This window comes from Lolium perenne, chromosome 4 (assembly GCF_019359855.2).
Source record: "Lolium perenne isolate Kyuss_39 chromosome 4, Kyuss_2.0, whole genome shotgun sequence".
In the NCBI taxonomy this organism is placed as follows: domain Eukaryota; kingdom Viridiplantae; phylum Streptophyta; class Magnoliopsida; order Poales; family Poaceae; genus Lolium; species Lolium perenne.
Genome location: NC_067247.2, coordinates 307,889,279 through 308,033,457, shown reverse-complemented (window position 1 = coordinate 308,033,457; position 144,179 = coordinate 307,889,279). Strand labels below are relative to the sequence as shown.

Sequence of the window (144,179 nt, the reverse complement as noted above, 5' to 3'; positions counted from 1 at the left end):
TCTACGGGTGCTTCTATTCTTGTAGACAGTGTTGGGCCTCCAAGAGCAGAGGTTTGTAGAACAGCAGCAAGTTTCCCTTAAGTGGATCACCCAAGGTTTATCGAACTCAGGGAGGAAGAGGTCAAAGATATCCCTCTCAAGCAACCCTGCAACCACAAAGCAAGAAGTCTCTTGTGTCCCCAACACACCCAATACACTTGTCAGATGTATAGGTGCACTAGTTCGGCGAAGAGATAGTGAAATACAGGTGGTATGAATAAGTATGAGCAGTAGTAACGGCACCAGAAAAGTGCTTTGCTGTCCAGGACTGGCGTGTGGTTGATGGTGGTAATATTGCAGACAGTACAGATGCAGTAGAATAGTAAACAAGCAGCAATAGCAGTATTTAGGAACAAGGCCTAGGGATCATACTTCCACTAGTGGAAACTCTCAACATTGCAATCATAAAGGAATATAAATAAGCACCTCACTATGCTATTCCGAATTACTCTCTGGCAAGATAACGAACTCTAATTCATCATGTAGGCAAACCTTAAAGATGTATTCCCAAGTACTAATGAACACCCCACGCTGTCACTTTGAGCATTCACAGGAGGTACTAACACACCACAATTTCATAGAGACATCCAACTCAAATCATAACTCAGTGAATAAGTATTCTGTGAAATATAGCCTAAGAGACCCACACGGTGCACACACTGTCACCTTTACACACGTGGGACAAGGAGTCTCCGGAGATCACATAAGTAAAATCCACTTGACTAGCATAATGACATCTAGATTACAAGCATCATCATATGAATCTCAATCATGTAAGGCAGCTCATGAGATTATTGTATTGAAGTACATAGGGAGAGAGATTAACCACATAGCTACCGGTACAGCCCTTAGCCTCGAGGGAGAACTACTCCCTCCTCATGGGAGACAGCAGCGGTGATGAAGATGGCGGTGGTGATGGCAGCGGTGTCGATGGAGAAGCCTTCCGGGGGCACTTCCCCGTCCCGGCGGCGTGCCGAAACAGAGACTCTGTCCCCCAGATCTTGGCTTCGCGATGGCGGCGGCTCTGGATGGTTTCTCGTACCGTGGCTTTTTCGTCTCGAAGACTTAGGTTAGGGGCTTCTTATAGGCGAAGAGGCGGCATCAGAAGGGGTCTGGGGCCACCAGACACTAGGGCGGCGCCCCCCTGGGCCGCGCCGCCACCATGTGTGGGCCCCCTGTGGCCCCTCTCTGGCGGCTCTCGGGTGTTCTGGAAGCTTCATGCAATCCTAAGACTCTGGGCGTTGATTTCGTCCAATTCCGAGAATATTTTCTTACTAGGATTTCTGAAACCAAAAACAGCAGAAAACAGGAACTGGCACTTCGGCATCTCGTCAATAGGTTAGTTCCGGAAAACGCATAAAATCATCATAAAGTGTGAACAAAACATGTAGGTATTGTCATAAAACAAGCATGGAACATAAGAAATTATCGATACGTTAGAGACGTATCAGCATCCCCAAGCTTAGTTTCTGCTCGTCCCGAGCAGGTAAACGATAACAAAGATAATTTCTGGAGTGACATGCCATCATAACCTTGATCATACTATTGTAAGCTATATAATGAATGCAGCGATCAAAACAATGGTAAATGACATGAGTAAACAAATGAATCATATAGAAAAGACTTTTCATGAATAGTACTTCAAGACAAGCATCAATAAGTCTTGCATAAGAGTTAACTCATAAAGCAATAAATTCATAGTAGAGGTATTGAAGCAACACAAAGGAAGATTAAGTTTCAGCGGTTGCTTTCAACTTATAACATGTATATCTCATGGATATTGTCAACATAAAGTAATATAGCAAGTGCAATATGCAAGTATGTAGGAATCAATGCACAGTTAACACAAGTGTTTGTTTCTAAGATAGAGAGAAATAGGTGAACTGACTCAACATAAAAGTAGAAGAAAGGCCCTTCGACGAGGGAAGCATCGATTGCTATATTTGTGCTAGAGCTTTGGTTTTGAAAACAAGAAACAATTTTGTCAACGGTAGTAATAAAGCATATGCATTATGTAAATTATATCCTACAAGTTGCAAGCCTCATGCATAGTATACTAATAGTGCCCGCACCTTGTCCTAATTAGCTCGGATTACCTGGATTATCACCGCAATACATATGTTTTAACCAAGTGTCACAAAGGGGTACCTCTATGCCGCCTGTACAAAGGTCTAAGGAGAAAGCTCGCATTGGATTTCTCGCTTTTGATTATTCTCAACTTAGACATCCATACCGGGACAACATAGACAACAGATAATGGACTCCTCTTTAATGCTTAAGCATTCAACAACAATTAATTTTCTCATATGAGATTGAGGATATTTGTCCAAAACTGAAACTTCCACCATGGATCATGGCTTTAGTTAGCGGCCCAATGTTCTTCTCTAACATTATGCATGCTCTAACCATTCTAGCGGTAAATCTCCCTTACTTCAGACAAGACGGACATGCATAGCAACTCACATGATATTCAACAAAGAGTGGTTGATGGCGTCCCCAGGAACATGGTTATCGCACAACTAGCAACTTAATAAGATATAAAGTGCATAAGTACATATTCAATACCACAATAGTTTTTAGGCTATTTGTCCCATGAGCTATATATTGCAAAGGTAGAGGATAGAAATTTTAAAGGTAGCACTCAAGCAATTTACTTTGGAATGGCGGATAAATACCATGTAGTAGGTAGGTATGGTGGACACAAATGGCATAGTGGTTGGCTCAAGGATTTTGGATGCATGGAAGTATTCCCTCTCTATACAAGGCTTAGGCTAGCAAGGTTATTTAAAACAAACACAAGTATGAAGCGGTGCAGCAAAACTCACATAAAAGACATATTGTAAACATTATAAGACTCTACACCGTCTTCCTTGTTGTTCAAACTCAATACTAGAAATTATCTAGACCTTAGAGAGACCAATTATGCAAACCAAATTTTAGCAAGCTCTATGTACTTCTTCATTAATAGGTGCAAAGTATATGATGCAAGAGCTTAATCATAAGCACAACAATTGCCAAGTATCAAATTATCCAAGACATTTTACCAATTACTACATGTAGCATTTCCCGTTTCCAACCATATAACAATTAACGAAGCAGTTTCAACCTTCGCCATGAAAATTAAAAGCTAAGAACACATGTGTTCATATGAACCAGCGGAGCGTGTCTCTCTCTCACACAAGCATTTATTCAAACAAAAACAAAAACAAAAGCACACAGACGCTCCAAGTAAAGTACATAAGATGTGACCGAATAAAAATATAGTTTCAAGAGAAGGAACCTGATAATTTTGTCGATGAAGAAGGGAATGCCTTGGGCATCCCCAAGCTTAGATGCTTGAGTCTTCTTGAAATATGCAGGGATGAACCACCGGGGAATCCCCAAGCTTAGACTTTTCACTCTCCTTGATCATATTGTATCATCTCCCTCTCTTGATCCTTGAAAACTTCCTCCACACCAAACTCAAAACAACTCATTAGAGGGTTAGTGCACAATTAAAATTTACATGTTCAGAGGTGACACAATCATTCTTAACACTTCTGGACATTGCACAAAGCTACTGAAAGTTAATGGAATCGAAAAATCCATCAAGCATAGCAAAACAGGCAATGCGAAATAAAAGGCAGAATCTGTCAAAACAGAACAGTTCGTAAAGATGAATTTCTAAGAGGCACCAGACTTGCTCAAATGAAAATGCTCAAATTTAATGAAAGTTGCGTACATATCTGAGGATCACTCACGTAAATTGGCATAATTTTCTGAGTTACCTACAGAGAATTAGGCCCAGATTCGTGACAACAAGAAATCTGTTTCTGCGCAGTAATCCAAATCTAGTATCAACCTTTCCATCAAAGACTTTACTTGGCACAACAATGCAACAAAATAAGATAAGGAGAGGTTGCTACAGTAGTAACAACTTCCAAGACACAAATATAAAACAAAATTACTGCAGTAAAATAAACACATGGGTTATCTCCCAAGAAGTGCTTTCTTTATAGCCATTAAGATGGGCTCAGTAATTTTAATGGTGCACTCTCAAGAAATAGTATTTGAAGCAAAAGAGAGCATCAAAAAGAAAATTAAAAACAAATTTAAGCCTAACATGCTTCCTATGCATAGGAATCTTGTAAATAAACAAGTTATGTAAGCATAATGCAACAGGCATAGGAAAACTAGACAAGCTCAACTTCAAAATTTTAAGCATATAGAGAGATGTTTTAGTAACATGAAAATTTCCACAACCATATTTTCCTCTCTCATAAAGATTTTCAGTAGCATCATGAGCAAACTCAACAATATAACTATCAAATGAAACATTCTTATCATGAGTCTCATGCATAAAATTATTACTCTCCACATAAGCATAATCAATTTTATTAGTAATAGTGGGAGCAAATTCAACAATGTAGCTATCATTATTATTCTCATCATCAAATATAGGAGGCATATTGTAATCATAATCAAATTTATCCTCCATAACAGGCGGCACCAAAAGACCACTATCATTATAATCATCATAAATAGGAGGTAAAGTATCATCAAAGAAAATTTTCTCCTCAATGCTTGGGGGACTAAAAAGATCATGCTCATCAAAACCAGCTTCCCCAAGCTTAGAATTTTCCATATCATTAGCAACAATGGTATTCAAAGTGTTCATACTAATATGTTCCATGGGTTTTTAAATTTTCGCATCAAACCATCCATGTCTTAACTCAGGAAATAGAATAAAAAGCTCCATGTTGCTTTCCATTATGCCAAACTAGTGTAAAACAAGAAACAAAAAGATGCAATTGCAGGATCTAAAGGAAATAGCTTCGAGTACTTACAACGGCGCCGAAAAATAGCTTAGTAGCCGAGATCCGGAGTGTGAGTACCTTTTACCTTTCCTCCCCGGCAACGGCGCCAGAAAAGTGCTTGATGTCTACGGGTGCTTCTATTCTTGTAGACAGTGTTGGGCCTCCAAGAGCAGAGGTTTGTAGAACAGCAGCAAGTTTCCCTTAAGTGGATCACCCAAGGTTTATCGAACTCAGGGAGGAAGAGGTCAAAGATATCCCTCTCAAGCAACCCTGCAACCACAAAGCAAGAAGTCTCTTGTGTCCCCAACACACCCAATACACTTGTCAGATGTATAGGTGCACTAGTTCGGCGAAGAGATAGTGAAATACAGGTGGTATGAATAAGTATAAGCAGTAGTAACGGCACCAGAAAAGTGCTTTGCTGTCCAGGACTGGCGTGTGGTTGATGGTGGTAATATTGCAGACAGTACAGATGCAGTAGAACAGTAAACAAGCAGCGATAGCAGTATTTAGGAACAAGGCCTAGGGATCATACTTTCACTAGTGGAAACTCTCAACATTGCAATCATAAAGGAATATAAATAAGCACCTCACTATGCTATTCTGAATTACTCTCTGGCAAGATAACGAACTCTAATTCATCATGTAGGCAAACCTTAAAGATGTATTCCCAAGTACTAATGAACACCCCACGCTGTCACTTTGAGCATTCACAGGAGGTACTAACACACCACAATTTCATAGAGACATCCAACCCAAATCATAACTCAGTGAATAAGTATTCTGTGAAATATAGCCTAAGAGACCCACACAGTGCACACACTGTCACCTTTACACACGTGGGACAAGGAGTCTCTGGAGATCACATAAGTAAAATCCACTTGACTAGCATAATGACATCTAGATTACAAGCATCATCATATGAATCTCAATCATGTAAGGCAGCTCATGAGATTATTGTATTGAAGTACATAGGGAGAGAGATTAACCACATAGCTACCGGTACAGCCCTTAGCCTCGAGGGAGAACTACTCCCTCCTCATGGGAGACAGCAGCGGTGATGAAGATGGCGGTGGAGATGGCAGCGGTGTCGATGGAGAAGCCTTCCGGGGGCACTTCCCCGTCCCGGCGGTGTGCCGGAACAGAGACTCCTGTCCCCCAGATCTTGGCTTCGCGATGGCGGCGGCTCTGGATGGTTTCTCGTACCGTGGCTTTTTCGTCTCGAAGACTTAGGTCAGGGGCTTCTTATAGGCGAAGAGGTGGCGTCAGAAGGGGTCTGGGGCCACCAGACACTAGGGCGGCGCGCCCCCCCTGGGCCGCGCCGCCACCATGTGTGGCCCCCCTGTGGCCCCTCTCTGGCGGCTCTCGGGTGTTCTGGAAGCTTCATGCAATCCTAAGACTCTGGGCGTTGATTTCATCCAATTCCGAGAATATTTTCTTACTAGGATTTCTGAAAGCAAAAACAGTAGAAAACAGGAACTGGCACTTCGGCATCTCGTCAATAGGTTAGTTCCGAAAAACGCATAAAATCATCATAAAGTGTGAACAAAACATGTAGGTATTGTCATAAAACAAGCATGGAACATAAGAAATTATCGATACGTTGGAGACGTATCAGACTCCACCATAGGTGGCCGGCCACCCCACCTAAGGGAAAGGTGGGAGTCCCATCTTGGGTAGGACTCCCCCCTTGAGTAGGTTTCCCACCTATGGGAGGTTTTGTTGTTGGGGTCTTATTCGAAGACTTGGACTACAACTCTTGGGGATTTCAACCTATATAATGAGGAGGAGAGGGAGGGGGCAGCCACTCTTGGCCGCACCACCTAGGGCTGCCCATGGCTGGCGCCCTAGCCACCCCCTCTCCCAAACCCTAGCTACCTCTCCTCCACATACAACTCCCGCATACGCTTAGGCGAAGCCCTGCCGGAGTTCTCCACCACCACCGCCACCACACTGTCGTGCTGCCGGGATTCCAAGGAGGATCTACTACTTCAGCTGCCCGCTGGAACGGGGAGAAGGACGTCGTCTTCATCAACACCGAACGTGTGACCGAGTACGGAGGTGCTGCCCGATTGTGGCACCGTCAAGATCTTCTACGCGCTTTTGAAAGCGGCAAGTGATCGTCTACCGCAGCAACGAGAGCCTCCTCTTGTAGGCTTTGGAAATCTTCAAGGGCTAGTCTCGTTCATCCCCTCGTTGCTACCGTCTTCTAGATTGCATCTTGGCTTGGATTGTGTTCTCGCGGTAGGAATTTTTTTGTTTTCTATGCTACGAATCCCATCATGGAACACTTCCCTAGAAAGAGAATGAAGTTACCTTTTGATTCTATTATTAGAACAAATTATGATGTTGATGCTTCATCTCTTGATAATACTTGATACCCACTTTCTGCGCCTAGCTGAAAGGCGTTAAAGAAAAAGCGCTTATGGGAGACAACCCATGATTTTACTTCTGCACTTTTGTTTTATATTTGAGTCTTGGAAGTTGTTACTACTGTAGCAACCTCTCCTTATCTTAATTTTGTTGCATTGTTGTGCCAAGTAAAGTCTTTGATAGTAAGGTTCATACTAGATTTGGATTACTGCGCAGAAACAGATTTCTTGATGTCACGAATTTGAGCAGTATTCTCTGTAGGTAACTCAGAAAATTCTGAAAATTTACGTGAGTGATCCTCAGATATGTACGCAACTTTCATTCAATTTGAGCATTTTCATTTGAGCAAGTCTGGTGCACCTAAAAAATTCGTCTTTACGGACTGTTCTGTTTTGACAGATTCTGCCTTTTATTTCACATTGCCTGTTTTGCTATGCTTGATGGATTTCTTTATTCCATTAACTTTCAGTAGCTTTGTGCAATGTCCAGAAGTGTTAAGAATGATTATGTCACCTCTGAACATGTGAATTTTGATTATGCACTAACCCTCTAATGAGTTGTTTTGAGTTTGGTGTGGAGGAAGTTTTCAAGGATCAAGAGAGGAGGATGATACAATATGATCAAGGAGAGTGAAAGCTCTAAGCTTGGGGATGCCCCCGGTGGTACATCCCTGCATATTTCAAGAAGACTCAAGCATCTAAGCTTGGGGATGCCCAAGGCATCCCCTTCTTCATCGACAACATTATCAGGTTCCTCTAGTGAAACTATATTTTTATTCCGTCACATCTTATGTGCTTTACTTGGAGCGTCTGTATGCTTTTATTTTTGTTTTGTTTGAATAAAGTTGGATCCTAGAATTTATTGTGTGGGAGAGAGACACGCTCTGCTGTTGCATATGGACAAATATGTCCTTAGCTTTACTCATAATGTTCATGGCGAAGGTTGAAACTGCTTCGTAAATTGTTATATGGTTGGAAACGGGAAATGCTACATGTGGTAATTGGTAGAATGTCTTGAATAACTTGATACTTGGCAATTGTTGTGCTTCAAATAACCTTGCTAGCCTAAGCCTTGTATTGAGAGGGATTACTTCTCGTACATCCAAATCCTTGAGCCAAAAACTATGCCATTTGTGTCCACCATACCTACCTACTACATGGTATTTCTCTGCCATTTCAAAGTAAATTGCTTGAGTGCTATCTTTAAACACTTCAAAAGTTATTACCTCTTATTTTTGTCAATGTTTTATAGCTCATGAGGAAGTATGTGGTGTTTACCTTTCAATCTTGTTGGGAACTTTCACCAATGGACTAGTGGCTTCATCCGCTTATCCAATAATTTTGCAAAAAGAGCTGGCAATGGGATTCCCAGTCCCAAATAAATTAACTTTCATAATTTTACAAAAAAATAGACACTCCTCCATGGTATGTGATTGTTGGACGGCACCCGAGGATTCGGTTAGCCATGGCTTGAGAAAGCGAAGGTGGGGAGGAGTGTCATCTAAACAAAACTAAAATAAAAAGGCACTCCTTCATGGTATGAGATTGTTGGCAGGCACCCGAGGATTCGGTTAGCCATGGTTTGTGAAAGCAAGGTTGGAAGGAGTGCCACCCAAAAATAAAAATGTTTCATGGGAGCCGCTCTTTGAAGGTTTGTCTGGCAAGGGGGTTAGAGTGCCCACTACCATTCGTTGACAACAACAAACACCTCTCAAAACTTTACTTTTATGCTCTCTTCTTGTTTTCAAAATAAAAGCTCTAGCACAAATATAGCAATCAATGCTTCCCTCTTCGAAGGGTCATTCTTCTACTTTTATGTTGAGTCAGCTTACCTACTTCTTTCTATCCTAGAAGCAAACACTTGTGTTAACTATGCATTGATTCCTACATACTTGCATATTGCACTTATTATATTACTTTATGTTGACAATATCTATGAGGTATACATGTTACAAGTTGAAAGCAACCGCTGAAACTTAATCTTCCTTTGTGTTGCTTCAATGCCTTTACTATGAATTTATTGCTTTATGAGTTAACTCTTATGCAATACTTATTGATGCTTGTCTTGAAAGTACTATTCATGAAAAGTCTTTGCTATATGATTCAATTGTTTAACCATTGTCTTTACCATTGCTTCGAATCGCTGCATTCATTACATGTGCTTACAATAGTATTGATCAAGATTATGATGGCATGTCACTTCAGAAATTATCTTTGTTATCGTTTACCTACTCGGGACGAGTAGGAACTAAGCTTGGGGATGCTTGATACGTCTCAAACGTATCTATAATTTCTTATGTTCCATGCTACTTTATTGATGACTAGCAAAAGTGCCCGTGCGTTGCACCGGGAGAAATAAATAGCCGAACGCTTCAGCATACCGTATGTGTTGATACTTGTTGACCATCCCGCCGTGTGCTATCCCATCTTCGCTCATGGGGCTTCCTAAAACCTCCTCATCTACATCTACTCTTTCCTCGATTTCTACATCCTGCTGTGATTTGTTGTGCCGTTGCCATGGTCGTCATCTTCGACTCCGTTTGGCCATTGCCGCTGCGTCCATCCCCTCCCCCTCGTCACGCCCCCCTCCACCGGATAATAGCCATCTTTTCGTACGTCTAAAGCTGGGGAAGCTCTCCCCGAGTACCTACAAATTTCGGAGCCTTGGAACCTCACCCATGTTCTTTGACAACATGGTCGTCGACCATGGCTCCGCACAAGTTGCGGGGTTGGTTAGCAAGTACGCCAAACCCTACAAAAACACGAGTTTTGAATATTGGACTATACTATCACTACCAGTATTTAACATAATCATGCGTTGCTACAGGTTTAATTTATCGAATTATACTCATATCTAGCCCGAACGAATCGTTCCACCCACCTACGAAAACATTGTATAAAGCAGTGTGGCTAGGTTTAGCATTTCTTTTTTCCTAATAAGCTAGATTCGAGATCTAGGGTTCTTCCGTTTCTAATTCTCTTCACTGGGAATGGGATTGGGGCGTCCCCTCAAACGACTCGCTCGGTGTACTACCTTTCGTGGTATGGTGCTTGATGCTGGAAAGAAGAAAGAAAGCCAAAGTATTCGGCGCCTCTGCCCAGGAACACCACCCAATCAGAGATGCCTGTCTAATTTGAAAGAACCGGAAAAGATGCCAAATAACAAATGTTCAAACCGTGAACCGAAAATCATCTTTCCAGTTCTAAATAAAATGTTCAAATCCAAGTGTAAAGACCTGAAAAAAACACTGAATCTGGCATTTTCTAATTATTCCTGTGTAAAGCAGCATGCAATCATATAAAAAGAACACATTTCAACACATTTCAAAGAATTAGTAGATCATATTATCGAATGTATTTTCGAAGTGAATATAACTGCCAGCAAAAACCATCGTTTCTAGGTCGCAGGATATAGCTTGAGTTCAGATGTGAGGAGAGAAGCGATTCAAATTACGTAGCAGACAAAAGGGAGTACTCAATCATCACATGCTAAAACTGAACTGCAATACCAGTACGCAAAACTGCAACCTCTTGTTCTGACAAATAATGGGAAAAACTGATGGATTATTACTGTATCCGTTCGTGAGAAGAGGGCAGGCAGAGCTCTTGCACTCGAAGTCTGGAGTCCCGCGGTTCTTCGTACCTGGCCGGAGCACTGAGTCTGGAGGCCCTCGGTCCCTCACCCCGTTCTTGCTGCTCTCCTCACAGCAGTTCAACTGTCTGAAATAAACTAAGCATACAGATCGAAGCCTCAACTCTCTATCATCGATTTCAGCCCCAAATCAGCAAAGTATATCAATCCGCGATGAATCGGGACGCACGCATCCAGCGCCGGAGCCGCCGCGGAAGGGCTGGGCAGAGAGGCCGAAGGCGAGATCGAGGCTGATCCAGAGGCCTCGGGCTTGAAGGGGAATCAATCCTGGAGGCCATTGTCAGTACGGCAAGGCCCGGAGCGACCGGAATACCACGGCCGGGCCGGTGCAGGCGACGACCTGTATAACGCGGCGCCCGCCATCCGGATGAGCGGCGGCAGCGGGGTGGAAACCTAGCATCCTCGCTCGGCAGCAGTAAGCAAGGAACAGTTTTGGATCGAGACTTCCTCGGAACGAAGGGGTGCGGGGCTGGCTCACGGTGGAAGAAAAAAACAGAGTAAAGGCCTAAAGTATGAAACGGTATTTTGACTTGCCGGTGGCACATGATGTAATTTATACCAAAACCAGGGACAATAATAGACGGACCAACAAGAAGCTCTTTTCCCTTTATTATTAGGTATAGACTAGGAAAAATACCCGTGCGTTGCACCGGGAAAAAAATTAAACGTTCTAACAAATCATCCTTGATAACAATTCTCCTTTGTGTTACCATGGACGAAGGTGGCCACTATTTTCTATTCACGGTGAATATGCTTAATCCTAAGAATATGTTTTTGCTAGCCCCTTATTATATCGACTTGCAATACCACAGACTTGTAACGAAGGTGTGTGCCACCCCCATGTAATTTAAACATTATGCATGCTCCATCTTCATATTAGAATTCTACGAACTTGTCATTATGGTGGGCAACACCCGTTTTAGAACTAAGGTCAATGATTTGTTAATCTACTTATTTACACTTTATTATTATTTTTAAAATCAACTATTCTAAACTATGTTTATAAATTTGATATACGTCTTTCCTATTTCTATTTAATTGGCGCATAATGTACCTATTTATCTCTCTCTCTCTCTCTTCGCATTTACCATCATCTCTTCGACTAATTCCCTGTCCTCCTCTCTATATCTATCCTCACCGAGTCACTCCACTATCTCACTCTCTCTCGCTCGTTGCTACATGCCGTCGAGCTTAGGAACTCCAGGATCAAACCGCCAAGAATGGCATGCGATTGGATGCGGTTAATATACATACACCACACCACACTTCATGACCAACCATACACCACACTGGATAGTATCGGAAAAAAAACGTGGACATCAATAAAGTTATATAAATCGTAAAAACTATAGCCAAGTGGACATAGAGATGGCAAAACGTGCTTTTGAATCAGAAAAAACAGAGAACGAAGTGAAGAAGGGACAATTTTTTTTAGAGGGTGTCAGATGTATGTGAACTACACCTGGTCATGGCATCCCTACCCGAAAATCCTTAGCCTGAGCCTAGATTTGTTGCCCCGATGGTAGGGCCGGGCCGGGCCCGGGTAGCCTAAAATGACCATTTAACGAAGCGTCCTCGCCTGCGGCCTGACGAGATTTCCGAGCTTTTGGCGAAGCCCGGGCCTAATATTTATGCGTCAGGCTTTTCTCAGCCCGACCAGGCTAGATGGATGCCCAGTTATGTTGTGAGCCAAAACACATGGAACCTATTACTAACAAATACTTCAAATATATAGTACTCCCTCCGATCCATAAAAAGTATCGAATCTTAGTAAAAAAGTTGTATTAAATTGGTACTAAAATCTTGACACTTATTATGGATTATGGACTGGAGTAAGTAGCTAATAGCAAATACTTGCACATGCATCCCCACATAAAACGACCAAGCATAAGGCTAATCAGGCCATACAAAGGGGATCAGGTTCATTCCATGAAGAAAAGAGGAATCGGGACAGAGTTTGAGGAGCTTCGGGTGCTGAAACAGTGTAAGGGGGATGGTTAATAGTCTGCTGAAACAGCTTGGCTGCCAGTCTGCCATAGGGATGGCACCCACAGGGTATGGGTACGGGTAGAGCCATCCCATACCCGTACCCATCACATTCAACCTTACCCATCACCCGTACCCATACCCGTCAACGGGTACATGTTTTTCCCATACCCGTCACCCGACAGGGTAAATGGGTACCCGCGGGTAAAAATACCCACGCTTACAACACATAAAATCGATCATAAAAATATGACATGAGGTGTTGCAATCCTAAATAGGGGACTAATCCTTACTAACCTACCAGCAATTGTGAGACCGGTAAGCGTGAGGTTCAACCTAGCTATGTGAAGGCGTGATTAGGGGAAATGTTAAGTACTTTAGAATATTACACTGGTTACTTATCAAATTTAGGTGGGTACATGGGTACGTGGGTATGGGTTCTGTGATCCCATACCCGTACCCGCCGTACCCGATGGGTATGATATTTTCCCATCTACAAACTCATGGGTAATATTTTGTCCCATACCCGTATTCCTATTGGGTTTTTACCCGGCGGGTACGCGGGTCATGGGTACCCATTGCCATCCCTAGTCTGCCACCATAGTATTGCGTCCGTGTCGAATCAAACCGAAATCGGAGGCAGCTTGCCGCCGGAACCAAAACTGCGCCCAAAATTTTCCTGGTCAGCAACTCCAAACCGGTCGAGCAATAGAAAAAATTCCAGCGATTTGGTCGAATTGAGGATAGTGTAGCTTACTGAGAAAGAGGGATTGGTGGTCAGGGTAGGCCTCGTCCTGGGGGATGGGATATAGGTGGCCGTCCTCCCGCGCAAGCTCATGCCGACCAGAATCCTCCGAGTTCCGCCATCCAGTCGCTCAAACCCGTGGCGGCCGCGGGTAGCCTCTGTCCATCTCGCCACCATCCCCAGCCACACCCCGCGGAGCTCCCCGCCATCCCCGACCGTCCAGTCCGCGGCCGGGTCTGGTAGCAGGAATTTCTTTTGGGGGAATCCATCTCGCCCGCCGCTGGAGCCGGTCCCGAGAACGCCTGCCATTGGAGCGCCTCCAGGTGCATCGCTCCTATCGAGAAGGAATTCCTCGCGTGCGTACGTTGACCTGCTTTTAGTCTTTTTTTCTCGAGACAGATCGGAACGAAACGGTATCTTACTTACCGGTGGCAGTGTGGTGTAATTCCAGCCAATATTAGGGGTAGAAAAAGACGGACCAACAAGAAGCTCTTTTGCTTTTATTATTAGGTATAGATACTCACATGTTTTATACATACTTTATGTCATATTTATGCATTTTCCGGCACTAACCTATTAACAAGATGCCGAAGAGCCAGTTGTTGTTTTCTGCTATTTTTGGTTTCAGAAATCCTAGTAAGGAAATATTCTCGGAATTGGACGAAATCAACGCCCAGGGGCTTATTTTTCCACGAAGGTTCCAGAACACCAAAAGGGAAACGAAGTGGGGCGATGAGGCGCCGCCACACTAGGGCGGCGCGGCCCAAGGGGGGCCCGCGCGGCCCTAGCGTGTGGCCCCCTCGTCAGCCCTCCGACTCCGCCCTTCCGCCTACTTAAGCCTTCGTCGATAATAACTCCAGTACCGAGAGCCACGATACGGAAAACCTTCCAGAGACGCCGCCGCCACCAATCGCATCTCGGGGGATTCAGGAGATCGCCTCCGGCACCCTGCCGGAGAGGGGAATCATCTCCCGGAGGACTCTTCACCGCCATGGTCGCCTCCGGAGTGATGTGTGAGTAGTTCACCCCTGGACTATGGATCCATAGCAGTAGCTAGATGGTCGTCTTCTCCTAATTGTGCTATCATTGTTGGATCTTGTGAGCTGCCTAACATGGTCAAGATCATCTATTTGTAATGCTACATATTGCGTTTGTTGGGATCCGATGAATAATGAATGCTATGTTATGTTGATTATCAATCTATCATCTATGTGTTGTTTATGATCTTGCATGCTCTCCGTTATTAGTAGAGGCTCTGGCCAAGTCGTTACTTGTAACTCCAAGAGGGAGTATTTATGCTCAATAGTGGGTTCATGCCTCCATTAAATCTGGGATAGTGACAGAAAGTTCTAAGGTTGTGGATGTGCTGTTGCCACTAGGGATAAAACATCAATGCTATGTCTAAGGATGTATTTGTTGATTACATTACACACCATACTTAATGCAATTGTCTGTTGTTTGCAACTTAATACTAGAAGGGGTTCGGATGATAACCTGAAGGTGGACTTTTTAGGCATAGATGCATGCTGGATAGCGGTCTATGTACTTTGTCGTAATGCCCAATTAAATTTCACACTACTCATCATAACATGTATGTGCATTGTCATGCTATCTTTATTTGTCAATTGCCCAACTGTAATTTGTTCACCCAACATGCTATTTATCTTATGGGAGAGACACCACTAGTGAACTGTGGACCCCGGTCCATTCTTTACATCGAACACAATCTACTGCAATACTCGTTCTACTGTTCTCTGCAAACATCATCATCCACTCTATACATCTAATCCTTTGTTACAGCAAGCCGGTGAGATTGATAACCTCACTGTTAAGTTGGGGCAAAGTACTTTGGTTGTGTTGTGTAGGTTTCACGTTGGCGCCGGAATCCCTGGTGTTGCACCGCACTACACTCCGCCGCCATCAACCTTAAACGTGCTTCTTGGCTCCTACTGGTTCGATAAACCTTGGTTTCTTACTGAGGGGAAAACTTGCCGCTGTACGCATCATACCTTCCTCTTGGGGTTCCCAACGGACGTGTGCTTTACCGTCACAAGCAGCAGTACCATCCTAACTGTTTGGATTCAGCCCATGCTTAAAATGCTTGGTCAAAATGTAATTCGACCTTCTGAAATTGCATCAAGCTTCAAAAGTTTTACCATATGCTTCAATAGCATGAACCACATCTGTAGCTGCTGCAATTGTGATTGTATTTAATTCACAAGTCAGCCTGTTTTTCATGTTACTGCAATTACAAGCTTTCCTGCTTATATTATTACACAACAATTGATTCGACTTTTTTCTCAGGTTCCTATTCCCGTGGTGGTGTTGCTGTCCACCGGAGCTCCTGATTGCGCTGCCAGCGTCCGTGTCCCCGAGCCAGTGGCATGTTCACACGTCCTCCTCCTTTTCTTCATGTTAATGGTCGCCGCTGCCTGTAGGTCAGACCAATTCCCCGATTTGTTGCAGCTATATGTAGCTGTACACCAGCATATAGTTGAAAATAATGGATTATTCTGAGGATTGACAAGTACCTGATTATTCATGTCATGTCCATTGACTGCAGCCTAAATAAAACTGTGAATGCATTTCAAAGGGTGGAGCTTGATGATGTTAAGCTTGCTGATGTAAGACTTCAGGATAATCAGGTATAAAAATCACCTTCCAATCTTAAAGATGTTAAGATTGCATTCCCAGTTTCCTCCTGTCTTCGTAATAATTACAAAAAAAAAACGCCTTCCAATTTCTGTATCTAGCAGTTGCTGAAAATGCAAACTAAGGTTTCATGCATTTACCGAAATGACTCCCCAGTTTCCTCCTGGCTTTGTAAGTACTGAAATGATATTGAAGTAACACATTTAAATTTGGCACTACTAGCAGGAAAGACTTTTGGTCGCTGGCTGCACGATTTCCGCAGCGAAACATGCGGCGTGCGAGTGATGTTGCTGGAGAGGATGCTGCCACCTCCCGTGTCCCGTGGATGACCAGGACTTCCATGACCACAAGGTGTTCAGGATGTGGCAACGCTTGCCGGCATCACCATCAAGTACAGACTTGAGGTAATCTATGATCTATCTTGCTTGATTTCATCCAAGATAATTCGATAGAGCACACTGATGATATGCTCCCCACTAGCATCATCCTAAATGTTTGGATTCAGCCATGCTTAAAATGATTGGCCAAATGTAATTCAACCTTCTGAAATTTCATGATGCTTCAATTTTTTTATCTTATATGCTTCAATGGCATGAAGCACATCTGTAGCCTCCTCAATTGTGTGATTAAAGTTTTACCATACGTTTTCAACATGTAGTATTCCTCGATTTCTTCTGTAACTTGTGCACATCCCAGGACTGCAAATTATTTTGTCACTTTTAGGATCTGATCATGAATTTTCTGACTGTTGCTTGTAATAATCGTGTAGCTGGTCTTCATTGTGCTTGTATTTATTTCACAAGTCAAGGTGATTTTCATCTAAATGCAATTACATGCTTTCCAGTTTTTTTATATTATTACATCAAAATTGATTCGACTTGTCTCAGGTTCCTATTCCGGTGGTGATGATGCTATCCACCGCAGCTCCTGATGGCGCTGCCAGCACTGTCTGTGTAGCCGAGCTGCCCCTGTTTTCTATGACTGGGACCTCTCCTACAACACTGCGTCCCCCATCAGAAGGTTTCTATTTCCCTCTCTCTCTCTCTCTCTCTCTCTCAGGTACTCTCTATTTTCCTTGGACTGCCCAATTTATGCTTTGCATTGGAGTGAGGTTCCATATTGTTTACAACTTTGCTGTGATGTGATGGTGTTCCATCTCCAGTCAACCATCCAGAGGTGTTCTAGTTGCATCATATGTACCCGATATTTGTGCTCTCCACTGAAAATATAAAGTTGAATTGATATGATAGTAAATTGTCTTTTAGCCTTCACACGTAGAGTTTGATATTTGATAAGCTGCTGTACTTGGCTCTTCATTCATGAGCTGTTCTAGATATTCTGCAATTTCTTGGTTCAGACTCAGTTTGAGTATAAGCTTACACATTTGTTGGTAAGCATCAAGCTAATACTTGTGGAGATACTTACAAGACTTCAGAAACATCTCTATCTTTTTTTTCTACTTTTATCTGCTTTGCCATTGAATGCTTAGATACATGTTTGCTTGCTTTCTTTGAACTGATAATCTATGATCTACCTTGCTTGCTTTGAGCTGATTGCACCTGTGATCAAATAAATTCCTTTCCTGGACTGATTTATGATATTTGTCAATTGCAAGTCTCAGATGGCTAGGAGCATAGAAGGCTGATGGTCTGATGCATGACCGGAGGGTGGAAGAACAACAAGTGAAAGCGGAACTACTGTTTGGTTTGAACGCCTGGGTTGTATTGGTTGTGGTTTGCTATTTTTGACTTGAAATCTGGAATGTTGGGTGGTAGTCGATGTTTCTTGGAATGCTCCAGACTGTAACTGTCTTTTTTAGGTAATAACTGTCTATTTTGTTGATTTGCGATGGAGTTGGGTTGTGTGCTCTTGCACTTTTATTTATTTTTACTGTTTGAATTGTCACCTAATCAGCCAAAAATAAGGATAGGTATTGCCGATTTTTTCTGATACCCCCAAATGGGCTAGGATCGATCAGAATAACGGGCCTGTGATGAAGTGGCCATCAGTTGGACCGGCACATGCATTCACGTGATCCAGCTAGCTAGCCCATATAGATTGAAAAGAAAATGAAGCTAGCTAGCTAGTCTGGGACTTTTTGTTTAACCAATAAGTCTGTGACTGGATGTGCTCTGGGACACGCGTAGCTAGTACTATAGTACGGAGTAGCTAACTCCTGCCCAAGTAAACAAGCAGTCACACCCCCTGATTATTTGGCACGTGAGGACTTTTGGCCTATACATGCATGGCATCATGAGTCATGATCCATTTGTGATCCATGCATGCCTTGACATAGGAGAACAATATTTCTCGGCGATTGAACTGATTGACAGATTCGTGGGCCTATGGCGTGAGCCATAGACATATTGATTCCACCAACATTGTTAGTCAAAAGCATCGGCAACAACAATCTAGATAGACTTGGTATGTGCTTGTCTCGGCGAAAGTCTATAGTTCTCTAGGCTGACATGACGTGCGAGCGAGACTTAGAACAACGGACACTAGGGCACCATCGACAAAACCTGCAGTCTACCGGTCAGCATCGACGAGACAATTCATTTTTTCGTTTAGTTGAATGGATGAGAACACCCATCAGCTGATCTGAGTACTATATCTATTAATCATAATCTTAATTCCGCCGTTGCATTCATCCTTTCAAGTGAATTGTAGTTGTTAACTATCATTTCATGTGTCGTCTTGCTATCATGGCGGAGCAGTAGGATCCTAGGTGTTTGAAGATTTCCATTAATATCTTTTTCCGCAAGCCCTAACTTCTACATATGAGATCCAATTAAGGCAATTCTAGAGGCGTTTGAAAGACCTCGGGGAGTATGTTCTTCATGGTGCACCGACTTGCACTTTTGACGCCTGACTTTCCTGTCTATTCTTGGCATTCACACGATTACCGACGTTTACCCACCAAGTTTTTTGTGGATATAGAACAATGTCCCCGTTTCAGCATTTCCCAATTTTACTCCATAGAATCGTTTATATTCCGGTGTCCAAACAGAGGAGAGTGCATGCCAATTTTTCTTTCACTCCTTAGTTTATATTTAGGCTGGTTAATTTATCTTAGCTAAAACGATTTCTTGTCTTGAAGAAAATCCTTTAACACTGCCATCATGACTAATTAGTTTAAGTTAGTTTTATCTCTCATAAAACAATGCTGGAAGCAGCTAGCTTAAAGAAGAAAAAAAGTCGATATTTCGAGTACTAGTGTACTTGCTCAGCTAGCTCTCGTCCAAGTGCATTGAGCTAGACCAAGTAGATATGCAGTACGTGAGGGCATCTCTCCACTCTTACCTTCCATGCGGCATCTGGCGTAGCCGTATCTTGGGTTGTATCGAGGTGCCGCCGATGCCAAAATTATGATGGGGGCGGATAACTCCAAGCCGTGCCCTTCCCAAAAAAAGTTCAAAATTAGAATGTGATAAAAACAAACGATTCTATAGATAGTTCGGGGATTCCATATAGTCAGCCATATTTTTTTAAAAAAACCCTAAATCTAATGGCGCCCACGGCCAAGGCCTAGGCACCGGTACATCACCGCCACATAGTCCTCCTCGTCGGGCTCTTGCTTCAGCGGAGCGTACTAGCTACCGCTACAACCCTGGCCGGCGTCGCCGCGTTTACGCGGCCTGCTCAACATGCCGGCGTCGTCATCCTCTAGGTCAATGAACAAGCCTAGGCGGTATCTACGCCCGGCTTCCTTGCGGCGGTGCCCCGCCGCCGACCACTGCTCAAGGAACTCGTCCGTCTCCTCGAGCAAGGCATGCTTGGTGATCCACTGAGCCGGGAACTCTTCCAGGTCCTCCTCCACCTTTAACTGGAGGGCAGCCGACTTGTACCCTGGCAGCGGCGTCCAGTCCGTTGCCTCGTGCTTTGGCTTGGCGAGATGGAGGCGGCCGCGGGGAAGAGAAGGTGTGCGAATGACGCCGCTGCCCGTACGCCTGCGAGGGCACTCCATGGGCTCCTGCTACACCGGCGCGAGGAGGCGGGGTGACGAGATTGAGTACGCCGAGTAGAAAGAGGGAGCGGAGGAGGAGCACGGGGAAGACGATGTCTGCTCCAGGTTCAAGCATTCTTCTCGTACTCATTTGTCCCTCCTTTGCTCACCACCAGCTCTGGCTTCCTCTTCTTCCTGCTCCTCATCTTCATCGGCATCATCCACTATGAAGCCATTCTTGTCGCACTCATTTTGTCCATCCTCTGATCACCACCAGCTCTGGCTTCCTCTTCTTCCTACTCATCATCTTCATCGGCATCATCCACTATGAAGCCATCCTTCCCGTACACATGAGTTAATGCATTTTTAATTAAAAATGGCAACATGGTTAATAGTTTGGCTAGTTACAACATTTATTTTAGAAAACAGAAAATGATTTTGGATTACTTTTCCAAATTCAAACACTTTTCATGTTGAAAGTTTTGTCAGATTAGAAAGTGTTCAATAGTTATTTAAATTCATATTTAAACACTTATCAAATATGTAAAAGGTTGGAAAACAGAAACCCTAAAAAAGGACATTTAGTCCCGGTTGCGCCAACCAACCGGTACTAAAGGTGCGTTACGCGCGTGAAATTAAGCGGCGGCCGAAAATGTCTTTAATCCCAATTGCAACCACCAACCGGGACTATAGGCTAGACCTTTAGTCATGGTTAGTGGTTCCAACCGGAACTAAAGTCCGGTTAGTGGTGCCAACCGGAGTCCTTTGGTATATAATCTGCCACTTCTTCCTCCTGGTTCATTCTGCGAACCGGGACAACCATTTCTCTGCCAAATGCCAAACCCTTGCGCGCACGATCCCCGATGAGCTCGCCGTCCACCGCCACCGTTATCGCTGCCGAGACGCCCACGAGCTCCGTCGCTTCGTTCTCTTTGTCCTCGCCAAACCGCGTGAGCCGAGGTGCTCGAAATCAACGTAATCGCGGGACATCTCCATCCCCGACGAGCTCGCCGTCCCGCTGATTCCGGCAGAGATGCAGGATCACCGAATGAAATCTCAGTACAAGAACCAAGAAATTCCTGCAGTGTCTGAGCCTCGGATCATATGAAATCTGACGCCAGACCAACGTTCTATGACAGATGTATCATAAAATAACTCAACTTGTAGAACTTCTATGACAAATGTGAAATCGCTAACAGCAACGTATATAAAAACGTTAGTTATCTGACTTGCTGGCTAGTTGAAGAGACAAAAGTTCAGTAGAAAGCTACTATCAAACACGCATGCAGTTAAGCTTTTTTTATTAAAAAAGCAAGGAGTTAAGTGCTGGCGCAAAGTTGACGTGGGAGTTAGAGATCTCTGTGGTGCAACTTTTCTTCAGTTCCCCGGCAACGGCGCCAGAAAAAGAGCTTGATACACGTACAACACGCGTCCGTTGGGAACCCCAAGAGGAAGGTGTGATGCGTACAGCGGCAAGTTTTCCCTCAGTAAGAAACCAAGGTTTATCGAACCAGTAGGAGCCAAGAAGCACGTTGAAGGTTGATGGCGGCGAGATGTAGTGCGGCGCAACACCAGGGATTTCGGCGCCAACGTGGAACCTGCACAACACAACCAAAGTACTTTGCCCCAACGAAACAAAGGAGGTTGTCAATCTCACCGGCTTGCTGTAACAAAGGATTAGATGTATAGTGTGGATGATGATTGTTTGCAGAAAATAGTAGAACAAGTATTGCAGTAGATTGTATTCGATGTAAAATAATGGACCGGGGTCCACAGTTCACTAGTGGTGTCTCTCCCATAAGATAAATAGCATGTTGGGTGAACAAATTACAGTTGGGCAATTGACAAATAGAGAGGGCATGACAATGCACATACATGATATGATGAATATTGTGAGATTTAATTGGGCATTACGACAAAGTACATAGACCGCTATCCAGCATGCATCTATGCCTAAAAAGTCCACCTTCAGGTTATCATCCGAACCCCTTCCAGTATTAAGTTGCAAACAACAGACAATTGCATTAAGTATGGTGCGTAATATAATCAATAACTACATCCTCGGACATAGCATCAATGTTTTATCCCTAGTGGCAACAGCACATCCACAACCTTAGGGGTTTCTGTCACTCCCCTAGATTTAATGGAGACATGAACCCACTATCGAGCATAAATACTCCCTCTTGGAGTTACAAGTATTAACTTGGCCAGAGCCTCTACTAGTAACGGAGAGCATGCAAGATCATAAACAACACATAGATAATAGATTGATAATCAACATAACATAGTATTCTCTATCCATCGGATCCCAACAAACACAACATATAGCATTACAGATAGATGATCTTGATCATGTTAGGCAGCTCACAAGATCCGACAATGAAGCATAATTAGGAGAAGACGACCATCTAGCTACTGCTACGGACCCATAGTCCAGGGGTGAACTACTCACTCATCACTCCGGAGGCGACCATGGCGGTGAAGAGTCCTCCGGGAGATGATTCCCCTCTCCGGCAGGGTGCCGGAGGCGATCTCCTGAATCCCCCGAGATGGGATTGGCGGCGGCGTCTCTGGAAGGTTTTCCGTATCGTGGCTCTCGGTACTGGGGGTTTCGCGACGAAGACTATATGTAGGCGGAAGGGCAGGTCAGGAGGCGTCACGGGGGCCCCACACGCTAGGGCCGCGCGGGCCCCCCTTGGGCCGCGCCGCCCTAGTGTGGCGGCGCCCCGTGGCCCCACTTCATCTCTCCCTCGGTCTTCTGGAAGCTTCGTGGCAAAATAGGCCCCTGGGCGTTGATTTCGTCCAATTCCGAGAATATTTCCTTACTAGCATTTCTGAAACCAAAAATAGCAGAAAACAGCAACTAGCTCTTCAGCATCTCGTTAATAGGTTAGTGCCGGAAAATGCATAAATATGACATAAAGTATGCATAAAACATGTAGACATCATCAATAATGTGGCATGGAACATAAGAAATTATCGATACGTCGGAGACGTATCAGCATCCCCAAGCTTAGTTTCTGCTCGTTCCGAGTAGGTAAACGATAACAAAGATAATTTGTGGAGTGACATGCCATCATAACCTTGATCATACTATTGTAAGCATATGTAATGAATGCAGCGATCAAAACAATGGTAATTGACATGAGTAAACAAATGAATCATATAGCAAAGACTTTTCATGAATAGTACTTCAAGACAAGCATCAATAAGTCTTGCATAAGAGTTAACTCATAAAGCAATAATTCAAAGTAGAGGTATTGAAGCAACACAAAGGAAGATTAAGTTTCAGCGGTTGCTTTCAACTTGTAACATGTATATCTCATGGATAGTTGTCAATGTAAAGTAATATAACAAGTGCAATATGCAAGTATGTAGGAATCAATGCACAGTTCACACAAGTGTTTGCTTCTTAAGGTGGAGAGAGGTAGGTGAACTGACTCAACATAAAAAGTAAAAGAAAGGCCCTTCGCAGAGGGAAGCATTGATTGCTATATTTGTGCTAGAGCTTTGATTTTGAAAACAAGAAACAATTTTGTCAACGGTAGTAATAAAGCATATGTGTTATGTAAGTTATATCCTACAAGTTGCAAGCCTCATGCATAGTATACTAATAGTGCCCGCACCTTGTCCTAATTAGCTCGGATTACCTGGATTATCATTGCAATGCATATGTTTTAACCAAGTGTCACAAAGGGGTACCTCTATGCCGCCTGTACAAAGGTCTAAGGAGAAAGCTCGCATTGGATTTCTCGCTATTGATTATTCTCAACTTAGACATCCATACCGGGACAACATAGGCAACAGATAATGGACTCCTCTTTAATGCTTAAGCATTCAACAATTATTAATTTTCTCATATGAGATTGAGGATATTTGTCCAAAACTGAAACTTCCACCATGGATCATGGCTTTAGTTAGCGGCCCAATGTTCTTCTCTAACATTATGCATGCTCTAACCATTCTAGCGGTAAATCTCCCTTACTTCAGACAAGGCGGACATGCATAGCAACTCACATGATATTCAACAAAGAGTAGTTGATGGCGTCCCCAGGAACATGGTTATCGCACAACAAGCAACTTAATAAGAGATAAAGTGCATAAGTACATATTCAATACCACAATAGTTTTTAGGCTATTTGTCCCATGAGCTATATATTGCAAAGGTAAAGGATAGAAATTTTAAAGGTAGCACTCAAGCAATTTACTTTGGAATGGCGGAGAAATACCATGTAGTAGGTAGGTATGGTGGACACAAATGGCATAGTGGTTGGCTCAAGTATTTTGGATGCATGAGAAGTATTCCCTCTCGATACAAGGCTTAGGCTAGCAAGGTTTATTTGAAACAAACACAAGGATGAACCGGTGCAGAAAAACTCACATAAAAGACATATTGTAAACATTATAAGACTCTACACCGTCTTCCTTGTTGTTCAAACTCTTTACTAGAAATTATCTAGACCTTAGAGAGACCAATTATGCAAACCAAATTTAGCAAGCTCTATGTATTTCTTCATTAATAGGTGCAAAGTATATGATGCAAGAGCTTAAACATGAGCACAACAATTGCCAAGTATCAAATTATCCAAGACATTTTAGCAACTACTACATGTAGCATTTTCCGTTTCCAACCATATAACAATTTAACGAAGAAGATTCAACCTTCGCCATGAATACTATGAGTAAAGCCTAAGGACATATTTGTTCATATGCAACAGCGGAGCTTGTCTCTCTCCCACACAATGAATGCTAGGATCCATTTTATTCAAACAAAATAAAAACAAAAACAAACCGACGCTCCAAGCAAAATGCATAAGATGTGATGGAATAAAAATATAGTTTCACTAGAGGAACCTGGTTATGTTGTCGATGAAAGCTTAGACGCTTGAGTCTTCTTGAAATATGCAGGGGTGAACCACCGGGGCATCCCCAAGCTTAGAGCTTTCACTCTCCTTGATCATATTGTATCATGTCCCTCTCTTGATCCTTGAAAACTTCCTCCACACCAAACTCAAAACAACTCATTAGAGGGTTAGTGCACAATCAAAACTTACATGTTCAGAGGTGACACAATCATTCTTAACACTTCTGGACATTGCACAAAGCTACTGAAAGTTAATGGAATCGAAAAATCCATCAAGCATAGCAAAACAGGCAATGCGAAATAAAAGGCAGAATCTGTCAAAACAGAACAGTTCGTAAAGACGAATTTTATTGAGGCACCAGACTTGCTCAAATGGAAATGCTCAAATTGAATGAAAGTTGCGTACATATCTGAGGATCAGTAACATAAATTGGCATAATTTTCTGAGTTACCTACAGAGAACTAGGCCCAGATTCGTGACAGCAAAGAAATCTGTTTCTACGCAGTAATCCAAATCTAGTATGAACCTTACTATCAACGACTTTACTTGGCACAACAATGCACAAAACTAAGGTAAGGAGAGGTTGCTACAGTAGTAAAAACTTCCAAGACTCAAATATAAAATAAAGGTACTGTAGTAAAAACATGGGTTGTCTCCCATAAGCGCTTTTCTTTAACGCCTTTCAGCTAGGCGCAGAAAGTGTGTATCAAGTATTATCAAGAGATGGTGCATCTACAGCGGGGTTTGGAGTTTTCTCAACCATGCATTGTATTTTGGATACATAAGTTTCAGCGGCTCCCTTTTCATTAGTCTTGGCTTGCTACTCTCATCAAACAAATTTTCAGGAACAAGCCAAGCATAGTTATTTTCTAGTGCCTCATGCATTGCTAGGAGCTTACAGGGTATTGGTGCTTTAATCTCCCCACCATCATTAACATTATTAGTGTACTTAATTCTATCCATATCCATATTTTCAAGTGTTCTTTTAAAATCGGTGGTCATACCAAGCCTTTCATGCTTACTAAAAACTTTTCTAGCTTCTTTGGCTATATCCTCAAATTCTCGCACTAGGACTTTTAGAACAAAATCTCTCTTCTCTCCCCTCTCCATATCAGAAAGTGTAAGGAACATGTGTTGTATCATGGGGTTGAGATTAATAAATCTAGCTTCCATCATGCGTACCAAACAAACAGAGGCATCTTCATAAGTAGGGACAGCTTCTGCAAGGGGTATATCTTTAAGATCTTCGTGCATACTAACATGGGTGAAAAATTCTTCTATATTATCTCTTCCAATTATAGACCCTTGTCCCACCGGTATATCTTTTACAGTAAAATTAAAAGGAAACATGATGAAATAAGTAAATGCAAGTAAATAATTTTTTTTTTGGGTTTTTGATATAGCAAACAAGACAGTAAATAAAGTAAAACTAGCAACTAATTTTTTTTGTGTTTTGTTTTACTGCAGCAAACAAAGTAGTAAATAAAATAAAGCAAGACAAAAACAAAGTAAAGAGATTGGGATGTGGAGACTCCCCTTGCAGTGTGTCTTGATCTCCCCGGCAACGGCGCCAGAAAAAGAGCTGCTGGCGCAAAGTTGACGTGGGAGTTAGAGATCTCTGTGGTGCAACTTTTCTTCAGTTCCCCGGCAACGGCGCCAGAAAAAGAGCTTGATACGCGTACAGCACGCGTCCGTTGGGAACCCCAAGAGGAAGGTGTGATGCGTACAGCGACAAGTTTTCCCTCAGTAAGAAACCAAGGTTTATCGAACCAGTAGGAGCCAAGAAGCACGTTGAAGGTTGATGGCGGCGAGATGTAGTGCGGCGCAACACCAGGAATTCCAGTGCCAACGTGGAACCTGCACAACACAACCAAAGTACATTGCCCCAACGAAAAAGTGAGGTTGTCAATCTCACCGGCTTGCTGTAACAAAGGATTAGATGTATAGTGTGGATGATGATTGTTTGCAGAAAACAGTAGAACAAGTATTGCAGTAGATTGTATTCGATGTAAAAGAATGAACCGGGGTCCACAGTTCACTAGTGGTGTCTCTCCCATAAGATAAACAACATGTTGGGTGAACAAATTACAGTTGGGCAATTGACAAATAGAGAGGGCATGACAATGCACATACATGATATGATGAATATTGTGAGATTTAATTGGGCATTACGGCAAAGTATATAGACCGCTATCCAGCATGCATCTATGCCTAAAAAGTCCACCTTCAGGTTATCATCCGAACCCCTTTCAGTATTAAGTTGCAAACAACAGACAATTGCATTAAGTATGGTGCGTAATGTAATCAATAACTACATCCTCGGACATAGCATCAATGTTTTATCCCTAGTGGCAACAACACATCCACAACCTTAGGGGTTTCTGTCACTCCCCCAGATTTAATGGAGACATGAACCCACTATCGAGCATAAATACTCCCTCTTGGAGTTACAAGTATTAACTTGGCCAGAGCCTCTACTAGTAACGGAGAGCATGCAAGATCATAAACAACACATAGATAATAGATTGATAATCAACATAACATAGTATTCTCTATCCATCGGATCCCAACAAACACAACATATAGCATTACAGATAGATGATCTTGATCATGTTAGGCAGCTCACAAGATCCGACAATGAAGCATAATTAGGAGAAGACGACCATCTAGCTAGTGCTATGGACCCATAGTCCAGGGGTGAACTACTCACTCATCACTCCGGAGGCGACCATGGCGGTGAAGAGTCCTCCGGGAGATGATTCCCCTCTCCGGCAGGGTGCCGGAGGCGATCTCCTGAATCCCCCGAGATGGGATTGGCGGCGGCGGCGTCTCTGGAAGGTTTTCCGTATCGTGGCTCTCGGTACTGGGGGTTTCGCGACGAAGACTATATGTAGGCGGAAGGGCAGGTCAGGAGGCGTCACGGGGGCCCCACACGCTAGGGCCGCGCGGGCCCCCCTTGGGCCGCGCCGCCCTAGTGTGGCGGCGCCCCGTGGCCCCACTTCGTCTCTCCCTCGGTCTTCTGGAAGCTTCGTGGCAAAATAGGTCCCTGTGCGTTGATTTCGTCCAATTCCGAGAATATTTCCTTACTAGGATTTCTGAAACCAAAAACAGCAGAAAACAGCAACTGACTCTTCGGCATCTCGTTAATAGGTTAGTGCCGGAAAATGCATAAATATGACATAAAGTATGCATAAAACATGTAGATATCATCAATAATGTGGCATGGAACATAAGAAATTATCGATGCGTCGGAGACATATCATTAAGCTATTTAGACTCGATGCAGGACTCAAGCACAGAGCTTTAGCCGGCTTCTCCATCTTTTCGGAACCCAGCTCCTTTTTATAATTCTTACGCGGCTTCTCTCTTTCATCTTTACTGTTATTCTGCTCAGCTAGGCCAGTTCCTGCTTCTATGAACCATTGCTCTACAATCTGCTCTAATGGCTAACCGCCAAGCGATCTTAACGTCAAGTAACAAAGGATCTGGTTTGCCAGATTAGTACTGTAGTAAGTTCTAGGGAAATCCTAGTAATTATGAACAAAATCTGTTGTGAAAAAAATGATGGACAACCTTTTCTTCGTTTGAAGGACCAAAAGTTTAGGATAGATACAATTCGGGACACAAAGTGACTGCAAATTTGTGGAATCAGAGCCGAACTTTCAAAAGTTTAGCTACACAAAAGAAGATACAATTTCACAGAAGAGTGCAGTTTAGACAGACACACAATTCCTTTTTATGAATATATGCAGTAGGTCAATCACCTACTGTTTTCTTTCAAAAGTATACCGTTGTAACATCTGGAAAAGAAATAACAATTAGAAAACACAAGAGGCTGTACTCTCCCAACCCAACATTGAGACTGTACTACACCCGCTTCTGAATTTTTTTCTGAGGTATTCACCACAAACAGACCATGCAAAAAAAAATTATTGTCTACTAATCGTCCATAGAAAAATAGCTCAACTTACAGAATTTAGAGACAAATGTAAAATCGCTCATAAGAGTAAACGTATAACAAAAATTCAGCAGTACAAATCTACTATCCAAAAAAGAAGAAATTCAGCATGAGATATGCCTATCTACTGATTCATACCATGTTAAACTAACTTGACTCAATGCAGGACCCATGCTCTGAGCTTTAGCCATTTTCTCGTTTTTATGGATATATGCAATCACCTAACTATTTTCTGTCAAAAATGTGACGTTATAACTTCTGGAAAAGAAATAACATTGGGAAACACAAGAGGCTTTAGTCCCCCAACCCAACATTTCGACTGTACTACATCCGTTTCTGATTTTTTTTGATGCACACCACAAATAGATAATGAAACATAAATTATCATCCACTAAGCGCCCATAGAAAAATAACTCAACTTACAGAACTATTCAGACAAACGTAAAATCCCTCATAAAAGTAAACGAATAACAAAAACTCAGCAGTACGGAGCTACTATCCAACAGAAGAAATTCAGCATGAGATATGCCTATCTACTCATCCATACCATGTTAAACTAACTTGACTCAATGCAGGACTCCAGCGCTGAGCTTTAGCCAGTTTCTCCTCCTTCCTGAATCCATCATCTTTTTTGAATTCTTAGGTGACTTCTCTCTTCCATCTTCACTTCCACTCTGCTCAACTAGGCTAGTTCTTGATTTTGTGATCATATCCTGATTGAAGCACTGCTTTGCAATCTACTCCTTTGTTGGCTTCTGTGTATCTAACATAATAAAAGGGAGTTTGGTCTCTTGAAGTGGCTTTCCCATATAAAGTCTAGCTTAAAGTCTCACTCCCTGGTAAGGCTTCAAGGAAATTGAGTAGCTTAGCCCGGGCAGCTGCCCGGGCATGCCGAGCGTGGCTCCGCCAATGGTCTCTTGATCTTGATCTTCATCCGAACCTTGATCAGTGCCAATGTCGTGGCCATCATCTTCACGTCCCTCTGATAAATCTGCATCAGCATCAAGATTGGTCCGCTTGGCACGTTTGCATTCTTGTTTTACCTTTCCATCCTTTTTTGTCACATAACGCTCGTAAGCTTCATCGAGCATTTTGTCCAGCTGAGCATCGTTATCTTCTGTCGCATCATCAATTTGCACTCACGTGGCCTTGCGTGCTTTATCCTTGGCACGACGCCTTGACTGCCACTTCTTCTCTCCCGTTTGCTTTCTGTCAATGGCAGTCACCAATTCCTCCATCTCCTGCAAGAGTTGATCGTCGTCTTTTACCTTGGCGTCGGTCGCAGTACCATCAGCCTTTGGCGTAAGTGTAACTTGTGAAGATGACGACGAGAGTGATTTCCTGAGGCGTACGCGCCACCTCAAGATATGCTTGCAGCTATTTTTATCCAGCACCCGTAAATCCTCGCAGAGGAATCTCACCTCATCCGTAGTAAGCTCGTAATTCTTGATAGGCAGAGATGCAGGATCATCAAATGAAATTTCAGTACAAGAGCCCAAGAAATTCCTGCGGTGTCTAGGCATCCGACCATATGAAATCTAACGCGAGACCAACGTTCCTCAGCACCGTGACTCCAGGTTCATACCCAGCAGAAGGTCTTTTCTTGGACTTGTTAGAGCTAAGCACATCGATGATGGGCAATTCCTTGTCTGAATCCACGCTGAACAGGTGCTTGATATCGAGAAGCTCCGGATGAATCCTCACGGGGGCTTTGTATTTCAGGCAGACGATGTAGATTTCAGCGGAGGAGCCGCGGCTCGCTGCAGGTTTGTGCACCTCGACCTTGTCGAAGAGCTGCCGGAGACAGAAGAGGATGGCGTTGAAATCCTGGGACCTGAAGACCTTGGTGACGAAGGCGCCCCTGGGGGCGAGGAAGGTGGTGGCCAGGCGGACGGCCGCCGAGAGGAGAACCCGTTTCTGATTCGACTGATTCGTTATGTTCAGAAGTTTTACCCCCAAAGAGGAAAAAAGGAAAACCCTTGAAGTTTATACGCGCCGAGTCAAATCAAAGGTGAGAGCGGTCGGTCGGTCGGTCGGCCGAGTGATACGTCTCCGACGTATCGATAATTTCTTATGTTCCATGCCACATTATTGATGATATCTACATGTTTTATGCATACTTTATGTCATATTTATGCATTTTCCGGCACTAACCTATTAACGAGATGCCGAAGAGCCAGTTGCTGTTTTCTGCTGTTTTTGGTTTCAGAAATCCTAGTAAGGAAATATTCTCGGAATTGGACGAAATCAACGCCCAGGGGCCTATTTTCACACGAAGCTTCCAGAAGACCGAAGATGATACGAAGTGGGGCCACGAGCTGGCGACACAGTAGGGCGGCGCGGCCCAAGCCCTGGCCGCGCCGGCCTAGCGTGTGGGGCCCTCGTGTGGCCCCCTGACCTATCTCCTCCGCCTACTTATAGCCTTCGTCGCGAAACCCCCAGTACCGAGAGCCACGATACGGAAAACCTTCCAGAGACACCGCCGCCGCCAATCCCATCTCGGGGGATTCAGGAGATCGCCTCCGGCACCCTGCCGGAGAGGGGAATCATCTCCCGGAGGACTCTTCACCGCCATGGTCGCCTCCGGAGTGATGAGTGAGTAGTTCACCCCTGGACTATGGGTCCATAGCAGTAGCTAGATGGTCGTCTTCTCCTAATTATGCTTCATTGTCGGGTCTTGTGAGCTGCCTAACATGATCAAGATCATCTATCTGTAATGCTATATGTTGTGTTTGTTGGGATCCGATGGATAGAGAATACTATGCTATGTTGATTATCAATCTATTATCTATGTGTTGTTTATGATCTTGCATGCTCTCCGTTATTAGTAGAGGCTCTGGCCAAGTTTTTACTCTTAACTCCAAGAGGGAGTATTTATGCTTGATAGTGGGTTCATGCCTCCATTAAATCTGGGACAGTGACAGAAAGTTCTAAGGTTGTGGATGTGCTGTTGCCATTAGGGATAAAACATTGATGCTATGTCCGAGGATGTAGTTATTTATTACATTACACACCATACTTAATGCAATTGTCTGTTATTTTCAACTTAATACTGGAAGGGGTTCAGATGATAACCTGAAGGTGGACTTTTTAGGCATAGATGCATGCTGGATAGCGGTCTATGTACTTTGTCGTAATGCCCAATTAAATCTCACAATATTCATCATATCATATATGTGCAATATCATGCCCTCTCTATTTGTCAATTGCCCAATTGTAATTTGTTCACCCAACATGCTATTTATCTTATGGGAGAGACACCTCTAGTGAACTGTGGACCCCGGTCCATTCTTTTACATCGAATACAATCTACTGCAATACTTGTTCTACTGTTTTCTGCAAACAATCATCATCCACACTATACATCTAATCCTTTGTTACAGCAAGCCGGTGAGATTGACAACCTCATTGTTTCGTTGGGGCAAAGTACTTTGGTTGTGTTGTGCAAGTTCCACGTTGGCGCCGGAATCCCTGGTGTTGCGCCGCACTACATCTCGCCGCCATCAACCTTCAACGTGCTTCTTGACTCCTACTGGTTCGATAAACCTTGGTTTCTAACTGAGGGAAACTTACTGCTGTACGCATCACACCTTCCACTTGGGGTTCCCAACGGTCGCGTGCTGTACGCGTGTCAAGCTAAATTTCTGGCGCCGTTGCCGGGAAGATCAAGACACGCTGCAAGGGGAGTCTCCACATTCCAATCTCTTTACTTTGTTTTTGGCTTGCTTTATTTTATTTACTACTCTGTTTGCTGCACTAAATCAAAATATAAAAAATTAGTTGCTAGTTTTACTTTATTTGCTATCTTGTTTGCTATATCAAAAACACAAAAAAATTAGTTACTTGCATTTACTTTATCTAGTTTGCTTCATTTACTATTGCTAAAATGAGTAATCCTGAAGTTGAAGTTCGTTCGTTTAAGCAACAAGGGGGAGAATGTTTAAAAGATGCTTCGTATAGAATTAGTGATGCCCATAATAGGTGCACTAAGAAACACTCCACCACTATCCTACTCAGGAATTTTTATGTTGGTATCTCTAGCTGGAATAGGTATGTTCTTGATTGTCTCGCGGGAGGTAACTTCCTAGGTACTCCTGCTTTAGAAGCTAGTTGCATTATTGAGAGTTTATTTGGAATACCACCTGTTAATGAAGTTAAAATTGAAACCTCTCTTGAAGATGTCATGAAAAAGTTGGAAACCATAGAGCAAAACCTTCCAAGTATTGATACTACTTTGGGAGCATTACTTGATAGCACTGATAAACTTGATAAATCTCTAGGTGGAATTAATGAGAGAATCGCCATCTTAGAATCTTGTGCTATTCATGATAATCAAACCCAAAGGATTAGTGAACTTGAAGAGGCTATGGGAACATTGGATTCGACCTTTTCATCTATAAAGTTTAGAGAGAAAGCTTATGTGGGGAAGGAGCAAAAGTTCATGTATGTCTCTAAGGGGCCTAAACCAAAAAGCTATTATAGGCCTAAAATTGATAAAGCTCTTTAAACCACTATAGATAAGGGAGCATCTAAGATACCCAATGGGACAAATTGTGAAAATTATGATGTTGATGCTTCATCTCTTGATAATACTTGATATACACTTTCTGCGCCTAGCTGAAAGGCGTTAAAGAAAAGCGCTTATGGGAGACAACCCATGTTTTTACTACAGTACCTTTATTTTATATTTGAGTCTTGGAAGTTGTTACTACTGTATCAACCTCTCCTTATCTTAGTTTTGTGCATTGTTGTGCCAAGTAAAGTCGTTGATAATAAGGTTCATACTAGATTTGGATTACTGCGCAGAAACAGATTTCTTTGCTGTAACGAATCTGGGTCTAATTCTCTGTAGATAACTCAGAAAATTATGCCAATTTACGTGAGTGATCCTCAGATATGTACGCAACTTTCATTCAATTTGAGCATTTTCATTTGAGCAAGTCTGGTGCCTCTTAGAAATTCGTCTTTACGAACTGTTCTGTTTTTGACAGATTCTGCCTTTTATTTCGCATTGCCTGTTTTGCTATGCTTGATGGATTTTCGATTCCATTAACTTTCAGTAGCTTTGTGCAATGTCCAGAAGTGTTAAGAATGATTGTGTCACCTCTGAACATGTAAATTTTAATTGTGCACTAACCCTCTAATGAGTTGTTTTGAGTTTGGTGTGGAGGAAGTTTTCAAGGATCAAGAGAGGGAGATGATACAACACGATCAAGGAGAGTGAAAGCTCTAAGCTTGGGGATGCCCCGGTGGTTCACCCCTGCATATTTCAAGAAGACTCAAGCGTCTAAGCTTGGGGATGCCCAAGGCATCCCCTTCTTCATCGACAACATTATCAGGTTCCTCTAGTGAAACTATATTTTTATTCCATCACATCTTATGTACTTTGCTTGGAGCGTCGGTTTGTTTTTGTTTTTGTTTTGTTTGAATAAAATGGATCCTAGCATTCATTGTGTGGGAGAGAGACACGCTCCGCTGTTGCATATGGACAAATATGTCCTTAGGCTTTACTCATAGTGTTCATGGCGAAGGTTGAATCTTCTTCGTTAAATTGTTATATGGTTGGAATCGGGAAATGATACATGTAGTAATTGCAAAAATGTCTTGGATAATTTGATACTTGGCAATTGTTGTGCTCATGTTTAAGCTCTTGCATCATATACTTTGCACCTATTAATGAAGAAATACATAGAGCTTGCTAAAATTTGGTTTGCATAATTGGTCTCTCTAAGGTCTAGATAATTTCTAGTAAAGAGTTTGAACAACAGGGAAGACGGTGTAGAGTCTTATAATATTTACAATATGTCTTTTATGTGAGTTTTGCTGCACCGGTTCATCCTTGTGTTTGTTTCAAATAAACCTTGCTAGCCTAAGCCTTGTATCGAGAGGGAATACTTCTCATGCATCCAAAATACTTGAGCCAACCACTATGCCATTTGCGTCCACCATACCTACCTACTACATGGTATTTCTCCGCCATTCCAAAGTAAATTGCTTGAGTGCTACCTTTAAAATTTCTATCCTCTACCTTTGCAATATATAGTTCATGGGACAAATAGCCTAAAAACTATTGTGGTATTGAATATGTACTTATGCACTTTATCTCTTATTAAGTTGCTTGTTGTGCGATAACCATGTTCCTGGGGACGCCATCAACTACTCTTTGTTGAATATCATGTGAGTTGCTATGCATGTCCGTCTTGTCTGAAGTAAGGGAGATTTACCGCTAGAATGGTTATAGCATGCATAATGTTAGAGAAGAACATTGGGCCGCTAACTAAAGCCATGATCCATGGTGGAAGTTTCAGTTTTGGACAAATATCCTCAATCTCATATGAGAAAATTAATAATTGTTGAATGCTTATGCATAAAAGAGGAGTCCATTATCTATTGTCTATGTTGTCCCGATATGGATGTCTAAGTTGAGAATAATCAATAGCGAGAAATCCAATGCGAGCTTTCTCCTTAGACCTTTGTATAGGCGGCATAGAGGTACCCCTTTGTGACACTTGGTTAAAACATATGCATTGCAATGATAATCCAGGTAATCCGAGCTAATTAGGACAAGGTGCGGGCACTATTAGTATACTATGCATGAGGCTTGCAACTTGTAGGATATAATTTACATAACACATATGCTTTATTACTACCGTTGACAAAATTGTTTCTTGTTTTCAAAACCAAAGCTCTAGCACAAATACAGCAATCAATGCTTCCCTCTGCGAAGGGCCTTTCTTTTACTTTTATGTTGAGTCAGTTCACCTATTTCTCTCCATCTCAAGAAGCAAACACTTGTGTGAACTATGCATTGATTCCTACATACTTGCATATTGCACTTGTTATATTACTTTACATTGACAACTATCCATGAGATATACATGTTACAAGTTGAAAGCAACCGCTGAAACTTAATCTTCCTTTGTGTTGCTTCAATACCTCTACTTTGAATTATTGCTTTATGAGTTAACTCTTATGCAAGACTTATTGATGCTTGTCTTGAAGTACTATTCATGAAAAGTCTTTGCTATATGATTCATTTGTTTACTCATGTCATTTACCATTGTTTTGATCGCTGCATTCATTACATATGCTTACAATAGTATGATCAAGGTTATGATGGCATGTCACTCCAGAAATTATCTTTGTTATCGTTTACCTGCTCGGGACGAGCAGAAACTAAGCTTGGGGATGCTGATACGTCTCCGACGTATCGATAATTTCTTATGTTCCATGCCACATTATTGATGATATCTACATGTTTTATGCATACTTTATGTCATATTTATGCATTTTCCGGCACTAACCTATTAACGAGATGCCGAAGAGCCAGTTGCTGTTTTCTGCTGTTTTTGGTTTCAGAAATCCTAGTAAGGAAATATTCTCGGAATTGGACGAAATCAACGCCCAGGGGCCTATTTTCACATGAAGCTTCCAGAAGACCGAAGATGATACGAAGTGGGGCCACGAGCTGGCGACACAGTAGGGCGGCACGGCCCAAGCCCTGGCCGCGCCGGCCTAGCATGTGGGGCCCTCGTGTGGCCCCCTGACCTATCTCCTCCGCCTACTTATAGCCTTCGTCGCGAAACCCCCAGTACCGAGAGCCACGATACGGAAAACCTTCCAGAGACGCCGCCGCCGCCAATCCCATCTCGGGGATTCAGGAGATCGCCTCCGGCACCCTGCCGGAGAGGGGAATCATCTCCCGGAGGACTCTTCACCGCCATGGTCGCCTCCGGAGTGATGAGTGAGTAGTTCACCCCTGGACTATGGGTCCATAGCAGTAGCTAGATGATCGTCTTCTCCTAATTATGCTTCATTGTCGGGTCTTGTGAGCTGCCTAACATGATCAAGATCATCTATCTGTAATGCTATATGTTGTGTTTATTGGGATCCGATGGATAGAGAATACTATGCTATGTTGATTATCAATCTATTATCTATGTGTTGTTTATGATCTTGCATGCTCTCCGTTATTAGTAGAGGCTCTGGCCAAGTTTTTACTCTTAACTCCAAGAGGGAGTATTTATGCTCGATAGTGGGTTCATGCCTCCATTAAATCTGGGACAGTGACAGAAAGTTCTAAGATTGTGGATGTGCTGTTGCCACTAGAGATAAAATATTGATGCTATGTCCGAGGATGTAGTTATTGATTACATTACGCACCATACTTAATGCAATTGTCTGTTGTTTTCGACTTAATACTGGAAGGGGTTCGGATGATAACCTGAAGGTGGACTTTTTAGGCATAGATGCATGCTGGATAGCGGTCTATGTACTTTGTCGTAATGCCCAATTAAATCTCACAATATTCATCATATCATGTATGTGCATTGTCATGCCCTCTCTATTTGTCAATTGCCCAACTGTAATTTGTTCACCCAACATGCTATTTATCTTATGGAGAGACACCTCTAGTGAACTGTAGACCCCGGTCCATTCTTTTACATCGAATACAATCTACTGCAATACTTGTTCTACTGTTTTCTGCAAACAATCATCATCCACACTATACATCTAATCCTTTGTTACAGCAAGCCAGTGAGATTGATAACCTCACTGTTTCGTTGGGGCAAAGTACTTTGGTTGTGTTGTGCAGGTTCCACGTTGGCGCCGGAATCCCTGGTGTTGCGCCGCACTATATCTCGGCGCCATCAACCTTCAATGTGCTTCTTGAATCCTACTGGTTCCATAAACCTTGGTTTCTAACTGAGGGAAACTTACTGCTGTACGCATCACACCTTCCACTTGGGGTTCCCAACGGTCGCGTGCTGTACACGTGTCACCGAGTCGCACCTCATCAAAGGAATACCACTTGCTAGCTCGGGAGTGTGTGTACTTTGACCGTAGTTTGACGATTCTGCATCAGCCAAGTCCACCTTCAGCGACGTGCACGCCGTGCCGGGAGCTGACACGTCAGGGGAGTCGATCACTCAGCCATCGACCGGCCGAGTCGCGTCGCGCCTCCTTCTTCTCTCACCTCCCCACGCCTAAACGCGCACCACCAAACCATCCCCATTTCCACCGAATGGATTCCTCCCAACCCACGAAACCCTAGCTAACCCCCACCCTCCCTCTCTAGCGGCGGCGCCGTCGCAGTCGAGGCGGCCTCGCTCCCTCGCCGGAGCGCGCGTGCGGCGCTCCGTCCGTCGGCTTGCCTTGCCTCTCCGTGTCGCGCCATCCGCACGTAGCAGGATTCGGATGCAGCGGCCAAGTTCTTCCCGCCCGCGAGATCCGCGACAAGAAGATGCTGGCCCGCCTCCTCAACCAACACTGCCACGGTGACCAATTCCTCCTCTCCTCTCCACTCTCTCTTCACACACTCCCCTTGGACGATTCTGCCAGGAGAGTCTTGTTAAAAGACAACACTTTATTTGGGGTACTTACTTGCTTGCTGCGGTGCCATCTTGAATCCAGGGACCCAAATGCTGCCCTCTCTCATGTTTCATCCATGAGTGCTTATTTACATGTACTACTATACAACACTAGCTTGCTTCTTCTTATTCGTGAGAGGATATAATATACTACTTACTTGGATATTAATATCCGTGAGAGCCTGTTTGTGTTGAGCTGTTGTACAAATTTGACCAATTTCTTCTCTTGTGATGTGTACGTGTAGGGACCCTCGGGACGATGTTGCAGTCTGGCTCTGCCCACTCCACTACCGACGCTGCTCCCTTCCGGCTCCGGTGGCTGCCATCCATGGTACAACCCGACCTGCTGCTGGCCAGGGACGTCTCCAAGGCCGGCGAGTGGAGTTTCAAGCCAGGGAGCGGCAAGGTCTGCCTAGTCCGCACCGACCAAGACAATGTGCAGGTAAGACTTCCCAAGATTTTCCTGTGCATACCACTATAGTTGTGACCTGGAATTGGCCTTGTCCAGTTTAAACCTCGATATCATGTCTTATGCATCAGTAGACATTGTTTGTCTTGAGCTCTACAAATTCCCTCAAGTTTTCCTGTCTTGTGCCATAGCTGGAACTGCCCTTGTGATCCCTCTACTCGAGTTTTTAATTTAACTTGTTGCTTCGTGGACTCGATGAATGTACTCAAGCTTAAACGTGAGTGTACCAACCAAGGCTGAAGCTTAAACCAATACGACCTGGTTCTTTTTCATCCAAGATAATTCGATAGAGCACACTGATGATATGCTCCCCACTAGTACCGTCCTAACTGTTTGGATTCAGCCCATGCTTAAAATGCTTGGTCAAAATGTAATTCGACCTTCTGAAATTGCATCAAGCTTCAAAAGTTTTACCATATGCTTCAATAGCATGAACCACATCTGTAGCTGCTGCAATTGTGATTGTATTTAATTCACAAGTCGGCCTGTTTTTCATGTTACTGCAATTACAAGCTTTCCTGCTTATATTATTACACAACAATTGATTCGACTTTTTTCTCAGGTTCCTATTCCCGTGGTGGTGTTGCTGTCCACCGGAGCTCCTGATTGCGCTGCCAGCGTCCGTGTCCCCGAGCCAGTGGCATGTTCACACGGCCTCTCCTCCTTTTGTTCCTGTTAATGGTCGCCGCTGCCTGTAGGTCAGATCAATTCCCCGATTTGCTGCAGCTGTCTGTAGCTGTACACCTGCATATAGTTGAAAATAATGGATTATTCTGAGGATTGACAAGTACCTGATTATTCATGTCATGTCCATTGACTGCAGCCTAAATAAAACTGTGAATGCATTTCAAAGGGTGGAGCTTGATGATGTTAAGCTTGCTGATGTAAGACTTCAGGATAATCAGGTATAAAAATCACCTTCCAATCTTAAAGATGTTAAGATTGCATTCCCAGTTTCCTCCTGTCTTCGTAATAATTACAAAAAAAACGCCTTCCAATTTTCTGTATCTAGCAGTTGCTGAAAATGCAAACTAAGGTTTCATGCATTTACCGAAATGACTCCCCAGTTTCCTCCTGTCTTTGTAAGTACTGAAATGATATTGAAGTAACACATTCCAATTTGGCACTACTAGCAGGAAAGGCTTTTGGTCGCTGGCTGCACGATTTCCGCAGCGGAACATGCGGCGTGCGAGTGATGTTGCTGGAGAGGATGCTGCCACCTCCCGTGTCCCGTGGATGACCAGGACTTCCATGACCATGAGGTGTTCAGGATGTGGCAACGCTTGCCGGCATCACCATCAAGTACAGACTCGAGGTAATCTATGATCTATCTTGCTTGCTTTCATCCAAGATAATTCGATAGAGCGCACTGATGATATGCTCCCCACTAGCATCATCCTAAATGTTTGGATTCAGCCATGCTTAAAATGCTTGGCCAAATGTAATTCAACCTTCTGAAATTTCATGATGCTTCAATTTTTTTTATCTTATATGCTTCAATGGCATGAAGCACATCTGTAGCCTCCTCAATTGTGTGATTAAAGTTTTACCATACGTTTTCAGCATGTAGTATTCCTCGATTTCTTCTGTAACTTGTGCACATCCCAGGATTGCAAATTATTTTGTCACTTTTAGGATCTGATCATGAATTTTCTGACTGTTGCTTGTAATAATCATGTAGCTGGTCTTCATTGTGCTTGTATTTATTTCACAAGTCAAGGTGATTTTCATCTAAATGCAATTACATGCTTTCCAGTTTTTTATATTATTACATCAAAATTGATTCGACTTGTCTCAGGTTCCTATTCCGGTGGTGATGATGCTATCCACCGCAACTCCTGATGGCGCTGCCAGCACTATCTGTGTAGCCGAGCTGCCCCTGTTTTCTATGACTGGGACCTCTCCTACAACACTGCGTCCCCCATCAGAAGGTCTCTATTTCTCTCTCTCTCTCTCTCTCTCTCTCTCTCTCTCTCTCTCTCTCTCTCTCTCTCTCTCTCTCTCTCTCTCTCTCTCTCTCTCTCTCTCTCTCTCTCTCTCAGGTACTCTCTATTTTCCTTGGACTGCCCAATTTATGCTTCGCGTTGGAGTGAGGTTCCATATTGTTTACAACTTTGCTGTGATGTGAAGGTGTTCCATCTCCAGTCAACCATCCAGAGGTGTTCTAGTTGCATCATATGTACCCGATATTTGTGCTCTCCACTGAAAATATAAAGTTGAATTGATATGATAGTAAATTGTCTTTTAGCCTTCACACGTAGAGTTTGATATTTGATAAGCTGCTGTACTTGGCTCTTCATTCATGAGCTGTTCTAGATATTCTGCAATTTCTTGGTTCAGACTCAGTCTGAGTATAAGCTTACACATTTGTTGGTAAGCATCAAGCTAATACTTGTGGAGATACTTACAAGACTTCAGAAACATCTCTATCTTTTTTTTCTACTTTTATCTGCTTTGCCATTGAATGCTTATATACATGTTTGCTTGCTTTCTTTGAACTGATAATCTATGATCTACCTTGCTTGCTTTGAGCTGATTGCACCTGTGATCAAATAAATTCCTTTCCTGGACTGATTTATGATATTTGTCAATTGCAAGTCTCAGATGGCTGGGAGCATAGAAGGCTGCTGGTCTGATGCATGACCGGAGGGTGGAAGAACAACAAGTGAAAGCGGAACTACTGTTTGGTTTGAATGCCTGGGTTGTATTGGTTGTGGTTTGCTATTTTTGACTTGAAATCTGGAATGTTGGGTGGTAGTCGATATTTCTTGGAATGCTCCAGACTGTAACTGTCTTTTTTTAGGTAATAACTGTCTGTTTTGTTGATTTGCGATGGAGTTGGGTTGTGTGCTCTTGCACTTTTATTGATTTTTACTGTTTGAATTGTCACCTGATTAGCCAAAAATAAGGATAGGTAATGCCGATTTTTTCTGATACCCCCAAATGGGCTAGGATCGATCAGAGTAACGGGCCTGTGATGAAGTGGCCATCAGTTGGACCGGCACATGCATTCACGTGATCCAGCTAGCTAGCCCAAATAGATTGAAAAGAAAGTGAAGCTAGCTAGCTAGTCTGGGACTTTTTGTTTAATCAATAAGTCTGTGACTGGATGTGCTCTGGGACACGCGTAGCTAGTACTATAGTACGGAGTAGCTAACTCCTGCCCAAGTAAACAAGCAGTCGCACCCCCTGATTATTTGGCACGTGAGGACTTTTGGCCTATACTTGCATGGCATCATGAGTCATGATCCATTTGTGATCCATGCATGCCTTGACATAGGAGAACAATATTTCTCGGCGATTGAACTGATTGACAGATTCGTGGGCCTATGGCGTGAGCCATAGACATATTGATTCCACCAACATTGTTAGTCAAAAGCATCGGCAACAACAATCTAGATAGACTTGGTATGTGCTTGTCTCGGCGAAAGTCTATAGTTCTCTAGGCTGACATGACGTGCGAGCGAGACTTAGAACAACGGACACTAGGGCACCATCGACAAAACCTGCAGTCTACCGGTCAGCATCGACGAGACAATTCATTTTTTTGTTTAGTTGAATGGATGGGAACACCCATCAGCTGATCTGAGTACTATATCTATTAATCATAATCTTAATTCCGCCGTTGCATTCATCCTTTCAAGTGAATTGTAGTTGTTAACTATCATTTCATGTGTCGTCTTGCTATCGTGGCGGAGCAGTAGGATCCTAGGTGTTTGAAGATTTCCATTAATATCTTTTTCCGCAAGCCCTAACTTCTACATATGAGATCCAATTAAGGCAATTCTAGAGGCGTTTGAAAGACCTCGGGGAGTATGTTCTTCATGGTGCACCGACTTGCACTTTTGACGCCTGACTTTCTGTCTATTCTTGGCATTCACACGATTACCGACGTTTACCCACCAAGTTTTTTGTGGATATAGAACAATGTCCCCGTTTTAGCATTTCCCAATTTTTCGCCATAGAATCGTATATATTCCGGTGTCCAAACAGAGGAGAGTGCATGCCAATTTTTCTTTCACTCCTTAGTTTATCTTTAGGCTGGTTAATTTATCTTAGCTAAAACGATTTCTTGTCTTGAAGAAAACTAGCGGAGTGGCCCGCGCACATGCGCGGGCAGCATCTGTCCTATAATTATTTCTTATATTATCCACAAATAATTTCATATAACCTAATAAAATTTAATAATTCCATAAGTAAATGGTAGGAACCTTTTAAAATTTAATAATTGTCAATTTACTTATTTTTAATATACTTTTGTAGTTTTGAGTAGTCTTAATTGTTTTAATTTATCTGGCCCAACACAAATCTGTAAAGTTACTACATGATCAATCTTGTACTATTGATCTATTTTTAAATCCCATTTATACTTGATTATATTTTCGCGGATAATAATATTTGTATAATTATTTTTAGATTTTTGAATTAGTTCACTTGCATTTTCCCTTGAAGTTTATGCTAGCTGATTCTAGTGCGCATCATCTTAGTTTGATTAAGTGACTTGTTAGAAAAATAAACTGTATTATATGCTTCCTCCATCGAAATTTTGATAAATCTAAAATATTCTTTCATGAACAGATGTAGTACAATATAATTTCCTTTGCTTCTCTTCTATGGAACGTAGCTGTTTTTACTATTTTAATGTTAGATGGGTTGTGCCTTTTTCTTTAGTTATGTTATCAATTCTCAACTTTTTTCCTATAAACCATTGTTCAGGTTTTTTTGTATAACAATTGTTTAGTTGCTCACCACGTCTACCACATGGTAAACCATTGTTCAGGTTGTTTCTATAAACTTGCTCTATTCTTCTGTTGCTGGTGTAATATGAACCAAAGTAGTCGTTACAGTAAATTAGTAATCTTATTTATTTTCTTAAGATGAGCTCATATGAACTCTTTCAGTCCTAAGTTAGTTCAGGTATTTAACATGTGTAATCTCAGTGACCCTAATTACTGAATACACGAAAAAAAATAAAGCACTTGTGTTTGGGTTGTCCAGCTGCGTGTGCACCATGCAACTTTTGATTTGGTCGATCGATCTATGCGCATGCATGCCTGCATGTCGTATGCATCAGATTAAATCTTACCTGACGTTGATGGAGAGTTGACATCGACTGGCTGAGTGCATCACGGAACACGCGGGTGGTGGCGATCGAAACATGGCGGCCGCGGGATTGCCTGCACATGAGTACACGCTAGAATACGCCACCCTAGACGACCGGAATCCGCGGCCGCGGGATTGCTCGTATCTGAGTGCACGGTAGAATACGCCGGCGGGCCACATATTTCATGTGTATATAGGATGGATGATTTCTTTTGGTTTCCATCACACAACTCCAACAATCTATGTACGACTACAGATGCGGCGGCGGCCTGGCAGTCGAGGAAAAAGGAACACAAAGCAAACGAAAGAGGTTACGTAATCCATGTTGTAATGGCAGAGGTGGGTAATTTTTTTGAAGTTAGATCTAACGGATGTACATGTACTAATCTAATCGCTTTTTTTGTCCACCGCTGGTGCTGATCTCTAGCTCGGGTAGTCTCTGCTCCGATCTCAAAAATAAAAATGTATTCTCAGCTCCGATCTCAAAATTTAAAAGGTAGTCTCCGCTCCCAGGAATCCACCAAAATCAGATAGTCGACTCTCTCCCTCCTGTACAAATAGAGCTAGCTTTAATTGGAGAATTAGATACTGCCGTTGGACTTGGAGGGTAAGGAAGTTAGCCGAGCCTAGGAGGATACGCTTAGGTAGCTGGAACGTAGGGTCCCTGACGGGTAAGCTACCGGAGTTAGTTGATACAGCGGTGAGGAGGCGTGTTGATGTCCTATGTGTCCAAGAGACCAAATGGAAGGGACAGAAGGCGAAGGAGGTGGAGGATACCGGTTTCAAGTTGTGGTACACGGGGACAACTTCAAACAAATATGGAGTAGGCATCTTGGTCAATAAGAGCCTCAGTGATGGAGTTGTGGACGTCAAGAGGCAAGGGGACCGGATGATCCTTGTCAAGCTGGTTGTTGGGGACTTAGTCCTCAATGTTATCAGCGCGTATGCCCCACAAGTAGGCCACAATGAGAGCACCAAGAGGGAGTTCTGGGAAGGCCTGGAGGACTTGGTTAGGAGGGTACCTATTGGTGAGAAGCTCTTCATAGGAGGAGACCTCAATGGCCATGTGGGTACATCTAACACAGGTTTTGAAATGGTGCATAGGGGCTTTGGCTATGGCATCAGGAACCAAGAAGGAGAAGATGTCCTGAGCTTCGCTCTAGCCTATGACATGGTCGTAGCTAACACCCTCTTTAGGAAGAGAGAATCCCATCTAGTGACGTTCAGTAGTGGTCTACACTCTAGCCAGATTGATTTTGTCCTCTCTAGAAGAGAAGACAGACGCGCCTGCATTGATTGTAAGGTGATTCCTGGAGAGAGTGTTGTCCCTCAACATAAGCTGGTGGTTGCTGACTTTCGCTTTAGGATCCGTGTCCAGCGGGGTAAGCGCGCCAAAGTCGCTAGAACAAAGTGGTGGAAGCTCAAGGGTGAGGCATCCCAGTCTTTCAGGGAGAGGGTTATTAAGGAGGGCCCTTGGGAGGAAGGAGGCGATGCAAACATGATGTGGACGAGTATGGCGACCTGCTTGCGGAAGGTCGCTGTAGAGGAGTTTGGGGTGACTAAGGGAAGTAGAAGGGAAGCTAAGGATACCTGGTGGTGGAACGATGAGGTCCAGAAGGTTATTAGGGAGAAAAAGGACTATTTCAGATGCCTATATCTGGATAGGAGTGCAGCTAACATGGAGAAGTACAAGGTGGCGAAGAAGGCTGCAAAGCGGGCGGTGAGTGAAGCAAGGGGTCGGGCGTATGAGGACCTCTACCAACGTTTAAACACGAAGGAAGGCGAAAGGGACATCTATAAGATGGCCAAGTTTAGGGAGAGGAAGACGAGGGATGTCGACGAAGTCAAATGCATCAAGGACGGAGATGATCAGCTTCTTGTGAAGGATGAGGCGATCAAGCGTAGATGGCGGGAGTACTTTGACAACCTTTACAATGGAGAGGCTGAGAGCTCTACCATTGAGCTAGATGACTCCTTTGATGATACCAGCATGTGCTTTGTGCGACGTATCCAGGAGTCTGAGGTTAAGGAGGCGTTAAGGAGGATGAAAGGCGGCAAGGCGATGGGTCCTGATGGTATCCCCATCGAGGCGTGGAGAGGCCTTGGAGACGTAGCGATAGTATGGCTAACTAAGCTTTTCAACCTCATTTTTCGGTCAAACAAGATGCCCGAAGAATGGAGGCGGAGTATTTTAGTACCAATCTTCAAGAACAAGGGGGATGTTCAAAGTTGTACTAATTACCGTGGAATCAAGCTGATGAGCCATACTATGAAGTTATGAGAGAGAGTCATTGAGCACCGTTTAAGAAGGTTGACAAGCGTGACCAAAAACCAATTTGGTTTCATGCCTGGGAGGTCTACCATGGAAGTGTAGGATAACGTTGCATAGAAAACAAAAATTTTCCTACCGCGAACACGCAATCCAAGCCAAGATGCAATCTAGAAGACGGTAGCAACGAGGGGGTATCGAGTCTCACCCTTGAAGAGATTCCAAAGCCTACAAGAGGAGGCTCTTGTTGCTGCGGTAGACGTTCACTTGCCGCTTGCAAAAGCGCGTAGAAGATCTTGATCACGATCGGTTCCGGCGCCACGAACGGGCAGCACCTCCGTACTCGGTCACACGTTCGGTTGTTGATGAAGACGACATCCACCTCCCGTTCCAGCGGGCAGCGGAAGTAGTAGCTCCTCTTGAATCCGACAGCACGACGGCGTGATGTCGGTGGCGGTGGAGAACTCCGGCGGAGCTTCGCTAAAGCTACGCGGGAGATATGGAGGAGAGGGGGGCGGCTAGGGTTTGGGAGGGGGTGGCCGGCCACTTCAAGGGGGGCGGCCAGCTTGTGGTCTTTGGGGTGGACGGCCCCCTCCCTTGGCCCCTCATTATATAGGTGGATCCCCAAGAGTTGGTCTCCAAGTCTTCGAATAAGACCCGAACCAAAAACCTTCCATATGGAGGGGAAACCTAGCCAAGCTAGGACTCCCACTAGAGGTGGGAGTTCCACCTCCCATATGGGGGGGTGGCCGGCCCCCTAAGGGGGAGTCCACTTGGGACTCCTCCCCCACTAGGGTTGGCCGGCCATGGAGGTGGAGTCCCATGTGGACTCCACCTTCCTTGGTGGTTTCTTCCGGACTTTTCTAGAACCTTCTAGAACCTTCCATAGAACCTTCCGCGACATTTTAATTCACATAAAATGACATCTTATATATGAATCTTATTCTCCGGACCATTCCGAAACTCCTCGTGATGTCCGGGATATCATCCGGGACTCCGAACAAATATTCGAACTCCATTCCATATTCAAGTTCTACCATTTCAACATCCAACTTTAAGTGTGTCACCCTACGGTTCGTGAACTATGTGGACATGGTTGAGTACTCACTCCGACCAATAACCAATAGCGGGATCTGGAGATCCATAATGGCTCCCACATATTCAACGATGACTTTAGTGATCGAATGAACCATTCACATAAAATACCAATTCCCTTTGTCACGCGATATTTTACTTGTCCGAGGTTTGATCTTCGGTATCACTCTATACCTTGTTCAACCTCGTCTCCTGACAAGTACTCTTTACTCGTACCGTGGTATGTGGTCTCTTATGAACTCATTCATATGTTTGCAAGACATTAGACGACATTCCACCGAGAGGGCCCAGAGTATATCTATCCGTCATCGGGATGGACAAATCCCACTGTTGATCCATATGCCTCAACTCATACTTTCCGGATACTTAATCCCACCTTTATAGCCACCCATTTACGCAGTGGTGTTTGGTGTAATCAAAGTACCTTTCCGGTATAAGTGATTTACATGATCTCATGGTCATAAGGACTAGGTAACTATGTATCGAAAGCTTATAGCAAATAACTTAATGACGAGATCTTATGCTACGCTTAATTGGGTGTGTCCATTACATCATTCATACAATGACATAACCTTGTTATTAATAACATCCAATGTTCATGATTATGAAACTAATCATCCATTAATCAACAAGCTAGTTTAAGAGGCATACTAGGGACTTCTTGTTGTCTACATATCACACATGTACTAATGTTTCGGTTAATACAATTATAGCATGATATATAAACATTTATCATAAACATAAAGATATAAATAATAACCACTTTATTATTGCCTCTAGGGCATATCTCCTTCAGTCTCCCACTTGCACTAGAGTCAATAATCTAGATTACATTGTAATATACCTAACACCCATGGCATTCTGGTGTTGGTCATGCTTTGCCCTAGGGAGAGCTTTAGTCAACGGATCTGCTACATTCAAATCAGTGTGTACTTTGCAAATCTTTACTTCTCCATCTTCGATGTACTCGCGAATCGAGTGGTAACGCAGCTTGATATGCTTCAGCCTCTTGTGTGACCTTGGCTCTTGTGCATTGGCGATGGCACCCATGTTATCACAAAGAAATGATTAATGGGTCCAATGCACTAGGAACCACCCTGAGCTCTACAATGAACCTCTTCATCCATACCGCTTCTGATGAAGCCTCCGAAGCCGCTATGTACTCTGATTCTGTTGAAGACTTCGCCACCGTGCACTGCTTCGAGCTTGCCCACCATCGCAGCACCATTCAATATAAACACGTACCTGCATTGTGACTTAGAGTCATCAGGATCAGTGTTCCAACTTGCATCGGTGTAACCACTTACAACGAGCTCTTGGTCACCTCCATAACAAAGAAACATATCCTTAGTTCTTTTCAAGTACTTCAGATATTCTTGACCGCTGTCCAGTTGTTCTATTCCCTGGATCACTTTGATATCTCGCTAGTCAAACTAACAGCATGTGCTATATCCGGTCTAGTACATAGCATGGCATACATGATAGATCCTACTGCCGAGGCATAGGGGATTTTACTCATCCTTTCTCTTTCTTCTGCCGTAGCCGGTCCTTGAGTCTTACTCAAGACTTTGCCTGGTAACATAGGTAAGAACCCTTTCTTACTTTCGTCCATTCTAAACTTCTTTAGAATCTTGTCCAGATATGTACTCTGTGATAGCCCTATTAGGCGTCTTGATCTATCTCTATAAATCTTGATGCCTAATATATACGATGCTTCACCAAGGTCTTTCATTGAAAAACTATTATTCAAATAACCTTTAACACTGCTTAATAGTTTTATATCATTCCCGATCAATAATATGTCATCTACATATAATATCAGGAATGCTATAGAGCTCCCACTCACTTTCTTGTAAATACAGGCCTCTCCATGACACTGTATAAACCCGAAGTCTTTGATCACCTTATCAAAGCGTCGGTTCCAACTTCTTGATGCTTGCTTCCGTCCATAGATTGGACGCTGAAGTTTGCATACTTTGTCAGCATTTTTAGGATCGACAAAACCTTTGGGTTGTACCATATACAACTCTTCCTCAATGTCTCCATTAAGGAACGCCGTTTTGACATCCATCTGCCAAATCTCATAATCGAAAAATGCAGCTATTGCTAACAAAATCCTTACAGATTTTAGCTTCGCTACAGGTGAGAAAGTCTCATCATAGTCAACTCCTTGAATTTGTCGGAAACCCTTTGCGACAAGTCGAGCTTTATAGACAGTAATATTACCATCAGCATCTGTTTTTCTCTTCAAAATCCATTTATTCTCGACAGCCTTTCGGCTATCAGGTAAGTCTACCAAAGTCCATACTTTGTTATCATACATGGATCCCATTTCGGATTTCATGGCTTCTTGCCATTTGTTGGAATCTGGGCTCATCATCGCTTCTTCATACGTCGCAGGGTCCTCATCATTGTTATCCACAATCATGACATTTAGACAAGGATCATACCAATCAGGAGTGGTACGTTCCCTTGTCGATCTGCGAGGTTCAGTAGTTTCCTCGTTCGAAGTTTCATGATCATTATCATTAGCTTCCTCTCGTTGCCGGTGTAGGCGGTACTGTACAACTTCCGCATCGCGCTACTCTGATCAACGAGTATAGATTCATCAATCTCATCGAGTTCTACTTTTCTTCCATTCACTTCTTTAGTGAGAAATTCTTTCTCAAGAAAGGTTCCGTTCTTAGCAACAAAGATTTTGCCTTCGAATTTGTGATAGAAAGTATACCCTATAGTTTCCTTAGGGTATCCTATGAAGATGCATTTCTCTGCTTTGGGTTCTAGCTTGTCCGGTTGTAACTTCTTTACATAGGCTTCGCAACCCCAAACTTTCAGGAACGATAGCTTAGGTTTCTTGTTAAACCATAATTCATACGGTGTCGTTTCTACGGATTTTGATGGTGCTATATTTAAAGTGAATGCGGCTGTCTCTAATGCATAACTCCAAAATGATAACGGCAAATCAGTAAGAGACATCATAGAACGAACCATATCTAAGAGAGTTCGATTTACGTTGCTCTCGACACACCGTTACGTTGAGGTGTTCCCGGCGGTGTCAATTGTGAAAGTATTCCGCATTTCTTTAAATGCATGCCAAACTCATAACTCAGATATTCACCTCCACGATCAGATCGTAGAAATTTGATCTTCTTGTTACGTTGATTTTCTACTTCACTTTGGAATTCCTTAAACTTCTCGAAAGTTTTGGATTTATGTTTCATGAAATAGATATACCCATATCTACTCAAATCATCTGTGAAGGTTAGAACATAACGATAACCACCGCGCGATGCTACGCTCATTGGTCCACATACATCGGTATGTATGATTTCCAATAAGTCAGTAGCTCGCTCCATCATACCAGAAAATGGAGTCTTTGTCATTTTTCCCATTAGACATGCTTCGCATCTATCAAGTGACTCAAAGTCAAGTGATTCAAGTAATCCATCAGTATGGAGTTTCTTCATGCGTTTCACTCCAATATGACCAAGACGACAGTGCCACATATAAATAGAATTATCATTCAATTTAATTCGCTTAGCATCAATGTTATGTATATGCGTATCACTACTATCGAGATCTAACAGAAATAAGCCATTCTTTTGTGGTGCTTGACCATAAAAGATATTATTCATAAAAATAGAACAACCATTATTCTCAGACTTGAATGAATAACCGTCTTACATTAAACAAGATCCAGATATAATGTTCATGCTCAACGCGGGTACAAAATAACAATTATTTAGGCTTAAAACTAATCCCGAAGGTAGATGTAGAGGAAGTGTGCCGACAGCGATCACATCGACTTTGGATCCATTTCCAACGCGCATCGTCACTTCATCTTTCAGTAGTCTTCGTTTATTCTTTAGTTCCTGTTTCGAGTTACAGATATGAGCAACCGAACCAGTATCAAATACCCAGGTACTAGAACGAGAACCAGTGAGATAAACATCTATAACATGTATATCAGATATACCTTCTTTCTTCTTCTTGACAAGGCCGCTCTTCAGATCAGCCAGGTACTTGGAGCAATTACGCTTCCAAAGGTCCCTTCTCCTTGCGTAATAGCACTCAAGATCGTGCTTAGGGCCGTTCTTAGGTTTCATAGGAGGCGTGGCAGCTTTCTTGCCACCCTTCTTGAATTTTCCCTTAGACTTGCCCTGTTTCTTGAAACTGGTGGTCTTGTTGACCATCAACACTTGGTGCTCTTTCTTGATCTCAATCTCAGCAGCTTTTAGCATGCCAAAGAGTTCAGGTAACTCCTTGTTCATGTTCTGCATATTGTAGTTCATCACAAAGTTCTTGTAACTTGGTGGCAGTGATTGAAGGACACGATTAATCCCCAGTCTGTTAGGAATCACTATTCCCAAGTCACTGAGTTTCTTCGCATGCCCGGTCATGGCGAGCATGTGCTCACTAACGGAGCTGCCTTCTTCCATCATGCAGTTGAAGAATTGTTTCGATGCTTCATAGCATTCCACGGCCGCATGAGTCTCAAAAATAGCTTTCAGCTCTTTCATCAACTCATGAGGATCGTGGTGCTCAAAACGTTTTTGAAGATCGGATTCCAGACTGCACAGGATGGCACACTGAACTTGAGAGTACCGAATTTTCCGAGTCTCGTAAACAGCTTTTACTTCATCGGTTTCAGTTTCTGCAGGAGGGTCACCTAGCGGTGCATCAAGCACATATTGCAGATTTCTGCCAGAGAGGAAGATCCTCACATGACGGAACCAGTCGGTGAAGTTGCTACCGTTGCTCTTAAGTTTCTCTTTCTCTAGGAACTGATTAAAATTGATTGGGGACGCCATCTCTACAACATATATTTGCAAAAGTTTAGACTAAGTTTATGACAAATTGAGTTCAAATTTTAATTCAACATAATTAAAAATCTAGGTGAACTCCCACTCAAAACAATATCCCTCGCATTGTCTTAGTGATCACATGAACCAAATCCACCGCACCTATGTCCGATCATCACGAGACAAGGTGTGATTTCAATGGCGAACACTCAAAGTGTTCATCATATCAACCATATGATTCATGCTCTACCTTTCGGTATCACGTGTTCCGAGACCATGTCTGTACATGCTAGGCTCGTCAAGGCCACCTTAGTATCCGCATGTGCAAAACTGTCTTGCACTCGTTGTATGCACTTGTTGATTCTATCACACCCGATCATCACGAGATGCTTCGAAACGACAAGTCTTGGCAACGGTGCTACTAAGGATGAACACTTTATTATCTTGAGATTTTAGTGAGGGATCATCTTATAATGCTACCGTCGCGATCTAAGCAAAATAAGATGCATAAAAGGATTAACATCACATGCAGTTTATATGTGATATGATATGGCTCTTTTGTCTTTGCGCCTTTGATCTTCATCTCCAAAGCACGGACATGATCTCCATCATCTTCGGGCATGATCTCCATCATCGCCGGCGTAGCGTCAAGGTCAATGGCGCCGTCTTCATGATTGTCCTCCATGTAGCAACTATTATAACTACTTTGAAATACTACTCAACATGAAATTTAAAGACAACCATAAGGCTCCTGCCGGTTGCCACCATGCAATAATGATCATCTCATACATATTCATCATCACATTATGGCCATATCACATCGCCAAACCCTGCAAAAACAAGTTAGACGTCTCTAATTTGGTTTGCATATTTTACGTGGTTTAGGGTTTTCGAGAGAGATCTAATCTACCTACGAACATGAACCACAACGTTGATACTAATGTTTTCAATAGAAGAGTAAATTGAATCTTCACTATAGTAGGAGAGACAGACACCCGCAAAGCCTCTTATGCAATACAAGTTGCATGTCGAACGAGGAACAAGTCTCATGAACGCGGTCATGTAAAGTTAGTCCGAGCCGCTTCATCCCACTATGCCACAAAGATGCAAAGTACTCAAACTAAAGATAACAGGAGCATCAACGCCCACAAAACCATTGTGTTCTACTCGTGCAACCATCTATGCATAGACACGGCTCTGATACCACTGTAGGATAACGTTGCATAGAAAACAAAAATTTTCCTACCGTGAACACGCAATCCAAGCCAAGATGCAATCTAGAAGACGGTAGCAACGAGGGGGTATCGAGTCTCACCCTTGAAGAGATTCCAAAGCCTACAAGAGGAGGCTCTTGTTGCTGCGGTAGACGTTCACTTGCCGCTTGCAAAAGCGCGTAGAAGATCTTGATCACGATCGGTTCCGGCGCCACGAACGGGCAGCACCTCCGTACTCGGTCACACGTTCGGTTGTTGATGAAGACGACGTCCACCTCCCGTTCCAGCGGGCAGCGGAAGTAGTAGCTCCTCTTGAATCCGACAGCACGACGGCGTGATGTCGGTGGCGGTGGAGAACTCCGGCGGAGCTTCGCTAAAGCTACGCGGGAGATATGGAGGAGAGGGGGGCGGCTAGGGTTTGGGAGGGGGTGGCCGGCCACTTCAAGGGGGGCGGCCAGCTTGTGGTCTTTGGGGTGGACGGCCCCCTCCCTTGGCCCCTCATTATATAGGTGGATCCCCAAGAGTTGGTCTCCAAGTCTTCGAATAAGACCCGAACCAAAAACCTTCCATATGGAGGGGAAACCTAGCCAAGCTAGGACTCCCACTAGAGGTGGGAGTTCCACCTCCCATATGGGGGGTGGCCGGCCCCCTAAGGGGGAGTCCACTTGGGACTCCTCCCCCACTAGGGTTGGCCGGCCATGGAGGTGGAGTCCCATGTGGACTCCACCTTCCTTGGTGGTTTCTTCCGGACTTTTCTAGAACCTTCTAGAACCTTCCATAGAACCTTCCGCGACATTTTAATTCACACAAAATGACATCCTATATATGAATCTTATTCTCCGGACCATTCCGGAACTCCTCGTGATGTCCGGGATCTCATCTGGGACTCCGAACAAATATTCGAACTCCATTCCATATTCAAGTTCTACCATTTCAACATCCAACTTTAAGTGTGTCACCCTACGGTTCGTGAACTATGTGGACATGGTTGAGTACTCACTCCGACCAATAACCAATAGCGGGATCTGGAGATCCATAATGGCTCCCACATATTCAACGATGACTTTAGTGATCGAATGAACCATTCACATAAAATACCAATTCCCTTTGTCACGCGATATTTTACTTGTCCGAGGTTTGATCTTCGGTATCACTCTATACCTTGTTCAACCTCGTCTCCTGACAAGTACTCTTTACTCGTACCGTGGTATGTGGTCTCTTATGAACTCATTCATATGCTTGCAAGACATTAGACGACATTCCACCGAGAGGGCCCAGAGTATATCTATCCGTCATCGGGATGGACAAATCCCACTGTTGATCCATATGCCTCAACTCATACTTTCCGGATACTTAATCCCACCTTTATAGCCACCCATTTACGCAGTGGTGTTTGGTGTAATCAAAGTACCTTTCCGGTATAAGTGATTTACATGATCTCATGGTCATAAGGACTAGGTAACTATGTATCGAAAGCTTATAGCAAATAACTTAATGACGAGATCTTATGCTACGCTTAATTGGGTGTGTCCATTACATCATTCATACAATGACATAACCTTGTTATTAATAACATCCAATGTTCATGATTATGAAACTAATCATCCATTAATCAACAAGCTAGTTTAAGAGGCATACTAGGGACTTCTTGTTGTCTACATATCACACATGTACTAATGTTTCGGTTAATACAATTATAGCATGATATATAAACATTTATCATAAACATAAAGATATAAATAATAACCACTTTATTATTGCCTCTAGGGCATATCTCCTTCAGGAAGCCATCTTCTTGGTACGACAGCTGATGGAGAGATACAAGGAGCAAAAGAAGGACCTTCATATGGTGTTCATTGATTTGGAGAAGGCCTATGATAAGATACCTCGGAATGTCATGTGGTGGGCCTTGGAGAAACACAAAGTCCCAATAAAGTACATTACCCTCATCAAGGATATGTATGATAATGTTGTGACAAGTGTTCGAACAAGCGATGGTGACACTGATGACTTTCCAATTAGAATAGGGCTACACCAAGGGTCAGCTTTGAGCCCTTATATTTTTGATTTGGTGATGGATGAGGTCACAAGGGATATACAAGGAGACATCCCATGGTGTATGCTCTTTGCGGATGATGTGGTGCTAGTCGATGATAGCCGAACGGGGGTTAATAGAAAGTTAGAGTTGTGGAGGCGAACTCTCGAATCGAAAGGTTTTAGGCTTAGTAGAACTAAAACTGAATATATGAGGTGCAGTTTCAGTTCTACTAGGCATGAGGAGGGAGAGGTTAGCCTTGATGGGCAGGTGGTACCAGAGAGAGACACTTTTCGATATTTGGGGTCCATGTTGCAGAAGGATGGCGATATCGATGAAGATGTGGGCCACTGAATCAAGGCTGGTTGGATGAAGTGGCGCCAAGCTTCTGGCGTACTCTGTGACAAGAGAGTGCCACAAAAGCTAAAAGGCAGGTTTTATAGGACAACTATCCGACCTGCGATGTTGTATGGCGCTGAGTGTTGGCCAACGAAGAGACGACATATCGAACAGTTAAGTGTAGCAGAGATGCGCATGTTGAGATGGATATGTGGCCACACAAGAAAGGATCGGGTACGGAACGACGATATACGAGAGAGAGTTGGGGTAGCACCGATTGAAGAGAAGCTGGTCCAACATCGTCTCAGATGGTTTGGACATATCCAACGGAGGCCTCCGGAAGCGCCAGTGCATAGCGGACGGATAAAGCGTGATGAGAATGTTAAGAGGGGTCGTGGTAGACCAAACTTAACATGGGAGGAGTCCGTTAAGAGAGACATGAAGGTTTGGAATATCGACAAAGAGTTAGCCATGGATAGGGGTGCGTGGAAGTTGGCTATCCACGTTCCGGAACCATGACTTGGCTTCGAGATCTTATGGGTTTCAACTCTAGCCTACCCCAACTTGTTTGGGACTGAAAGGCTTGGTTGTTGTTGTTGTTGTTGTTGTTGTTGTTGTTGTTGTTGTTGTTGTTGTTGTTGTTGTTGTTGTTGTTGTTGATCTAAAATTATACGTGTACAAAGCGATCGGCTGGGACCAACATCGGGCGCTGTCCCGATCGCTCATCGATTCTTTGGTTGAAGATTTACTAAAAAAAAAAAGGAGTTTTAATAAATTAAGTCACCAGGTGATTCCACATATACTAAATAATCTAATCCGTTAAATTAATGTTAACACTAGATACTAACGGTGAAGATCTAAAATAAAATGTTACGGAAAATATGCATCGGCACGATGGTGTTTGTCAGATCTAAAATAAAACGTTACGAAGAATATGCACCTGCACGATTATGTTGGTCGACGGCACAACGGAGTCCGGAAGCTGGACGTATATCCCATCCTGTGCGAAACAACAGCCGGTCTAACACGTCATCACGTGGATTCCATTTCTATGGCATATGCCTGAAACAACTTAAAGTTCCTTGCATGCCTTTCAATAAATCCAATCGATAGCAGCATGTTGTACCAGAATTATTTGTATATTTATTGATGGTGTGTGGTTCGTCTAAACTTCATCAAGACAACACGTTCTGCTAAAATCTATCATGAGTTTCTATGTGCATATCCAACCTGATTACAAAACCGGAAAATATAAACTTTATATATTTCATGCATTTTTTATTTTTTTTAAATAAATATAGTTTGAACTAATATATAATTTGTATCATAAAAATTATATATAAAAATTACAAGATATCCGGAGTGGGAATCTATCTATTTTTATATACTAAAAAATATATATAGGACTAAAATAGAGACACGATGTTAGTCCACATCCGCATCACTTAACTTATTTTAATATCTAGGACGTGGTGCAAATATATTCACTCCAGGCCAGCTACGCATACATGAGCGCATATATACCAATGATCAGAATACGTCGATCTTGCTAAATAATATTTGAAATCTAAAAATAATACCAAAATTTTAAAATAGTACATAATAGGAGGACATCATTTGAATATATTTAGGCAAGGCTATACTGCCGGCTATACATGAGCATGCTTATACTAATACTTGAAGTACATCTATATTGCTAATTGAAGTTCAAAATCTGAAAATTCATACTCAAAATTTGAAAGCAGTACCAAATAATAGGACATGATCCAAATATACTTGCGCCAAGCTATACTGCCAGCTAAGTGTACATGAGTGTGTATATAGAAATACTCAAAATAAATCTACAATGCTAATTAAAATACACGGTCGAAATATATCCATGCCATGTACATCTATATTGCTAATTAAAAGACATGGTCCGAATATATCATGCCAGGCTATACCACCAGCTACGCATACATAAGCATGTATATACAAAGAGTCGAAGTATATCAATATTGCTAATTAAAATTTGATATTTAATGTTTGATAGCCAAATTTTGAACAAAATAACAGGACATGGTCCAATATATTCACGCCAGGCTATACTGTGGGCTATGCGTACATGAGTGTGTATCTTACGTGCAACTGTAATATTACATGAGTGTGCATCTTAACGAGCAGTTGTAATATTTATTTGCAAGATCTTTGGTAATTACAAAATCATATCACGTCTTATTGAGATTTATATGAATATACATGATTCAAAATAATGAAATAGAAATTGATAAAATAACTAATGACTGAAGATGTTGCCCTCACATTTGCGAGGGCCACCTTGCTAGTTCATATAATGACATAACCTTGTTATTAATAACATCCAATGTTCATGATCATTAAACTATGATCATCTATTAATCAACAAGCTAGTTAAGAGGCTTACTAGGGACTCATTGTTGTTTACATAACACACATGTATCAATGTTTCGGTTAATACAATTATAGCATGGTATATAAATATTTATCATAAACACAAAGATATATAATAACCACTTTTATTATTGCCTCTTGGACATTTCTCCAACAGTCTCCCACTTGCACTAGAGTCAATAATCTAGATTACATTGTAAGGTACCTAACACCCATGGCATTCTGGTGTTGGTCATGCTTTGCCCTAGGGAGAGCTTTAGTCAACGGATCTGCTACATTCAGATTAGTGTGTACTATGCAAATCTTTACTTCTCCATCTTCGATGTACTCGCGAATCGAATGATAACGCAGCTTGATATGCTTCAGCCTCTTGTGTGACCTTGGTTCTTGTGCATTGGCGATGGCACTCATGTTGTCACAGTAGATGACTAGTGGGTCCAATGCACTAGGAACCACACCGAACTCTACAATGAACCTCTTCATCCATACCGCTTCTGATGAAGCCTCTGAAGCCGCTATGTACTCCGATTTTGTTGAAGACTTCGCCACCGTGCACTACTTCGAGCTTGCCCAGCTTACTGCAGCACCATTCAATATAAACACGTACCCAGACTGAGACTTAGAGTCATCAGGATCAGTGTTCCAACTTGCATCGGTGTAACTGGTTACAACGAGCTCTTGGTCACCTCCATAACAAAGAAACATATCCTTAGTTCTTTTTAAGTACTTCGGGATATTCTTGACCGCTGTTCAGTGTTCCATTCCTGGATCACTTTGATATCTGCTAGTCAAACTAACAACATGTGCTATATCCGGTCAAGTACATAACATGGCATACATGATAGAGCCTACTGTCGAGACATAGGGGATCTGATTCATCCTTTCTCTTTCTTCTGCCGTAGCCGGACCTTGAGTCTTACTCAAGACCTTGGCTGGTAACATAGGTAAGAACCCTTTCTTACTTTCGTCCATTCTAAACTTCTTTAGAATCTTGTCCAGGTATGTACTCTGTGAAAGCCCTATTAGGCGTCTTGATCTATCTCTATAAATCTTGATACCTAATATGTACGATGCTTCACCAAGGTCTTTCATTGAAAAACTATTATTCAAATAACCTTTTACACTGCTTAATAGTCCTATATCATTCCCAATCAATAATATGTCATCTACATATAATATCAGGAACGCTACAGAGCTCCCACTCACTTTCTTGTAAATACAGGCCTCTCCATGACATTGTATAAACCCGAAGTCTTTGATCACCTTATCAAAGCGTCGGTTCCAACTTCTGGATGCTTGCTTCAGTCCATAAATTGAACGCTGAAGTTTGCACACCTTGTCAGCATTTTTAGGATCGACAAAACCTTTGGGTTGTACCATATACAACTCTTCCTAAATGTCTCCATTAAGGAACATCGTTTTGACATCCATCTGCCAAATCTCATAATCGAAAAATGCAGCTATTGCTAACAAAATCCTCACAGATTTTAGCTTTGCCACAGGTGAGAAAGTCTCATCGTAGTCAACACCTTGAATTTGTTGGTAACCCTTTGTGACAAGTCGAGCTTTATAGACAGTAATATTACCATCAGCATCTGTTTTTCTTTTGAAGATCCATTTATTCTCGACAGCCTTGCGGCTATCAGGTAAGTCTACCAAAGTCCACACTTTGTTATCATACATGGATCGCATTTCGGATTTCATGGCTTCTTGCCATTTGTTGGAATCTTGGCTCATCATCGCTTCTTCATACGTCGCAGGGTCTTCATCATTGTTGTCCACAATCATGACATTTAGACAAGGATCATACCAATCAGGAGTGGCACGTTCCCTTGTCGATCTGCGAGGTTCAGTATTTTCCTCGTTCGAAGTTTCATGATCATTATCATTAGGTTCCTCTGTTGCCGGTGTAGGCGGCACAGGAACAGTTTCCGGTACTGCGCTACTCTGATCAACGAGTAAAGATTCATCAATCTCATCGAGTTCTACTTTTCTTCCAGTCACTTCTTTAGTGAGAAATTCTTTCTCAAGAAAGGTTCCGTTCTTAGCAACAAAGATTTTGCCTTCGGATCTGTGATAGAAAGTGTACCCTATAGTTTCCTTAGGGTATCCTATGAAGACGCATTTCTCCGCTTTGGGTTCTAGCTTGTCCGGTTGTAACTTCTTTACATAGGCTTCGCAACCCTAAACTTTAAGGAACGACAGCTTAGGTTTCTTATTAAACCATAATTAATACGGTGACGTTTCTACGGATTTTGATGGTGCTCTATTTAAAGTGAATGCGGCTGTCTCTAATGCATAACTCCAAAAAGATAACGGCAAATCAGTAAGAGACATCATAGAACGAACCATATCTAAGATAGTTCGATTACGACGTTCGGATACACCGTTTCGTTGAGGTGTTCCCGGCGGTGTCAATTGTGAAAGTATTCCGCATTTCTTTAAATGCATGCCAAACTCATAACTCAGATATTCACCTCCACGATCAGATCGTAGAAATTTAATCTTCTTGTTACGTTGATTTTCTACTTCACTTTGAAATCCCTTAAACTTCTTGAAAGTTTCGGATTTATGTTTCATGAAATAGATATACCCATATCTACTCAGATCATCTGTGAAGGTTAGAACATAACGATAACCACCGCGCGATGCTACACTCATTGGTCCGCACACATCGGTATGTATGATTTCCAATAAGTCTGTAGTTCGCTCCATAATACCAGAGAATTGAGTCTTAGTCATTTTTCCCATTAGACATGCTTCGCATCTATCAAGTGACTCAAAGTCAAGTGATTCAAGTAATCCATCGGTATGGAGTTTCTTCATGCGTTTCACTCCAATATGATCAAGACGACAGTGCCACATATAAGTAGAATTATCATTCAATTTAATTCGTTTAGCATCAACGTTATGAACATGTGTATCACTACATTCGAGCTATAATAGAAATAAACCATTCTTCTCAGGTGCTCGACCATAAAAGATATTATTCATAAAAATAGAACAACCATTATTCTCAGACTTGAATGAATAACCGTCTTGCATTAAACAAGATCCAGATATAATGTTCATGCTCAACGCGGGTACAAAATAACAATTATTGAGGTTTAAAACTAATCCCGAAGGTAGATGTAGAGGGAGTGTGCCGACTGCGATCACATTGACCTTGGATCCATTTCCAACGCGCATCGTCACTTCATCCTTCAATAGTCTTCGTTTATTCTTTAGTTCCTGTTTCGAGTTATAAATATGAGCAACCGAACCAGTATCAAATACCCAGGTACTAGTACGAGAACCAGTAAGATAAACATCTATAACATGTATATCAGATATACCTTCTTTCTTCTTCTTGACAAGGCCGCTCTTCAGATCAGCCAAATACTTGGAGCAATTACGCTTCCAGTGTCCCTTCTCCTTGTAGTAATAGCACTCAGCATCAGGCTTAGGGCCATTCTTAGGTTTCACAGGAGGCGTGGCAGCTTTCTTGCCACCCTTCTTGAATTTTCCTTTAGACTTGCCCTGTTTCTTGAAACTGATGGTCTTGTTGACCATCAACACTTGGTGCTCTTTCTTAATCTCAATCTCAGCAGATTTCAGCATGGCGAAGAGTTCAGGTAACTCTTTGTTCATGTTCTGCATATTCTAGTTCATCACAAAGTTCTTATAACTAGGTGGCAGTGATTGAAGGACACGATTAATCCCCAATCTGTTAGGAATCACTATTCCCAAGTCACTGAGTTTCTTCGCATGCCCGGTCATGGCGAGCATGTGCTCACTAACGGAGCTGCCTTCTTCCATCATGCAGCTGAAGAAGTGTTTCGATGCTTCATAGCATTCCACGGCCGCATGAGTTTCAAATATAGCTTTCAGCTCATTGACCAACTCATGAGGATCGTGGTGCTCAAAACGTTTTTGAAGATCGGCTTCCAGACTGCATAGGATGGCACACTGAACTTGAGAGTACCGAGTTTTCCGAGTCGCGTAAACATTCTTTACTTCATCGGTTTCAGTTTCTGCAGGAGGGTCACCTAGCAGTGCATCAAGCACATATTGCAGGTTTCCACCAGCGAGGAAAATCCTCACATGACGGAACCAGCCGGTGAAGTTGCTACCGTTGCTTTTAAGCTTTTCTTTCTCTAGGAACTGGTTAAAATTGATTGGGGACGCCATAATCTACAACATATATTTGCAATAGTTTAGACTAAGTTTATGACAAATTGAGTTCAAATTTTAATTCAACAAAATTAAAAACTAGGTGAACTCCCACTCAAAACAATATCCCTCGAATTGTTTTAGTGATCACACGAACCAAATCCACCACACCAAGTCCGATCATCACGAGACAAGATGTAATTTCAATGGCGAACACTCAAAGTGTTCATCATATCAATCATATGATTCATGCTCTACCTTTCGGTATCACGTGTTCCGAGACCATGTCTGTACATGCTAGGCTCGTCAAGGCAACCTTAGTATCCGCGTGTGCAAAACTGGCTTGCACCCGTTGTATACAGTTGTTGAATCTATCATACCCGATCATCACGAGATGTTTCGAAATGACAAGTATTGGTAACGGTGCTACTAAGGATGACCACTTTATTATCTTGATATTTTAGTGAGAGGGATCATCTTATAATGCTACCGTCGCGATCTAAGCAAAATAAGATGCATAAAAAGGATTAACATCACATGCAGTTCATATGTGATATGATATGGCCACTTTGTCTTTGCGCCTTTGATCTTCATCTCCAAAGCACGGACATGATCTCCATCATCAATGGGTTGATCTCCATCATCGTCGGCGTAGGCGTGAAGGTCAATGGCGCCGTCTTCGTGATTGTTCTCCCATGTAGCAACTATTACAACTACTTAGAAATACTACTCAACATGAAATTTAAAGACAACCATAAGGCTCCTGCCGGTTGCCACAATACAATAATGATTATCTCATACATATTCATCATCACATTATGGCCATATCACATCACCAAACCCTGCAAAAACAAGTTAGACGTCTCTAATTTGGTTTGCATATTTTACGTGGTCTAGGGTTTTCGAGTGAGATCTAATCTACCTATGAACATGAACAACAACGGTGATACTAGTGTTGTCAATAGAAGAGTAAATTGAATCTTCGCTATAGTAGGAGAGACAAACACCCGCAAAGCCACTTATGCAATACAAGTTGCATGTCGAGCGTGGAGCAAATCTCATGAACGCGGTCATGTAAAGTTAGCCCGAGCCGCTTCATCCCACTATGCCACAAAGATGCAAAGTACTCAAACTAAAGACAACATAAGCATCAACACCCACAAAACAATTGTGTTCTACTCGTGCAACCATCTATGCATAGACACGGCTCTGATACCACTGTAGGGATTCGTTGCATAGAAAACAAAAAAATTCCTACCGCGAGAACGCAATCCAAGCCAAGATGCAATCTAGAAGACGGGAGCAACGAGGGGATGAACGAGACTAACCCTTGAAGATTTCCAAAGCCTACGAGATTAGATCTCGTTGTTGCAGAAGATGATCACTTGCCGCTTTCAAAAGCGCGTAGAAGATCTTGACGGCGCCACAATCGGGCAGCACCTCCGTACTCGGTCACACGTTCGGTGTTGATGAAGACGACGTCCTTCTCCCCGTTCCAGCGGGCAGCGGAAGTAGTAGATCCTCCTTGAATCCCGGCAGCACGACGGCGTGGTGACGGTGTCGATGGAGATCTCCGGCGGAGCTTCGCTAAGCGTTTGCGGGAGAGGTGGAGGAGGTGGGGCGGCTAGGGTTTGGGAGAGGGGTGGCCGGCCACTTAGGGGGTGATGTCTACGCACGCTTCTATTCCTGTAGACAATGTTGGGCCTCCAAGAGCAGAGGTTTGTAGAACAGCAGCAAGTTTCCCTTAAGTGAATCACCCAAGGTTTATCGAACTCAGGGAGGTAGAGGTCAAAGATATCCCTCTCAAGCAACCCTGCAATTACGATACAAGAAGTCTCTTGTGTCCCCAACACACCTAATACACTTGTCAGATGTATAGATGCACTAGTTCGGCGAAGAGATAGTGAAATACAAGTAATATGGATGATTGTAAGTAGTAATTGCAATCTGAAATAAAGATGGCAGCAAGCAAACATGTAACAGAACTTGTTGGAAACGGTGTTTCAATGCTTAGAAACAAGGCCTAGGGATCATACTTTCACTAGTGGACTCTATCAACATTGATCACATAACTGAATAAATAAATGCTACTTTCTACAATCTCTTGTTGGATAACAAACACCATTCATTGTGTAGGGCTATAAAAGCACACCTCAAGCCGGAGTAAACAAGTTCCACAACATCCGGAGTTCATATTAAAGTAACCTCTAGAGTGCATAATAGACTGTTGCAATTTAGACCGAGTACTAACATAGCATACACACTGTCAACAATAGCTATGAAAGGGGGAATAGATCGCATCAATACTATCATAGTAATAGTTAACTTCATAATCTACAAGAGATTACAATCATAACCTACGCCAAGTACTACATGATGCACACACTGTCAACATTACATCATGGAGGAGGAATAGACTACTTTAATAACATCACTAGAGTAGCACATAGATTAATAGTGATACAAAGCTCATGATCACATAAAGATCACACCATGGGAGAGAGAGATGAACCACATATCTACCGGTAGAGCCCTGATACGTCTCCGACGTATCGATAATTTCTTATGTTCCATGCCACTTTATTGATGTTATCTACATGTTTTATGCACACTTTATGTCATATTCGTGCATTTTCTGGAACTAACCTATTAACAAGATGCCGAAGTGCCAGTTGCTGTTTTCTGCTGTTTTTGGTTTCAGAAATCCTAGTAAGGAAATATTCTCGGAATTGGACGAAATCAAAGCCCAGGGGCCTATTTTCTCACGAAGCTTCCAGAAGTCCGAAGGAGAGACGAAGAGGGGCCACGGAGGGGCCACACCCTAGGGCGGCGCGGCCCCCCCCTTGGCCGCGCGGCCCTGTGGTGTGGGGCCCCCGTGCCGCCTCTTGACCTGCCCTTCCGCCTATAAAAAGTCTCCGTGACGAAACCCCCGCATCGAGAGCCACGATACGGAAAACCTTCCAGAGACGCCGCCGCCGCCGATCCCATCTCGGGGGATCCAGGAGATCGCCTCCGGCACCCTGCCGGAGAGGGGAATCATCTCCCGGAGGACTCTACGCCGCCATGGTCGCCTCCGGTGTGATGTGTGAGTAGTCTACCCCTGGACTATGGGTCCATAGCAGTAGCTAGATGGTTGTCTTCTCCCCATTGTGCTATCATTGTCGGATCTTGTGAGCTGCCTAACATGATCAAGATCATCTATCTGTAATTCTATATGTTGCGTTTGTTGGGATCCGATGAATAGAGAATACTTGTTATGTTGATTATCAAAGTTATGCTATGTGTTGTTTATGATCTTGCATGCTCTCCGTTATTAGTAGATGCTCTGGCCAAGTTGATGCTAGTAACTCCAAGAGGGAGTATTTATGCTCGATAGTGGGTTCATGTCTCCGTGAATCTGGAGGAGTGACAAGAACCACTAAGATTACGGATGTGCTGTTGCCACTAGGGATAAAACATTAGTGCTATGTTCAAGGATGTAGTCACTAGTTACATTACGCGCAATACTTAATGCAATTGTCTGTTGTTAGCAACTTAATACTGGAGGGGGTTCGGATGATAACCTGAAGGTGGACTTTTTAGGCATAGATGCGGTTGGATGACGGTCTATGTACTTTGTCGTAATGCCCAATTAAATCTCACTATACTCATCATGATATGTATGTGCATGGTCATGCTCTCTTTATTTGTCAATTGCCCAACTGTAATTTGTTCACCCAACATGCTGTTCGTCTTATGGGAGAGACACCTCTAGTGAACTGTGGACCCCGGTCCAATTCTCTTTACTGAAATACAATCTACTGCAATACTTGTTCTACTGTTTTCTGCAAACAATCATCTTCCACACAATACGGTTAACTCTTTGTTACAGCAAGCTGGTGAGATTGACAACCTCACTGTTTCGTTGGGGCAAAGTACTTTGGTTGTGTTGTGCAGGTTCCACGTTGGCGCCGGAATCACTGGTGTTGCGCCGCACTACATCTCGCCGCCATCAACCTTCAACGTGCTTCTTGACTCCTACTGGTCCGATTAAACCTTGGTTTCTTACTGAGGAAACTTGCCGCTGTGCGCATCACACCTTCCTCTTGGGGTTCCCAACGGACGTGCCAACCACACGCATCAAGCAAATTTCTGGCGCCGTTGCCGGGAGATCAAGACACGCTGCAAGGGAGTCTCCACTTCTCAATCTCTTTACTTTGTTTTTGTCTTGCTTAGTTTTATTTACTACTTTGTTTGCTGCACTAAATCAAAATACAAAAAAATTAGTTGCTAGTTTTACTTTATTTGCTATCTTGTTTGCTATATCAAAAACACAAAAAAATTAGTTTACTTGCATTTACTTTATCTAGTTTGCTTTATTTACTGTTGCTAAAATGGCCAACGCTGAAAATACTAAGTTGTGTGACTTCACAACCACAAATAATAATGATTTCTTATGCACACCTATTGCTCCACGTGCTACTACAGCAGAATTCTTTGAAATTAAACCTGCTTTACTGAATCTTGTTATGCGAGAGCAATTTTCTGGTGTTAGTTCTGATGATGCTGCTGCCCATCTTAATAATTTTGTTGAATTATGTGAAATGCAAAAATATAAAGATGTAGATGGTGATATTATTAAACTAAAATTGTTCCCTTTCTCATTAAGAGGAAGAGCTAAAGATTGGTTGCTATCTCTGCCTAAGAATAGTATTGATTCATGGACTAAATGCAAGGATGCTTTTATTGGTAGATATTATCCCCCTGCTAAAATTATATCTTTGAGGAGTAGCATAATAAATTTTAAACAATTAGATACTGAACATGTTGCTCAAGCTTGGGAAAGAATGAAATCTTTGGTTAAAAATTGCCCAACCCATGGACTGACTACTTGGATGATCATCCAAACCTTCTATGCAGGACTAAATTTTTCTTCACGGAATTTATTGGATTCAGCTGCTGGAGGTACCTTTATGTCCATCACTCTTGGTGAAGCAACAAAGCTTCTTGATAATATGATGATCAATTACTCTGAATGGCACACGGAAAGAGCTCCACAAGGTAAGAAGGTAAATTCTGTCGAAGAAACCTCTTCCTTGAGTGATAAGATTGATGCTATTATGTCTATGCTTGTGAATGATAGGACTAATATTGATCCTAATAATGTTCCATTAGCTTCATTGGTTGCACAAGAAGAACATGTTGATGTAAACTTCATTAAAAATAATAATTTCAACAACAACGCTTACCGGAACAATTCTAGTAACAACTATATACCATATCCTTATAAAAATGGCAACGGCTATGGTAATTCTTATGGTAATTCTTACAACAATAATAGGAATTCACCCCCTGGACTTGAAGCCATGCTTAAAGAATTTATTAGTACACAAACTGCTTTTAACAAATCTGTTGAAGAAAAGCTTGGGAAAATTGATATACTTGCTTCTAAAGTCGATAGTCTTGCTGCTGATGTTGATCTTTTAAAATCAAAAGTTTTGCCTAATGAGAATCATCATAATAAAATTGCTACTACAGCAAATGCCATTCAAGTTAGAATTAATGAGAATATAAGATTAATGGCTGAACTGCGTGCTAGGTGGGATAGAGAAGAAAATGAAAAACTAGCTAAAGAAAAGAATATAGCTAAAGTTTGGACTATTACCACCACTAGTAATGCTAATGCTACACATGTTGCTGCACCTCCTACTCATACTAATAAAAGAATTGGTGTTAGCAATGTTTCCACTTCTAATGCAAAGCGCGAAAAACTGCCTGAAACTGCTAAAACTGCTGAAACTGCCTTTGATAAAGCTGCTGAAATTTTTTCCAACATTGGGGATGATGATCCCATTGCTTTAGATTATAATGATTTGAATTTTGATGATTGCCACATCTCTGAAGTTATAAAGTTCTTGCAAAAACTTGCTAAAAGTCCTAATGCTAGTGCTATAAATTTGGCTTTTACACATCATATTACAAATGCTCTTATAAAAGCTAGAGAAGAGAAACTAGAGCGCGAAGCCTCTATTCCTAAAAAGCTAGAGGATGGTTGGGAGCCCATCATTAAGATGAAGGTTAAAGATTTTGATTGTAATGCTTTATGTGATCTTGGTGCAAGTATTTCTGTTATGCCTAAGAAAATTTATAATATGCTTGACTTGCCACCGCTGAAAAATTGTTATTTGGATGTTAATCTTGCTGATCATTCTACAAAGAAACCTTTGGGTAAAGTTGATAATGTTCGCATTACCGTTAACAATAACCTTGTTCCCGTTGATTTTGTTGTCTTGGATATTGAATGCAATGCATCTTGTCCCATTATATTGGGAAGACCTTTTCTTCGAACTGTTGGTGCTATTATTGATATGAAGGAAGGTAATATAAAATATCAATTTCCTCTCAAGAAAGGTATGGAACACTTCCCTAGAAAGAGAATGAAGGTACCTTTTGATTCCATTATGAGAACAAATTATGATGTTGACACTTCGTCTCTTGATAATACTTGATACACACTTTCTGCGCCTAGCTGAAAGGCGTTAAAGAAAAGCGCTTATGGGAGACAACCCATGTTTTTACCTACAGTACTTTGTTTTTATTTTGTGTCTTGGAAGTTGTTTACTACTGTAGCAACCTCTCCTTATCTTAGTTTTGTGTTTTGTTGTGCCAAGTTAAGCCGTTGATAGAAAAGTAAGTACTAGATTTGGATTACTGCACAGTTCCAGATTTCTTTGCTGTCACGAATCTGAGTCCACCTCCCTGTAGGTAGCTCAGAAAATTAAGCCAATTTACGTGCATGATCCTCAGATATGTACTCAACTTTCATTCAATTTGAGCATTTTCATTTGAGCAAGTCTGGTGCCATTTTAAAATTCGTCAATACGAACTGTTCTGTTTTGACAGATTCTGCCTTTTATTTCGCATTGCCTCTTTCGCTATGTTGGATGAATTTCTTTGATCCATTAATGTACAGTAGCATTATGCAATGTCCAGAAGTGTTAAGAATGATTGTGTCACCTCTGAATATGTCAATTTATATTGTGCACTAACCCTCTAATGAGTTGTTTCGAGTTTGGTGTGGAGGAAGTTTTCAAGGATCAAGAGAGGAGTATGATGCAACATGATCAAGGAGAGTGAAAGCTCTAAGCTTGGGGATGCACCCGGTGGTTCACCCCTGCATATATCAAGAAGACTCAAGTGTCTAAGCTTGGGGATGCCCAAGGCATCCCCTTCTTCATCGACAACATTATCAGATTCCTCCCCTGAAACTATATTTTTATTCCATCACATCTTATGTGCTTTTTCTTGGAGCGTCGGTTTGTTTTTGTTTTTTGTTTTGTTTGAATAAAATGGATCCTAGCATTCACTTTATGGGAGAGAGACACGCTCCGCTGTAGCATATGGACAAGTATGTCCTTGGTTTCTACTCATAGTATTCATGGCGAAGTTTCTCCTTCGTTAAATTGTTATATGGTTGGAATTGGAAAATGATACATGTAGTAATTGCTATAAATGTCTTGGGTAATGTGATACTTGGCAATTGTTGTGCTCATGATTAAGCTCTTGCATCATATGCTTTGCACCCATTAATGAAGAAATACATAGAGCATGCTAAAATTTGGTTTGCATATTTGGTTTCTCTAAGGTCTAGATAATTTCTAGTTTTGAGTTTGAACAACAAGGAAGACGGTGTAGAGTCTTATAATGTTTTCAATATGTCTTTTATGTGAGTTTTGCTGCACCGGTTCATCCTTGTGTTTGTTTCAAATAAGCCTTGCTAGCCTAAACCTTGTATCGAGAGGGAATACTTCTCATGCATCCAAATACTTGAGCCAACCACTATGCCATTTGTGTCCACCATACCTACCTATACTACATGGTATTTTTTCGCCATTCCAAAGTAAATTGCTTGAGTGCTACCTTTAAAATTCCATCATTCACCTTTGCAATATATAGCTCATGGGACAAATAGCTTAAAAACTATTGTGGTATTGAATATGTAATTATGCACTTTATCTCTTATTAAGTTGCTTGTTGTGCGATAACCATGTTCACTGGGGACGCCATCAACTATTCATTGTTGAATTTCATGTGAGTTGCTATGCATGTTCGTCTTGTCTGAAGTAAGAGAGATCTACCACCATATGGTTAAGCATGCATATGTTAGAGAAGAACATTGGGCCGCTAACTAAAGCCATGCTCCATGGTGGAAGTTTCAGTTTTGGACAACAATCCTCAAATCTCAAATGAGAAAATTATTAATTGTTGGTATATGCTTATGCATAAAAGAGGAGTCCATTATCTGTTGTCTATGTTGTCCCGGTATGGATGTCTAAGTTGAAGAATAATCAATAGCGAGAAATCCAATGCGAGCTTTCTCCTTAGACCTTTGTACAAAGTGCATAGAGGTACCCCTTTGTGACACTTGGTAAAAACAATGCATTGTGATGATCCGGTAGTCCAAGCTAATTAGGACAAGGTGCGGGCACTATTAGTACACTATGCATGAGGCTTGCAACTTATAAGATATAATTTACATGATGCATATGCTTTATTACTACCGTTGACAAAATTGTTTCATGTTTTCAAAATCAAAGCTCTAGCACAAATATAGCAATCGATGCTTTTCCTCTATGGAGGACTATTCTTTTACTTTCAATGTTGAGTCAGTTCACCTATCTCTCTCCACCTCAAGAAGCAAACACTTGTGTGAACTGTGCATTGATTCCTACATACTTGCTTATTGCACTTATTATATTACTCTATGTTGACAATATCCATGAGATATACATGTTACAAGTTGAAAGCAACCGCTGAAACTTAATCTTCTTTTGTGTTGCTTCAATATCTCTACTTTGAATTATTGCTTTATGAGTTAACTCTTATGCAAGACTTATTGATGCTTGTCTTGAAGTGCTATTCATGAAAAGTCTTTGCTATATGATTCACTTGTTTACTCATGTCATATACATTGTTTCGATCGCTGCATTCACTACATATGCTTTACAAATAGTATGATCAAGATTATGATGGCATGTCACTCCAGAAATTATCTGTGTTATCGTTTTACCTGCTCGGGACGAGCAGAACTAAGCTTGGGGATGCTGATACGTCTCCGACGTATCGATAATTTCTTATGTTCCATGCCACTTTATTGATGTTATCTACATGTTTTATGCACACTTTATGTCATATTCGTGCATTTTCTGGAACTAACCTATTAACAAGATGCCGAAGTGCCAGTTGCTGTTTTCTGCTGTTTTTGGTTTCAGAAATCCTAGTAAGGAAATATTCTCGGAATTGGACGAAATCAAAGCCCAGGGGCCTATTTTCTCACGAAGCTTCCAGAAGTCCGAAGGAGAGACGAAGAGGGGCCACGGAGGGGCCACACCCTAGGGCGGCGCGGCCCCCCCCTTGGCCGCGTGGCCCTGTGGTGTGGGGCCCCGTGCCGCCTCTTGACCTGCCCTTCCGCCTATAAAAAGTCTCCGTGACGAAACCCCCGGTGCGAGAGCCACGATACGGAAAACCTTCCCGGAGACGCCGCCGCCGCCGATCCCATCTCGGGGGATCCAGAGATCGTCTCCGGCACCCTGCCGGAGAGGGGAATCATCTCCCGGAGGACTCTACGCCGCCATGGTCGCCTCCGGTGTGATGTGTGAGTAGTCTACCCCTGGACTATGGGTCCATAGCAGTAGCTAGATGGTTGTCTTCTCCCCATTGTGCTATCATTGTCGGATCTTGTGAGCTGCCTAACATGATCAAGATCATCTATCTGTAATTCTATATGTTGCGTTTGTTGGGATCCGATGAATAGAGAATACTTGTTATGTTGATTATCAAAGTTATGCTATGTGTTGTTTATGATCTTGCATGCTCTCCGTTATTAGTAGATGCTCTGGCCAAGTTGATGCTAGTAACTCCAAGAGGGAGTATTTATGCTCGATAGTGGGTTCATGTCTCCGTGAATCTGGAGGAGTGACAAGAACCACTAAGATTACGGATGTGCTGTTGCCACTAGGGATAAAACATTAGTGCTATGTTCAAGGATGTAGTCACTAGTTACATTACGCGCAATACTTAATGCAATTGTCTGTTGTTAGCAACTTAATACTGGAGGGGGTTCGGATGATAACCTGAAGGTGGACTTTTTAGGCATAGATGCAGTTGGATGACGGTCTATGTACTTTGTCGTAATGCCCAATTAAATCTCACTATACTCATCATGATATGTATGTGCATGGTCATGCTCTCTTTATTTGTCAATTGCCCAACTGTAATTTGTTCACCCAACATGCTGTTCGTCTTATGGGAGAGACACCTCTAGTGAACTGTGGACCCCGGTCCAATTCTCTTTACTGAAATACAATCTACTGCAATACTTGTTCTACTGTTTTCTGCAAACAATCATCTTCCACACAATACGGTTAACTCTTTGTTACAGCAAGCCGGTGAGATTGACAACCTCACTGTTTCGTTGGGGCAAAGTACTTTGGTTGTGTTGTGCAGGTTCCACGTTGGCGCCGGAATCACTGGTGTTGCGCCGCACTACATCTCGCCGCCATCAACCTTCAACGTGCTTCTTGACTCCTACTGGTCCGATTAAACCTTGGTTTCTTACTGAGGGAAACTTGCCGCTGTGCGCATCACACCTTCCTCTTGGGGTTCCCAACGGACGTGCCAACCACACGCATCAAGCCCTCAGCCTCGGGGGAGAACTACTCCCTCCTCATCATGGGAGACAGCCACGGCGATGAAGATGGCGGTGGAGATGGCTTCCGGGGGCAATTCCCCGTCCCGGCGGCGTGCCGGAACAGAGACTTCTGTCCCCCGAACTTGACTTCATGATGGCGGCGGCTCTGGAAGGTTTTCCGTATCGTGGCTTATCTCTTTAGGGTTTTCGCGACGGAGAGACTTTATAGGCGGAAGGGCAGCCTCGGAGGGGTCCTGGGGGACCACACCATAGGGGGGCGCCCCCCCTTGGCCGCGCCGCCATGTGGGGTTGGGCCCCCTTGGCTCCCCTCTGGTCCCTCTTCGGTGCTCTGGAACCTTCCGTGGAAAATAGGACCCTGGGCGTTGATTTCGTCCAATTCCGAGAATATTTCCTTTGTAGGATTTCTGAAACCAAAAACAGCAGAAAACGGCAACTGGCTCTTCGGCATCTCGTCAATAGGTTAGTGCCGGAAAATGCATATAAATGATGTAAATTGTGTATAAAACATGTAGGTATTGTCATAAAACTAGCATGAAACATAAGAAATTATAGATACGTTTGAGACGTATCAAGCATCCCCAAGCTTAGTTCCTACTCGCCCTCGAGTAGGTAAACGATAACAAGGATAATTTCTGAAGTGACATGCTATCATAATCTTGATCAATACTATTGTAAAGCATATGAGATGAATGAAGTGATTCGAAGCAATGGTAAAGACAATGACTAAACAACTGAATCATATAGCAAAGACTTTTCATGAATAGTACTTTCAAGACAAGCATCAATAAGACTTGCATAGGAGTTAACTCATAAAGCAATAAATTCTTAGTAGAAAGTTTTGAAGCAACACAAAGGAAGATATAAGTTTCAGCAGTTGCCTTCAACTTCAACATGTATATCTCATGGATAATTGTCAACACAAAGTAATATGATGAGTACAAATAAGCAAGTATGTAAGAATCAATGCACAGTTGACACAAGTGTTTGCTTCTAAGATGGAAGGAAGTAGGTAAACTGACTCAACATAAAGTAGAAGAAAGGCCCTTCGCAGAGGGAAGCATGGATTACTATTTTTGTGCTAGAGCTTTTATTTTGAAAACATAGAATTTTTTTTGTCAACGGTAGTAATAATTCATATGTGTTATGCATAAGACATCCTATAAGTTGCAAGCCTCATGCATAGATTACCAATAGTGCTCGCACCTTGTCCTAATTAACTTGGATTTACATGGATTATCATTGCATAACATATGTTTCAACCAAGTGTCACAAAGGGGTACCTCTATGCCGCCTGTACAAAGGTCTAAGGAGAAAGTTCGCATTGGATTTCTCGCTTTTGATTATTCTCAACTTAGACATCCATACCGGGACAACATAGAAAACAGATAATGAACTCCTCTTTAATGCATAAGCATTCAACAGCAAATAATATTCTCATAAGAGATTGAGGATTAGTGTCCAAACTGAAACTTCCACCATGATTGATGGCTTTAGTTAGCGGCCCAATGTTCTTCTCTAACAATATGCATACTCAAACCATTTGATCATGATAAATCACCCTTACTTCAGACAAGACGAACATGCATAGCAACTCACATGATATTCAACAAAGGTGTAATAGTTGATGGCGTCCCCAGAAACATGGTTAGCGCTCAACAAGCAACTTATAAGAAATAAGATACATAAGCTACATATTCTTTACCACAATAGTTTTTAAGGCTATTTTCCCATGAGCTATATATTGCAAAGACAAGGAATGAAGTTTTAAAGGTAGCACTCAAGCAATTTACTTTGGAATGGCAGAGAAATACCACATAGTAGGTAGGTATGGTGGACACAAATGGCATAGTTTTTTGGCTCAAGGATTTGGATGCACGAGAAGTATTCCCTCTCAATACAAGGCTTTGGCTAGCAAGGTTGTTTGAAGCAAACACAAGTATGAACCGGTACAGCAAAACTCACATAAGAACATATTGCAAGCATTATAAGACTCTACATTGTCTTCCTTGTTGTTCAAACACCTCACCAGAAAATATCTAGACTCTAGAGAGACCAATCATGCAAACCAAATTTCAACAAGCTCTATGGTAGTTCTTCATTAATAGGTGCAAAGTACATGATGCAAGAGCTTAAACATGATCTATTTGAGCACAACAATTGCCAAGTATCAAATTATTCAAGACATTATACCAATTACCACATGAAGCATTTTCTGTTTCCAACCAAATAACAATGAACGAAGCAGTTTCACCCTTCGCCATGAACATTAAAAGTAAAGCTAAGAACACCAGTGTTCATATGAACGAGCGGAGCATGTCTCTCTCCCACACAAGCATGAATTTATTCAGAGAATGACAATAACAAAACGAAAATAAAAGCACACAGACGCTCCAAGTAAAGCACATAAGATGTGACGGAATAAAAATATAGTTTCACTAGAGGTGACCTGATAAGTTGTCGATGAAGAAGGGGATGCCTTGGGCATTGACATAGGCATCCCAAATGGGCCTGCCGAAGATGGTACCCGGGGTTTATTGGAGGCCTAATACCCGAAGAATAAGAAGATTCGGGAACCCAAGATTTACTAAGGAAAGATAGAGTTGTAATAGGAAGTGTTGTTTGTAATCTGGCGGGATGAGTTAGAAACCGTCCCGGACTCTGTAAACTTGTATAGCACGAATCCCTCGGCTCCACCTCCTATATAAAGGGGGAGTCGAGGGACGAAGAATCAATCGAATCATTGTCTGAAAACCCTAGTTTTCATATTCGTCGAGTACTTGCCGGCTGAAACCTTCGAGATCTACTTACCCTCTACTTCTAACTAAACCCTAGCCTACAATCCATAGGCATTGACAAGTTGATACCTTGTCAGGCATCCCCAAGCTTAGATGCTTGAGTCTTCTTGAAATATGCAGGGATGAACCACGGGGGCATCCCCAAGCTTTGACTTTTCACTTTTCTTGATCATATTGTATCATCCTCCTCTCTTGACCCTTGAAAACTTCCTCCACACCAAACTCAAAACAAACTCAATAGAGGGTTAGTGCATGATCAAAAATCCACATATTCAGAGGTGACATAATCATTCTTAACACTTCTGGACATTGCACAAAGCTACTGAAAGTTAATGGAACAAAGAAATTAATCCATTCAACATAGCAAAAGAGGCAATGCGAAATAAAAGGCAGAATCTGTCAAAACAGAACAGTCCATAAAGACGAATTTTTCTGGGGCACTAAACTTGCTCAGATGAAAAAGCTCAAATTGAATGAAAGTTGCGTACATATCTGAGGATCACGCACGTAAATTGGAAGATTTTTCTGAATTACCTACAGACGGGGCTGCTCAATTTCGTGACAACAAGAAATCTGTTTCTGTGCAGTAATCCAAATGTAGTATCAACCTTACTATCAAAGACTTTACTTGGCACAACAATGCAACAAAATAAAGATAAGGAGAGGTTGCTACAGTAGTAACAACTTCCAAGACACAACAAAACAGTAGCAAAATAAAACATGGGTTATCTCCCAAGAAGTGCTTTCTTTATAGCCATTAAGATGGGCTCAGCAATTTTAATGATGCTCACATAAGGATGAGAGTTGAAGCAAAGAGAGCATCAAAAATCAAGTATGAAACAAATTTAAGCCTAACCCACTTCCTATGAGAAGGAATCTTGTACACAAATAAATTCATGAGGAGCAAAGTGAAAAGCATAGGAAGATAAAACACGAGTAACTTCAAAATTTTCAGCATGTAGAGAGGTGTTTTAGTACCATGAAAATTTCTACAACCATATTTTCCTCTCTCATAATAATTTCCAGTAGCATCATGAACAAACTCAACAATATAACTATCACATAAAGCATTCTTATCATGAGTCTCATGCATAAAATAATTACTACTCCCAACATAAGCATAGTCATTCTTATTAATTGTAGTGGGAGCAAATTCAACAAAGTAGCTATCATTATTATTCTCATCACCATAATCATCAAATATAAGAGGCATAGTATAATCATAATAAACTTTATCCTCCATAGTAGGTGGCACCAAATACCCACTATCATTATAATCATCATAAATGGGAGGCAAAGTATCATCAAAGTAAATTTCTCCTCCATGCTTGGGGGACTAAAAATATGATGCTCATCAAAACCAGCTTCCCCAAGCTTAGAATTTTCCATAGCATTAGCAACAATGGTGTTCAAAGCATTCATACTAATAACATTGCCATTAGCATGCATATAAAGTTCCATGGGTTTTTTAATTTTCTCTTCAAACACATCATGTCCTAATTCAATATAAAGTTCATAAAGATCTCTAATTTTGTTGTTGTTTTCCATTAAGCCTAACTAGTGAAATAAAAACAAGAAACAAAAAGATGCAATTGCAGGATCTAAAGGAAATAGCTTCGAGCACTCACACACCGGCAACAGTGCTAGGAAATAGCTTAGTAGTCGGAGGATGTGAATACCTTTTACCTTACCTCCCCGGCAACGGCGCCAGAAAATAGCTTGATGTCTACGCACGCTTCTATTCCTGTAGACAGTGTTGGGCCTCCAAGAGCAGAGGTTTGTAGAACAGCAGCAAGTTTCCCTTAAGTGAATCACCCAAGGTTTATCGAACTCAGGGAGGTATAGGTCAAAGATATCCCTCTCAAGCAACCCTGCAATTACGATAGAAGAAGTCTCTTGTGTCCCCAACACACCTAATACACTTGTCAGATGTATAGGTGCACTAGTTCGGCGAAGAGATAGTGAAATACAAGTAATATGGATGATTGTAAGTAGTAATTGCAATCTGAAATAAAGATGGCAGCAAGCAAACATGTAACAGAACTTGTTGGAAACGGTGTTTCAATGCTTAGAAACAAGGCCTAGGGATCATACTTTCACTAGTGGACTCTCTCAACATTGATCACATAACTGAATAAATAAATGCTACTTTCTACACTCTCTTGTTGGATAACAAACACCATTCATTGTGTAGGGCTATAAAAGCACACCTCAAGCCGGAGTAAACAAGCTCCACAACATCCGGAGTTCATATTAAAGTAACCTCTAGAGTGCATAATAGACCGTTGCAATTTAGACCGAGTACTAACATAGCATACACACTGTCAACAATAGCTATGAAAGGGGGAATAGATCGCATCAATACTATCATAGTAATAGTTAACTTCATAATCTACAAGAGATTACAATCATAACCTACGCCAAGTACTACATGATGCACACACTGTCAACATTACATCATGGAGGAGGAATAGACTACTTTAATAACATCACTAGAGTAGCACATAGATTAATAGTGATACAAAGCTCATGATCACATAAAGATCACACCATGGGAGAGAGATGAACCACATAGCTACAGGTAGAGCCCTCAGCCTCGGGGGAGAACTACTCCCTCCTCATCAAGGGAGCAGCCACGGCGATGAAGATGGCGGTGGAGATGGCTTCCGGGGGCAATTCCCCGTCCCGGCGGCGTGCCGGAACATAGACTTCTGTCCCCCGAACTTGAATTCGCGATGGTGGCGGCTCTGGAAGGTTTTCCGTATCGTGGCTTATCTCTTTAGGGTTTTCGCGACGGAGAGACTTTATAGGTGGAATGGCAGCCTCGGAGGGGTCCTGGGGGACCCACACCATAGGGGGGCGCCCCCCCCCCCTTGGTCGCGCCGCCATGTGGGGTGGGGCCCCCTTGGCTCCCCTCTGGTCCCTTTTCGGTGCTCTGGAACCTTCCGTGGAAAATAGGACCCTGGGCGTTGATTTCGTCCATTTCCGAGAATATTTCCTTTGTAGGATTTCTGAAACCAAAAACAGCAGAAAACAGCAACTGGCTCTTCGGCATCTCGTCAATAGGTTAGTGCCGAAAAATGCATATAAATGATGTAAAGTGTGTATAAAACATGTAGGTATTGTCATAAAACTAGCATGGAACATAAGAAATTATAGATACGTTTGAGACGTATCAGGGGGTGCGGCCAAGCTATGGCTTGAGGTGGCCGGGCCCCTCCCCTTGTCCCTCATTATATAGGTGGAACACCCAAGAGTTGGTCTACAAGTCTTCAAATAAGACCCCAAACCAAAACCTTCCATATGACATGAAACCTACCCAAGGTGGGATTCCCACTTGAGGTGGGATTCCCACCTTTCCTTGGGAGGGGGTGGCCGGCCACCTTAGGTGGAGTCCACCTGGGACTCCACCCCCTAGGGTTGGCCGGCCAGGCTTGGTGGAGTCCCTCCGGGACTCCGCCTTCCATAGTGATTTATTCCAGACTTCTCTAGAACCTTCTAGAACCTTCATAAATGCACCGGATCATTTTCAAACTTATAAAATGACTTCCTATATATGAATCTTATTCTCCGGACCATTCCGGAACTCCTCGTGATGTCCTGGATCCCATCCGAGACTCCGAACAAAACTTCGAACTCCATTCCATATATTCAATATCTACTAAAACGACATCAAACCTTAAGTGTGTCACCCTACGGTTCGCGAACTATGTAGACATGGTTGAGACCTCTCTCCGACCAATAACCAATAGCGGGATCTGGAGATCCATAATTTCTCCCACATATTCAACGATGACTTAGTGATCGAATGAACCATTCACATACGATACCGATTCCCTTTGTCACGCGATATTTTACTTGTCCGAGGTTTGATCATCGGTATCTCTATACCTTGTTCAACCTCGTCTCCTGACAAGTACTCTTTACTCGTACCATGGTAAGTGGTCTCTTATGAACCATTCATATGCTTGCAAGCTATTAGACAACATTCCACCGAGAGGGCCCAGAGTATATCTATCCGTCATCGGGATGGACAAATCCCACTGTTGATCCATATGCCTCAACTCATACTTTCCGGATACTTAATCGCACCTTTATAACCACCCATTTACGGAGTGGCGTTTGATGTAATCAAAGTACCTTTCCGGTATAAGTGATTTACATGATCTCATGGTCAAAAGGACTAGGTAACTATGTATCGAAAGCTTATAGCAAATAACTTAATGACGTGATCTTATGCTACGCTTAAATGGGTGTGTCCATTACATCATTCATATAATGACATAACCTTGTTATTAATAACATCCAATGTTCATGATCACGAAACTATGATCATCTATTAATCAACAAGCTAGTTAAGAGGCTTACTAGGGACTCATTGTTGTTTACATAACACACATGTATCAATGTTTCGGTTAATACAATTATAGCATGGTATATAAACATTTATCATAAACACAAAGATATATAATAACCACTTTTATTATTGCCTCTTGGGCATATCTCCAACAGTTTCAGCGGTTGCTTTCAACTTCAACATGTATATCTCATGGATAATTGTCAACACAAAGTAATATGATGAATGCAAATAAGCAAGTATGTAGGAATCAATGCACACAGTTGACACAAGTGGTTGCTTCTAAGATAGAAAGAAGTAGGTAAACTGTCTCAACATAAAATAAAAGAATGGCCCTTCGTAGAGGGAAGCATGGATTACTATTTTTGTGCTACAGCTTTTATTTTGAAAACATAGAAACAATTTTGTCAACGGTAGTAATAATTCATATGTGTTATGCATAAGACATCCTATAAGTTGCAAGCCTCATGCATAGAATACCAATAGTGCTCGCACCTTGTCCTAATTAGCTTGGATTTACATGGATTATCATTGCATAACATATGTTTCAACCAAGTGTCACAAAGGGGTACCTCTATGCCGCCTGTACAAAGGTCCAAGGAGATAGATCGCATTTGATTTCTCGTTTTTGATAGATCTCAACTAAGGACATCCATACCGGGACAACATAGAAAACAGATAATGGACTCCTCTTTAATGCATAAGCATTCAACAACAGATAATATTCTCATAAGAGATTGAGGATTAATGTCCAAACTGAAACTTCCACCATGATACATGGCTTTAGTTAGCGGCCCAATGTTCTTCTCTAACAATATGCATACTCAACCCATTTGATCATGATAAATCACCCTTACTTCAGACAAGACGAACATGCATAACAACTCACATGATATTCAACAAAGGTGTAATAGTTGATGGCGTCCCCAGAAACATGGTTACCGCTCAACAAGCAACTTATAAGAAATAAGATACATAAGCTACATATTCTTTACCACAATAGTTTTAAGACTATTTTCCCATGAGCTATATATTGCAAAGATAAGGAATGAAATTTTAAAGGTACACTCAAGTAATTTACTTTGGAATGGCAGAGAAATACCACATAATAGGTAGGTATGGTGGATACAAATGGCATAGGTTTTGGCCCAAGGATTTGGATGCACGAGAAGAATTCCCTCTTAGTACAAGGCTTTGGCTAGCAAGGTTGTTTGAAGCAAACACAAGTATGAACCGGTACAGCAAAACTTACATAAGAACATATTGCAAGCATTATAAGACTCTACACTGTCTTCCTTGTTGTTCAAACACTTCACCAGAAAATATCTAGACTTTAGAGAGACCAATCATGCAAACCAAATTTCAACAAGCTCTATGGTAGTTCTTCATTAATAGGTGCAAAGTACATGATGCAAGAGCTTAAACATGATCTATTTGAGCACAACAATTGCCAAGTATCAAATTATTCAAGACAATATACCAATTACCACATGAAGCATTTTCTGTTTCCAACCAAATAACAATGAACGAAGCAGTTTCAACCTTCGCCATGAACATTAAAAGTAACGCTAAGAACACCAGTGTTCATATGAAATAGCGGAGGGTGTCTCTCTCCCACACAAAGAATGCTAGGATCCAATTTTATTCAAACAAAAACAAAAATAAAAACATACAGACGCTCCAAGTAAAGCACATAAGATGTGACGGAATAAAAATATAGTTTCACTAGAGGTGACCTGATAAGTTGTCGATGAAGAAGGGGATGCCTTGGGCATCCCCAAGCTTAGATGCTTGAGTCTTCTTGAAATATGCAGGGATGAACCACGGGGGCATCCCCAAGCTTAGACTTTTCACTCTTCTTGATCATATTGTATCATCCTCCTCTCTTGATCCTTGAAAACTTCCTCCACACCAAACTCAAAACAAACTCATTAGAGGGTTAGTGCATAATCAAAAATTCACATATTCAGAGGTGACACAATCATTCTTAACACTTCTGGACATTGCTCAAAGCTACTGGAAGTTAATGGAACAAAGAAATCCATCCAACATAGCAAAAGAGGCAATGCGAAATAAAAGGCAGAATCTGTCAAAACAGAACAGTCCGTAAAAACGAATTTTTTAGGGGCACTTAACTTGCTCAGATGAAAAAGCTCCAATTTAATGAAAGTTGCGTACTTATCTGAGGATCACACACAAAAATTGGCAGATTTTTCTGAGTTACCTACAGAGAGGGCTACTCAAATTCGTGATAGCAAGAAATCTGTTTCTGCGCAGTAATCCAAATCTAGTATCAACCTTACTATCAAAGACTTTACTTGGCACAACAATACAATAAAATAAAGATAAGGAGAGTTTTCTACAGTAGTAACAACTTCCAAGACTCAAATATAAAAAAAGTGCAGAATTAAAATAATGGGTTGTCTCCCATAAACGCTTTTCTTTAACGCCTTTCAGCTAGGAGCAGAAAGTGTGAATCAAGTATTATCAAGAGATGAAGCATCAACATTATAATTTGTTCTAATGATAGAATCCAAAGGTAACTTCATTCTCTTTCTAGGGAAGTGTTCCATACCTTTCTTGAGAGGAAATTGATACTTAATATTCCCTTCCTTCATATCAATAATAGCACCAACAGTTCGAATAAAAGGTCTTCCCAAAATAATGGGACAAGATGCATTGCATTCAATATCCAAGACAAAAAAAATCAACGGGGACAAGGTTATTGTTAACCGTAATGCGAACATTATCAATCCTCCCCAAAGGTTTCTATATAGAATTATCAGCAAGATTAACATCCAAATAACAATTTTTCGATGGTGGCAAGTCAAGCATATCATAGAGTTTCTTAGGCATAACAGAAATACTTGCACCAAGATCACATAAAGCATTACAATCAAAATCATTGACCTTCATCTTGATTATGGGCTCCCAACCATCTTCCAACTTCCTAGGAATAGAAGTTTCAAGTTTTAATTTCTCTTCTCTAGCTTTAATGAGAACATTTGTAATATGTTTTGTAAAGGCCAAATTTATAGCACTAGCATTAGGACTTCTAGCAAGTTTTTGTAAGAACTTAATAAATTCAGAGATATGACAATCATCAAAATCTAAACCATTATGATCTACAGCAATGGGATCATTGTCCCCAATATTTTGAAAAATTTCAGCAGTTTTATCACAAACAGTTTCAACAATTTTAGCAGTTTCAGGCAGTTTTGCACTCTTTGCATTAGGAGTAGAAACATTGCTAACACCAATTATTTTACCATTGATAGTAGGAGGTTTAGCAACATGTGAAGCATCAACATTACTAGTGGTGGTAATAGTCCAAACTTTAGCTACATTATTCTCTTTAGCAAATTTTTCTTCTCTTTCCCACCTAGCATGCAATTCAGCCATCAATCTAATATTTTCATTAATTCGAACTTGGATAGCATTTGTTGTAGTAACAATTTTGTTATCATTATCCTCAGGTTTAGCAGCCATTTTATTAATTAAAGAAGATTGTGACTCAGACATGTACGAGATTCGGTTTTCAGCATTTGAAAGCTTAGTTTGCAAACCAGAAATCTCCATATTCAAATTTTCAAGTTGATTCCCTATATTTTTCAACAAGGCAGATTGTTCATTCATAGTTTTAGTAAACAATTGATTTTGCTCATATTGAGATTGCATAAAGCTCTTAGTAGCTCTTTCAATTTCTAGCATCTTTTCCTCATTAGGCAAAACAGATCTACCATAAGAATTACCATAAGGATTACCACTAGCAGGATATGGCCTATAGTTGTTACCAGAATTATTCCTATAAGCATTGTTGTTAAAATTATTATTTTTAATGAAGTTCACATCAACATGCTCTTCTTGAGCAACCAATGAAGCTAAAGGAACATTATTAGGATCAACATTAGATCTACCATTAACAAGCATAGACATAATAGCATCAATCTTATCACTCAAGGAGGAGGTTTCTTCAACAGAATTTACCTTCTTACCTTGTGGAGCCCTTTCAGTGTGCCATTCAGAGTAATTGATCATCATATTATCAAGAAGCTTTGTTGCGGTGCCTAAGGTGATGGACATAAAAGTACCTCCAGCAGCTGAATCCAATAGGTTCCGCGAAGAAAATTCAATCCTGCATAAAAGGTTTGGATGATCATCCAAGTAGTTAGTCCATGGGTAGGGCAATTCTTGACCAAAGATTTCATTCTTTCCCATGCTTGGGCAACATGCTCATTATCCAATTGCTTAAAGTTCATTATGCTACTTCTCAAAGATATAATTTTAGCGGGAGGATAATATCTACCAATGAAAGCATCCTTACATTTAGTCCATGAATCAATACTATTTTTAGGCAAAGATAGCAACCAATCTTTCGCTCTTCCTCTTAGAGAGAAAGGAAACAATTTCAATTTTATAATGTCACCATCTACATCCTTATACTTTTGCGTTTCACAAAGTTCAAAAAATTATTAAGATGGGCAGCAGCATCATCAGAACTAACACCAGAAAATTGCTCTCTCATAACAAGATTTAGTAAAGCAGGTTTAATTTCATAAAATTCTGCTGTAGTAGCAGGTGGAGCAATAGGTGTGCATATGAAATCATTATTATTTGTGCTATTGAAGTCACACAACTTAGTATTCTCAGAAGTACCCATTTTAGCAATAGTAAATAAAGCAAACTGAATAAAGTAAATGCAAGTAACTATTTTTTTGTGTTTTTAATATAGAGAACGAGACAATAAATAAAATAAATGCAAGTAACTAATTTTTTGTATTTTTGATATAAAGAAAACAAACAAAGCAGTAAATAAAGTAAAGTAAAGTAAAGTAAAGCAAGACAAAAACAAAGTAAAGAGATTGGATGTGAGAGACTCCCCTTGCAGCGTATCTTGATCTCCCCGGCAACGGCGCCAGAAATTTAGCTTGTTGACACGTAAAGCACACGCCCGTTGGGAACCCCAAGTGGAAGGTGTGATGCGTACAGCAGCAAGTTTCCCTCAGTAAGAAACCAAGTTTTATCGAACCAGTAGGAGATGAAGGCCACGTGAAGGTTGTTGGCGGAGGAGTGTAGTGCGGCGCAACACCAGGGATTCCGGCGCCAACGTGGAACCTGCACAACACAATCAAAATACTTTGCCCCAACGTAACAGTGAGGTTGTCAATCTCACCGGCTTGCTGTAAACAAAGGATTAAATGTATGGTGTGGAAAATAATATTTGTTTGCAATGAGCAGCAGAGAACAATGATTGCAGTAGATTGTATTCAGATGTAAAAGAATGGACCGGGGTCCACAGTTCACTAGTGGTGTCTCTCCAATAAGAAATAGCATGTTGGGTGAACAAATTACAGTTGGGCAATTGACAAATAGAGAGGGCATAACAATGCACATACATATCATGATGACTAATATGAGATTTACTTAGGGCATTACGACAAAGTACATAGACCGCTATCCAGCATGCATCTATGCCTAAAAAGTCCACCTTCAGGTTAGCATCCGCACCCCTTCCAGTATTAAGTTGCAAACAACAGACAATTGCATTAAGTATGGTGCGTAATGTAATCAACACAAATATCCTTAGACAAAGCATTGATGTTTTATCCCTAGTGGCAACAGCACATCCACAACCTTAGAACTTTCTGTCACTGTCCCAGATTCAATGGAGGCATGAACCCACTATCGAGCATAAATACACCCTCTTGGAGTCACAAGTATCAACTTGGCTAGAGCCTCTACTAGCAACGGAGAGCATGCAAGATCATAAACAACACATATATGATAGATCAATAATCAACTTGACATAGTATTCCATATTCATCGGATCCCAACAAACACAACATGTAGCATTACAAATAGATGATCTTGATCATGATAGGCAGCTCACAAGATCTAACATGATAGCACAATTAGGAGAAGACAACCATCTAGCTACTGCTATGGACCCATAGTCCAAGGATGAACTACTCACACATCAGTCCGGAGGCGATCATGGTGATGTAGAGTCCTCTGGGTGATGATTCCCCTCTCCGGCAGGGTGCCGAAGGCGATCTCCTGAATCCCCCGAGATGGGATTGGCGGCGGCGGCGTCTCTGGAACTTTTTCTGTATCGTGGCTCTCGGTAATAGAGTTTTCGCGACGGAGAGTTTAAGTAGGCGGAAGGGCAGAGTCGGAGGCGGCAGAGGGGCCCCACACCATAGGCCGGTGCGGGCCCCATGCTGGCCGCGCCGCCCTATGGTTTGGGCTCCTCGTGGCCCCACTTCGTATCCTCTTCGGTCTTCTGGAAGCTCCGTGGAAAAATAAGACCCTGGGCGTTTGTTTCGTCCAATTCCGAGAATATTTCCTGTGTAGGATTTCTGAAACCAAAAACAGCACAAAACAGGAACTGGCGCTTCGGCATCTTGTCAATAGGTTAGTGCCGGAAAATGTGTATAAATGATGTGAAGTGTGTATAAAACATGTGAGTATTGTCATAAAACTAGCATGGAACATAAGAAATTATAGATACGTTTGAGACGTATCACGCGGCTCCAGCGTACGCTCTCTGGTCTTGTTCCTCTGAGGGGCCACGTTGTCGCGGATATTGATTCCCCCAGGCCCGTGGGGCCTGGGGTTTCCGGCTGGACTACGGCGGCGAGGAGGCGGAGGACGCGGGTACCCGTTGGGCGGAGGTGATGGATTTCGGTACTTATCTCTGCCAGTGTACATCGCATCCTTTCCCTTCCTCGGATCTGACGGAGGTGTCTTTGACGGTATAGGGTTTCGATTTGGGTGTTCTCTTGTTCTCCTTCTGCGCTCCGAAGATCCGGTGCGCGATTTGTCATCGCGGTTTTTGCTTTTTGAGGCCTCCTTTTGCGCAGTGGATATGCAAAGATCTGGATTAGATTCCAGCTTGCGCGAAGTGTCTGCCTTGCTCTGCTGCTGTACTGCTGAAGCGACGAGCGTGCAGAGGTATTTGATGTCGATTTCCTCATTCTTCTAGTTCAGGATCTCCGCAGCCTTCTGCATGTTCTCCTTCGGAGTTGTGAGAGGCTGTAGATTAGAGGGGGTTGCGAAGGTGATCTTGCGGGGGCCAATGGCCTCCCGCCGGATCTTATCAGCTTCCCTTATCTTGGCCTCTCAATGCTCTCAGAGTTGTTTGGCCTTCTGCAAGGATTCGGCAGCTTCCTGCTCACGTTGCCGGAAGTTTTCCATTACCTCTCGAGCTTCTTGTCTTTCTTCCAACATCGCAGCTGCGGTGGTGGAGATTTTCTTGGCGGTAGCCAGCATCTCCCTTCTTGCTGCTTCTAGAGCTACTGGGTCTGCGGCTTCCTCCGGGGTTATAGGCTTATTCAGGACTTCTATGTGAACTAGGGATCCTATGCCTGCTTGCTCCACGAGCTCTTTCGGGGACAGGTAATGCTTTTCCACAGAAAAGTTGCCTTCTCCGGATTCTGACGTAGCGCGGCGACGAGGTCGCGATGGCGGAGTATCCAAATTGGACACTATCGGGAGGGCTGCTGCAGCGGGAGTTTCTTCGTCAGCGTCTTCGTCTAACCCAGTTATGGTCGCTAGGACCTGCTTGGGCGTGGCAGATTCCGCATCAGCTTCCTTTTCTCCTTCTAGATCCTTCAAAGCTTGGTCAAATTCTTCCGTGTTCATGGATGAAGTATAGTTGGAAGCTGGACTGAGGTTGCCCAGGATTGACTCTTCGACGTCTCCGGCCTCCTCTTGTTGATCCGGTGCGCTGCTATCTCCGGCAGCCTCATGCTGTTCCGGGGTGTCGCCGGTTCCGGCATCATCAACCTGCATGGGTCCTGCGTCTTCCGGAGGAGGAGCGGTTCCAGCGGTATGTGCGAGGTAGTGCACGAAGTGACACCTTTGCTTTTCCAACACCTGGGAGACCCAGGCGGATCTGCATTGGTCTTCCACCGTTGTTTCCTGCTCAAGGGCGGATTGGGTGGGTTTTGAATTTTCCAAATCCAAGGCGGAAACTTCCCTAGGGAGTTCCGGCATCTTAGATCAGATCTTCGCGACTGCGTCCTGCTCAGCGGCGGTCGCGTCAGCGCTACTTACCAGGGTGTTTCCGTTGGAATCGACGGTTTCGCCGATGAAGATGTGTATGCCGCCAACTGGGACGATGGAGAGCTTGGTGGGGTTGGTCCTAGCCGGAATCCAACACTCGTCCTGAGGGACGGTCGGAAAGTTTCCGGCGTAAAGGACACACCCCACAGCGATGGAGTCGTTGTAGCTTCCCATGGCGGAACCCTCCCGGTTCCGACCTCCAGACGCCGCTGGCCCCACGGTGGGCGCCAACTGTCGTTGCCTATTCGACAATACCTCGGAGGAGGGATCCTCACGAGGGGGAGAAGAAGTAGGGTCCATAGGACGGAGAGCACTTGGGACGGTGGTACGCGATTTACCCAGCTTCGGAACACCTTCTTGAAGACAGGGCCTACTGCTACTTGTCTGGAATTATCTGGGCACTTTCGCGTTGTTACAATGAGTTGTGGTTGTGACTCTAGGGCTCCCGGGATCCGGCTTATAAGGGCGCACAGATCTAGGGTTTAAATGGAGAGTCCTAGCTGGAATACAAGTTGCCTAACTACGGTACAATATCTTTCCGTGTACGTCAAGGATCCGCCTTCCATCAAGGCCGTACTGGATCCGGATATTTCATGGGCCTTCACGGATCCGGCCTTCTTCGTAGGTCGGTTAGGATCCGACTTCCTGTTCCTGGGCTGGACTTCATCCTTTAGGATCTACAGCAACTGGGCCGCCCGATGGGCTACACGCCTCATCACCAACTGTGTTGGAGATATGCCCAAGAGGCAATAATAAAAGTGGTTATTATATATCTTTATGTTTATGATAAATGTTTATATACCATGCTATAATTGTATTAACCGAAACATTGATACATGTGTGATATGTAAACAACAAAGAGTCCCTAGTATGCCTCTTAACTAGCTTGTTGATTAATGGATGATTAGTTTCATAATCATGAACATTGGATGTTATTAATAACAAGGTTATATCATTGTATGAATGATGTAATGGGCACACCCAATTAAGCATAGCATAAGATCACGTCATTAAGTTATTTGCTATAAGCTTTCGATACATAGTTACCTAGTCCTTATGACCATGAGATCATGTAAATCACTTATACCGGAAAGGTACTTTGATTACATCAAACGCCACTGCGTAAATGGGTGGTTATAAAGGTGGGATTAAGTATCCGGAAAGTATGAGTTGAGGCATATGGATCAACAGTGGGATTTGTCCATCCCGATGACGGATAGATATACTCTGGGCCCTCTCGGTGGAATGTCGTCTAATGTCTTGCAAGCATATGAATAAGTTCATAAGAGACCACATACCACGGTACGAGTAAAGAGTACTTGTCAGGAGACGAGGTTGAACAAGGTATAGAGTGATACCGATGCTCAAACCTCGGACAAGTAAAATATCGCGTGACAAAGGGAATTGGTATCGTATGTGAATGGTTCATTCGATCACTAAAGTCATCGTTGAATATGTGGGAGCCACTATGGATCTCCAGATCCCGCTATTGGTTATTGGTCAGAGAGAGTACTCAACCATGTCCACATAGTTCGCGAACCGTAGGGTGACACACTTAAGGTTTGATGTTGTAATGGTAGAACTTGAATATGGAATGGAGTTCGAAGTATTGTTCGAAGTCCCGGATGTGATCCCGGACATCACGAGGAGTTCCGGAATGGTCCGGAGAATAAGATTCATATATAGGAAGTTATTTTATAAGTATTAAAATGATCCGGAAGATTTTATGGAAGGTTCTAGAAGGTTCTAGAAAAGTCCGAAAGAAATCAATTTGGAAGGCGGAGTCCCGAAGGGACTCCACCTCCCATGGCCGGCCAACCCTAGAGGGGGGAGTCCAAGGTGGACTCCACCTAGGTGGCCGGCCACCCCCCTCATGGAAGGGTGGGAATCCCACTTGGGTGGGAGTCCCACCTTGGGTAGGTTTCCCTACTACATGGAAGGTTTTGGGTTGGGGTCTTATTCAAAGACTTGTAGTCCAACACTTGGGGGTTCCACCTATATAATGAGGGGCCAAGGGGAGGGGCCCGGCCACCACAAGCCCTCAAGGAGGCCGCACCCCATAGTGGCCGGCCACCCCTCTCCCAAACCCTAGCCGCGCCCTCTCTCCTCCACCTCTCCCGCATGCTTAGCGAAGCTCTGCCGGAGTTCTCCATCACCACCGCCACCACGCCGTCATGCTGCCGGATTCAAGGAGGAGCTACTACTTCCGCTGCCCGCTGGAACGGGGAGAAGGACGTCGTCTTCATCAACACCGAACGTGTGACCGAGTACGGAGGTGCTGCCCGATCGTGGCACCGTGATCAAGATCTTCTACGCGCTTTTGCAAGCGGCAAGTGATCGTCTACCGCAGCAATAAGAGCCTACTCTTATAGGCTTTGGAAATCTTCAAGGGTGAGTCTCAATCATCCCCTCGTTGCTCCCGTCTTCTAGATTGCATCTTGGCTTGGATTGCGTTCTCGCGGTAGGAATTTTTTTTGTTTTCTATGCAACGAATCCCTACAGTGGTATCAGAGCCGTGTCTATGCATAGATGGTTGCACGAGTAGAACACAATGGTTTTGTGGGCGTTGATGCTCTTGTTGTCTTTAGTTTGAGTACTTTGCATCTTTGTGGCATAGTGGGATGAAGCGGCTCGGACTAACTTTACATGACCACGTTCATGAGACTTGTTCCTCGTTCGACATGCAACTTGTATTGCATAAGAGGCTTTGCGGGTGTCTGTCTCTCCTACTATAGTGAAGATTCAATTTACTCTTCTATTGACAACACTAGTATCACCGTTGTGGTTCATGTTCGTAGGTAGATTAGATCTCTCTCGAAAACCCTAAACCACGTAAAATATGCAAACCAAATTAGAGACGTCTAACTTGTTTTTGCAGGGTTTGGTGATGTGATATGGCCATAATGTGATGATGAATATGTATGAGATGATCATTATTGTATTGTGGCAACCGACAGGAGCCTTATGGTTGTCTTTAAAATTTCATGTTGAGTAGTATTTCAAAGTAGTTGTAATAGTTGCTACATGAGGTGAACAACCATGAAGACGGCGCCATGGACCTTGACGCTACGCCAACGATGATGGAGATCATGCCCGAAGATGATGGAGATCATGTCCGTGCTTTGGAAATGAAGATCAAAGGCGCAAAGACAAAAGGGCCATATCATATCACATATGAACTGCATGTGATGTTAATCCTTTTATGCATCTTATTTTGCTTAGATCGCGACGGTAGCATTATAAGATGATCCCTCACTAAAATATAAAGATAATAAAGTGTTCATCCTTAGTAGCACCGTTGCCAAGACTTGTCGTTTCGAAGCATCTCGTGATGATCGGGTGTGATAGAATCAACAAGTGCATACAATGGGTGCAAGCCAGTTTTGCACATGCGGATACTAAGGTGGCCTTGACGAGCCTAGCATGTACAGACATGGTCTCGGAACACGTGATACCGAAAGGTAGAGCATGAATCATATGATTGATATGATGAACACTTTGAGTGTTCGCCATTGAAATTACACCTTGTCTCGTGATGATCGGACTTAGGTGTGGTGGATTTGGTGCGTGTGATGACTAAGACAATTCGAGGGATATTGTTTTGAGTGGGAGTTCACCTAGATTTTTAATTATGTTGAATTAAAATTTGAACTCAATTTGTCATAAACTTAGTCTAAACTATTGCAAATATATGTTGTAGAGATGGTGTCCCCAATCAATTTTAACCAGTTCCTAGAGAAAGAAAAGCTTAAGAGCAACGGTAGCAACTTCACCGACTGGTTCCGTCATGTGAGGATCTTCCTCTTTGGCGGAAATCTGCAATATGTGCTTGATGCACCGCTGGGTGACCCTCCTGCAGAAACTGAAACCGATGAAGTAAAGAATGTTTACGCGACTCGGAAAGCTCGGTACTCTCAAGTTCAGTGTGCCATCCTGTGCAGTCTGGAAGCCGATCTTCAAAAATGTTTTGAGCACCACGATCCTCATGAGTTGGTCAATGAGCTGAAAGCTATATTTGAAACTCATGCGGCCGTGGAATGCTATGAAGCATCAAAACACTTCTTCAGCTGCATGATGGAAGAAGGCAGCTCCGTTAGTGAGCACATGCTCGCCATGACCGGGCATGCGAAGAAACTCAGTGACTTGGGAATAGTGATTCCTAACAGATTGGGGATTAATCGTGTCCTTCAATCACTGCCACCAAGTTACAAGAACTTTGTGATGAACTACAATATGCAGAACATGAACAAAGAGTTACCTGAACTCTTTGGCATGCTAAAAGCTGCTGAGATTGAGATCAAGAAAGAGCACCAAGTGTTGATGGTCAACAAGACCACCAGTTTCAAGAAACAGGGCAAGTCTAAGGGAAAATTCAAGAAGGGTGGCAAGAAAGCTGCCACGCCTCCTATGAAACCTAAGAACGGCCCTAAGCCCGATGCCGAGTGTTATTATCGCAAGGAGAAGGGACACCGGAAGCGTAATTGCTCCAAGTATCCGGCTGATCCGAAGAAGCGGCCTTGTCAAGAAGAAGAAAGAAGGTATATCTCGATATACATGTTATAGATGTTTATCTCACTGGTTCTCGTACTAGTACCTGGGTATTTGATACTGGTTCGGTTGCTCATATTTGTAACTCAAAACAGGAACTAAAGAATAAACGAAGACTACTGAAAGATGAAGTGACGATGCGCGTTGGAAACAGATCCAAAGTCGATGTGATCGCTGTCGGCACACTTCCTCTACATCTACCTTCGGGATTAGTTTTAAGCCTAAATAATTGTTATTTTGTACCCGCGTTGAGCATGAACATTATATCTGGATCTTGTTTAATGCAAGACGGTTATTCATTCAAGTCTGAGAATAATGGTTGTTCTATTTTTATGAATAATATCTTTTATGGTCGAGCACCTTAAAAGAATGGCTTATTTCTGTTAGATCTCGATAGTAGTGATACACATATACATAACATTGATGCTAAGCGAATTAAATTGAATGATAATTCTACTTATATGTGGCACTTGCTGCCTTGGTCATATTGGAGTGAAACACATGAAGAAACTCCATACCGATGGATTACTTGAATCACTTGACTTTGAGTCACTTGATAGATGCGAAGCATGTCTAATGGGAAAAATGACTAAGACTCCATTCTCTGGTATGATGGAGCGAGCTACTGACTTATTGGAAATCATACATACCGATGTGTGGGGACCAATGAGTGTAGCATCGCGCGGTGGTTATCGTTATGTTCTAACCTTCACAGATGATCTGAGTAGATATGGGTATATCTATTTCATGAAACATAAATCCGAAACTTTCGAGAAGTTTAAGGGATTTCAAAGTGAAGTAGAAAATCAACGTAACAAGAAGATTAAATTTCTACGATCTGATCGTGGAGGTGAATATCTGAGTTATGAGTTTGGCATGCATTTAAAGAAATGCGGAATACTTTCACAATTGACACCGCCGGGAACACCTCAACGAAACGGTGTATCCGAACGGCATTAATGTAATCGAACTATCTTAGATATGGTTCGTTCTATGATGTCTCTTACTGATTTGCCGTTATCTTTTTGGAGTTATGCATTAGAGACAGCCGCATTCACTTTAAATAGAGCACCATCAAAATCCATAGAAACGACACCGTATTAATTATGGTTTAATAAGAAACCTAAGCTGTCGTTCCTTAAAGTTTAGGGTTGCGAAGCCTATGTAAAGAAGTTACAACCGGACAAGCTAGAACCCAAAGCGGAGAAATGCGTCTTCATAGGATACCCTAAGGAAACTATAGGGTACACTTTCTATCACAGATCCGAAGGCAAAATCTTTGTTGCTAAGAACGGAACCTTTCTTGAGAAAGAATTTCTCACTAAAGAAGTGACTGGAAGAAAAGTAGAACTCGATGAGATTGATGAATCTTTACTCGTTGATCAGAGTAGCGCAGTACCGGAAACTGTTCCTGTGCCGCCTACACCGGCAACAGAGGAACCTAATGATAATGATCATGAAACTTTGAACGAGGAAAATACTGAACCTCGCAGATCGACAAGGGAACGTGCCACTCCTGATTGGTATGATCCTTGTCTAAATGTCATGATTGTGGACAACAATGATGAGGACCCTGCGACGTATGAAGAAGCGAGCCCAGATTCCAACAAATGGCAAGAAGCCATGAAATCCAAAATGGGATCCATGTATGATAACAAAGTGTGGACTTTGGTAGACTTACCTGATAGTCGCAAGGCTGTCGAGAATAAATGGATCTTCAAGAGAAAAACAGATGCTGATGGTAATATTACTGTCTATAAAGCTCGACTTGTCGCAAAGGGTTTCCGACAAATTCAAGGTGTTGACTACGATGAGACTTTCTCACCTGTAGCGAAGCTAAAATCTGTGAGGATTTTGTTAGCAATAGCTGCATTTTTCGATTATGAGATTTGGCAGATGGATGTCAAAACGGCGTTCCTTAATGGAGACATTGAGGAAGAGTTGTATATGGTACAACCCAAAGGTTTTGTCGATCCTAAAAATGCTGACAAAGTATGCAAACTTCAGCGTTCAATCTATGGACTGAAGCAAGCATCGAGAAGTTGGAACCGATGCTTTGATAAGGTGATCAAAGACTTCGGGTTTATACAGTGTCATGGAGAGGCCTGTATTTACAAGAAAGTGAGTGGGAGCTCTGTAGCATTCCTGATATTATATGTAGATGACATATTATTGATTGGGAATGATATATAACTATTAAGCAGTGTAAAAGGTTATTTGAATAATAGTTTTTCAATGAAAGGCCTTGGTGAAGCATCGTATATATTAGGCAACAAGATTTATAGAGATAGATCAAGACGCCTAATAGGGCTATCACAGAGTACATACCTGGACAAGATTCTAAAGAAGTTTAGAATGGACGAAAGTAAGAAAGGGTTCTTACCTATGTTACCAGGCAAGGTCTTGAGTAAGACTCAAGGACCGGCTACGACAGAAGAAAGAGAAAGGATGAGTCAAATCCCCTATGCCTCGGCAGTAGGCTCTATTATGTATGCCATGCTATGTACTAGACCGGATATAGCACATGCTGTTAGTTTGACTAGTAGATATCAAAGTGATCCAGGAATGGAACACTGGACAACGGTCAAGAATATCCTGAAGTACTTGAAAAGAACTAAGGATATGTTTCTTTGTTATGGAGGTGACCAAGAGCTCGTTGTAACAAGTTACACCGATGCAAGTTGGAACACTGATCCTGATGACTCTAAGTCACAGTCTGGGTACGTTTTTATATTGAATGGTGCTGCAGTAAGCTGGGCAAGCTCGAAGCAGTGCACGGTGGCGAAGTCTTCAACAGAATCAGAGTACATAGCGGCTTCAGAGGCTAGGCTTCATCAGAAGCGGTATGGATGAAGAGGTTCATTGTAGAGCTCGGTGTGGTTCCTAGTGCATTGGACCCACTAGTCATCTACTGTGACAACATGGGTGCCATCGCCAATGCACAAGAGCCAAGGTCACACAAGAGGCTGAAGCATATCAAGCTGCGTTATCACTCGATTCACGAGTACATCGAAGATGGAGAAGTAAAGATTTGCAAAGTACACACTGATCTGAATGTAGCAGATTCGTTGACTAAAGCTCTCCCTAGGGCAAAGCATGACCAACACCAGAATGCCATGGGTGTTAGGTACATTACAATGTAATCTAGATTATTGACTCTAGTGCAAGTGGGAGACTGTTGGAGATATGCCCAAGAGGCAATAATAAAAGTGGTTATTATATATCTTTATGTTTATGATAAATGTTTATATACCATGCTATAATTGTATTAACCGAAACATTGATACATGTGTGATATGTAAACAACAAAGAGTCCCTAGTATGCCTCTTAACTAGCTTGTTGATTAATGGATGATTAGTTTCATAATCATGAACATTGGATGTTATTAATAACAAGGTTATATCATTGTATGAATGATGTAATGGACACACCCAATTAAGCGTAGCATAAGATCACGTCATTAAGTTATTTGCTATAAGCTTTCGATACATAGTTACCTAGTCCTTATGACCATGAGATCATGTAAATCACTTATACCGGAAAGGTACTTTGATTACATCAAACGCCACTGCGTAAATGGGTGGTTATAAAGGTGGGATTAAGTATCCGGAAAGTATGAGTTGAGGCATATGGATCAACAGTGGGATTTGTCCATCCCGATGACGGATAGATATACTCTGGGCCCTCTCGGTGGAATGTCGTCTAATGTCTTGCAAGCATATGAATAAGTTCATAAGAGACCACATACCACGGTACGAGTAAAGAGTACTTGTCAGGAGACGAGGTTGAACAAGGTATAGAGTGATACCGATGATCAAACCTCGGACAAGTAAAATATCGCGTGACAAAGGGAATTGGTATCGTATGTGGATGGTTCATTCGATCACTAAAGTCATCATTGAATATGTGGGAGCCATTATGGATCTCCAGATCCCGCTATTGGTTATTGGTCGGAGAGAGTACTCAACCATGTCCACATAGTTCGCGAACCGTAGGGTGACACACTTAAGGTTTGATGTTGTAATGGTAGAACTTGAATATGGAATGGAGTTCGAAGTATTGTTCGAAGTCCCGGATGTGATCCCGGACATCACGAGGAGTTCCGGAATGGTCCAGGGAATAAGATTCATATATAGGAAGTCATTTTATAAGTTTTAAAATGATCCGGAAGATTTTATGGAAGGTTCTAGAAGGTTCTAGAAAAGTCCGGAAGAAATCAATTTGGAAGGCGGAGTCCCGAAGGGACTCCACCTCCCATGGCCGGCCAACCCTAGAGGGGGGAGTCCAAGGTGGACTCCACCTAGGTGGCCGGCCACCCCCCCCCCCCCCTCATGGAAGGGTGGGAATCCCACTTGGGTGGGAGTCCCACCTTGGGTAGGTTTCCCTACTACATGGAAGGTTTTGGGTTGGGGTCTTATTCGAAGACTTGTAGTCCAACACTTGGGGGTTCCACCTATATAATGAGGGGCCAAGGGGAGGGGGCCAGCCACCACAAGCCCTCAAGGAGGCCGCACCCCATAGTGGCCGGCCACCCCTCTCCCAAACCCTAGCCGCCCCCTCTCTCCTCCACCTCTCCCGCACGCTTAGCGAAGCTCCGCCGGAGTTCTCCATCACCACCGCCACCACGCCGTCGTGCTGCCGGATTCAAGGAGGTGCTACTACTTCCGCTGCCCGCTGGAACGGGGAGAAGGACGTCGTCTTCATCAACACCGAACGTGTGACCGAGTACGGAGGTGCTGCACGATCGTGGCACCGTGATCAAGATATTCTACGCGCTTTTGCAAGCAGCAAGTGATCGTCTACCGCAGCAATAAGAGCCTACTCTTATAGGCTTTGGAAATCTTCAAGGGTGAGTCTCGATCATCCCCTCGTTGCTCCCGTCTTCTAGATTGCATCTTGGCTTGGATTGCGTTCTCGCGGTAGGAATTTTTTTGTTTTCTATGCAACAAATCCCTACAAACTGTGGGCCACCCGGGCTTGCCGGATCTAGGCCATGCCGTTGATATACCCATAAAGTATACCCACAACATTCGGTGACCACCCTCAAGGTCCCATAGTGGATCGAGGTCTTCCATTTTGGTGGGAAGGCTCGAGGAGAATACGGTGAGGCCTTCGTGGCGTTTGGAGTGATTTGTCCTCCACGCTACTCCGACGGAGAGGATCACTCGCAAGAGTGTGAACTTCGGGATACATCGTTGTCTTCCCGTCACCTCGTTTATTCCTATACCCGAGACATTTACTTATGCACTTTACTTTGTGATAGCCTTCGTGCTTGAAGTTATATTTCTTTCTATCACATAGTTGCTTGTATTGCATAAGTTATTTGTGCACATAGGTGAACCCTAATTATATAGGTTTTGTGCTTGATAAATTAAATGCTAGTTTTATTCCGCATTTGTTAAGCCATATTCGTAAAAGTTTTAAACCTCCTATTCACCCCCTATAGGCGGTATCCATTTCCTTTCACCATTGCAGTATTTAACGCATCTCCATTCGCACCCAATTCTACGTCATCCAAAGCCGTTTTGCCGACCGAATGTGGTGGTGGTGATGGGGGGACAAGGAGATTTGTTTAACAAGTTTTAAAACACATAAAACTAGTCCCCTCCTTTGAGCATCCACAAATGATCCACCAAATCGTCTTGGAGTTGGTGATGAGTAGCTGAGTCTCGGATTTCCTGACGCATGGTGTGAAGGGCACCAAACACAACCGGCACCTGGTGATCAACATACGCAAGAGGACCCTTTGTGTGGCATGGTTTATTGTCGTGCATTGGACGCTCTCACTCACTCTCATTGATCATGTTGTGCAAGATCACACACGTAGTCATCACGTCTGTCACTTGATCTTTTGACCAGGTAAGAGCAGGGTATCGTACAATAGAAAATCGAGCTTGGAGCACATCAAATATTCGCTCGACATCCTTCCAGCAAGCCTCCTAGCACTGAGCAAACCAAGCTCTTTCCTAGAGTAGGTCCTAAGATTATCTTCATAAATGTTGACCACCTTGAATCGATGGCATATGCTATGTAGTATACAGAGGAGAATGGCCTTCAACAAGCTTGACGAACATGTACACTAGAGCACACAGCAACACGTTGATGTCATTGTGATATCCAACCATACCGAATAAAGCATGCCAAATCCACAGACCTTGATCTACCACTGCCTCAAGTACCACGATGCAGGCTCCTTTGTGACGTTTTTTACATTCCTTACCAAGCAAACACGCAGTTCTTCCATGCATAGTGCATGCAATCGATGCTTCCAAGTATTCTAGAAAATCCTCTTACTGCATTCTGTACCATGATCCGGGCAATGTCTTCTATAGCGGGTGTTCTCAAGCAAAGTTCTCCAAATAATACCACCAATGCCATGTAGAACCGATAAATGCACTCAATGGCAGTGGACTCAGCCATGTGCATGTAGTCATCCTGTGTACCAGCTGAAGCTCCATAGGCAAGCACCCTCAAAGCAGAAGTGCACTTCTGGATCGGGGAAAAGCCAATAGTGCTAACACAATCTTGCTTGCAAACGAAGTAGGTGTCATACTCCTTGATGCCCAACACAATATTCATAAATAGCTTCTGGTTCATCCTGAAACGACGCCAAAATGTCACATCACCGTGCAGTGGATCATCGGCAAAGTAATCGATGTACAACATGCAATAGCCCTCCAACCTCTATCCTGGCTTGCTCTTGCACCACGCGAGCCTTGAGCCTCCCTGCCGTGGCTTCAAATCCCGGGCGTACATGGCTAGAAGGAAAGATAGGATCTTCATATGCTCATCGTCATCAGCGGCAACGGCAGCAACAGCGACCTCTTCCTCTAGTTGAGCGGCTAGCATCTTCTTGTCGTCGGAATCCATGCCGACAAAATGTGGAACACCTTGCAAAGCAAGAATATCACGTGGGGCCTCGAAATTATTGGCAGACGCCTCCCGATGGCGGAACTAGGGTCGGTGGATGGCAAGGTAGGCTGGGTGTGTGTTTGCTCGGTGGCCCGGCCATTTCCGATGGTGGGAAATGGCAGAGTCGGAGAGGGGTGGTGCCTGCAGCGGTCCGACATGTGGGATGGGAGAGGGAAGAAATGAAGTTATTTTCCTGTACGATCGCCGGCAAAGCTGGCCCACTTGGGGTGGGGGGAGTGGAGATTCTCTTGTAGTTTGGGTTGGGGGGGGGGGGGGGGCTTAACAAATGACCAAGGATTGAGTGGTAGAAGGGTCGGACTTGGTCCATTGGCCCAATGGCGGACCCAAATAAGTTTTCCAAGTCCATGCAAACTGCAAGTATAAGTGTTTAAGACTCTATTTTATGTTTAAACTTGATTTTCTTAGGTGGCCGAGAGAGAAATAAGAATGATAATTTTACCTTCTCTCAGCTAAGGGATAATCTCTTAGAAAATGTGAGAATATTATTTTCTCTGTTGTGCCATATGTCTTCCCTTAGAAAATCATTTTTACTAAAATTTAACTAATTTGTATTAATTCTAAGGATGATAATAAGAGACCATGCATTATACGATTTATATCTATTGCCTTCTCTAGAGTGGAGTCTTAAGGGAAGACATATAGTTTTTCTCAGAAGTGGAAAGAATTGCTGACAACAACAAAGTGGAAAGAATTTTATCAGAAAGAGAAATGGTACTTAAAGTTTCAATCTTACAAATTGTCAGCCTTTGGCCTCGGGATTCTCTGAAAATTGCAAAGAAAATTTTTACGATACATTTCTATTTTGCACAAAGTATGCAATTTTGCTTACATACTCCTATAACCTATTACCACTAGATGCTAAAATACATCCAGTGTTTTGAAAAAACATGTGGGCCGGAAACTAGCCGAAACTAGTGCCAAACCCTTATCTCCCATTGGTTGACTTTAAAGGTAACATCAAGGTCCTTTAGTTATGGCCAGAATCTCTTACCTGATAATGTCACTTGGGAAGACACTAATTTCCAGAAGCATACGTTTCTTGATTTCTGAAGAAGATTGGTCAGACATTGTTCAATATTGCTCCTCCTGGAGGCTGGAGGAGGGGAAATCGTCAGCCCGATTGACATGCCCAGGGCTTTATCTTTATCTTTTTTTATTAAAGGATCGTCGATCTATTAATAGTACTTCTTCCGTTTAAAAATAGGTGTCTTAATTTTTTTCAGATACAAATGTATCTACAACTAAAATATATCTAGATACATCTGAATTTAGACAAAACTAAGACACTTATTTCTGGACGGAGGTACAAAGTACATAAAAAAATAATAACAAATCACAATTTGATCTTTTGGCCATTTAGCGACGACTAGTACCAGAGCTATCCGAGCCATCATCATCGCTCCTCCATCACCGCAAAGTTTCATGTGTTAGAGTGTATGAAGATAGAGTAAAGATCCAGTTAGCGGACATTCGAGATTGATCATGGTGAGAACAAACGGCTCTCTCACAGCTCGCCGTTCATTTTTACCTTACTGTTGGTCTTCCATTTGTCGGTTATTAGAGTCTGTTTTGCATGTCTGGCTATATTAGCGGCAGGTACACGGGAGCATATGCTTCCTTATTATAAAATGCATGTTACGCATATTTGAAATTTTAAAACATTGAAACGAAAAATTCACAAGTACATCTTCACGTGCTACACATTCACAAAATCGTTTCATGAAAAATCGATTTGACGCGTGGCGTGTGTAAAGACAAAATTCAATGGAAAAATAAGTCTTTTCAGAAGATAAATTTTCCCTTTTTTTACATAGATCATAAAAATATTGGTTCCTCGCGAAACTTGACGAACACCCATATATTATGGAGATGTACATGTAGAACTTTTGTAATTTTATTTTTTTGACATTTTAAAAAATATTTTTTTATAGAGAGAGCATATGCACCTAGGAGCCGAATTAAATTTCACCAGTGCCTCAGCTTATAAAGATAACTGAGTGTAATTTTTCATAAAAAAACAGAACATACACCTTACATTGGAATACAAGTATGCTACTCCCTCCAATCCATATCAATTCTCGCTGATTTAGAACAACTTTGTACTAAATCAACTACAACTAGTATGGATCGGAAGGATTACCAAACTTTAGACCACTTTGCCCTTTTGAACTCATGTGAATTACCCGTGGTTTCCACGATCGTTTATGACGCTGTTAGGGCCATAGATCATGTAGGATATGCAGCTCCCGCATCATTGTGCTAGCGATTCTTATGAAGGAACGCAGTATGCATATAAAGCATTTCCAAACTAGATGCACACCCAAAGGAAAGGAGGAGAAACTAATGTCTTGATCACCACAAAAGAATGCCTAGATGCATAATCATGGAACTAAAAAGAGGAGAGGCTGTTGTTTTAATCGCAGCAACATAATGCTTACAAACTAAGAATGAACGAAAGAGGAGACTGATGGTTTAGTTCCAAAGTTGTGGTCGAACACTTACAAAAAAAAAAAAAAAAAAAAAAAAAAAAAAAAAGTGGGGCCAAATGACACAAGCAGCCATCTACATAATGCAAAGTGCAATTTACTCGTGTTTTTATTGCTCCTGGCTCAGTAAATAACTAGTTCCATTTCCACGCGTAAGGTAGATTGAACCAGGCATCATAAGTGCGAAACATAGACTGGCAATAGGACACCTCCAGTGTTGTGTAAGAGCTCAGTAAATAAATAAAAAGGAAGCAGTCTGTTTACATTATGGCCATGGTTATCCTTGAGCTACAGCTCAAATTGGAACAGAATAAACCATGCATAAGTAAAACACACACGCACACACACAAGGCTCACGTTATGACAGTAGTTTGGGCAAGTTACACTTGATTCCCGCTACCTTCTCTACTTGTAGCATCTCTAGCATGATTATCTTACACGCCCTTGTTTGGGCCAACAAATATATTTACAAATGAAAGAATATTGTACAAGTTGACCCGAAGAAGACCCACCAGCAGCAGTCAGTTCCCCTGGCACTGCAATTGGCTAAGCCTAGTGTTGAGGGCTTCAATGTATGAGCGCAGTCGGTGTCGGTCAGATCTTGTTAGGGACAAAGGGGGATTGAGGGCGAGCGAGGGTGCCTCGATCAGGAGAAAGCGCAGCATGCATATTGCCTTTGTATACCGTGACACGGCAATTGCAACTTTCCCCATCATCTCATCAACCTGCCATTTAAGATCAGAAATAAAACAAATCAAGTAGATGCACGAAAGGTAAAACAACGGTAACAGAATTTTCTGGGATGGAAGAGGAAGTGCTTCACTTACACCACCATGCCTTCCAAATTCAAGTGCAGATTGAAATATTATTTCGACCGCATCGGGCATAGCTGTAGCATCTGCATGCATCAGCGCACTATCAGCATAAAAAAAGAGTCTTGCCAACAGATAATAACGGTTCATGGCCCTAAGCAAGGTATAGTACCAGGTATCTGTCCTACAGTGCTGGCAAGTTCTTCAGCATATTCAACAGCAATGAGAAACTGCCTCTCAATCTGCATGGACTCATCATCAGCCATATTGATATCGTGCGAAGGACTCTCTCTTGCAGATGAAGCCGCATAGGAATTGCATATGTGAATTGCTTGCTTCCATGTTGCAAGAACAATTAGCTGGATAGAGAATGCCTCTAAGTGCCTACCACCTTTTATCTTCAGAGATTTGGGTGGTTTGATCAGCAAAATAAAAAGTGAAGTTAGCAGTCGCATAGAAAATACTAACAAACTTCATGCAGATCAATGTAATACAAGAGATTTTGCTGCAGTAAGAAAAGCACACAGACATTTGAACAGAAAGTTACAATATCTCAAGAGGATGAGATGAAATAAAGTAGGAAAGCAAGGAGGGTACAGAGACTAGCAAGTCACCAAGCAGATAAATTTACCTCTTCTTTGACCAACTCCACTATAGCAGATGCATACTGCCCCAATAATCTAATCCTGGTCAGATAATCAGATGGTGGTTGATCCAAGCCATCGCTAAGGTAAGCAGATCCCTGTGAAGTACCAGATACTGGAGAACAATGACTGTCCAAGCTACCAGTTCCAGCAGACTGTTGCCTGTTTATTGTGGTGCCATGTATTGGCACCGGTGCACTCGGAGCAACCAACTTTGGAGGCGAAACAGAAGGATTGTCATATTTCAATAGCAAGTTGCGCTGTTGAGAGGCACTTGTTGAAGAAGAGGATCCTTCCTGATGTCCAGACACAAAGACATATTCCTGATCTACAAACTCTAATGAATCAATGATAGGGGAATCTACATTACAAAGTCAAAATAATAAATTCAGTAAGAACTATTCATAATGACGATAAGGAAGCGTGTGATAACCACAACAGAGTACCTTCTCGATAACCACCTTTAGGATCATTTCCTTCACCAATCTTGCTTTCCTTAGTCCTTTTTCCAGTATGGTCCAGACGTTGAGTACTAGGTACATGATTGTTACCCATAATATATCTGGAGAATAGACTTGGATGCTTCGATGGGCTCTGACCCGAAGTTTTATCCGACTTTTTATTTATAGAAAACCCATCAGATCTCAGTGGGCTATTGTTCTCAGGAACAGGACTCTCATCCTGTCCAGTTGACAAGTCTAAAGGAAATGGCATGCAATCTTCTTGAGAACTTTGGCTTGAAAGCCTCGTTGGACTGCTTTTAATGAAGGGAAAGCCATCTCTTGTGTCTGATGGTGTCTGACTGCCGATGTGATACAGAATATCAAACACATGGCATGATGTGATGCAAAGAGCAAAAATTAACACAAAGATATTACCTCAAGGCTCTCTCTGGAGGATGTTCAAAAAGAAATGGATGGTTCACAAACTCTTCGACCGTAAGGCGTTCCACTGCATCAAATACACAGATTAGTTTAGTGTCGTTAATACCCGCTCTTATGTATCGTAACAAATTGCATAAATGCGCTTTAATCTATTTCTTCTGAACAACTCACAGCGTTTAATTATACCCAGCACTGGTCACTAGTCCTAATTTTCAAATAGAGAAACAGTACATTTGTGATGACTTTTGAAATTAATACTTGCACAGGCAAATATTGCATTAATAAGGAATGATCTTCCACTGCTGCAACCTATTTCACAACTTCACATATTGTTACAACAGATTTCTAATACCCAGAGACCTTTAGTTTAACAATGATTGATTCTGTGCTACAAAAAATATCATCTGAACTGTTGAGGCATGCTAAGTTGAACACTAAATTCAGGAAAAGTTCAAATGAAGTCAAAGAGAAGGAAAAGGGGCCAATTATGATGCCGCCTAAATCTACTCTTGAGTGGTACCATTCATGTTCTTCCAAATATCTGCTAGGTGTGCTGAATACTTCACTCTACCAGATAGAAATATAACAAATAAAGACGTGACTGAAGATCCATGAATAAATTATGTTTATATGATACACAATGATTTGTACCTGAATTGATTCGCAGTAACTTTCTGCACAAGTCAATGCACTCATGGCTCAACTCACAACCAGGTGGAAATAGTAATTGACCTGATTTTAGTATGTTTTTCATCAACTGATGAAGTAACAATTTTTTCCATTAGCAGTTGTAGGCACATACTATTTCAAGAATCGTGAAGTAATCATATCATATTACAAATAAGAGAGAAACCTGGATTTGATTATCCCCATTAAAAGGTGGAGATCCAGTAACAAGTTGATATAAAATAATACCAACACTCCACAGATCTGCCTGTTCTGTCGGGAATCGAGAACAAACAGAGTCAAGAAAACGTAACAGTCGTTCGCAAAATCCATAGGGAAACAAAAAAGAAAGCCCTGACCTTTGCATCATACTTGTGAGCTTGCATGACTTCTGGAGCCATGTAAAGTGGTGAACCACAAAGTGTTTCGGCTAGACCAGAAGGCTCCAAGAATCTGCTCACACACATACACCCAAATAAATGAATGTAACAAAAACAGATAAGTATCAGAGGCCTGACATACAAATGCTATCCGGTAGTTGACGTCTTCATTAGTCTATTAAACCACGTGATACAAACATCATCGATCGGTGTGGAGAGGAATCTGAGGTGCTAGTTTTGCAAACAGGTGTAATTTTCAAATGTTGCTAAAACCATCTCAAAATGAAGTACAGCATGTTTTTCCGTCGAAGTATTTGCAGAGAAACTTCGCTTATTGTGGAAATTTTCTTCTGAAATGTGGGATACTTCTTTTGTCCGCAATGTTCACATATCATTTCTGATCACAGGAGGTACTGCAGACATGACAACTTTTCAACTTGATACTGCAGATTTTTGCTAAAATTAGGTAAAATTAATCGACCATTCAAAGATGTAAGCCCATTAAGCGTTAGGATTAGATAGTGTGCATTTTACAACTGAAGCAGAATAGTAACCTACTACCGCAGGATACACATCAGTTAAGAAAGGAGCAGACCCTTTTGGCCATGGCGTGGTGTCCGTTCCAGTATTCTGGTTCACGCCGGTTGTCATAGTGCTAGTCTCTCAGAGAAGATAAAACCACATAGTGTTGAAAAACTAACAAAAGCTGATTGACCCGACAAAAAAGAGATGTACCAGCACGGAAAAAAGGGTGTAAAGGATAACCGAAAGCAATATGTATGCCAACGTTTTGATATGCAGTGTTATGCCAATGCTTAACTATAAGATAGATAAAAGTAGGGATTTGCAATTCAGTTCACAAAACAAATGTCGTGTGCGAAAAGTAACAACTAATATTCTATCCCCGGAAATGAAAGAAACAGAACAGAAGTAACTCACTTTGCAAATCCAAAGTCGGCAATCTTCAAGATGGAAGTTGCACTATTTGCAACAAGAAGAATGTTCTGTTTGGACAAACACAAAATGTAGAATTCAAAGGTTTAGAAAAAATCAAGCAACCATACAAAGAGAGCATATTTCTCATGTCGGCTCCCAGTCATGAAATACACAGATACAATGGAAATGAATACTTAACAGCGACAAACTGACCTGTGGTTTAAGATCCCGATGAACCACGTTCTTTTCACGAAGCATCTGCAGACCACATGCTGCAGAAACAAGAGATTACGAACAAGCCACACAGAAATCAATCAACCATGCCAAAGAGACAGGGGATTGAGGAAGATGCTTGCCTAGCTGCCGGATGAAATGTTTAGCAACTGCTTCAGGAACCCTTTTGTGCCGTAGAAGATAAGAGTACAAGTCACCACCTCGACAGTACTCCAATATGAGATATATCCTCTTACCATCCTAAAAGCAGTATACAAGACAGCGACATATCAATTACAGTAACATTTATGTATGATCATATGAAAGAATTGTTATTCCCTCCATATCACAAATATAAGACATTTTCAAGATTTACCTTCGACCATTAATGTTCACTACTCCCTCCGATTCATATCAATTGTCGCTAATATGGATGTATCTAGACACATTTTAGTTCTAGATACATCGGAGGGAGTATAATATAATCAATTAATATGAATCGGAGAGAGTATAATATTTGTATAAAACACGCAAGAAAATTATATGATCACTATACTTTCGAGACAAATCTACACATGTGATTTACAAGTTCCAACTCTAAATATTCAAATAATACTTATAATCAAAGTTGTAAAAGGTTTGACTTAAGATATGTCCAAAGAGTCATCCAGCTGTGACATAATGTTCTGCAATCATTGTGGATAAAAACTAAATCTTTGCTGAATACCGAGCAGCACTAGGAGGGAGGAGGTATTAATATGATTCACTTACAGCATGCTGAAATATGAGGGGCCTACTAATTCTAATCGTGTAATTTCTTTAAATCATTCCACCATCAGAGAGAGACATCAAGTTCCGGTCAATCATTTGCTTGGGTTCTAGTACTACCACCTAGGAAGCGTCCCCGAACCCAAATCGAACTCAGAACCCCCAATTCATGGCGCAACAGGCCAATACGCAGGAGAGACGGATCGAAATCGAGTGCGCGGGAGATAGCGTGGTGGGAGCAGGGAGAGAGGGTACCCGGATGGAGTCGTGGAGGGCGATGACGTTGGGGTGTCGGATGCTGCGGAGGATGTCGACCTCGGAGAGGAGGCTGTCGCGGAGCTTGCTGCTGAGGCGCTCCATGGCGATCTCCTTGACGGCGACCTCGGTGCCCCTGGCGAGGTGCCTCCCCAGCCAGACCCGCGAGTAGGCCCCCGACCCGATTTGGCGGAGCAGCATGTAGTCCCCCACCCGCCGCTCGGCGACGCGGTCCTCCATCGCCACGCCCGCCGTCGTCCGGCAGCTGGGGAGTTTACGGCGCCGTCGCGGATTAGCCTCGGCTTAGCCGGTCGGTCGGTCGGGCGGCGGCGGTGGGGGAGATGGAGATTCCGCCGCTGGGAGAAGCAACCGTGTTGGTGTTGCTGCGCGGAACGGGAAAACAAACGGAGAGAAGAGGAAAAAACAGAGAGAGAACCAAAACGGAGGCAGAGCCAGGTCTTCTTCTTCTTCACTCGTGGTTATCCCTATCCTCCTTCCTCTGCTCCTGCTCTCGCCAGATTCCTCCGTCTGTAGCAAGATTCTGCCTGGTGGAATATGATATACCCGTCTGTTTTGGCCACAAGCGCACATCATATATGTTGATGTTCTTTTTTGCTAAAATAGAGAACATATACATATTTGTGTAGCGACCTGCTCCAACTTATTTGGTACTACCTCCTTTAAATGAATAAGGTTTATTTATTTTGAAAAATCAAGTCAAGAAAAGTTTAACCAAACTTTGAGAAAATCTAAACAAATATAATATTCTAAAGATTTCATATAAAAATATATTTCATGATGTATCTAATGATACTCCTTCCGGTCCATATTACTTGATGCTAAAGTGGATGTATCCACAACTAAAACGTGTATAGATACATCTATATTTGCATCAAGTAATATAATCGGAGGAAGTATATTTTTGTATTTTACAAGTTGATATTTTTTACAAAAACTTAATCAAATTGTACATGGTTTGACTTTTACGAAATAATATAAACATTATTCATTGGAGTCATTGGAGCGGGGAGTATTAACACAGTGTGTGGTTGATGATTGAACTGTGTTTTGCCAACATTTTCGTGTACCAGTTGGTTAAGGAATTTCGGTCGGAGCCGTGTTAGGTACTCGGAGAATGTATCCGATGATGCGTCCAACCGGGGGTCAATTGCTACCAGAAGCAAAGACGACGCCTCACGTCATCGCTTGCTGGTTGGTGTTGCTGCTGCTGCTGCTCAGCACGCAGTCCACCAGAAAGCATTCCAATGGTTTTAACAAGTGGCACACAGGAACAGGAAAATGAAAATACACAAGACTTTTTCAAGTAGACAAGGAACAGCAACACAGAGAATGTTGCGAAACAAGAGCAGCTTTACACGGCAGTTGTTGTCACATGTTACAGAGCACACGTGCTACATGACGACCAGACCACAGCGTCGTCGAGGGTTTCAACTTTCTCGTTTACAAGAGCACTTCACCTGCTGTACACTGTACAATTACCGCCAGATATGATGCGTCAGATGAAATTGCAGTTCCACCAATACCAGAAAGTCAGAACAAGGGCCTGTCAAGTTGTAATCCTTTTGGAGCAAACAGATGTTTCTGTTCCTGAGTTAGTTCCCTGAGCCCAACCAACTGGACTGCGATTAGTCCTGATTGCACCGTCGATGTCAGCAGCATCAAAGGAGGCTATAGCCCCTGGTGAGGCCTCCAGCCAAGCTCCTTGCGCTGCTGCTCATCGGGCTGCAGGCTATTCGGTATCGCACCAAACACCCAGCGGGCAGCCTCAAACCCAGAGATTGTATTATGGACAAACGCCGATGCCTCCTCCATGTTCTTCTTCACCTCGTCCGGGTTGATGTACATAAAACGCTGTGAAGAGGGAGGATGTGCCTTCGTGGGCGTGGCTGGTGCGATATCAGCAACCCTGACAAACCTCTCTGTCGCTGCCTCCCAGGAAAGCTCGTGTCTCATTTCCTCTGACAGTGGAACTGGCTCTCCCGCCAGCGCTGCCATGGTTAGTCTCACAAACTCTTTCTCGGTGCTGTACAAGTGGCAGTTCGGAAACCTTTTGAAGAACTCGTTTGAAGGATGGTTTGCACAGATCACGATCTTTCCCATCGCCAACGCCTCTGCAGTTGTAGTGCAAACTACATCTGTTGTGCTTGGGTTTATGAAAACCTTGTAGCTGAAGCAATACATAATATAACTAGATTAGATAAGGAGTAAATTGATGACATAAAAGCACTTTCAGGTTTAAAAAAAGTTATCTGCATGAAATAACTTGTGTGGTCAAAAAATTAAGGAAATAAAAAACAAAATAATAGGAAAACCACAGAAACTCACTCATGAAATATTGAATCTGCATGGTCGCGACCAGGATAGACTCTGACATCTAGACTGAGTTTCTCAGCTGCTGCTTTAACTCCATCAGAATCTTCTCCACTGCCATACAGCTCCATCTTGAGTCCAGACAATTCCTTTTGGTGCTTCTGAAGCAGCTGGAGCAGCTCTGTGTAACCTTTACTCCAGACCATCTTTCCAATATAATATGCACCCTTGAAGAATGAATGATCTCCTTGAGAAATCTGCCGATGCTTTAATTTGCCAATTTCAATAAATTTGGGATTCACGCCATGAACATTACAAATTACAGATCTGGGGACTTCCTGAGTTGCTGCCGATAATCTTATAACCTAGAAAAAATTAGCGAGTAACAAAAAGTCAGAAATGGCACATAGCAAAGTAATAAATCTAAAGAGTACATTGTCCTAACGAAGAGAAAATTGGAGCACATCTTTGCATATCAAATTATGAAAATATGATGTTCGTGTACCAATACAAAATATGTATAAATTATTGTTCATGAATGCATTACAGCAGTGCATTATGCCAGTGCATAGAAAGTGAGACAGACCCTAGCTAGACAATAACATCAAACACTATGCAAACATGATAATGCCAGTGATACTGTCCATGTTACATCCAGCTCACAGAAACTGGAAAACTAGTAGGTTGTATAAAACCAACTGGGTGTTAATACTTAATCAAAACCTTGAAATAAAATGAGAAGTAGACAGAATAGAAAGTAAAACTGCTAACCTTATGGCAATAGATGTCGGTGACCCAAGAATTGATATATTTTAAGAGAAATGCCTGAAGGTACCCATTTCTCTCCCTCTTCACGTATTCCAGATAATTGGTGTGAACAACACCTATAACTTTACGGAATTTGGTTTTCCACCTCCGTCCATGATGGTACCATGTAAGATGTTCTGGCTCTTCTAGAACTGCAATATCTGCTCTCTCATCAGATATGGTCTCGGTTATATCCCCAACAGGTAGAATGCTTCTTTTATCCGTAGAGAACTGTGTATGTTCATAATCATATTAGTCACCATGCTATCAAAAGATAAAAAATGTTTTATACCATTAGATAATTTCCTTCCCCTCTCCTTCTACGCTCAGTTTACTGCTCTATCATTAAAGGGGTGAACACAAATTATGTACTTGCAGTGCTTCTCAGTTTCTGCTCGTCCTATGCTCTACTACCACAAGTTCGCTGCTAATCACAGCACTGAAAGTGCAGGATGCATAAACGCTTCAAAAATAAATCACCATGTACTACTCTACTTTGCTAATACTTTTTAATATCCAACAAAGAGGGCAGAAAATAGCATTCTACTCCTTTTTACTTCCACAACTAAGATAAGCTCACAGAGATGCCTGTACAGTTGCATACATGAGCCCAGATGCCAGAACTCCTGATGTATTTTGCATCTTGAATGGAGTGGGAGGCTTGGTTTCAACTTTAAAGCAAGCAGTAAACTATATGACATGCACCTATATAGTAAACTATATGACATGCACTTCAATATTTCATCATGGTAACATGAGATAATTATATATCTTGGCGATCTGTTAAATCACCATCTTACTATCTACTACTTTACTTCGCTAAAAAAAATTAGTATCAGCCAAAGAGGCAGACGATGCTACAACTGCATTCTACTCCATTTTAGTTCCACAACTAACATAAAGCACGGAGATGATTGTACAGTTGCATAGATGAGCCCAAACACCAGTAGGTGAAACATATTTTTGCGCCTCAAATAGAGTGGTAGGCTTTTTTTAGCTTTCAAGCAAGAAGTAAACTATATGACATGCACCTATACAGTAAACTATAAGCATGCAATTTAGTATTTCATCATGATAACAGGAGATAATGATAATATATCTTGGCGATCTGTTAAAATTTACCTTGGCGGGATAGAAATTTATGTTGAATCTCCACTTCGCTACTAATTACAGCACTGAATGTGCAGGATACATAAAAGCTTCAAAAAAAAACAGCACTTACTGTCTACTACTCCACTTGGGTAATAATTTTTAGTATCCAACAAAGAAGCAGAAAATAACATTCTACTCCATTTTAGTTCCATAACTAAGATAAGCTCACAGATATGTCTGTGCAGTTGCATAGATGAGCCCAAACGCCAGTACTCCTGATGTACTTTTGCGTCTCGAATGGAGTGGGAGGCTTGGTTTAAACATTTAAGCAAGTAGTAATATGACATGCACTTAATCACAATATTTCATCATGATAACAGGAGATGATGATGACATATCTTGGCAATCTGTTGAAATTTACCTTGGCGGGATAGAAATTTATGTTGAACCTCGGCAACGGCCCGGTCCGCTCCTCAAGCCACCGCCGCACATAGCCCTCTTGTTCCGCCGGCGAGCCGAATTTCATCTTGTTAGGATAAACCAGCACCTGGTCCCCCTTTGAGAGCCACGGCACCACCAGCGTAACCTCCCATTCCCCGGCCTTGGCGAGGTAGGCCGCGCGGAACAGGGGGTTGACGGCGGTGCCGGTCATCCACGGCAGGCTCGCCGTGGTGAATATCGTGATGTGCTGCCTCCTCGCCATTGCTGCGCGGAACCACCCCACCGCACGCGGCTGCTGCAATGTCCAACAGATACCGCCCACAGGCCCTTAAATGATGCAGTGTGATCGAACAAATTGTGGGTGACAGTAACAGGGGCATCCAGTCCCCCCCCTATTTACCCCATTTCCATATTACATTGGGGAAGAATTGATTCATTCGGTGTGGATCAAAAGGTGGCGATTCAGGGGCATCGAATTCGGCGCCCACGAGTGTAATCATGGTCAGCGCATACATCGCCATACGACGGCCCCAGGAATCCGAGAAAGGAGATCCGACGGTAGACACAACCTAGCTATATCATTCGATGATTTGAGCACCAGTATGCGTCTAATCGAGCAAGCTGCGAGACCTAACTGCGATTCAGAGACGACCGGAGGGGAATTGGGGGCGGAGGAGGGGGAGGAGCAATTACCTGTGCGATGGGTGGCGCCGCGGTTGGAGAGGAAGGGCAGAGGGGAGGAGGGAGATGAGTGCCGGGTGCAGATGGGGTATCAACACACCTGTCCTGTCCCCGTCGTTTCGTCCGGGGCGGAATCGGGACCCGCCAGAATCTCGGTCCTGTGGGCCCGGGTTCTCAGTACAGCCGGGCTGGGCCGAATCACCGGTAGCGGCTTGGACCTCCAAGATGTTGCCCGCTAACCAAATTCCGGCCCAGATATTAACAGGCTGCAAAAGTCGGCCCGAAGATGATTCCATAGAAAAAGTTGGCCTTGAAAGATGGTTTGGCTAGTTATTATGCATAAAAGCACACTACCCCTAAAGAAACATAAAATATGCATTGCAAATGCTATACTTCATGGTAAATGGTACTACCTCCATTTCATAATATAAGAGCGTTTTAGCAAACTAAGTTTGGTAAAACGTCTTATGTTTGGAATAGAGAGATGCTAAATACATTGAAGATACTTAACACATGATGTACACGGTAGAGCACGCCATGTCATCTTTGTCGATGGTCAGTCAAATCGGTGGCATTAAGGCAAGTATGGTAGGATGATGTCAATCTTTTATGAGTAGAACAAGGTGAAAAAATCGGTGATTTGAAGGGGAGAGAAAGGGAGAACTGACAACCCACAAGTATAGGAGATCACAACAGTCTTAGAAGGAAGTAAAACCCAAATTTATTGATTCGACACAAGGGGAGCCAAATAATATTTATAAGTTTTAACAGATGAGTTGTCAATTCACACCTAAAAATAGACTTGCTCACAACAGTTTATCAGTAGTAACAGTTTTATATCAGTGGTAGTAGTGAAGTAACAACAGTAGCGAAATAAAAACAGCAGTAGTGATGATTGCAGTAGACAACAGGATTAAAATAATGTAGGCACAGGGATGGATGAACGGGCGCTGCATGAATGAGAAAGTCCATATAATAGCAATACTTGGGCATTGCAAATAATAATAATATAAGCATCCTAGTATAATATAACCATAGGCACGTGTTCCTATTTAGTCATGCGTGCTCGCAATGAGAAACTTGCACGACATTTTTTGTCCTACCAGCCCGTTGCAGCAGGGCCTCTAGGAAAACTACTGGTAATTAAGGTACTCCTTTTAATAGAGTACCAGAGCAAAGCATTAACACTCTGTGAACACACGTGATCCTCACATCATAGTCACCCCCTCCGGTTATCCCAGTTATTGTCATTTTGGGCCTCGGGTTCCGGACAACAATATGTGCATACAACTTACAAATATGATCAAAAAAATAACTATCAGCACGAATCAATAACCTGTTCAGATTTGAGATCATGGCACTCGGGCCCAAAGTGGCAAGCATTAAGCACAACAAGTTGCAACAATGTCAAAAATACTAACAAATGATACTAGGCACTATGCCAATAACAATCTTATAGCTATTACATGACCAATCTCATCGAATCCCTACCATCCCCTACAGCCTACAACGGGGAATTACTCACACGTAGATGGGGGAATCATGGATGGTTGATGGAGAGGCATCGGTGATGGCGATGGTGATGATCCCCTCCAAATTCCCGTCCTGGCAGGGTGCCAGAACGGAGTTTCTGGTCCCCGGATTGTGGTTTCTGGTGGCGGCGGAGCATGGAACTCTTTCTGGAAAAACGTCGCCCCCCTCCCCCCGGTTTTCAGGTCAGGAGGCTTATATAATGCGAAGGAGAGGTCGAGGGGGTGGAAGAGGCGGCCAGACCACCCCTTGGCGCGGCCAAGGCATGGCCTGCGCCAAGGGTAGGTGTGGGCCCCTCGTGGTCCCCTCCGTCTCGTCTTTGGGCTCCGGGAGTCTACAGGTGAAATATGAGTTTTTCTATATTTTCTGGAAATTTTCCTGAAAGTTGGATTTCTGCACAAAAATGAGACACGAGAGCAATTCTGCTGAAAACAACGTTAGTCCGCATTAGTTGTATTCAAAACACACAAGATAGAGGGCAAACAACAACAAAAGTGTTCGGGAAAGTAGATAAGTTTTGGCCGTATCAAGAACAAATATGGTTTCTTTATGTTAGGTATGAGGTTACAGATAGCTCGCCAAGTGAAGGTAAGACATTTCTCTTCATCATACCAGTATTTTACTCACACTTTTCTAATAAAATTTAATCACCATTGTTTTCATATACACGCAATCATAACGGCTAGAAATGACACTAAGAAAAACATATTATTAATATAATCTCTTGTATTCTCTAGATGTGATTGCATAAGAAAAGATCTTATCTTCACCTATGGTATTCTATATGCAGTGGTAGACCTTAGGATAAGAACTTTGGAGGTTTTAGTGTTTATGGACCTTGCAGTTGGATGGATGGCGGTGCATCCACCATCAAAGACCGTCAATGGTATATGCTTTGACTAACATTATAATTTGCAATCTTACATGAAAGTCGCGTGCACCACTATGAAAGTAGGCACACATACCCTATGCATATGAGAACCTCAGAGGGTGTAGTCTACGACTTGTGAGAAGATTCCACCACATAGAACCTAACCAGCTAAATTCACGGGTAATTAATTTTGTTTTCGAAAAGTCCACCAATCTATTCATAATACTCAACATCGGTACAAGAAATATCTAAAAGTAATAAAAATTACAAACATGTTCTTGGACCACATACAATGACTACAAGCACTCGAGCGAATCGAAGATGCGCCGCCGTCCTTGCCCCTCTCTCACTTGAGACGTTGTAGTAGACATACGTGAATGGATCATAGCAAATAAGAGGGGGTGAATGGACGCTACGCAAAGTTTTAGCCTTTTTCAATTTTTAGTGCAACGGAAGTAAATGTGATAGCTTTGATGCTCAAGGTGATCCTAGTATGATCCTAGACAAGTGCAACAAGTAAAGGAACCAAGCAAGATAGTAAGAGTAAGGAGCTGGACAACCGGAGGGCGCGGAGACGAGGCGAGGTTTGTTTCCCGTAGTTCCTCCCACAAAAGGGAGTACGTCTGCGTTGAGGAGGTGCTAGCCTCACACAAGAGGCTAGGCGGCCACACCACGAAGGAAGGCCTCACCTTCTTCCTCGAGAGAGCTCCACGAAGGGGCTCCCCCTTCTCCACTATGGCACCGGTCGAGGCGGTGGTTCCTTCACAAGGTTGGAGCGAGCTCCACAACACTAGGAGGCTCCCAACAACCTATGGGGCTAGCACAACACCAAGCTAGCCTCCATAGGTGCACTTCTTCCAAGATCCCACCATAGGAACCCTACCAACAAGATCCACTAAGGACTACCACGAATTGGTGAAATCTCTCTTGGTAGAACGATAGATCGGTGTCTCCTCCACCACTCCTCAAAGTATGAGAAAGATTGATTGGTAGGTAGGAAGATCCACTCAGTTTGAGCTCATCAACAAATGGAGGAGAGAGAGAGAAGAGCTAAAAAAACGAGCTGGGGAAGAAGGGGGCTTTATATAGGTCTCCTCAAATCCAACCGTTATGTGCAGTTTCTACCTAAGCGGTAGTACCGCTTGGTACTACCGCTTTGGTAAGCGGTACTACCGCTCTGGATTCGAAATCCCCACAGAACTTGTCCACGTGGACACATAGTGGTACCGCTCGAGGTACCGCAATGGCCTCCAGAGCTTACTGGATCCCAAGCGGTACCGCAGCGGTACCGAAGCGGTACTGCCGTAACTTAAGTTACGGTACTTAAGCGGTACCTTAGGCGGTACTACCGCTCAAGGTACCGCAAAGGTACCGTAACTTGTTCTGTGAGACATTTGCGTGAGAAACCTCCAGAGCGGTACGGCATAGCGGTACCAGTAGGGTAGCGGTACTACCGCTCCTGGTACCGGTAGTACCGCTTTGGCTGAAACTGCTTTTTCCTCTTTTCCTCTCCTACCATGTCACCTCGCGACACACACGCAAAACCAGAAAACCTAAGAGCTACGCTTCAGTCCTCCGATCATAATGTGTTCAGCGAGGGCACCGTACACTTGCAAATCTATCAAAGACAATCTTTGCGCACGGTTAAATACATTCAAGTATTGTCATCAAACACACAAAACACGGGATATGGATCTTGCTCTTTCAATCTCCCCCTTTTTGGTGTTTGATGACAATACAAGAATTTGCAATAAAGCATATTTAGAACTGTTTGCTGATACGCGTACATCACGCGTCCGTTGGGAACCCCAAGAGGAAGGTGTGATGCGTACAGCGGCAAGTTTTCCCTCAGTAAGAAACCAAGGTTTATCGAACCAGTAGGAGCCAAGAAGCACGTTGAAGGTTGATGGCAGCGAGATGTAGTGCGACGCAACACCAGGGATTCCGGCGCCAACGTGGAACCTGCACAACACAACCAAAGTACTTTGCCCCAACGAAACAATGAGGTTGTCAATCTCACCGGCTTGCTGTAACAAAGGATTAGATGTATAGTGTGGATGATGATTGTTTGCAGAAAACAGTAGAACAAGTACTGCAGTAGATTGTATTCGATTAAAAGAATGGACCGGGGTCCACAGTTCACTAGTGGTGTCTCTCCCATAAGAATAAGCATGTTGGGTGAACAAATTACAGTTGGGCAATTGACAAATAGAGAGGGCATGACCATGCACATACATGATATGATGAGTATAGTGATATTTAATTGGGCATTACGACAAAGTACATAGACCGCTATCCAGCATGCATCTATGCCTAAAAAGTCCACCTTCAGGTTATCATCCGAACCCCTTCCAGTATTAAGTTGCAAACAACAGACAATTGCATCACGTCTGGTGCGTACTGTCATCAACAACGACATCCTCGCACAGAGCATCGATGTTTGAGCCCTCGTGGCAACAGCACATCCACAACCTTAGAACTTTCTCACACGTCCTGCATTTAATGGAGGCATGAACCCACTATCGAGCATAAATAATCCCTCTTGGAGTTAAGAGTAAAAACTTGGCCAGAGCCTCTACTAATAACGGAGATCATGCAAGATCATAAACAACACATAGGTCATAGATTGATAATCAACATAACATAGTATTCTCTATCCATCGGATCCCAACAAACACAACATATAGCATTACAGATAGATGATCTTGATCATGTTAGGCAGCTCACAAGACCCGACAATGAAGCACAATTAGGAGAAGACGACCATCTAGCTACTGCTATGGACCCATAGTCCAGGGGTGAACTACTCACTCATCACTCCGGAGGCGACCATGGCGGTGAAGAGTCCTCCGGGAGATGATTCCCCTCTCCGGCAGGGTGCCGGAGGCGATCTCCTGAATCCCCCGAGATGGGATTGGCGGCGGCGTCTCTGGAAGGTTTTCCGTATCGTGACTCTCGGTACTGGGGGTTTCGCGATGAAGGCTTTAAGTAGGCGGAGGAGATAGGTCAGGAGGCGTCACGGGGGCCCACACGCTAGGGCCGCGCGGCCCCCCTGGGGCGCGCCGCCCTAGTGTGGCGGCGCCCCGTGGCCCCACTTCGTCTCTCCTTCGGTCTTCTGGAAGCTTCGTGTGAAAATAGGCCCCTGGGCGTTGATTTCGTCCAATTCCGAGAATATTTCCTTACTAGGATTTCTGAAACCAAAAACAGCAGAAAACAGCAACTGGCTCTGCGGCATCTCGTTAATAGGTTAGTGCCGGAAAATGCATAAATATGACATAAAGTATGCATAAAACATGTAGATATCATCAATAATGTGGCATGGAACATAAGAAATTATCGATACGTCGGAGACGTATCAGCATCCCCAAGCTTAGTTCCTGCTCGTCCCGAGCAGGTAAACGATAACAAAGATAATTTCTGGAGTGACATGCCATCATAACCTTGATCATACTATTGTAAGCATATGTAATGAATGCAGCGATCAAAACAATGGTAAATGAAATGAGTAAACAAATGAATCATATAGCAAAGACTTTTCATGAATAGTACTTTCAAGACAAGCATCAATAAGTCTTGCATAAGAGTTAACTCATAAAGCAATAATTCAAAGTAAAGGTATTGAAGCAACACAAAGGAAGATTAAGTTTCAGCGGTTGCTTTCAACTTGTAACATGTATATCTCATGGATAGTTGTCAATGCAAAGTAATATAACAAGTGCAATATGCAAGTATGTAGGAATCAATGCACAGTTCACACAAGTGTTTGCTTCTTGAGGTGGAGAGAAATAGGTGAACTGACTCAACATAAAAGTAAAAGAAAGGCCCTTCGCAGAGGGAAGCATTGATTGCTATATTTGTGCTAGAGCTTTGATTTTGAAAACAAGAAATAATTTTGTCAACGGTAGTAATAAAGCATATGCATCATGTAAATTATATCCTACAAGTTGCAAGCCTCATGCATAGTATACTGATAGTGCCCGCACCTTGTCCTAATTAGCTCGGATTACCTGGATTATCATCGCAATAAATATGTTTTAACCAAGTGTCACAAAGGGGTACCTCTATGCCGCCTGTACAAAGGTCTAAGGAGAAAGCTCGCATTGGATTTCTCGCTATTGATTATTCTCAACTTAGACATCCATACCGGGACAACATAGACAACAGATAATGGACTCCTCTTTTATGCATAAGCATTCAACAATTATTAATTTTCTCATATGAGATTGAGGATATTTGTCCAAAACTAAAACTTCCACCATGGATCATGGCTTTAGTTAGCGGCCCAATGTTCTTCTCTAACATTATGCATGCTCTAACCATTCTAGTGGTAAATCTCCCTTACTTCAGACAAGACGGACATGCATAGCAACTCACATGATATTCAACAAAGAGTAGTTGATGGCGTCCCCAGGAACATGGTTATCGCACAACAAGCAACTTAATAAGAGATAAAGTGCATAAGTACATATTCAATACCACAATAGTTTTTAGGCTGTTTGTCCCATGAGCTATATATTGCAAAGGTAAAGGATAGAAATTTTAAAGGTAGCACTCAAGCAATTTACTTTGGAATGGCGGAGAAATACCATGTAGTAGGTAGGTATGGTGGACACAAATGGCATAGTGGTTGGCTCAAGGATTTTGGATGCATGAGAAGTATTCCCTCTCGATACAAGGCTTAGGCTAGCAAGGTTATTTGAAACAAACACAAGGATGAACCGGTGCAGCAAAACTAACATAAAAGACATATTGTAAACATTATAAGACTCTACACCGTCTTCCTTGTTGTTCAACCCAATACTAGAAATTATCTAGACCTTAGAGAGACCAATTATGCAAACCAAATTTTAGCAAACTCTATGTATTTCTTCATTACTAGGTACAAAGTATATGATGCAAGAGCTTAAACATGAGCACAACAATTGCCAAGTATCAAATTATCCAAGATATTTTACCAATTACTACATGTATCATTTCCCGTTTTCAACCATATAACAATTTAACGAAGAAGATTCAACCTTCGCCATGAATACTATGAGTAAAGCCTAAGGACATATTTGTCCATATGCAACAGCGGAGCGTGTCTCTCTCCCACACAAAGAATGCTAGGATCCATTTTATTCAAACAAAACAAAAACAAAAACAAACCGACACTCCAAGCAAAGTACATAAGATGTGATGGAATAAAAATATAGTTTCACTAGAGGAACCTGATAATGTTGTCGATGAAGAAGGGGATGCCTTGGGCATCCCCAAGCTTAGACGCTTGAGTCTTCTTGAAATATGCAGGGGTGAACCACCGGGGCATCCCCAAGCTTAGAGCTTTCACTCTCCTTGATCATATTGTATCATCTCCCTCTCTTGATCCTTGAAAACTTCCTCCACACCAAACTCAAAACAACTCATTAGAGGGTTAGTGCACAATCAAAATTTACATGTTCAGAGGTGACACAATCATTCTTAACACTTCTGGACATTGCACAAAGCTACTGAAAGTCAATGGAATCGAAAAATCCATCAAGCATAGCAAAACAGGCAATGCGAAATAAAAGGCAGAATCTGTCAAAACAGAACAGTCCGTAAATACGAATTTCTAAGAGGCACCAGACTTGCTCAAATGAAAATGCTCAAATTTAATGAAAGTTGCGTACATATCTGAGGATCACTCACGTAAATTGGCATAATTTTCTAAGTTACCTATAGAGAATTAGGCCCAGATTCGTTACAGCAAAGAAATCTGTTTCTGCGCAGTAATCCAAATCTAGTATGAACCTTACTATCAACGACTTTACTTGGCACAACAATGCACAAAACTAAGATAAGGAGAGGTTGCTACAGTAGTAACAACTTCCAAGACTCAAATATAAAATAAAAGTGCAGTAGTAAAATCATGGGTTGTCTCCCATAAGCGCTTTTCTTTAACGCCTTTCAGCTAGGCGCAGAAAGTGTATATCAAGTATTATCAAGAGACGAAGTATCAACATCATAATTTGTTCTAATAATAGAATCAAAAGGTAACTTCATTCTCTTTCTAGGGAAGTGTTCCATACCTTTCTTGAGAGGAAATTGATATTTAATATTACCTTCCTTCATATCAATGATAGCACCAACAGTTCGAAGAAAAGGTCTTCCCAATATAATGGGACAAGATGCATTGCATTCAATATCCAAGACAACAAAATCAATGGGGACAAGGTTATTGTTAACGGTAATGCGAACATTATCAACTCTCCCCAAAGGTTTCTTTGTAGAGTTATCAGCAAGATTAACATCCAAATAACAATTTCTCAATGGTGGCAAGTCAAGCATATTATAGATCTTTCTAGGCATAACGGAAATACTTGCACCAAGATCACATAAAGCATTACAATCAAAGTCATTGACCTTCATCTTAATGATGGGCTCCCAACCATCCTCTAGCTTCCTAGGAATAGAGGTTTCGCGTTCTAGTTTCTCTTCTCTAGCTTTTATGAGAGCATTTGTGATGCGTTTCGTGAAAGCCAAGTTTATAGCACTAGCATTAGGACTCTTAGCAAGTTTTTGTAAGAACTTTATAACTTCAGAGATGTGGCAATCATCAAAATCCAAACCATTATGATCTAAAGCAGTGGGATCATCATCCCCAATGTTGGAAAAAATTTCAGCAGTTTTATCACAGGCAGTTTCAGCAGTTTTAGCAGTTTCAGGCAGTTTTTCGCGCTTTGCATTAGAAGTGGAAACATTGCCAACACCAATTCTTTTACCATTATTAGTAGGAGGTGCAGAAACATGTGAAACATTAGCGTTACTAGTGGTGGTAATAGTCCAAACTTTAGCTATATTATCTTCTTTAGCGTTTTCTTCTTTCTCCCACCTAGCACGCAATTCGGCCATCAATCTTATATTCTCATTAATTCTAACTTGGATGGCGTTTGCTGTAGTAGCAATTTTATTATTATGATTTTCATTAGGCATAACTTTCGATTTCAAAAGATCAACATCAGCAGCAAGACTATCGACTTTAGAAGCAAGTATATCAATTTTCCCAAGCTTTTCTTTAACAGATTTGTTAAAAGCAGTTTGTGTACTAATAAACTCTTTAAGCATGGCTTCAAGTACAGGGGGTGTATTCCTATTATTATTGTAAGAATTTCCATAAGAATTACCATAACCGTTGCCATTATTATAAGGATATGGCCTATAGTTGTTACTAGAATTGTTCCGATAAGCATTGTTGTTGAAATTATTATTTTTAATGTAGTTTACATCAACATGTTCTTCTTGAGCAACCAATGAAGCTAACGGAACATTATTAGGATCAACATTTGTCCTATCATTCACAAGCATAGACATAATAGCATCAATCTTATCACTCAAGGAAGAGGTTTCTTCGACAGAATTTACCTTCTTACCTTGTGGAGCCCTTTCCGTGTGCCATTCAGAGTAATTAATCATCATATTATCAAGAAGCTTTGTTGCTTCGCCAAGAGTGATGGACATAAAGGTACCTCCAGCAGCTGAATCCAATAGGTTCCGTGAAGAAAAATTCAGTCCTGCATAAAAGGTTTGGATGATCATCCAAGTAGTCAGTCCATGGGTTGGGCAATTTTTAACCAAAGATTTCATTCTTTCCCAAGCTTGTGCAACATGCTCATTATCCAATTGTTTAAAATTCATTATGCTACTTCTCAAAGATATAATTTTAGCATGAGGATAATATCTACCAATAAAAGCATCCTTGCATTTAGTCCATGAATCATTACTATTCTTAGGCAGAGATAGCAACCAATCTTTAGCTCTTCCTCTTAATGAGAAAGGAAACAATTGTAATTTTATAATGTCACCATCTACATCTTTATACTTTTGCATTTCACATAATTCAAAAAAATTATTGAGATGGGCAGCAGCATCATCAGAACTAACACCAGAAAATTGCTCTCGCATAACAAGATTTAGTAAAGCAGGTTTAATTTCAAAGAATTCCGCTGTAGTAGCAGGTGGAGCAATAGGTGTGCATAAGAAATCATTATTATTTGTGGTTGTGAAGTCACACAACTTAGTATTTTCAGGAGTACCCATTTTAGCAACAGTAAATAAAGCAAACTAGATAAAGTAAATGCAAGTAACTAATTTTTGTATGTTTTTGATACAGAGTATGCAAACAAGACAGTAAATAAAGTAAAGCTAGCAACTAATTTTTTGTATTTTGATATAATGCAACAAACAAAGTAGTAAATAAAATAAAGCAAGACAAAAACAAAGTAAAGAGATTGGAAGTGGAGACTCCCCTTGCAGCGTGTCTTGATCTCCCTGGCAACGGCGCCAGAAAATCTGCTTGATACGCGTACAACACGCGTCCGTTGGGAACCGCAAGAGGAAGGTGTGATGCGTACAATGGCAAGTTTTCCTTCAGTAAGAAACCAAGGTTTATCGAACCAGTAGGAGCCAAGAAGCACGTTGAAGGTTGATGGTGGCGAGATGTAGTACGGCACAACACCAAGGATTCCAGCGCCAACGTGGAACCTGCACAACACAACCAAAGTACTTTGCCCCAACGAAACGGTGAGGTTGTCAATCTCACCGGCTTGCTGTAACAAAGGATTAGATGTATAGTGTGGATGATGATTGTTTGCAGAAAATAGTAGAACAAGTATTGCAGTAGATTGTATTCGATTAAAAGAATGGACCAGGGTCCACAGTTCACTAGTGGTGTCTCTCCCATAAGAATAAGCATGTTGGGTGAACAAATTACAGTTGGGCAATTGACAAATAGAGAGGGCATGACCATGCACATACATGATATGATGAGTATAGTGAGATTTAATTGGGCATTACGACAAAGTACATAGACCGCTATCCAGCATGCATCTATGCCTAAAAAGTCCACCTTCAAGTTATCATCCGAACCCCTTCCAGTATTAAGTTGCAAACAACAGACGATTGCATTAAGTATGGTGCGTAATGTAATCAACAACTACATCCTCGGACATAGCATCGATGTTTTATCCCTAGTGGCAACAGCACATCCACAACCTTAGAACTTTCTCACATCGTCCTGCATTTAATGGAGGCATGAACCCACTATCGAGCATAAATACTCCCTCTTGGAGTTAAGAGTAAAAACTTGGCCAGAGCCTCTACTAATAACGGAGAGCATGCAAGATCATAAACAACACATAGGTAATAGATTGATAATCAACATAACATAGTATTCTCTATCCATCGGATCCCAACAAACACAACATATAGGATTACAGATAGATGATCTTGATCATGTTAGGCAGCTCACAAGACCCGACAATGAAGCACAATTAGGAGAAGACGACCATCTAGCTACTGCTATGGACCCATAGTCCAGGGGTGAACTACTCACTCATCACTCCGGAGGCGACCATGGCGGTGAAGAGTCCTCCGGGAGATGATTCCCCTCTCCGGCACGGTGCCGGAGGCGATCTCCTGAATCCCCCGAGATGGGATTGGCGGCGGCGGCGTCTCTGGAAGGTTTTCCGTATCGTGGCTCTCGGTACTGGGGGTTTCGCGACGAAGGCTTTAAGTAGGCGGAGGAGATAGGTCAGGAGGGGTCACAGGGGCCCCACACGCTAGGGCCGCGTGGGCCCCCCTGGGGCGCGCCGCCCTAGTGTGGCGGCGCCCCGTGGCCCCACTTCGTCTCTCCTTCGGTCTTCTGGAAGCTTCGTGTGAAAATAGGCCCCTGGGCGTTGATTTCGTCCAATTCCGAGAATATTTCCTTACTAGGATTTCTGAAACAAAAAACAGCAGAAAACAGCAACTGGCTCTTCGGCATCTCGTTAATAGGTTAGTGCTGGAAAATGCATAAATATGACATAAAGTATGCATAAAACATGTAGATACCATCAATAATGTGGCATGGAACATAAGAAATTATCGATACGTCGGAGACGTATCATTTGCAATGTCATATATTCTCCTTGTAGATAGGTGTCAAATGAATGGGAATAAAGTATCAGTTTTGCAATGTCTGTTTCCATTTTCTGTGTGATGCTTTCTTATATGAAAGTGAGTTGCTAGGCTGTCCTTTTATGCGGACCCTGAACTTTGCCACGTTTTCATTTTGGTGATGTTGCGGCGGCATTGTGGCAGTGATGCAAAGCTTCTGATCCTGAGTTTATTTATGTTGGGAAATGGCAATGAAGCAGCAGCTTGTGATGGTGCGGTGTAAGTTACTGTTTGTGCACACCGATCGTTAGCTGTATGATAGCAACTGACAGAAGGATACGAGACTGTTTCGTCAAGCACAAACCTTAACCAGAAAAGCTGAACTTCAAGAAACCGCAAATGATATTTTGCACACACACCCTGATGTGGGCATTACCCTTCGGGTATCCGACATTGGTTTACCTCCTTTGGTCCAACAAGGGGCCCATGAGGATTGTCATGATCCAAGGTGGGCCCATACCTTGGTTACAATAGAGACGACTTACAAGAAGACGGATTCTTGGCGAACAAGGAAAGAAGACGCCGATAAAGGAAAGGATGGATTAGATCTTGATGTAACCTAGCCGAGTTTGGACATGACTCTCGGGATCTGGCCTCCTATATAAAGGCCAGGAGAGGGCCTGCCGAAGAACACACTTACGCAACCAACACAATTTAGCAAACACCAACCCTAGAAACCTTGCCTCTCGGCGAGTTCACCATAGCAGTCTATCGACTACCCCATTGTAACCTATTTTCATCGATAAATCAAGATCAGACAAGCAGGAGTAAGGGTTTTACCACATCGAAGACCCCGAACCTGAGTAAATCTCGCTCCCTGTTCGTTTGGTATCCGATGTCTAGTGTTGATCTGCGGGATTCCGTCAACCCTAAGGGGGTGTTTGTTGTGGCTTTTTCTAGCTTTTGGCTTTGGCAAAAGCCACCAAAAGCACCTAAATAAGTGCTTTTTTTGGCTTTTGGATTTTGGAAGCCAAAAACAAAGATCCTATTCTTTTGGCTTCCAAAATCCAAAAGCCAAAAAAAGCACCTATTTAGGTGCTTTTGGTGGCTTTTGCCAAAGCCAAAAGCCAAAAAAAGCCACAACAAACACCCCCTAAGTCCCTCATGGTGGGCATTGTCGAGCAATTCCCTCGTCACACCCTGAGAATTTTACTTAGACACCTTGAGAAGTTTACATAGATAACACAATTGGTGGAAATCACCAATATCAGCAATAACCATGACTCTAAGAAACACAAATCCCAATGTCAAAATATAGGTGTTGTTGGTCGTGGACAATGTTGAGGTCCTCTTTGCTTTGTGAGTCGATGGATCCACCGTCTATCTCTCTCTCTCTAAGATGCTTATGGGTTGATGATGCTATTTCTTCTTCTTGCGGCTTACAGTCGCAAAGAGCAACTAAAAATGATGTGCTTCACAACTCGTGGTTGTTTTCAATGATTTGTGCTTATTTTTCTTCCATAGTTCGTTTTGTCCTACAAAATCTGTTTACTATTGTGTTGACAATTAAAAAGCTAGCTCGTCAGTCGACACAGAGGTTGTTCATATGAACATTCTTGCCCAACTTTGTGCAACCGAGCATGTTATAGCCACTGATTGTATCTTCTCAGGTTAAATCAATTGCTTGTTCATTTTGATTTACCTTCACTATGTTATGAAAATATTGGTAAGACTGCATGTATTTCTGTCTTCCATTTTTTTTACTAACACAAGTGCCATAACAATCATGCTATTGTCTAGATTTTGTTGCAAAGTGTCATGTTTATCTTAAGCTTCTCCCTCAAACTTAAATTTATTCTACATGTTTCGAAATATATTTGCTACAAAAGATAGTAATGGCTCATATTTAACATGTGAGGTGAATAATGTTGAAACTTCCGACGAGATATGCTGAATAAATGATATACTCATATGTGATTATTTGTGTAAATTTTACGGTATAAATTGGTGCATCATCGATGGAGTTTTATTTTGGTGTTGCGTAAAAGTACCCCTGTAATTTCATATTTCCACTCGCTTTTATTTGCTTATGGCGATGTTTTTCTCCACGATTCAGTTTACAATGGCTCAATGCAACACACGGAAGCAGCAATAATTTATACCACATAAACAACGTGCTAAAAGAACAAGTGTGGGACAAATCCATGTCTAAGCAAATTATGACATGCCTTATATATTAGGAAAAGGAAGGAGAGTAACCGGAAAACCACATCTGAACCTGGTAGCTTATGCTCCTGGTACCCGAAATTTTTTTTTGAAATGTCAAAAAATGTAAATAAAAATTTGACGCGTATATGTCGATATTGTATATACACACGTCTAGTTTCACGGAAAATTGACATTTTTGTGTCCTGTGTCATAAAGTTAAAAAAAAATGTCCCATGAAAACTTTTTTAAGCACCAAAATTTGTGTTTTTTGCACACGACACAAAAGATGTCAGTTTTCTACGAAATGACTTTATGAACACGTATAATGTTGAGATGTGCGCGTCAATTTTTTTAACATTTTAACGTTTAAAAGTCATTCAAAAACCAATAGCATATGCTTCCAGATGCAAATACGCCCCGAGTAACATGCATCTTTGTGTGAGAATGTAGACCACGTGAGATGAGTTATCAGTTACAACTAACAAACGACTCGTCTAGTGTCTACTACTAGCATTCAAGTACAAGAGGCTGCTTTTGTCTGGAGTAACAATCTCTTTGACACCACCTCAATGATGACGATGTTTAAGCATGAGCTACTACAATGAAATTGCCGGGATGCTCTAAGGGCCCTCCCCTATTTCATTGAACCGCTCAACTCAATCAGTCTCGGTTAGGTGCGATGTCCTTATCGCTTGAAACAGGCAATGGCTTGTCAAGTTGTCTGTGTGCCCTTGAAAACAAGTACGGAGTAGACAAGAACCGGGGGCGGCTCGTTGATCGCACGTTCGGCTTTCGTACACATTATTTTGTCCTTGGAGTTGGGGACGGAATCCACCAGTGTCAGCACGTCAACTTCTAAATCCATCTTACCCTTTCTAATGCCAAGTGCATGCGGTTGCAGAATTGAATAATTATAATTTTTGTTAGGTCTAGAACGCTTTGTTTAATGTGCAAATAGGGGATCTTAGGAGGTTGACAGATAAATATTCACATGCCAGTGGAGCCTTACCAGTTACCACCATCCAGAAATTAACTGAAGTACACGCGATACTGCTTGAAGTTCAGCTTTTCTGGTTAAGGTTTGTGCTTGACGAAACAGTCTCGTATTCTTCTGTCAGTTGCTATCATACAGCTAACGATCGGTGTGCAGAACAGTAACTTACACCGCACCATCACAAGCTGCTGCTTCATTGCCATTTGCCAACATAAATAAACTCAGGATCAGAAGCTTCTGCATCACTGCCACAATGCCGCCACAACATCACCAAAATGAAAACGTGGCAAAGTTCAGGGTCCGCATGAAAGGACAGCCTAGCAACTCACTTTCATATAAGAACGCATCACACAGAAAATGGAAACAGACATTGCAAAACTGATACTTTATTCCCATTCATCTGACACCTATCTACAAGCCCAGACTTAAGCTTAACTAAGACACATTTTGCCTTCAAAAAAGAAACAAAAAAAGGCTTGTGATACACCTAGATATATAGCCCGACAGACAACTGGACAACTGGTTACACTTTCAAAGATAAATAAAACAACAAACATATGAAGAAATACATGACCCCTGTTTCCATGAACTTTGGCATGATCACCATGTAGTATGGGTCCAGCAGCTTGCTCGTCACATCACATGACGATCTCGGGCTTGAGTATGCTGGTCTTGATCTCCTTGTGCGGGAGAACGACGCCTCCGTTGCTGTAGACCTCGTCGCAGACGTGCACGTCCTCGCCGAGGATGGTCATGTTCTCCACGCGTGCCCACTTGCCGACGGTGGAGTGCCACCCAACTATGCTGCCGGAGATGCAGGCGTGCTTCTTCACACGGGCGCCCCTCATCACCGTGCACCTGGACAGCCTCACCCCAGACTCCACCACGCAGCCGGGGCCGATGGCCACGTCTGGCCCGATCAGGCAGCCCTCGCCGATCGTGGCCGTCTCGTGGACCAGCACGTTGCCCAGGATGTGCGTGCCGGAGGCGAGCTTCGCTGGCGCCTTCTTCCTCAGGGAGTCCAGGTACAGCCTTAGCCCTGTGATGTAGTCCCTCGGCTGCCCGATGTCCATCCAGAACCCAGGCAGCACCATGGCGTACAGCGCCTTGTCGGCCGCGATGTGTGGGAACACCTCCTTCTCGATGGAGGTCGGCTTCAGCTCGATGCGGTTCAGGACAGACGGGCTCAGTAGGTAGATGCCGGCGTTGATCTTGTTGCCAACAAACACCTTGGGCTTCTCCACGAACCGCTCCACCTTACCGGTTCCCTCCTCCGTGACCACCACACCGTACTTGGAGGGCTCGTCCACCTATCAGTCATTTAATCAGCCACATTTCTCAGTATACTACTCATCATATGTATGGGCACCTTCAAGATTAATGTTCAGTGTTACTACTTGTTAATCATGCATACCTTAGTGACCATGATGGTGGCCTCACCCCCATGGGACTTGTGGAACTCGATGAGCTCTGCGAACGGGTACTCACTGATCACGTCGCTGTTGAGGACAAAGAAAGGCTCACCGGACCCATCGTCGAGCTTGTCCCGGGCCAGGGCCAGAGGTCCAGCGGTGCCCATTGGCTCTGTCTCCTGGGAGCAGGTGATCTTGATGCCAAGCTTGCTCTCGAAGTCCTTGAGAAAGTTGAGCATGACCTGCGATTTCACCAAAGCAAAACAGGAGGCAGCAGTGAGATCTAGTGGGATTCTGAAGAAGAAAGAACAGCTGTTTGAAAGCATGCCAAAACATATCAGTTACCTCAGGTTGGTAATTGATGGCCAGGATAACTTCTGTAACTCCCACATCTTTCAGAGCCTCAATCTGGTGACGAAAGCATTACAAAAGAAAGGTATTACTACCAAGATTCGCTGAACAGTTATAGAGTCAAATTTACTCAGGCAGGGAAATGGTCAATTATTTGTTACTCCATTTTAAATCCATCCCTTTTGTTTCTATTGTCACAATTATTTGCGACAGTGATGGTGATACATACAGGTGGGGGACTATTGCAGTGAAGAATCTATTCACATGGATCTACCTAGCAAATCATGGACAATTGAATGGGCTTCCATAAACAGCCCACACAGCAGATTATGACAGCTCAGACAAACAATCAGGTGATACTGCATTTAATTTACATATTTTACACATTAATTCCCCTAAAATTACCTATTCTTTGTACTAGTATTACTATTTATCCTGAAATAAATGAAGCATATTGGGATGAAATTAATTTTGAGCATTTGTGCTGACCTGATGCAAGATCATGGGTTTGTTGGCGAAATCGACGAGTGGCTTGGGCACGCTGAGCGTCAGCGGCCGCAGGCGAGTGCCGAAGCCTCCGACGAGAATGAGGGCCTTCATGGTCGCAGTGCTCCTAACTCAACCCTGTGAAAACGCAGCAAGCAACAAGAGAACAAGAATGAGACGATCTGATCCAGAATTTGCGGTCACAGAGAGGCGGAGGCTATATTTCAGACTTGAGAACAAGACACAAGACCCCCTCTCTACCCTGCCTACACGGCTACTGATGGCATGTGTCCCAGGACAGAGTCCATCTGAGCATCGGCAGAGGCCGCGCAAGTTTGCACAAGCAATTCAGGAGCAAGAAGGTAGTATACACATGTATAAACATAAAAGTAAAACGGCGGCACTGACTTGAAGGCACTGGGACAGAAGGACAAGCTGATACTTGAACACCGGTTGCAGTCAGAGACCTCGTTTGGAAGACGGGACAGTACTCAGATTTAAGGAAGCAGGCGATGGTCCTATGTAGTAGGTGGGGAGGAAGACGGCGAATGCAGGCGGATGGAGAAGATAGATCAGGTGTCAGCAGAGCCTAATCCGTCCATCTATCTAAGAACCTATGGGTGTAATGGTGTCGTGTAGTTTCCACCCAAAAACCAACTCGATAATGATAAAATAGATCTCCAGCCACCAGCCCGGCCAGGCCAGCAGTACAGAGCGCAAAAAGAGATGGCCTTTTTCTTTTTGTGATCTTCCAGGTTTGGTTCTTTCTTCCTCAGCACAACTACTTCTGTATTTTACATGGTACTGGTAATGGTTACAGGCTGGATCCAAGATGAGACGATGAAATGGTCTCGCGGCCGTCGGAGCACCTGCCTAACCGCCGCAGGCAAGAGACCAAGAGAAACAGAACAAAAGTGGAAGATTTGGAAGTAATGAACAGCGGCGGTTTGCTCGCTGCAGATCTGGCCTCCGGATCCTACCTCCACCGCTCGCTCACCACGAGCCAATGACCTGGCCAGCGGAGCAACTCTAATGGCGGATGGCAGGTCGCTTGGCAAATTGGCAATACGGACAAAACCTTGGAACGCCTAGCGACGAACAGAGCAGAAACCAACAATAACAGGAAGAAGATCGACCGGCGTGGCGCTGCGTGGTGAACGTACGTACCTTGACGACGCGAAGGCAGCCGGCCGGCGGTGCTGCAAGACTCGACGACGCGCCTGAATCCTCGGATCCTCCCGAGCCGAGCCCCGTCAATGGCTGGCGCCGAGGAGGAGAATTGGGGAAGGAGGAGAAGTCAGAGGGGGGAAAAGCGTCGGCCGAGTCGCAGGATCGCTGCCAACGACGCGGCCATGGTTTTATACTGCTGCCTTCCTCCCCCCTCCTCTCTGTCTCTGCCAGTCTGCCTCCTACCTCCGGCTGCTGCCTGCGATTAAAGTACTCCAAACTAATCTAACACTGGCTTCCACCCTAATGAATCCCTGCAACCTTTTTCCCTCTTCAGTTTTAATCTGCTTCTCTCGTCTTCCCCTTTTTGTTTCTTGTTGATTTGCTATCCCGAGCCGCCGACCCATACTCCAACGACGGGCCCAGCCGACCAACAGCTTATCCACAGCGTCTCAATGACTTGTGGACCATGTATAGATTTTGTAATCCAATAGGGTATACAATTTTCAGTTAATAAAACTTTATCTACCGAATTTTAGCTCATATAGGTCTAGATGTGCACATCACGGAAAATAAGAAGTAATTCCTGGGTGTACATTCGAACATTCTATGTTTATGCACAAAATTTTACGGGAAAAAGTTTTTTATGGCATCTGTAAAAAACAAAAAATAAAAGTCTCGTAAAAAGCTATTTGGAGCACCGAAAATTATCTATATTACATACACAACAAGAAGAATATAATTTTCTTGCAAAACTTTGTATGCAAATATAGAATGCACCCAAATATCTATTTCGGATTTTTTAGACATTTTAAAATGTTGTTTTTGGACAATGGATGCATCTACATCTACGATCCAAAGTTACTTTATGTTATCTATATATTTAGACGTATGACATGTATATATTGAACAGAATAATCCAAACATACAAATAAATTTATTCATAAAGGATTTCATATAAATTGGTTCAACTTGTTCAACAACCGGGCTTCACTAGTTCATTTTGAAGTTGAGTATGAACCTTGCATCTCGCATTTCTTAATGCATGGTAAGGAAAGCAACAAACTAAGATGACACCTGATCAAATTGGGTAAGATTTAGCCTTGCAAACACTGGAGAGCGCTGCAATATATTAATGTCAGTGTAAGTTCCTACCATCCCAATGAAATCATGCCAAATCGAGTCATAATCTACCACAACTTCAAGTCTCACAGTACACTCCCCAGTTTGACCTTTGTACTATCCTTTGCCAAGTAAATGGTCAACTCTTCCAACCCCAATGCATGCAATTGGTGCTTCTAAGCATCCTAGGAAACCACTTAGTGCATTTTGTGTCAGCATCCGAGTTGTATCTTCTTTATTTGGTGCAGTCTGGCCCAAACACTGGTACGACTATCCGACAAAACATGTGGTCTCCGACATGAGAGAGAGTCGCCTTGTGCATATGGAAGACCTCCATACGCAAGACACCGCCGAGAAGCTGTAAATTTCTGATCAACCGATGAGAAGCCCTACAATCTGGTGCAGTATTTCTTGCATATGAAGTAGTCTTCATACTCTTGATGCTGAACACAATCCACATATTCAAGCAACATAGCACCCGCAAGCCAATGCAGGTCCTTGTTCTTCGTCTTCCCAATCCTCGAACCACCACGCCGAGGAACGACATAGAGTTGCTCTCGGGGACGAAGAAGAGCATACAAGATCATCAGCCGTTGTTCATCCTCAGCGGCGGCATCAACCTCATCTTTCATCAACAGTTCCATCATCATCTTGTCATTGTTTTCCGTTGCAGCAAAACGTTGAACACCTTGTGGCGAACAAATGACGTTGATGACCACCGTTGTTGTGCCGGCGAGTCGAGGTCGAAGAGGACGTGCGACGCCGCACAAGTGGGGCTCGATGTCATGTGGTGGCGGCAGCAGAAGAGGTGGGGGCTCAACGACACCGTCGAATTGCTCCCGGAGCACAATGGAAGCAGTTGTTGTTCTGGCCGAACCACACGGCAGTTGGCCGGAGGTGGAGATGGTGTTTGTGGTGGTGGCGATTCTGGGGTAGACGAGTGGGAGGCAAGCATCGGGAGGCGGTTACGTCTACGGGGTACGAGACGGATCGAAAAAGTTGAAAGGGGTGGAGAATGAGCGTGTGCGGGCTGCCAAGGGGGTTCCGCTAGGGAAATCTAACGTGGCCTAGAGTGTCGGTACTCCTAACCTGACCCTTGTTACAATCGTGATTCTAAATCGGATCGAAACCTCTATGGTAGGATCGCAAACTATATGATCTTAACTATCAAAATCGTAAAATTTTAGATTCTACTTAGTAGAATCGTACAATCATTTCGTTCAATTTGGATCGTAAAGTCGTAAAGTAAAATCGAATAAAATCGAATAGTAGAATCCTGATTCTGATAACTATAGACAGAGCCGACGGAAGGTCGCCGATTATAGTATTGAACTCTAAATTATGCCGGACAATTATAGGCTGCCGGTGCCAGGTGGAAACCCATTTTATAGTGGACACCTAGCAGATCTAGTGGGGTCGTCATTGGTGCCGCCGGGACGATGCTCTTGGTCAATCAATCTGTAGTAATACTATAACAGATAATTAGTCATCGAAGGCGATGTGGCGGATGACACATTGTATTGGAAGAATCAACCCACGACGAGGTGGCGACCAATTCTAATTAAGCGAAAGAGATGGAAAGAGACAGAGTCACAGAGACTGGCTCATGGTTCAGCGTGTTTAGGTGGGCGTCGCTGGCTCCATGACCAACTGGACCCTCCTTCCCGGCCATGATTGTCGGCGGCACGCCACGCTGCCTCGTTGAGGCACCAACGTATGTACTGTACCTGACAAATGCATCGTATTCACGTAGAAATAATTTTCTTCTTCTTTTATTGAGAGAGAGATTGTATATGAAATTATGAATACGATGGCGCGAGCAGGTCTGATGCATAATCACGGAATTAGCCAACAGCCGGACAAGATCGCTCCTGCCACGATCTCCCAGGTCAACGAACGGGCATCGTAAGACTACGGCAAGATTTTCCTACAGTAACCTTTTTATTTTGTTTCTGGACATTGACTCGGCAACGTCTTCCATGTCAAGCATCCGATGCATGCCGTCTTCCGCATGTGCGTTGGAAGCGATCCTGCACATGAGCAAAAAAGGCATGCTCTCCCTCAGTTGTTAAGTCTTTCGTGCTGTGAATGGCGTGTGCCTTAATTTGAGTGGGAGGACGGAAGGAAATTGGCTCTAAATCACACGTCACCTTTGGGTTTAAGTGTTACACACAAAACAAAATCAATAACCTCACATGGATGACACACCGAAATCCTACCTCCACTCCCCTTCCATGTTTCCCTTTTCCTCCCTTGCGCCCATCACCGACATCAGAAGACGTTGCCGACCAGAGCAACGATGTCTGGTCCTCTCTCGTGGCACAGTGGTGGTTCTAACTGGCATGGGTCACACGGGAGGGTGACCAGTTTACCGGAGATGCGGCTCTAGGGCATATGGATCTACTGGCATCACTTCTCACGACATGGTGGGGGAGGCTAGTGGTTTGGGGCAGTCCCGTGGCCAACAAGTGTGGTGGGAGACGTTCCACGTGCATCTCGCGTTAGCGGCCATTGCAGATTCTTCGTTCATAGTCCTTTCTAGGTACAGAGGTTGCTTTGCTGGTAGTGATGGTTTCCACAACAAGTATGCATATTATGAAATGACTCATCACTCATGGTAGGTGTAATATCCCAGTATTCGAGACGATTACGGGGTAGTTTTTAGAAAGGGATGTGCATTGCATTGTAAAATCTGGGGAAATTTCACGCTTTATTACAAACTACATCTCGAAGGGGGGGATAAGTTTCTCTCTCGACACCAGTTAGGGTTAGGGTTTCGAGAGTGTGATAAACTTGGACCTATCCTATATTAACTTAGGGTTTAGAGAAGAGAGGGGAACATTTCATATTTCAAATTAAGTTGCATGATTGAATTCAAACAAGTTAGATTTGAATTTCAAATTCAAACCTCAATTAGGTATATTATAATTCAAATAATGAATAATTCATTAAACAATTATATTAATTGGATAATTATGGATATATAAGAATTGAAACATATATAAAAAGCTCATTAGAGAAACTTGAGCTTTATTGATTGTCACACACAAGATACATTGTCATTTACAATATCCATATGAATATTACAAAACATTTCAGAAATTGAATAAATAAAATAATAAAAAGGAAAATTACAAGGAATTGAAATATTCTAAACTACACAAGTTAATCTTCAAGAACTTCTTGATCAACATGATCTTGAGATCCTCTTGATCATCCATTTGATCCCTGCACACACACATAACAAACAAGCCATTAGGCCAAGTGGCAAAGCCACTTGGCAGGTTAGAGAAAGAAAGTGAAATTGGTGGATTATACCAAGGCTCAGCCGAGCTGATCCCACCAACAACACAAGCTTCAACCAGGGAACACACAGGTAGCTCACAAGGCCTTGTGCATGCCCAACAACACACACAGCCAGGGGAGAGTCACCAAAGTGCCAGGCAGTGTTGTCGACCAAGGAAGCAAGGAGAAGGGAGTATAAAACCTTTTCAGAAGCAAACCCTAGATGTTCATCGATAGCAGCTCCAAAGGGTAACAACACTAGAACAGGAAGAACATCAAACCACCAGAAACCATCCAGAAGCAGTTTCACCAAGAACTGCTGGCTGTTGAGCAAGCATATGATGGTGTAAATAATCACCAGCAAGCCAGGAGGAGCAGGGCAAGCTTAAGCACACATCCAGAAGCAAAACCACCACACCAACAACCTTTCTAGGAGCTGGAGTGAGGTATAACCAAGAAATCCTTGAGCAAGCAACTGTTTTGCTCATAATTAAGCATATGCATCACACACAAGCCAAAGGGTAGGAATACCCTATGTGTATCATCATCTGGTGATGAGCCACTAGCTACTGGCAAAATAAAAGCAAGGCCAGTAGAGTTAATCCCAGGGAAACACTGATTAGAACCAAGTGTATCACCACTACAGTCAACCAAATGATCCAGCAAGGATTTGATGCACCACTAGCCTAGCCAACTCACCTAGCGGCTAGAGGTTCACTAAAACCATCAGACATATAGACAGATTGTGTCTATTTAATTTTTCAACACCAAAAGCTGCTGGAAATCCAAAAGAGGATCAACTAGAAAGCATTCATCAAGTCACACTAAGCCAAAGAGGAGGGGAGCTACCCTTGACAGCAACTAGGTGATGTCAGGGTCACCTCAAACCCTAAAAAGATAAACAAGCCACTACATCATTACCCAGAAGGGTTCAGAGTGAGCTAGGGTCCCCAACCAATGGTTGGCATCCCTCTAGCTCAAGACAATCAACTAAAAGAATCATAATTGAAGCACAGTTCATCTCATTTATCCATTTAATCAAGTCAAGTTATACAGATAAATGAAATAACCAAGTCTAGACACTTGCAAATGATCCATATCAACAGATGCTTAATCAAGCAATAGCATACACCAGCATAAGGTTTGGAGCTACACAAGCACCAGGATAAGCATCAGAGAAGCACATGCTGTGAATTAGCAAGCAACCTGCAAGCAACTGATGATTCCAAGATCATCAGGGCCTGTCAGAGCATGTTAGAGCATGCTAAAACATGCTAGAGTCTAGCCTAGCATCAATTCATGGACCAATTAAATTAAATAGCCAACAGTATTGCCTTCACAAGCAACAACAACCACCAGTACTTGGTGAGGAGCTTGATACACAAGCAACATCAACATATAAGATAATTCAGACAAGTATATAAACAAACAGGAAGCCCATGATGATCACAGGATCAACCAAGGCCACTGAGATAAGCAATAATCACTGCAAGCAACAACAGATGAACATAAAAATATAAACTCACCTTTTATAATTGTATCCAGAAGCACATCAAAGGAGAATGGATGCACTATTACAGTAGGCAACACAAGAATGACACAACAAGGTATAGCATGTGACCAACAAGCATACTGGCACTTGCACAAGCAAGAATTGCTCACTGCAATTGGTCAGAATCATCCAATAGATATACACATGAAAAGGTAAGTAGCAGGATAACAACTAGAACAACATGGCATTGCCAGGAGCACCCCAGCAGCAGCAGTAACACATATATGAGCATAGATATAGCAGCAGTAGTAGTAGAAACAATAGAACAACTTAGCAAGTATGAGCATGGCAGCACATCAGCAGTAGCCATGGCAGTAGCAAGGCAGGGCTAATCACACAGCAGCACCATCCATAGCAAGAGCATAGGCTGGCCATGAACACAACACAACAGCGGAGGAACAAGTGCTGGTGTACTGGCAAAGCCAGCACACCAAGGAGATGGATGCCAAGGCATTCAGAGGAAGGAGAGGAGGAAGAACATGTAGGAGAGTGAAGGAGGCGAACATACCTGGGAGCAGGAGATGTTGACGCAGCCATGGCGGCCACGGTGGCACAGAACAGGCCAAGCCGAGCGCCACCACACCCAGCGCACCACTCACAAGCCGTCAAGCAGCCCCAGGGAGGCCTGGAGCGTCCGCCGACAAGCATCGCCGGCGAGGACCGCAACCCTAGCATCAGAAAGGGTCGATGACTAGCGAACTAGGACACAAGCTTCAGATCGACGCGGATAGATCAACGTGCCGTCACGGGCCGCGTCGATTGCGCCCCATGGCGAGGGCCAACACCGCCGGAGTCAGCTGGAATCGGCCGGCGACGACGAGGGCGACGCGAGCGTCGCAGGAGTGAAATTAGGGTCAGGGTTTCAGTCGCGCGAGTGAGAAGGAGAAAAGTGAGGCTGGTCGAGCTAGACCAGGTGGGTCGGTTCGACCTAACCCGTTGGGTTTCACCGACAGGTGGGCCCATGGGCAATTTGGTCTTTTCCTAATTCTTTTAAAAAACCAGAAACTTTGACCAAATTTTAAAAATTGAATATAACTCTAAAAAATAGAGAAAAATATGCAAACCGCTTAAAAAGTTATTATCTATCCAAATAAAATATGAGATAGAATTTTTGAGACAATATTTGAACCATTAGTTAATTCAAAGAAAAGTGGATTAATAAAGGATCATTAAAAATAAGACCATTAAAAATAAGACCATTAAAAATAAGACCATATTTTTAATGATTAAATAAGTCCATAAATTAAAAAGGACTTCAAAATAACTTGGAAATATTCCAAGTTGATATTTTTACTCCTAAGGAGTAATCATAAATTGTTCTTATTCGACACCTCCGACATGAAATAACAAAACACCGGGAAGGGGAACCAAACCCTAAAAATGGAAAGCATGCATATTTGAATCTTTAACCATTTCCCTTATCGGACAATGATGCTATCTTTCAGAAACAGAGGACAAGGGTCAGTCCACACCATCCAACTACAATACTTTGCAGTCTTCAGGCAAGTTCATCGCTTGCTCATGTTACTTTGAGTATTTTTACCAAATTACTTGCAAAGTACTATGCTTATCACTCTTGCATGAAAGCAAAGATATTAATTTCATAACTATGAATATGACTATGTGGTGGGCAATGGAACCATGGTATGAGTATGGTGGAGGTTCCACTGCAAGGGTTTGTATCCATCTAGGGTCAACAACCAATGTCGTCCAGTGATTCTTGTGCCGTAAAACTCGTGTTAACCATAAGATCTGGAGTGGGACGGAGTAGTCAATTGTACCTCTTCCTCTCTTACATCAACAGATGCACTTACCGTAGTAGTTGTGTCTTGCGAGAACAACTTGAGGGTGGGGATCCCATTCTAATTCCCCACGGTAATGTGGTCTATGAGGGGTTGCAACGACCGGCGAAGGAATCAGGCCGAGAACCTGGTTGTTGTCGAGGTCGGAAGGTATCCATAGGGGTATGCTGATCGGTGAGGACCCAAGGTCGGAATTGCAACAAAGGGTGGGTGTGCGAGGTTGCGAAGGAGTATAATTTGGCTAGGACCTTATACCGGGCCTCACACCACGGAAGTGTGGACGGGAAAGCTGCCCGGTTGACACGAAGGTTAAGATCTCTTATGGGTAAAGCAACACACCTCTGCAGAGTGTAATGAATCGTGACATGTCACTCCTTGTTCCGGGATTTGGAACTGTGAATGCTGCCGGAAAGGAACTCCATGAAGTTCTAGTAAACCGGTGAAGGCTGAGGGACATAGTTCTTCTGAATAAAAACAACCTTTTGAAGAAATGATTATGAAACCTCCATTGGCATTAGACTTTCTGGTCTAATACCTGATGACGCGTAAAGCACACGCCCGTTGGGAACCCCAAGAGGAAGGTGTGATGCGTACAACAGCAAGTTTTCCCTCATTAAGAAACCAAGGTTATCGAACCACTAGGAGTCAAGGAGCACGTGAAGGTTGTTGGTGACGGAGTGTAGTGCGGCGCAACACCAGGGATTCCGGTGCCAACGTGGAACCTGCACAACACAATCCAAATACTTTGCCCCAACTTAACAGTGAGGTTGTCAATTGATACGCGTACAGCACGCGTCCGTTGGGAACCCCAAGAGGAAGGTGTGATGCGTACAGCGGCAAGTTTTCCCTCAGTAAGAAACCAAGGTTTATCGAACCAGTAGGAGTCAAGAAGCACATTGAAGGTTGATGGCGGCTAGATGTAGTGCGGCGCAACACCAGGGATTCCGGCGCCAACGTGGAACCTGCACAACACAACCAAAGTACTTTGCCCCAACGAAACAGTGAGGTTGTCAATCTCACCGGCTTGCTGTAACAAAGGATTAGATGTATAGTGTGGATGATGATTGTTTGCAGAAAACAGTAGAACAAATATTGCAGTAAATTGTATTCGATGTAAAGAATGGACCGGGGTCCATAGTTCACTAGTGGTGTCTCTCCCATAAGATAAATAGCATGTTGGGTGAACAAATTACAGTTGGGCAATTGACAAATAGAGAGGGCATGACCATGCGCATACATGATATGATGAGTATTGTGAGATTTAATTGGGCATTACGACAAAGTACATAGACCTCTATCTGATACGTCTCCGACGTATCGATAATTTCTTATGTTCCATGCCACATTATTGATGATATCTACATGTTTTATGCATACTTTATGTCATATTTATGCATTTTCTGGAACTAACCTATTAACGAGATGCCGAAGAGCCGATTCTTTGTTTTCTGCTGTTTTTGGTTTCAGAAATCCTAGTAAGGAAATATTCTCGGAATTGGACGAAATCAACGCCCAGGGGCCTATTTTCACACGAAGCTTCCAGAAGACCGAAGAGTCAACGAAGTGGGGCCACGAGGTGGCCAGGAGATAGGGCGGCGCGGCCCAGCCCTTGGCCGCGCCGGCCTATCACCTGGGCCCCTCGTGACGCCCCTTGACCTGCCCTTCCGCCTACAAATAGCCTTCGTCGCGAAACCCCCAGTACCGAGAGCCACGACACGGAAAACCTTCCAGAGACGCCGCCGCCAATCCCATCTCGGGGGATTCAGGTGATCGCCTCCGGCACCCTGCCGGAGAGGGGATTCATCTCCCGGAGGACTCTACACCGCCATGGTCGCCTCCGGAGTGATGAGTGAGTAGTCTACCCCTGGACTATGGGTCCATAGCAGTAGCTAGATGGTTGTCTTCTCCTCATTATGCTTCATTGTCGGATCTTGTGAGCTGCCTAACATGATCAAGATCATCTATCTGTAATGCTATATGTTGTGTTTGTTGGGATCCGATGGATAGAGAATACTATGTTATGTTGATTATCAATTTATATCTATGTGTTGTTTATGATCTTGCATGCTCTCCGTTATTAGTAGAGGTTATGGGGGTTTCGCGACGAAGGTTATGGATGTACTGTTGCCACTAGGGATAAAACATTGATGCTATGTCTGAGGATGTAGTTATTGATTACATTACGCACCATACTTAATGCAATTGTCTGTTGTTAGCAACTTAATACTGGAAGGGGTTCGGATGATAACCTGAAGGTGGACTTTTTAGGCATAGATGCATGCTGGATAGCGGTCTATGTACTTTGTCGTAATGCCCAATTAAATCTCACAATACTCATCATATCATGTATGTGCATGGTCATGCCCTCTCTATTTGTCAATTGCCAAACTGTAATTTGTTCACCAAACATGCTATTTATCTTATGGGAGAGACACCTCTAGTGAACTGTGGACCCCGGTCCATTCTTTACATCTGAAATACAATCTACTGCAATACTTGTTCTACTGTTCTCTGCAAACAATCATCATCCACACTATACATCTAATCCTTTGTTACAGCAAGCCGGTGAGATTGACAACCTCACTGTTTCGTTGGGGCAAAGTACTTTGGTTGTGTTGTGCAGGTTCCACGTTGGCGCCGGAATCCCTGGTGTTGCGCCGGACTACATCTCACCGCCATCAACCTTCAACGTGATTCTTGACTCCTACTGGTTCGATAAACCTTGGTTTCTAACTGAGGGAAACTTACTGCTGTACGCATCACACCTTCCACTTGGGGTTCCCAACGGTCGCGTGCTGTACGCGTGTCAAGCTAAATTTTTGGCGCCGTTGCCGGGGAGATCAAGACACGCTGCAAGGGGAGTCTCCACATCCCAATCTCTTTACTTTGTTTTTGTCTTGCTTTATTATATTTACTACTTTGTTTGCTGCACTAAATCAAAATACAAAAAAATTAGTTGCTAGCTTTACTTTATTTGCTATCTTGTTTGCTATATAAAAAATACAAAAAAAATTAGTTACTTATATTTGCTTTACTTATTTCAATATGTTTCCTTTTAATTTTACCATAAAAGACATACCGGTAGGACGTGGGTCTATAATTGGGAGAAATAATATAGAAGAATTTTTCAATCATGTTATTACCGTTGAAGATTTTGAAGATAGACACTTGGCAGAACTTGCTCCTACTTATGAAATTGCTGCTGCTTCTTTAGTTCGCATGTTGGAAACTAAATTTGTTAATCTCAGTCCTATAATCCAACACATGTTTCTTACACTCGGTGAAATGGAAGAAGGGGAAAAGAAATATTTTGTTTTAGAAACCCTTCTTAGAGAATTTGGTGGTATAGCAAGAGAGGCTAGAAAGGTCTTTATTAAATATAAGATGCTTGGTTCTTATACCAATTTTGTTAGTATCCTTGAAAAGATGGATATGGATAGAATTAAGTATACTAATAATGTTAATAATGGTGGGGAGATTAAAGCACCAATACCATGTAAGCTCCTAGCAATGCATGAAGCACTAGAAAATAACTATGCTTGGCTTGTTCCTGAAAATTTGTTTGATGAAAGTAGCAAGCCCAAGACTAATGAAAAGGGAGCCGCTGAAACTTATGTATCCAATATACTATGCATGGTTGAGAAAACTCCAAACCCCGCTGTAGATGCATCATCTTTTGATAACACTTGATATACACTTTCTGCGCCTAGCTGAAAGGCGTTAAAGAAAAGCGCTTATGGGAGACAACCCATGTTTTTACTACAGTAATTTTGTTTTTATTTTGTGTCTTGGAAGTTGTTTACTACTGTAGCAACCTCTCCTTATCTTAGTTTTGTGCTTTGTTGTGCCAAGTAAAGTCGTTGATAGTAAGATTCATACTAGATTTGGATTACTGCGCAGAAACAGATTTCTTTGCTGTCACGAATCTGGGAAAAATTCTCTGTAGGTAACTCAGAAAATTATGCCAGTTTACGTGAGTGATCCTCAGATATGTACGCAACTTTCATTCAATTTGAGAATTTTCATTTGAGCAATTCTGGTGCCTCAATAAAATTCATCTTTACGAACTGTTCTGTTTTGACAGATTCTTACTTTTATTTCGCATTGCCTGTTTTGCTATGCTTGATGGATATTTCGATTCCATTGACTTTCAGTAGCTTTGTGCAATGTCCAGAAGTGTTAAGAATGATTATGTCACCTCTGAACATGTATATTTTGATTGTGCACTAACCCTCTAATGAGTTGTTTTGAGTTTGGTGTGGAGGAAGTTTTCAAGGATCAAGAGAGGGAGATGATACAACATGATCAAGGAGAGTGAAAGCTCTAAGCTTGGGGATGTCCCGGTGGTTCATCCCTGCATATATCAAGAAGACTCAAGCGTCTAAGCTTGGGGATGCCCAAGGCATCCCCTTCTTCATCGACAACATTATCAGGTTCCTCCCCTGAAAC

General features: G+C 42.6%; 4 protein-coding genes and 1 pseudogene across 8 annotated transcripts; 1 reads left to right on the top strand and 4 right to left on the bottom strand.

Moving 5' to 3' along the window:
- Positions 1-29,548: 29,548 nt before the first annotated feature.
- On the bottom strand, positions 29,549-38,027 carry LOC127347790 (27S pre-rRNA (guanosine(2922)-2'-O)-methyltransferase-like; annotated as a pseudogene).
- Positions 38,028-38,641: 614 nt separating this feature from the next.
- On the top strand, positions 38,642-87,142 carry LOC139830203 (uncharacterized). Its single transcript, XM_071818211.1, has 5 exons — positions 38,642-38,824; positions 39,414-39,491; positions 39,640-39,756; positions 44,451-46,029; positions 87,102-87,142. The coding sequence occupies exons 1-5, from the start codon at positions 38,642-38,644 to the stop codon at positions 87,140-87,142; spliced, it is 1,998 nt and encodes a 665-aa protein (XP_071674312.1).
- Positions 87,143-102,363: 15,221 nt separating this feature from the next.
- LOC127296054 (serine/threonine-protein kinase ATG1c) lies at positions 102,364-108,202 on the bottom strand. Of its 2 annotated transcripts, none has more exons than XM_051326083.2 (13): positions 107,705-108,202; positions 106,825-106,942; positions 106,682-106,740; positions 106,472-106,536; positions 105,512-105,605; positions 105,340-105,420; positions 105,138-105,243; positions 104,481-104,553; positions 104,049-104,404; positions 103,590-103,930; positions 103,131-103,356; positions 102,974-103,044; positions 102,364-102,871 (listed from the first exon to the last, which is right to left on the bottom strand). In XM_051326083.2, the coding sequence occupies exons 1-13, from the start codon at positions 107,942-107,944 to the stop codon at positions 102,668-102,670; spliced, it is 2,034 nt and encodes a 677-aa protein (XP_051182043.1). In that variant the 5' UTR covers positions 107,945-108,202; the 3' UTR covers positions 102,364-102,667. The 2 variants fall into 2 exon arrangements, with proteins under 2 accessions (XP_051182043.1, XP_051182042.1); XM_051326082.2 differs by having other exon boundaries at positions 103,590-103,963; positions 107,705-108,200.
- Positions 108,203-108,998: 796 nt separating this feature from the next.
- On the bottom strand, positions 108,999-113,138 carry LOC127296055 (digalactosyldiacylglycerol synthase 2, chloroplastic). Of its 2 annotated transcripts, none has more exons than XM_051326085.2 (5): positions 113,069-113,138; positions 112,356-112,670; positions 110,807-111,073; positions 110,051-110,400; positions 108,999-109,892 (listed from the first exon to the last, which is right to left on the bottom strand). In XM_051326085.2, the coding sequence occupies exons 2-5, from the start codon at positions 112,635-112,637 to the stop codon at positions 109,394-109,396; spliced, it is 1,398 nt and encodes a 465-aa protein (XP_051182045.1). In that variant the 5' UTR covers positions 112,638-112,670; positions 113,069-113,138; the 3' UTR covers positions 108,999-109,393. The 2 variants fall into 2 exon arrangements, with proteins under 2 accessions (XP_051182045.1, XP_051182044.1); XM_051326084.2 differs by having other exon boundaries at positions 112,356-112,667; positions 113,069-113,131.
- A 15,785-nt stretch (positions 113,139-128,923) lies between these two features.
- On the bottom strand, positions 128,924-132,279 carry LOC127296053 (probable mannose-1-phosphate guanylyltransferase 1). Of its 3 annotated transcripts, none has more exons than XM_051326080.2 (5): positions 131,966-132,279; positions 130,806-130,940; positions 130,311-130,373; positions 129,968-130,207; positions 128,924-129,863 (listed from the first exon to the last, which is right to left on the bottom strand). In XM_051326080.2, the coding sequence occupies exons 2-5, from the start codon at positions 130,914-130,916 to the stop codon at positions 129,192-129,194; spliced, it is 1,086 nt and encodes a 361-aa protein (XP_051182040.1). In that variant the 5' UTR covers positions 130,917-130,940; positions 131,966-132,279; the 3' UTR covers positions 128,924-129,191. The 3 variants fall into 3 exon arrangements, with proteins under 3 accessions (XP_051182040.1, XP_051182039.1, XP_051182041.1); XM_051326079.2 differs by having other exon boundaries at positions 131,970-132,278; XM_051326081.2 differs by lacking the exon at positions 131,966-132,279 and adding an exon at positions 131,211-131,363.
- Between the last annotated feature and the right edge of the window lie 11,900 nt (positions 132,280-144,179).

Excerpts from the sequence above, each read along its gene's own strand:
- LOC139830203 (XM_071818211.1), top strand. The coding sequence starts at position 38,642 with ATGTTGCAGTCTGGCTCTGCCCACTCCACTACCGACGCTGCTCCCTTC. Across the intron at positions 39,492-39,639 it reads TCCGTGTCCCCGAGCCAGTG|TACCTGATTATTCATGTCAT; the intron begins GCATGTTCACAC and ends AGGATTGACAAG. Across the intron at positions 39,757-44,450 it reads TAAGACTTCAGGATAATCAG|GTAGTCTCCGCTCCCAGGAA; the intron begins GTATAAAAATCA and ends AAAATTTAAAAG.
- LOC127296054 (XM_051326082.2), bottom strand. The coding sequence starts at position 107,944 with ATGGAGGACCGCGTCGCCGAGCGGCGGGTGGGGGACTACATGCTGCTC. Across the intron at positions 106,943-107,704 it reads CCCTCCACGACTCCATCCGG|GATGGTAAGAGGATATATCT; the intron begins GTACCCTCTCTC and ends TACTGCTTTTAG. Across the intron at positions 104,554-105,137 it reads GTTACTGCGAATCAATTCAG|TGGAACGCCTTACGGTCGAA; the intron begins GTACAAATCATT and ends TATTTGATGCAG.
- LOC127296055 (XM_051326085.2), bottom strand. The coding sequence starts at position 112,637 with ATGGCGAGGAGGCAGCACATCACGATATTCACCACGGCGAGCCTGCCG. Across the intron at positions 111,074-112,355 it reads TAAATTTCTATCCCGCCAAG|TTCTCTACGGATAAAAGAAG; the intron begins GTAAATTTCAAC and ends GAACATACACAG. Across the intron at positions 110,401-110,806 it reads CCGACATCTATTGCCATAAG|GTTATAAGATTATCGGCAGC; the intron begins GTTAGCAGTTTT and ends AATTTTTTCTAG.
- LOC127296053 (XM_051326080.2), bottom strand. The coding sequence starts at position 130,916 with ATGAAGGCCCTCATTCTCGTCGGAGGCTTCGGCACTCGCCTGCGGCCG. Across the intron at positions 130,208-130,310 it reads CCATCAATTACCAACCTGAG|GTCATGCTCAACTTTCTCAA; the intron begins GTAACTGATATG and ends GTGAAATCGCAG. Across the intron at positions 129,864-129,967 it reads CCACCATCATGGTCACTAAG|GTGGACGAGCCCTCCAAGTA; the intron begins GTATGCATGATT and ends AATGACTGATAG.